The following is a 124,496-nucleotide window of genomic DNA, read 5'->3' on the forward strand; positions in this document are numbered from 1 at the left end:
TTAGTCTCAATCTATGTTTCCTCTTTTATTTCTGTTGTTATTACTAGAAATTGTATGGGCTTAATTACCGTCTTGTTGTCACTAACTTCCAAGTGATCAATCAAGATTGCATGGTACTGGGGCAGACGGATGGCTCAGTTGGTTAGAGCGCGAGCTCGGGCAACAGGGCTGCCGGTTCGATTCCCACATGGGCCAGCGAGCTGCGGCCTCCGCAACTAAGATTGAAAGGACAACAACTTGACTTGGATGGAGCTGATGAGTCCTGGGAAAAACACACTACCGTTGCCCAATAAAAAGTCCGGGAAATACATACTGTTCCCCAATAAAAGTCCTGTTCCCCTTCCCCAATTAAAAAAAAAAAAAGGCAAAAAAATAAAAGATAGCATGGTACTGTATCCAGAGACAAGGGTTTTCTGGTAAACAGGAATAGATAGAATAGGAATGCTATAAAAGAATTTTTTTTGTCTTGGGGATTAAAATTCCGGAATATCATGTGTGTTGTGTTGATCAAATGCAGGAGTTAAACATATAAAGAACTGCAGTCAACCTCATTTCCAGTATACTATTTTTGAATGTTTATAAAAGCTTTATTCACAATAGCCCCAAATTGGAAACAATCCAGATATACCCCAATGAGTGAACTGTCAAACAAACTGGTACTTCCATACCGTGGAATGTCACCCAGCAACAAAAAGGAATCAACTGTTGATTCATCTCACAATTGTAGTGGGCGGGTGCCTGTAAGGCACCATCACATGACTGAGAAGCATGAGATAGAGGAAGTTACTTGGGTCTTTAGGTAACACCCACATTCTGTAGGGTATGTCCAGATGGCTTAAGACCATCAGCCTGAGGCAACCCTGCTTATGTTAATGCCCCTCCACCCAGCACAAAAATGTATATAACCCATGATTGAGCTGCAATAAAGAGAGACTTGATCAGAACTCCTGTCTTGTCTCCGGTCTTTGTGTCTCCCATTTTCCTCCCTTCTAGGTACTTCGGGGTCCCTCGTGTAGTGTCCCGCGGGTCGGGACAACTGGCGCCCAACATGGGGCCTGAAGTCTCCTAGAAGACGAGACGCCTGAGTTCGTCCGGTCTAAGGAGCTGCAGCATATTTCTTCTTTGATCACCATAAGACTACCCAACTTGTGGGAGATCTGTACAGGTAAGCAGACGACTCCTTCAAAAAATGGGACATATATTTGTGTTCTAGACTTATGTATAGTCTACAGGCTTCCCCTCAGACACTTAGACTAGGGTTCCCCTAACCTGTTGTCCCAGTCTCCCTTTTTATCTGCTCTCAGCTCACTTTGGGTTTTAGTCGTTCACCAACGAGACAGTTTTCTAGGTGTTTGGGACCGTTTGAGCGAGATTTTGCCTGCTTACTTTGAGCTCCAATCGTCTACCCAGAGGATTTCCCGACCGGTTGAGTCCCGACTGGCTTTCGCCTGAGGGTCGTTACCAGCCGCGTCGCCTCTCGGGATCCGTGTTGGCGGATTATACCAACCGATTGCTCACGTAAGGGCTTTTTCTCCTCTCACCCCAACACCCCCGTCGCTCCAGCTGGGTGAGTCCCAAAAGACATTCGTCTGCGGGTCGTTACCATCCGTGCCGTCTCGTTTGGGTCCGTGTTGGCGGATTGTACCAACCGACTGCCTACGTGAGGAGAGTCTTTATTCCTTATCATAATGGGACAAGAGGTTAGTGTTCATGACAAGTTTATCTCAGGACTAAAAGAGTCCTTACAAATAAGGAGAGTTAAAGTCAAGAAAAAAGATTTAGTTATCTTTCTTAATTTCTTAAAAGATGTTTGCCCTTGGCTCCCTCAGGAAGGAACCATAGACCACAAAAGATAGAAAAGGGTTGGAGATGCCCTTAATGACTTTTATAAAACTTTTGGCCCTGAAAAAATCCCCATCACTGCTTTCACTTATTGGAATTGCATTAATGAGCTACTTATGGTAGATAGCTACACCCCTGACATCGACCGAGTGTTACAAGAAGGAAACACATTCTTACAAAACGCTTCCCACCCCTCCTCCTCCTTACAGGACCCCTCTTCTAAGTCCTCCCACGATTCAGATTCTATTTCTATTTCAATGCCTCCTGAAGATCCTGAGACCACCAAAAAAGATCCTAGTAAGCCCTTATATCCTCCCCTACCACCTAATTGTCCTGATCTTAATGTAAATTCTAGCCCACCTGAGAACGATCAGTTAAGCCCTGAGGACGAGGCTGATTTAGAGGAAGCTGCCGATAAATATCATAATCCTGTCTGGCAGTTTCTGGCCTCTAATCAATTGCCCCCTCCCTATAATCCCCAAATGCCTTTAGCTCCTATCCATGATCCTGATCAAACTCTCCTCTCCCACCAAGTCCAACAATTACAAAGAACTGTTCAACTCAAAAAACAACATCTAACTCTCCTTAAACAACTTCAACAGTTAGATTTACAACTCTCCTCTGCTGCTACTCAAAAAATTCCCCCTCTTTCCATAAATCCTACAAAAACATTTCCCATCTCAAATAAAAAACCCCCTCTTAATCTTTTCCCCGTTATTGAATTCCCCCCAATAAAAACTGAAGGAGGCAGTGCAGATAGTGATGAAGACCCCGACAGAGACAATAAAGAACCCACCAGACACTATAAACGCCTTGACTTAAAAACCACAAAAGAACTCAAAAAAGCGGTGGACGAATATGGCCCCATGGCCCCCTTTACACTCTCAATTTTACAATCCCTAGATGACCTCTGGTTAACCACCCATGATTGGCACTATTTGGCCCATGCCACCCTATCGGGGGGCGATTATGTTCTCTGGAAATCTGAGTTTTCTGAGGCCTGTAAAGAAACTGCACGCCGCAACGCAGAAGCGGGAGGCGAGTGCACTGATTGGACCTATGATAAGCTCAGGGGCTTTAAGCCCTACGATACAAATGAAGCTCAACTACAATATCCATCTGGCCTTTTTTCTCAAATTCACCTTGCCGCTACTAAGGCATGGAAAAAACTTCTCCCTAAGGGGCCGGCCACAACTCAACTCACTAGTATTAGACAGAGGCCAGATGAACCTTATGCTGACTTCATCAGTCGCCTAACCAACGCCACTGAAAGACTCCTTGGTAGCACAGAAACTGATAGTGATTTTTTCAAACAATTAGCTTTTGAAAATGCCAATTCTGCCTGTCAGGCAGCCATCCGCCCTAGAAAAAAGGATTCACTCTCTGATTACATTCGCCTATGCACTGATATTGGTCCTGGTCACCAAATGGGCCTTGCTATCGGGGCAGCTTTAAAAGATTCATTACTTAATCTGTCTAAAGGCAAAAACAATTGTTTTTCATGTGGCCAGCCCGGACATTTCGCCAAACAATGCCCAACCCCTCGCCAGACACCATTAGGCCATCCCACTCCCACACCCATATTGCCCCCGCGAGTATGTCCCAGATGCAAGAGAGGCAAACATTGGGCCAATCAATGTAGATCAAAAATAGATGCCCACGGCAATCCTCTCCTGCCCCAGCAGGGAAACTTCCTGAGGGGCCAGCCCCAGGCCCCTACAGAGAATCCAAACCTTGGGGCGACTCGGTTTGCTCATCCACAACAAAACTTTGTCCCGTCTCAAGTCTCCTCCGAGCAACCCCTGGCAGTGCAGGACTGGACCTCAGTCCCTCCTCCAAATCAATATTAACTCCTGACATGGGACCTCAGATACTACCTACGGGTGTCACCGGACCCCTACCACCAAATACTTTTGGTCTAATAATCGGAAGAGGTAGTTCGAGCCTACAAGGCCTATATATTTACCCTGGTGTTATAGATAATGATTTTACGGGAGAAATACAGATTGTAGCCTCCTCCACTTCCTCTCTCATTTCTATACAACCGGGACAGAGAATAGCTCAACTACTCCTTCTCCCACTCCAGACCACCCATAAATCTGCCAACAATGAGCCTAGAAACAACAAAAATTTTGGATCCTCAGATGCTTATTGGATTCAAAATCTCTCCCCCAATAAGCCCATGCTAGATTTAAAACTTGATGGAAAAACCTTTAAAGGCCTTATTGACACTGGTGCTGATGCAACCATTATTAGACAAGAAGACTGGCCGCTTTCTTGGCCCCTTTCTGACACACTTACTCACCTACAAGGCATAGGACAAACAACTAACCCCAAACAAAGTGCAAAGTTCCTAACATGGCTAGATAAAGAAAATAACTCTGGCACAGTACAACCTTACATTGTACCCAACCTCCCAGTAAATCTGTGGGGCCGTGACATATTATCCCAAATGGGAGTAATCATGTTCAGCCCCAATTCCAAGATAACCACCCAGATGTTAAAACAAGGGTTTCTCCCAGGTCAGGGATTAGGAAAACAAGGACAGGGAATTAAAAAAAAACCCTGTCTACTGCCCAGAGTCCGCCTCAATTAGGCTTAGGACATTTTCACTAGTGGCCTCTGACCAACCTGCACCCCATGCTGACCCTATATCCTGGAAAGACAACTCGCCCATATGGGTGGATCAGTGTCCACTAAGTTCAGAAAAACTAAATGCTGCCAATCAGTTAGTGCAGGAACAATTGGCGGCAGGGCATCTAGAGCCCAGTAACTCCCCCTGGAACACACCTATCTTTGTCATAAAAAAGAAATCTGGAAATTGGAGACTTCTCCAAGACCTTAGGGAAGTCAATAAAACAATGATAATTATGGGCGCCCTTCAACCAGGCCTACCTACCCCTGTACCTATTCCCTCGGGATCCTTAAAAGTCATTATTGATCTCAAAGACTGCTTCTTCACTATCCCTCTACACCCTCAAGATAGACAACGTTTTGCTTTCAGCATACCTATAACTAATTTCCAAGGGCCCATGCAGAGATTTCAGTGGAAGATCTTACCTCAGGGCATGGCCAACAGTCTGACACTCTGTCAAAAATTTGTTGCTCTGGCCATCGATCCCATTCGAACTCAGAGGCCCTCTCTTTATATTATTCATTATATGGATGATATCTTAATAGCTGGCAAGAATGGGTCTGACCTCCTTTTATGCTGTGATGCTCTTGTCAATAGCCTACAAAACAAAGGCTTACAAATAGCTCCCAATAAAATTCAGTTAAAAGATCCCTACACCTATCTTGGTTTTGGACTCCAGGGTAAATATATTAAAACTCAAAAAATTCAACTCAAAAACACCCATTTAAACTCTTTAAACGATTTCCAAATTTATTAGGTGATATAAATTGGATCCGTCCATACTTAAAACTTACTACAGGAGAACTAAAACCTCTCTTTGATATATTACAAGGAGACTCAAACCCAACCTCCCCACGCAAGCTAACTAAGAAAGGTCTGCTTGGGATAAAAAGAGTAGAAGAGGCCATCAGTCAACAATTTATCACCTTTATTGACTACACTCAGCCCCTTAGGTTTATCATCTGTGCCACGCCACACACACCCACCGGTGTCTTTTGGCAAACAGCACCTTTGATGTGGTCACATCTCCCTGCCTCTCCCGAAAAAACTATAATACCATATTATTTGTTAGTTGCAAAACTTATCACAATTGGCAGAGAAAACGGACGCCGATACTTCGGTAAGGAGCCCGACATAATCATTCAACCTTATACAAAAACAGAAATTAATTGGCTCTTACAAACAACAGACCAGTGGTTATTAGCCTGCGCCTCCTTCTTAGGGCACATTGACAACCATTATCCCTCTAATAAGCTCTTACATTTTCTTAGGCTTCATCCCTTTATATTTCCAAAAAATACTTCTCAAAAACCATTACCAAATGCTCTTACAGTTTTTACTGATGGATCTTCTACAGGCATAGCTGCCTTCACTGTTAACAATCAAACTCAGGCCATTCAAACCCCTTATAAATCAGCCCAGATTGTGGAGCTTTTCGCTGTCCTCTCAGTTATACAAAAATTCTCTAATGATCCAATTAATATTTACACAGACAGCGCTTACATTGCACAGTCACTTCCTTTACTAGAAACTACTGCATTCATTAAACCCACCTCCACCGCCATACACCTTTTCTTACGGGTTCAAAAGGCCATCCGTGCCCGATCTTATCCATTTTTTATAGGTCATCTTAGAGCCCACACCGGGCTTCCAGGCCCCCTTTCTACAGGAAATCTATTATCAGATATAGCCACCCACAAAACAACTGTTTCCTTTGTCTCCACTGTTGATCAGGCTCAACAAGCTCACTCTATACACCACCTCAACGCTCAGACATTATGATTAATGTTTAAGATCACACGTGAACAAGCCCGACAAATAGTAAAACAATGCCCTGCTTGTGTCACACATCTACCTACCCCTCACTTAGGAGTAAACCCTAGAGGCCTTGTTCCCAATGAAATCTGGCAAATGGACATTACCCATGTCCCTGAATTTGGCAAACTTAAATATCTTCATGTTACAGTTGATACCTTCAGCGGATTTATTTTTGCATCCACACAAACAGGTGAAGCCAGCAAACATGTTATTTCTCATGTCCTCACTTGCCTATCAGTAATGGGCAAGCCTAAGACTATCAAAACAGACAATGGTCCAGGCTACACAGGAAAAAATTTCCAGTCCTTTTGCTCCACTTTACAGATCCATCACATTACAGGCATCCCTTATAATCCTCAGGGCCAAGGCATTGTTGAACGCGCTCACCAAACACTCAAAATCACTATAAATAAGTTAAAAAGTGGAGAATTGTACACTATAAAAAATTCCCCAAAAAATGTTGTTGCTCATGCGCTTTTTATTCTAAACTTCCTGCAACTCGACCAAAACTCAAAAACTGCCGCTGACCGCCTCTGGCATCCAACCACAGCTGATAATTTCGCCTCCGTTTTGTGGCGAGACCCCATAACAAATCGATGGTCAGGCCCAGATCCCGTCCTCATTTGGGGACGAGGATCAGTCTGCATTTTCGATAATAAAACCCAAGCTGCCCGGTGGCTTCCCGAGAGACTTACAAAACAAATAGATGTTAACCCCCATTCCAGGGACAGCCCCGCTCCCTGAGAAGCCATCTTTCGCGACAGGCACAAAAATGACTGCTACACCCTGGCTCCTGCTACTGGTCTTGCCTCTCGTCCGTTCTGGTCTTGACCCTGGAAGAGTTGACGTCAACAAGCTCAGACAGCTAACGGGACAACGACCCCCATGTGACTGCGACAGAGGTAACCTTCGGGGGGCACCATCTACCTCGGTCCTCAAAACCGTAAGTTGTCAAGACAAAATAGCATACCTCATCACATCTGAGACTGTATCCACGACCAAATGGGTCTGTACTTCTTCTCCCCAATATCAACAAGAAAAACCTCAGCCTTGTCCCGCTGAATGCTCTACTATTTACCCTATTATTCATAGTTCTTGTTACAATACCTATAAAACATGTACAAAAGATAACTCCTCTTATTATACGGCTGTCATGACAAGCACTGCTCCCGCTGTCCCTCATTCTGACTGGTCTAACACCCCTGCTGCGGTTGGCATTGGCTCCTATAAACCCACACCCTGCGCGGCATCTAATATGTTAGGAAAAAATATTTGCTGGCAGATCGAATCCCCTATACCATATGTTTCTGACGGTGGGGGTCCAGCCGATCTCCAATCCAATGAAAAACACATTAAAAAATTTGCTGAAATACAAAAGACCCTTAACCCTAAACTTACCTATCACCCTTTGACCCACCCTAAAAAACCGGGTCACGTGGACATTGATCCTCAGACTTTTGACATTCTTAGTTCTACCCACAAGTTATTGCTTTCTGTTAATTCATCCTACACCACAGACTGCTGGCTGTGTTTACTACAAGGCACCCCTTTACCATTAGCTATACCCTACCCCTTTGTCACCTCTACTACCAATAATTCATGCAACATAGCTCTCCATTTTTTAGTCCAACCCCTTGGCTTTAACAATACCCCGTGCATCCTCTCTCCCATTCAAAATGATACTACAGAGGTTAATTTAGGAAGCCTCTCCTTTACAAATTGCTCCTCCTTCATTAATGTATCCTCTCCTATGTGTGCACCCAATGGATCGGTATATATTTGTGGAAGTAATTATGCCTACACCTATTTACCACAAAACTGGACAGGAGTTTGTACCGTAGGCTCCCTCCTCCCAGATGTATCCATCATTCCAGGAGATGAGCCAGTCCCTATCCCGACTTTCGAACATATTGCAGGACGCACTAAACATGCAGTCCATTTTATTCCCTTATTAGCGGGTCTAGGCATCACCACTGCACTTGCCACCGGGTCCGTGGGGATAGGACATTCCCTAGTACAATACCATAAATTATCTGGACAACTCATATCAGATGTCCAGGTACTCTCAGAAACTATCCAAGATCTTCAAGATCAGGTTGATTCCCTAGCAGAAGTTGTCCTCCAAAACAGGAGGGGATTAGATTTACTTACTGCAGAAAAAGGGGGCATCTGTCTGGCCCTCGGAGAAAAATGCTGTTTTTATGCTAACAAATCTGGAATTGTTCGTGACAGAGTCAAAAAATTACAAGAAGACCTTGAAAAAAGAAGAAGAGACCTCCTTTCCAACCCTCTCTGGACTGGATTCAATGGACTTTTACCCTACTTACTACCCCTGCTTGGCCCCATACTCGGGTGCTTTATCCTACTATCACTGGGACCCATCCTCCTCAATAAACTCATGCGCTTTCTCAGACAACAAATAGAGGCCTTGCAGGCCAAGCCCATACAGGTCCATTACACCCGACTGGAGATGCAAGAACGAGGAGATCCCTATCTCCAATAACAGGAGTCATAAAACAGGACTCCTCCCCTGTGAGATGAACTGGATAGCCAATGACGGGTAAGAGGACAGCTCTCTAAGTAACATAAAAAATCAAAAACCTGTCGCTGTACCAGGTTTCACAGAGATGGACTGTCCCAACCTAAGACAGGCACAGTTCCCTAGGGGCTCAGAGCTCTTTTTTATAAAACAGAAAAGGGGGACCTGTAGTGGGCGGGTGCCTGTAAGGCACCATCACATGACTGAGAAGCATGAGATAGAGGAAGTTACTTGGGTCTTTAGGTAACACCCACATTCTGTAGGGTATGTCCAGATGGCTTAAGACCATCAGCCTGAGGCAACCCTGCTTATGTTAATGCCCCTCCACCCAGCACAAAAATGTATATAACCCATGATTGAGCTGCAATAAAGAGAGACTTGATCAGAACTCCTGTCTTGTCTCCGGTCTTTGTGTCTCCCATTTTCCTCCCTTCTAGGTACTTCAGGGTCCCTCGTGTAGTGTCCCGCGGGTCGGGACACACAATCTGGATGAATCTCCAGAGGACCATACCAAGTGAGAAAAGGTAATCATATTATGCTATATACTGTGTAATTCATTTCTGTAACATTCTAGAAATGACAAAATTATAGACATGGAATAAAGATTAGTGGTTGCCAGGGGTTAAGGAAGGGGTGTGTGTAGGACAGAAATGGGTATGGCTTATCCAGTACACTTTAGATAATGTGTTGTGGATTACAATTTTAAAAACTCTTTTACTAAGGTATAACATCTATCTATATGATACATAGATGTACATATATATGTAAATGTACATATATTGTGTTAATCATAAATATGCAGTTCAATGAATTTTTGTTATGTATATACCCAGGTAACCTCCACCCAAATTAAGATGTAGAAAATTTTCAGCAACTTTATTTTATTTAAAAATAATACATTTAAATTGTAATTAGAACAAATGAAACATTTAAGTATTTGACATGTTAAAATACTTAAATAAAACGTGATCATAGAAAACTTGAAAAATTAAGAGAAGAAAATAATCATCCATTATTTTGCCACCTTAATAAAACTATTTTAATTTCCAGTAACTTCATTCAAGTCTTTTTTCATATATATATATATTTTTAAAAATTGTAAACAGTGTAAGATATATAAAATTTCAAATCCTGATTTTCTACCTAACATTATATCATAAGCATTTTCCATGCTGTTTCATGATTCCCTATATTTATAATTATTTGATCCTGCATAATATTGCATTGACAAACATACTATGATTTTCTTAACTATTCCCCACCTGTTAGAAATGAAGCTTGTTCCAGCATTTTGCTCTTTGCTGTGACGAATATTTTTGTGTATAGGGATTTTTCAGTTTGGTAAATGGGTTTTCAAATATTCATTTTACTAACAACAAAGAAAACTCACATCTTTCGGGGGAAGGAAAAATTTTTCTTCTACCCTCAAGGTTCTTTTGGCTGGTCTAATAATCAAATAGGCATGAGACAGGTTAGCAGGAGAAAATAATCAAATTTAATAACGCACATGTATGGGAACATCATATACATGAGAGAATCAGAGAGCCCACATGCAGGAGAGGTTTAGAAACAGAAAGGGAACATAGGCATATAATGAAACCGGAGGCCAAACGAGTCCAGGGCCCATGCTGCCTTCGCAGCTCAGCCAATAGACCGACACAGGAGTTGGGTCCTAGAATAAGCATTTATTATCAGAGCACCGGTGGTCCGAGAAGGCAGCGGGTTAACATCTCCAAAGACTGCCTTAACATTCTCAGTCCGGATTGGGATATTTAAAGGAAAATCTGGGCATTCCTCCAGAGGCTAGTTTTGGGGGTCTGCATGGAGCCTTCCCTCTGGCCATGTGATTCTCTGGTTGAATCAGAAACCCAGGAACAACAATGGGATTAGCCTGGTAGACCGTTGAGATTGTGATAAATAAGCCTAAGGATATTGATCGTAAGTTTCAGGGTAATTTTCTAAAACAGGGAACTGGATGGGACAGGGAACATTTGGAGCTTAAGCCACAGGGGGATGATCTATTCTTAAACTGTAGGTAGGTCAAGAAAAAGTGAGGCCAGGGACGTGGAGAGGCCTCTACAATGGGGGTGCCAACTGGGCTCTGTTTCAATAAGACATCCTGAACTAGGGATGAGGTAAAGTGCCTTGGGGCTTCAGTAGGTCACTGCAGGGAAAGCACATGTTCAGTAATTATTAACTTGCCCTGCTATGTAGATAGGTAAAAAGTCATTTCTGGAGATAATTGTTATCGTGGGCCAAACTTCTAATTTAAATTCTTCTAGATAGTTAAGGCGGGACGGGGGGGGGGGGGGGGGGGGGGGGGTTGGGCAGAAGTTTCTCTTGAGCCCGCAGGACTTCAGTTGCCTTTAGCTCAAAATAATCCACATACCACTGAGGCACACCTTGGGGTAGCTCGTTCCGAACCCCTGTAGTACCTTAGCCAATGATATAGTATCTGCCGGCAATTTCTGGGTGTGGGCCGGGATCATGTTCCGTGAAGCTGAACAATGGACACACGGACCAGGGAGAGGCAAGGAGTTGTCAAGGAAGATAGTTTATTAGAGGCAGGAGAAGAGGTTGCAGCTCTCGAGTGGGAGGGGATACCTGAAACTGGGAAGCCCAGTGACTGAGGCAAAAGTTCTTACTGTTGTTATACCTGCCCTTGCCTGCTTGGGGAAGGGGGCTGGAGCTTTCTAATAGAATTCATCTATCAGGTTTGTCCTGTTTGCCCGTGTTTGCCCATGCTCAAGGGATTAACGAAATAACGTATTCCTATCTACTAGATCTGCTCCTTTGTCCAGACAAAGGGGATTTGAGATAACTTATTAACCTCAAGGCATATTATCATGTCTGTCTGGAGTGAAGGAGACATTCCAGAACATGGAGTTTCAGGATATGGCTGCCTTTTGCTTATTCCACCAGGGACCTCCCTGTCTACCTAGCAACATACTAACTAACCTGTCTCACCAAGACATTAACTTTACTTTACTTTCTATTCAACAAGCATAGGATCACAGTACACAAGTCTGAAAGGGACCTTGGAAGTAACGGTTCTGCCTAATTTCTATAAAATTTCCAAGAGATAGTCATCCAACTTTAATATGATCACTCCACTGGTTTTAGAATTTCTTTTGCCATATTCATTATGGACACATGAAACTAATGTGTACATTTTTGATGCAGCCTCTCCGCTTCCTTAAATGAGACCATTGCCACCACCCCACCGACACTCCAGTAACTTCTATTCACTATTTTAGTTATTTATTTTCCATTCTTCCTCTTTGTGCTCCCTATATTCTGTTTCTCTATCCAGTTTCTCCCCACCCTTCTCCACCCTACTTTCTGACCTAGAAGGCTGGCCTGAATGAACTAAATCAGCTCTGGGCTGATGGGGACCCCAGCAAGGAGGGAGCATTAAGTGAGAGTATTTCACTCTCCTGGTTGCCTCTCTGCAGGGTCACTTAAAGCTGGCTGTGTCCCTTCATTAAAGATCATAGCTCCTCTCAAGATGACCTCCACAAAACTTTTTTTGAGTTCCTCTTTCTCACGGTCCCCTCAGTCATAAGGATAATAGCCCCAGGATACTGTGCTATCCTATTCCCTTCCACAACCTATTTGGACAATCCTAATTTGAGTAAGCCATCTGTTTCTTGTTTCCTGCTGGGATGTGTCTGACTTACTCTACATACTCACAAAAGTGGAGTTATAACTATTTGCCTTGTTGATGCTAATGGTTGAACAAACAGTCCAGAAACTACTGGTGTGGCTCATCCTGCTCTCCGCTAGTATTCACTACTGCATTGCTAAGTTACTTCATAAGTCACAATCAGAATGAGAAACTTCACTAATGAATTTAAATGATAAAGTTCATCCTAAAAGGCTCATGAACTAAAAGAGTTTGTTTTGCTTTCCTTTAAAGTTCAGATTTTTATCCCATGAAAATTTTCATATTAGATAAATATCTGTACTGGAGTTATTTTATTAACAGAATGAATAGATGGCATGTGAGATAGATATGTATTTTTCTTTGATAAATGTTAAATGCCTAGCCAGCAATGGATGAAATAATAACTGGTAATCACAAAAAAAACAAGAAAGAAAGCCAACGCCTCAGCATGCTCTAGTTATTCCATATTTGTAGATCAAGCTCCAGTAGAAGCTGAAATAATTCTTCTAAGCCTTTGGGAGCATTATTTGGCAAGTTACTTTCTGGATGTGCTCAATCTATCTAAGCTTTCATTCTATAGGGAAAATGTTTTTTGAATATTGACATTTTAAAGGGATTACTGCATAATAGAATTGCTAGGTTAATTATTTCCTTTGAGAAAGAGTGTTTCAAACTGGATAAAAAGAAACAACTGAAGGAATCCCAGATTTAGTTGCTGATGAACTCACTCACTCTGAGCTCCAGCACTGGGGCAGCAGCTTGAATAGCACCAGGGATATACGGGGAAGAACTGATTTGTCTGGCTTTGGTGTGAGGGATGGAGATGTAGCTGGCTCTGCCATTTTGTTCCTTTGTTGAGTCCTGCCCCCTCCCCCTCCCGCCCCACAGCCTGCAGACACAGGTGGGTTCCAAGTCTGTGTCTCCATCAACATGGTAAACACCATAGGCCTGGTGATTCCCTGAGACTCTGCACCCCCCAACTTGTTGGCCCACCCAAGCCACTTTCAATGGCTTTCCCATACAAACAGCCTATCTCAGCTTGTGTTGCAAACTTTACTAAAATCTCCCAAAGACTCAAAAACCCCAAATAAATAACGTCTAGCCTCAACATGCCCCATACCTCTTGCTAAGCAGGCCCAAACCCAGCACTGTAGCAACTAGCCTCAGTCCACATCTTAGCCTCTCCCAGTCACCTCCAGCTCAGAACAAGTGGCAACCATCTACAGATCACTTTGTAGCTTATACCGCCTAGCCCAGGACTGGGCACAGGTAGGGGCTGACCTTGGCCTGCATCAGAGCCACTCCCAAAAGGCCCCAGAACCAACATATCCAGTGGCCAGCATCAGACTACACCATAGCACCACACAACCACCTCCACAAATAACACACTTGAAGGGTAAACTGGCCAGGCACCAGAGCCCTATTGAAATGAATCCTGCTCCATGGGGTCAGCCCCTGCACAACAGCTCTTCCATTGTAGTCATGGCCATTCCTCTCAGCCAATCACCCTGAGGGTCAGTCCCTCCCATTGACGTGCCAACAGTAATCAAGGCTCAACTACAACAGAAGGGTACATACAACCCACACAAGTGACACACCTAGAGGACCTGGCTCAAGTGACCAGAGAGACTGTGCTACTGGGCTCCACAGGACACCTACTACATAAAGGCACTCTACCAAGACTGGGAGACATAGCAGATCTACTTAATACATAGAAACAGGGAGGCAGCAAAAATGAGGAGACAAAGAAACATGTGCCAAAGGAAAGAACAGAACAAAACTTCAGAAAAAGAACTAAACAAAATGGAGACAAACAACCTACCAAATGCAGAGATAAAAACACTGGTTATAAGTATGCTCAATGAACTTAGGGGAAGAGTAGTGAACTCAGTGAGAACTTTAATAGAGATAGGAAACATAAAAATGAAGATAGAAAACATAAAAATATCAGAAAAGAAGAATATAATAACTGAAATTTAAAAATACATCTACTCTACTGTTGATTAGATGAAACAGAGGATTGAATCAGTGATTTGGAAGACAAGATAGTGAAAAACACCCATCAGAACAGCAAAAGGAAAAAAAAAAAAAAGAAAGAACAGCAAAAGGAAAAAAGAATCCCCCAAAATGAGGACAGTTTCAGGGGCCTTTTGGAAAACATCAAACATACCAACATTTATATCATAGAAGGACCAGAAGAACAGAGAGAGCAAGGAATTGAAAACCTACTTAAGAAATAACCCTGGAAAACTTCCCTAACCTGGCAAAGGAAAAAGATATATAAAGCCCAGGAAGCACAGAGTCCCAATCAAGATAAACCCAAAGAGACACACACAAGACACATCATAATTAAAATGCCAAAGGTTAAAGACAAGGAGAGAATCTTAAAGGCAGTGAGAGAAAAGCAGTTAGTTACCCACAAGGGAGCTCCCATAATACTGTCACATTACTTTTCAACAGAAACTTTGCAGGTCAGAAGGGATTGGTATGAATATTCATACTCAAATTGATGAAAAGCAAGTACCTACAACCAAAATTACTCTACCCAGAAGTCTATCATTTAGAATCAAAGAACAGATAAAGAGCTCCCCAGATAAGACAACGCTAAAGGAGTTCATTGCCATCAAACCAGTATTACAAGCAATGTTAAAGGGACTTCTTTAGGAAGAAGAAGGAAAAAAAAAAGGATAAAAAATATGAATAATAAAATAGCAATAACTACATATCTATCAACAATTAGTTTCAATGTAAACGGAGTAAATGCTCCAATCAAAAGACATGGGGTGGCTGAATGGATAAGAAAACAAGACCCTTACATATGTTGCCTACAAAAGATTCACTTCGGATTGAAAGACACACACAGACTGAAACTAAAGAGATAAAAAAAAGATATGTCATACAAGTGGAAATGAAAAAAAAAAGCTGTGGTAGCCATGCTTATACCAGACAAAATAACTTTAAAACAAAGGTAATAACAAGAGACAAAGAAGGACCCAGCAGTTTCACTTCTGGGTGTTTATCCAAGGAGACTCAAAGCACTGGTTCAAGGAGATGTGTGCATTCGTGTGTTCACTGTAGCATTATTTACAATACTCAGGTAATGGAGGCCACCTGGGTGTCTATTGATAGACGAGGGATGGATGGGGAGAATGTGGTATGTGTATACAGTGGTATGTTACTCAGCCATAAGGAGGGGTGAGGCCGTGCTGTTTGCGATGGCATAAATGGACTTAGAGGGTATTGTGCTGGGTGAAGCGAGTCAAGTGAGAAGGGATGGATACTGTGTGATTTCAATTATATGTGGAATCTAAAAAACAAGATAAAGGAAAAAGCAGAGCAAAGACAGATTCGTGGATGCAGAGAAAATATTAATGGTTGCAAGATGGGGGAGAGGTTGTAGAGGTGGGTGAAAAGGGGAAGAGATTAAGATGTGCAAATTGCCAGTTATAAAAACAGTCATGGGAATGTAAAGTACAGCATTGGGAATATAGTCAATAGTATTGTAATAACTATGTTTCGTGTCAGGTGGATATTATACTTATCATGGTGATCACTTCATAAATTATATAAATATCTAATCACTATAATGTATACCTGAAACTATTGTAATATTGTATGTCAACTGTAATTGAAAAATAAAAAAAAATATTTTAAAAAAGGAAAGAAAAAATACATCATAAAAATTCCTCCAAGAATACTAGTATAGATCTACCTCACTCTTTTTTTTTTTAATTTTATTTTTTAAATTTATTGGGGTGACAATTGTTAGTAAAATTACATAGATTTCAGGTGTGCAATTCTGTATCACATCATCCATAAATCACACTGTGTGTTCACCACCCAGAGTCAGCTCCCCTTCCATCACCATACATTTGATCCCCCTCACCCTCATCCCCCACCCCCAAACCCCCTTACCCTCTGGTAACCACCAAATTACGTTCCCCAGATTAATTTTCAAACCCGTGGCCATCCTGTGGTCACCGACTGCCCTCCAAACCCCTCACCCTCCCCCTCACCCCCCACCCCTCCCGCCCATCTAGCAACCCTCAGTTTTTCCTCTTTGTCTCCAAAACTGTTTCTGATTCTACCTCACTCTTTTTAACGACTCCATAATACTCCATTGTATGACTATGCCACAATTATTTTACTGTGGCATGTGCAATCATTCCTCTATTAATGCAAATTTCATTTAGTTTTATTTTCTTCCCTGACAATCCAAAAAAGTTTTAATCAATATCCTTATAGAAATATCCTTACTTAAAAATATGCCTTTATTTCTATGGAACAGATTCCCTGCGGTTATCATTTTGTGTGACTTCGAAACCTAGGCCAGTGGTTTGCAAACTGTGTCCCATGTATCAAATCCAGCCAATCCTACTCTCCCCCTTTTTTTCTATGACCTGTGAACTACAAATGGATTTTATAATTTTTCATGGTTGAAAACAATTTTTTAAAAAGAGTATTTTGTGACATATGAAAATTGTATAAAATTCAAATTTCAGTGTACAAATATAGGAGAGAATCTCCTTTATTTACAACCATGCTCATTTATTTGTATACTGTCTGTGCTACTTTCATGCTACCAGGACAGAGTTGAATAATTGTAACAGAGCATATGTGGCCTGCAAAGCCCAAAATATTTGCTATCTGACTCTTCAGTATACAAAAATTTACTGACCCATGACCTAGGCAATGATATACTTCTCTTATTACTATTAAATGGAAAGGGTAACTGTTTAAAAATAAATATATTTTAGAATAGCTGAGGGAAAATTTAATAGCTAAGGAATCTGGAGAGTTATTTAAGGCCATATTGGAATAGTACATATATTAATTATTCCCTCTGTGTAAAAGTAACTTTGATATTCAGATTTTAATAACTATCAGCATAGAAATAATATGTGGGGTGATGGGAAGACATGTTCTTGAACATGCTGCAGTTAGGAAAAAAAGGTCTTTGTTTCTTTAATTGTAAGACTAAGGGCAGAAACTTTAGAGTCAAATTCAGCTCATTCCTTCCTTTTTCATATCTACTACCCATAGTGCCTTTAGCTGCCTAGGGATGGGCAGACATCCCACTACTACTTTGCACATCAGTCTAAAATAAGCAGGGACTTCCTGTGAGAAGCTGCTGTTCGAAAGTGTAATTGAGCAGGCTGACACGACTAACACTTGGCACAATCAGTAAGAGGATACTGGATTGCAGATGGATTTCCTCAGCCCTGAACACAAACGCCTGCATAATAGAGCCAAGGAAAATGCCAATGCAGGGGTGGGACATATTTTTTGTAGCTAAACACAGAGAAATAACTGATTTTCCTTTCCTGTAGAAGTGTCTCTAGAGTTGACTACTGTGATTGAAGTTGCCCTTGAAAAAGAAAGCAATTAGGATTTTACAGGAAGAATTTCAAGAGGCAGGAAAAATGACTGTACAGGAAGACCAGGCAACAGATCAGAAGGGGGCAGAGAATTTTCACATTTTAGACACTGTCATTGTTGTTTAAGTGAGAAGCTTATTTGTTCATTATTAGTAGAAATAATGCCCTAGACCTTAAAAGAGAACAATCTCTTCTTTTCCCTTTGGCACCACACGTTCTACTGGATCTGTTCAGTCTGTTGTCAAGCATTCGGGGTGCTGGTTCTTGTCTATCACTGGGCATTCCCAGTAGCAAAGCAACTGAAAACCCTGCCTTCAAGGAGCTTGCAACTGGGCAGAAGAAGAGAAACCATAAACACAGTAAATCGGTATAGTCTATAATATTTAGAGGCTGATAGATGCAATGGAAAAAATAAAGCAGGGAAGGGGTGGCAGCAAAGAAGCAGGTCTAATCTTAAGTAGTGTGGTCAGGACAGGCCTCTTGGAGAAGGTTACACCTGAGCTTCCTGCATGTCAGGGACAAGGACTATAGACAGAGGTATTTCTGGTGCAAAGTTTCCTACTGTGTATCCCCAAAAATAAGACCTAGCCAGACCATCAGCTCTTATGCGTCTTTTGGAGCAAAAATTAGTATAAGACCTGGTATTATATTATATTATGTTATGTTGTACTATATTATACCTGGTCTTATATATTAAAATAAGACCGGGTCTTATATTAATTTTTGCTCCAAAAGACGCATCAGAGCTGATGGTCCAGCTAGGTCTTATTTTGGGGAAAACAAGGTAGATGAAGTGTGCCTGGCATTATGAAGGGACTATGGAGTCCATGTGGTTACAGGGAAGCTAGCAAGGAGAAGACTTAGGATTGGGGTTGGAGAGTTGAGGGACTGGTGGCTGGTTGTAGAGCCTCTTAAGCGTTGGCTTTTACTTTGGGTGAAATGAGTGAAATTCTTCCCTTTAATGGAGATCTGAGATCTAAGATCTGAAATCCACTCCTAAATCTCCGTATCTTCTACCACGCTGTTTTGTCCCTAATCATTTCCACCCCCTCCCAAATATCACTGTAACATCAGAGTCCCAGGTTAGGAGGCAAAATGTAAGTGGGTGTGGTGCCAAAAATCTCAGCACTTACTGGTTTTCCTTTGCCTCAGTCTCTCACATGGCACAGTGCAGCACTGTTGCTGATCCTATCTTTATGTAAATTTTCATATTTTGTTCATCATGGATATTTGGCATTAATTTTTATTTTTAAAAATATGGTATTGGGCGGGCCCGGTGGCTCAGGCGGTTAGAGCTCCATGCTCCTAACTCTGAAGGCTGCCGATTCGATTCCCACATGGGCCAGTGGACTTTCAACCACAAGGTTGCCAGTTCAATTCCTCAAGTCCTGCAAGGGATGGTGGGCTGCGACCCCTGCAACTAGCAACTGCAACTGGACCTGGAGCTCAGCTGCGCCCTCCACAACTAAGACTGAAAGGACAACAACTTGAAGCTGAACGGCACCCTCCACAACTAAGATTGAAAGGACAACAACTTGACTTGGAAAAAAGTCCTGGAAATGCACACTGTTCCCCAATAAAATCCTGTTCCCCTTTCCCAATAAAATCTTTAAAAAAAATATGGTATTAAATATTACTTGATTGCTGAGGTCTTTTGGCACCCTTTCCCCTTAACTGTTGTGCCCAAGGCCTGTGCCTCACTCACCTCATCCTAGTCCCACTCTTATGCTGTCTCTTCTTCCTGTTTCCCTAGCATCAGTCTAAACCAAGAGTCTATAAACAGTTTCATTAAGTCCAGATAGTAAATATTTTAGACTTTTCAGCCGTCTGTCTCTGTTACACTCTGCCATTGGGAGCACAAAAGAAGCCATGGATTATCAGCAAACAAGTGAGAGTGGCTGTGTTCCAGTATGTTGGAGGAGGATGCTGAGAAGACATGATGGCCAGTTGCGCCTCAAGCTGGACCAGGGCTTCTCACCCTCTCCCTGTGCTTGGAATGTACCCTCTGCCCACCATTCCCACAATGGGAGTCATTTGCCAGGATGCAGCCCTGAGGGAGCAATGTGTTGTTGAGACCATCTGCACTCCTTTAAGGCTTCTATGTAAACTTTTGAAGGAGGTGGTAGAAGAGGGTAAAGGGGATCAAATATATGGTGATGGAAGGAGAACTGACTCTGGGTGGTGAACACACAATGTGATATATAGATGATGTATAACAGAATAGTACACCTGAAATCTATGTAACTTGACTAACAATTGTCACCCCAATAAACTTTAATTAAAACAAACAAACAAACAAAATACTTTTGAGATTCTCGCAGGTGGATACAGAGATCTATTCTCTTGTGTTCGCTCAAGACAAGCCTCATATGTAACCTCCCTTGCTTATTAAACCTGCCACCTACCAACCTGGAGTGGCTGTCTCTTTCTTCTGTCTCTCCTTGCCCTCTGTATAGGGACCAATTTCAGAGTTTACCTGGAGAACTCCAAAGGTTGCAAATCAACACAGCAAAACTTTATTAAGAATACGGAGATTTGAATTTCATGTAATTGTCATTCATCATGAAATATTATTCCTTAGATTTTTCCCCAATCATTTAAAAATGTAGAAGTCATTCTTAGCTCACAGGCCATACAACAACAGGTGGGCAGACCAGGTTGGGAAGCCTTGATCTAAACTGTTGATGCCCTGAGAAAACTCTTTCAAAAGTAGTATTTGCTCAATTCTTGTAGTTGCTCAACCACCTGCAGTTTACCATATCGAGAGCCAACTTTCAGGGCCTCTGTGTTTTGACCCACGCTTTCTACTGAAATTTGTTATCCTCTCCTCCCTTCCCCTAAATACATACTGCATGTGGAACCAGACCAGTCTCCTCACTCTCCTTTAAACAAACCAGGTTCGTTGTTTGCTACCCGCTTTTGACCTTGCTGTCTCTAGGCCCCTCCATTCTCTCTTCATCCCCGCAAGGTCATTCTCCTTTTCTGACTCCACCAACGACTAGAGGTCTCCTCTTTTTTCCTGAATTCCCACAGCAGTTGTCAATAATGCCCCATTTCGCTCTTAATTCTAGCATGTTGTCTGTTTTACATGTGTCTGTATTGTGTTCCAGATGAGATTCCTTGTCCTTGTAACTCCTTTAGAGTGCCTAGGCCAGAGCTGAGCATGAGGGAGAAGCTTGATACTCAGCAACTGGTTAAAACTATCTGGTATTATGTCTTCTCTTAAAATCGACCTTCAAATAGTCAAAGAGGACTAATGACATTCTTAGCACATGCCCTCTGGATTTTGAGGGTGATCATTTTGATTAGATGTACAGATTATCTACACTCTTTGCCTCCTTTAACCTGTGATTAGTGGCATTTTTGTTCCATGTCATTTCTAAGATTGTTATCGCCTTGCCTTGTGATGTCCACCCAGCCTACCCTCTACTTTTCCCCAGATTCACCAATTTACAAAAGGAAACCCTGAGGCTAAACATCGACCTGTTTGACTACTTTCAATTAATAGAAGAGGAAAAGGGAACAGTCATTTATTAAACACCCACTTAGATTGCAAGCAGTCTGCTAGGAATTTTACATAAGGTGGGAATGTTATTCCTGATTTTCAGATGAGGGCACTGAAGTTCAGAAAATTACAATACCTCATCTGAGCATAAGGGGTGGAAAGCTTAAATGGTGGAAAGGAAATGAAACACTCAGGAGAAAACTGTAAAGGAATTTGAAGAGGTTTAACCTCACTGATAGGACTGAGGAAGTCAGCTCTCTTCTTGACTTCCCTTATCTCTGTATCTTGCCTCATCTCTGTATCTTGCCCTCCCACCCTCACTCCTACCAAATATTCATGCTGCATTAAGGGATAATGTGTGAAGCTCAGAGCACGGAGTCTGACACATGATACTCCAAAAGTGTTATGTTTTCTTTCTTTCCCATTTCAATCCCCCAATCTCTCCATACCTCTTCAATATTAAACGGCTTTTTAAAATCCATATCTAAATTGCAATTCATATTATGATTTATAAAATTATATTTAGGGGGGTAGAAAGTCAAAAGGGCAAATATTTAAATGTACGAACTCCAAAGCATGTAACCCAGAACCTGGTATTTGCTCTGCAAGTTCTTGTTGAGCTAAATGGGCATTTGAGAAATTTTTCTAGATTTAAATATAAAATAATCAAGTCTCACATTTGACTGAATCATGGTGTGCCTGTGTTCTACTCTTTCAGTGATTCCTCATTGCTTAATAAAGTTCATTTTGAGGGCCTGGCATCCCAAACCTACCATGGCCTCTTACCTGTCCAGCTGGTCACCTGCACTTCTATATGTTTACATTCCAGAGCTCAGGCAAATTGGTCTAGTCAACCTTCTTGAACAGAAGGCTTTAAATATCTTCATGTTTTTCACTTCAAAGCTTATTATTTAGTAAAGCACTCTACATATCTCGTCTTATCTATGTTTCTTTGTTCATGTCATTTCTCCATTTTGAATTCCTTCGCATCCATTCTGTCAGTTGAAATCCTCCACATTCCTTAAGGTACTTTGCAGTGGTAACATCCTCCATGAAACTTACCCTGACCTCCTTGGCAAAGATATGATCCCTCCCATCCGATCTCTGAGTGCCCCGACACTTTGTTTGCTCTCTGGTCTTCATATACAGCCTTTACTATAGTTATTAGTGTACATATCACATCTGGTCTGTTAGATTTAATCATCGTGACACAGAAATTCCATGAACTTTCTCAAGTGGTGCCTTGTATAAGTGGGTTACTCAGTAAATAGGAATTAAGTTGCTGAATGGAACGTGAACATAAAATGATGTTGGTAGAACTCTCCTCTTTTTAGGGAAAAGTCTTTAAGGTACTCTATTAACCTCTTGTAGCCAATTCTTCTTTAACAAGAGAGTGGTTTTTCTGTTTTTCTTTTTCTTTTTATCAGCTAGGAAACAATTTTTGATGGAGTCTGAAATTTGGAGGGAAATAAGAAGTCTGACAATTAAGTTCACGAACTCATTCTAGAAAAAGCACTACATACCTCATTGTTGAATATCACTATGATCACCTTTGAAGTACTCCCCTATGCACTGACGCTAGCACCTAGTCCCCCCTTCAAAGCAATTTTGGAACTCTTTTTCTGGAATGGCTACCTGTTTACCTTATACTAGCTTTGAGTCTCATTGAACTCCCATATGTCATGGATCCAATGGAATTTTGTGCTCATCAGGCATCTTGAACACTATGTGCAAATAGGATGGCAAGAAACAGCAGACAAATTTCATGTATCTACCCTGTTCACACTCATGCTCCAGTGTTCCATCAAACTTCACTTATAAAAGACAAGTTCAAAGATAAAGTTGTTCCGAATTTCAACAGAGACAGCAGAGCATTAAACCTGCCGAGAGCAGAGCCCTGTGCAAAGGACTACACTGGTCACACACTCATGAAGCTGCCCTCCCTACTATGTGTGTTTGGACCAAACATCTCAAATCTCTTGCTGGTTGTGGAGAGACAGCTCATTGCCACCTAATAATTCTCTCCTTTCCTGGTAACAGAACTACAATTTTATTGGGGTTTGTAAGATGCTCAGCTAAAAACTACATTTTCCAGCATCTTCTGCAGTTACGGCAGTCATATGAACAAATTTTGTTTAAATAGATGTATGGGAAAGTGTTTAATGGGTTTTGGGGCTAGCAGCCTCATTCCTCCTTTCCAGCTGCTTGGAATAGAGTTGTGATAGCTAGAACTCCAAAAGTCATCTTGGAACAGGAGGTGACATTGAAAATGGAAGTTAAGTTCTCACATGAAGCAGATAAAAGGTGACTGAGTCCCTGAAAAACCATGGAGCTGCCCATGAGCCCCTGGCTGCTTACCTCAGGACATTTTACATGTGGGAGAAATAAACTTGTATCTTGTTAAATCATTATTATCTGGCAGTTTTATTTTATGCAGGTGAAAGTAATCCTAATTTACAGGAAATATTCCACTACTGTGTTTCACCGAAAATAAGACCTAACTGGAAAATAAGCCCTAGCACAATTTTTCAGGATGCTCGTAATATAAAATAAGCCCTAATGCATCTTTTGAGCAAAACTTAATATATTAAAATCCGGTCTTATTTTGGGGGAAATACAGTAGGGCTTATTTTATATTATGAGCATCCTGAAAAATCAATGTTAGGGCTTATTTTCCGGTTAGTTCTTATTTTTGTGAAACATGGTAGTTCACATAGATTAACAAATTAAGCTAACAATATTTTAAATACAAACCTTGGGTAGTCCTCAGTTTGTAGCTGAGTAACATGCTTAGAAGTTCCTGGCTTGAGTGGCAACCATTTCTAAGACTCAGACGCACATTTCCTCTTTCTTCCCAGTTCAGGGCTATGTTCTGGAGCTCTGAGATTGCTGGCAGACTCCAGATAAATGCAGTGTGTTATGACCCTGATATGGTAATAATATAATAGCGTGAGGATAGCATTTTGTATTTTTTAAGTGATTTAAATACCAATATTTTTCGATAAGCATGGGAAAGAAAATCATAAAAATCCTTGTGGATAATTACAAGACTACCTATAGAAAAGAGATGTCAACCATTAATTTGCCAACCACATCGTTAATAGGTTTGTTTCCGCAAGATTAGAGATCAGATTGACTAATACTGCCATCTAGAGTTAAATATCAAAACTACCATTTCTTATCTATATAAGGAGACTGAAGGGTCAGGGTATCCTAACTTTCTTGTCCGTTTGTGAAGAACTGCTGGATGACGTTTGCCAGGGAGCCACCTGGAGGTCATTGGGATGGCAGTTGGAGTGTCCTCATAAACTAAGCTAATACATGGAGTGTGTTCCACTTTCCATTTGTCTAGAATAAGGCCTGTCCTGGCTAGTAGCAGAGGATGGGCTGTGACCTCAGAAGTATGGGGGTTAAAGCAGAAGTGGATCCAGGAAGAAGTTGGCAGATGAAAGCAATGGAATTGCAATGCCTCTACTTCTCAAATGTCCTTCCAGCTGATCCTCAAGGATTGACCTCGGGCCAATTTTCACCCCTCCTAAATGATTTATTCTGTCTTTTCTCAACCCCACGCACTCCACAGTGACCCTTTGTAAGCATCTCCTCTCTCATCCCCTTCCCAACATCCTTCTCACCTTGCTTTGAGTCAGTGCTCTTTGATGGAAAGAAGGCAGAGAAGGCAAATGTGGTTTGAACCTGTGGTACCCCATTTATCTAATCTGGTTTTTTTTTCAGCAAGTCACTACAATTTTATGAAACTCACATTATTCATATCTGTATGGAGTACATAATATGGGCCTATGGGGTGATTACAAAGCTTAAATGGGGAAATGTATGGTGAGAAACTGGCATATGGTAGGTAGCTAGAAAATTTTATTTTCTTTCCCTTCTCTCATTCTTCTGTCCTCCTGTCGTGCGGGGTGACAGGTGGGGTCTCTGGTCCTGCTCCCCACATAAGAAAACAGGATATGGTGAGGCCAAAAAGGAACACCCACGGAGCCATAGGTAGGGGAGTCACACCACTATAGTCTCACTGGAGGCTGGATTCACACAACGTGCAACCTGCTGTCCGCTTTTCTGCCAACTGACCGACTCCCCTCGCTAGCTGCAATCCGCTGTGCTAACTGCAATCCGCGCTTGCTACCTGAGACCCCATCTTCTTGCTAGCCCCCATTTTTCTGCTAGTGTAGCCACAGCATTTATATTAGTGGCCAATGGCTCACTGGTTACAGCTGACGGCCAACAAGCCACAGCTGATGGCCATCCAATCACAGTTGATGGCCATTTACTACCTGGGCCAGCACCTTTCCACGTGAGGCCGAGAGCCTGGAAACTGCACTCCTGGCTCTGTCCCCACACCTCCATAAATCATTTAGGAAAAAGATTCGTAAAAAAGAAAAATAGGCTATTTGTATGACATAGTACATAATCTTCAATATTTGGCTATAAAGATATGATGACTGTGGGGACGGAATCCCAGAGAGCAGTTTCCAGGCTCTCAGCCTCATGTGGAAAGGTGCTGGCTCAGGTAGTAGATGGTCATTAGCTGTAATCAGATGGCCATCTGCTGTTACCGGTTAGCCATTAGCCACCAATATAACTGTGGTGGCTACGCTAGGGGGTTGTTTGGTTGCCAGAAAAATGGACCGCGGATTGCGCATTATGTGGCTCCTGCTTCCTGGGTCTCCAACCCAGACGCCAGCACGACTATAGTGGTAAGACTCCCCTATCTATGACTCCATTGGTTTTCCTTTTTGGCCTCACCATATCCTGCATTCTTGTGTGGGGAACAGGACTGTAGGGACAGAGCTCCAGAGAGCATTTTCCAGGCTCTCAACCTCACGTGGAAAGGTGCTGGCTCGGGTAGTAGATGGTCATCAGCTGTGACTAGTTGGCCATCGGCTGTTACCGGTTAGCCATTAGCCACTGATAGGACTGCCGTGGCTCAGCTAGCAAGCGCCAAGTCTGGCAGAGTGTGGATTGTGGATTCTGTGGCTCCTGCTCCCTGTGTCACCAACTGTCGTGCAGGGGATCCTGCCGACTATGCCATGTGTCGTGCGGGGTGTCAGGCGGGGTCTCTGGTCCCACTCCCCACATAAGAACGCAGGACATGGTGAGGCCAAAAAGGAACACCCACGGAGCCATAGGTAGGGGAGTCATACCACTGTACTCTCACTGGCGGCTGGGTTGGAGACACAGCAACACGATTCTCAACCCTCACTGTGCCGCTTGCAGACTCAGCCACCATCTTCTTGCTAGCTCCCCCTTTTCTGCTAGCCTAGCCACGGCAGTTATATTAGTGCCCAATGGCTCTCTGGTTACAGCTGACGGCCAACTAGCCACAGCTGATGGCTATTTGATCACAGTCGACGGCCATTTACTACCTGAGCCAGCACCTTTCTATGTGAGGCCGAGAGCCTGGAAACTGCTTTTTGGGGCTCTGTCCCCACACCAACCCAGATGCCAGCAAGAACATAGTGGGATGGCTCCCCTATCTATGGCTCCGTGGGTGTTCCTTTTTGGCCTCACCATGTCCTGAGTTCTTATGTGGGGAGCGGGACAAGAGACCCCGCATGACACCCTGCATGACAAGGACCTGACACCCTGCATGCCAATGACAGTCACTTTCTATTGCTTTTCTCTTTTTAACCTGGGTGTTCTCTGAGAAAGGGATGCTCACCAGACATGGTTGTATAGCGGAAAGAAAAACCATGGGTTATTGCACTTATTCATCTGTAACTTGAGGCCCATCACTTTCAACCTCTGAGCCTAAGTTCTTCATCTGTGAAACAGGGACAGTTTCCTCTCATGGCTACTTCCTCTGAGCTTACGAGGATACAGCAGGTAAAACAGCTGGAAGGATTTTGTAAAGTCTAAAGTAAATGCTATTATGAGTAATCATATTTTGTTTGCTTCATGTTATACCCATAGTGGAGCTTCGGTAAAGATTAAAAAATACATTAACTATGAATTTTACCTAATTAATTCACCTCATAGTCACTGCGTGCCCGTTAAGTATCTCCTAAGCATTCATCGCCCACTTCTTCCAGACAGGCATTCTACTTAGCAGATAGTGGTAAGAGATGCTTTGCTAGACTTTGGTGAGGCTGCAAAGATGATTAAGTTCCCTCACAGAGTTGGTTGGGCCAAGATAGAACAATATAGCGATACAGAGTGTGATTAGTATCATGTTGGGGAACGTGTGCTGACTAAGGACATTATTTATTGTGGAAGAGCAGAAAGGAGTAATTGATGTTGTGGAATCCAAGAAGCACTTCACAAAACTGTGGCGTTTGAGACATTTGTAAAAAGAAATGGGGAAAAGAAAATTCTGGGCAGAAGACACGGAATGAACAAAGGCATGGATTTGGAAAAAAGCAAGTAGGAAAAGGCAAATTGTTCATTGTGACAGAACTCTGTGTGTGTGTGTGTGTGTGTGTATGTGTGTGTGTGTGTGTGAGATATGCCTGTAATTGTTGGGGAAATGCAGCTGGAAAGATCAGTTACAGACAGATCATAGTGAGCCTTAAATTACACACAAAAGATATTGTATTTATTTTTTCTGTAGTAATAGGCCTACAACAATTAAAGATGGTATGTGATGTGATCAAAACTGTGTTTTCTACAGATAAGTCTTGGGAGAACATAAAAGACTGATTAGCGATGCCAGATATTAGAGATACAGACATGTGAGGTGTTACTGCAAAAGGCCTGCGGCAGAGAGATACAAAGTGAATAGAAAACGAGATGTTTCCGATATGAGCCTATATCCTCAGTAGCTAATTGGTTAGCGGAGGGTTTTGCAATGAGTCAGGAATATAAGATGAATTGGAATTTTCTAGATGGGATGGCTGTGAGGATGTGCCATTAATCAAAAGAGGCACTAGAGGGAGAGATCAAGGAATAAAGAATATGTTATAATGGAAATTAAATGGGCTTTCTAGTCAACTTGACTGTTGTTAAAATCCTGCCATTTACATACCATGTAACTTCAAGCAAGTTACCAAAACTCTCAGAGCCTTGATTCCTTACCCACAAAATGAGAACAAAAATAATACTTATTTAACATGATTGATGTAGAGGATGCTTGTTGCTTATCTCCTTGGCATCCATCCCCCACTTCTTCCAGCAACAGGCCCAGCTTTCATTTTAGAATCTGCCTACCCCTCACGTTCAGATCCTGCACTTGGATAAGTCCATCCCCACCTTGCAGAGAGCTCTGCCAGGTGAGTGACTCCTTCTCCGGGCCTTCACAGTGACTGGCTCAGAGGTAGACATGTGACCCAAATTGGGAGCATCATGGCTAAACTCCAGGACTTTGATTTGTGAGCAGTCTCCACAAAGTGTGAAACTGAGAACTGGATATGAAGTTGAGAGCTGCTACAACCCTCTGGCCACCTCAGAGGAGATTCTGGAACTGTGTAGTATACTGAGTGGAGCCTGAAGACGAAGCCTTCACAGCAAGAGGCAGAGTGAAGGGAGACAGAGAAATGGAGGCATTAGAACATTCAGTTCTTGTTGACAACAATCCATGAAATCATCCTTGCTGATGGACTTTCAGTTATGTGACTGTCAGAAGAGATAGTGCTATCTCTGCAGTAACAAATACTCCTCAAAAGTCAGGGCCTTATTACAAAGATTCATTTCTCACTTATGCTACATAGATTAGTTTCAACCGCTAAATTGCTGTTTTTAATCTGGGACTCAGGATGATGGAGCAATCTCTATCTGGAAAATCACCAGTTGTAATAGAGAGGAAAAGCAGACAGTAGGGAAAATAAGTACTGGCTTTTAAACCATCTGCCTGGAAGATACTTCCTGCTTGCATGTCATTGGCCAGAACAAATTCACATGCTCAAGCTTGATGCTATAGGATGGAGAGGGGCAGCAAATATTGTTGAATAATAATACAATCTGCCAGTAAATTTCCCTTTTGCTTAAGTGAGCTTAGGTCGTATTTTATGTCCCTTGCAACCAAAACAGTCTTAACTGAGAAAAGCAGAAAGAGTTAAATTAGATATTTTATATAAAATAGTTAATACATAATGAACATTCAGTTATTGGTACCTACTATTTCCAAGTGCATGAACACAGATGAATGGATAATCATATCTTTCTCAAGCAATAAAAGTACGGTCAATTTCTTTCCTTTACATTTTATTCATTTATCTCACTAACATTTATTGAATTATTTTAATGTGGCAGACACTAGGTGGTGAGGATATAAAATGAGTACAATACATTTACATTTTAGGTCCAGTAGTTTTTTTTCTGTTGTTTTTTTTTTTTTAAAGAAATAACTTAATATGAGGGCTCAGTGTCTGAGGCTGATAGTATCAAACTCTGACAGTTTGTGCCTGAGGAAAGGAATAAACATTTAGGAAATTACTATTCAGAAAAAGGTTCTCTATGGTACATAGTAAAATGGAACCCAGAGGTATGAATGCTATTCATACTCACCACTCATCAATCCATTTGTCCAATACATACTTATTAGCATCTACCGTGTGCCAGGCACCTGTAAGAGTGAAAAACAAATAACATTTATTCTCATCTTTAGAGAACATAAAAGACAGTAGTAAAGAGAGGTGAACTGAGAGTATATAAAAGGACACTATAAAAGTAAAAATAAAACAATAATGCTGATGATGGCTAACATTGTCAAAGTTACCGATGACCTCCTTTTTTGCCAAACCTAAAGTTCAACACTCAATCCTTATCTCGCTCGACAATTCACAGAGTTGACAGTTCCCCTCTTGTCTCATTCTTCACTTGTCTGTTGCATACCAACCCTCCTGGTTTTCCTCCTGGATCAGTCCTCTGTTATGTGCTAGCCACACTCACCCCCTGGTGATCTCAGTCAGCCATCTGGCTTTAAGTATTATCTCTATACTGACAACTGCTAACGGTATGACTCCACCGTGACTTCTCTCCACTTCTCTAAAATCGTTCATCTTATTGCCTCCTTGTGTGACAAGCATCCCTCATTTATTACCAGACTGGACTCCTGATCCAACAGCCCCAACGCGGTGCCTTCCTCAGCATCCCCGCTCCCAGTGAAGGATACCACCATTCACCCAGGTGCTCAGGCCCACCAGTAATCCTACTTCTTATCCTTCTTTCCTCCCACTTCCAATCCATCAGCAAATCTGTGGACTCCGACTTTCAAAACATCTGGAATGTGATCATTTCTTCTCTCCTCCTGTCTGGGATGTCACCTTAATCCCAGCACCATCCTTCTGCCCTGGACTCCCAACAGCAGCTGCCTCTCTCAACTAGCTTTTCTGCTTCCATTTTTGTCCTACGATTTTCTGCACTGCAGTGAGAATGAATCTTTTAACACTAAAGTGAGAACATGTCACTTTTCTGTTCAAAACTTTCCAATTGCTCCCCCGCAACCTCTGCCCTTAGGTATGAGTAGGACTCATTTCCTCATTTCCCATGTCCCCTCCAATCTCTGCTCAAAAGGCACTTCATGTCTTCCCTATCTTATAAAAAAAAAATACTAGTTCCTTCTGCCCTAGCTCCTCAATTTCTTTAGTGTTTTATTTTTCTTCATGTTGCCACTTGACTTTATACTAAGTATTTATTTATCTGTTTATAAAGAGGAGAGTACAAGCACCACGAGTGTTTTCCATTTCCAGTGCCAAAAACAGTCTAGAAGGGGGTTGGCAGATGCTTTTATTAAGCACTCTGGGCACTATTCTAACACATTATGAATTATCTGTTAAATTATCCTAACATGTTAGATTTCCTGTATTACTGTCCACACTTCATAAACGTGGTACTTGAGGCACAGAATTGTTAAGTAACTAGCCCAAAGTCACACAGCTCATAACTGGCTTTGCTAGGAGGTAAATCTAGGCACTCTTCCTCCGGAGACCCTCTCTGCTCCTCCGCACTTGGCGCTCACGTTTAAGCCCCGAATGCCATTCGCCGGGAGGCATCAAGATGACGTAAGGCACCAGGGCAGCGCTTCTCCGGGTGCGGTCAATCGCAAGGAGAGACCAGAGTGGAGTTGGGCCATCCAACCTCCGGGTTTCCAGGAAATGTGTCATTAGTCTTTGCGAGCAGGTTGAAGAGGAGCGGACAGACCCCGGCAGGTGGCAGGTTTCGGGAGCGGGATGTACTTCTGGGGCGCCGGCCCTGGGCGGCTGCGTCGGGAACGGACCAGAGCGAGCGGCGCCGAGCTTCAGCAAGCAGCCAGCGGGGAGCGCCACTCGCTGCTGCTGCTGAGCGATGGTACAGTCCACTCGTGTGGGGACAACAGCCGGGGCCAGCTGGGCCAGAGCGGCGTGACGCGCGTGGAGCGGCCAGGTGAGCACCAGGACACAGGTGAGGGGTGCGGGGCCAGGTAGGTGGGGGCGCGGGGAGCCTTGAGTCCGCTGGGGCCAAAGGAGATGAGAAGCGGTGCTCCGCGCTGTGTGCGCGCAGCTTCATCAGTTTCCTTTTCCGGACTCCCCTGGTTTGTTTCGGTTTCCAATTCCTCTTCAAAGTAAAACTGAAAGAGAAACTGTGAGTAGAGCCAAACTGGACCGCTCTCCTCTGAACAGAGGTGTGGTGCCTCCCGCTTGCCTTTCGAAACTGATCTTTGCCTGCGTGAATCTCTCTGGAACAGTGACCTTGTGGTTTGTGGATTGGACACCTGTAACTCCCTCAGAAATACCCTAGGGCGTCATTTTTCTTAAAATTAAAGAATATAATAGCATTTTTACCATTACTAATTCTTGTAGAAACAGGGAGAGAAATCAGCTATAATTCTAATACTCAAAGACAACTCCTGCTTTGATGCGTTTCCTTTTTGCCTTTTTTTCCCTATTATATATTTAATCTTTATAAAATCATGTCATTATACAGTTTTGTATACTCAGTATTTATACAACTTTGTAAACTGCATTTTCACCAAACATAATAATATATTGCTCTCTTGTTATGTATTTTTGAAAATACATTTTAAATTGTTGTGTAACATTCCAGCCTCTGAGAGTACAATTTAATTCTTCTCCTTTTGTGGAAATTAGGTTTTTTTCTCATTAGGGGCTTTTATAAATAATACTACAGTTGATATTATTGTAGGTAAATATTTGATGACATTTCTAATTACTTACTTAGAATAAATTACAAGAGTTGTGTCTGGGAGGAAAAAAAATTTCCTTTTTTCCTCCACCCTCTTAGTTCTTGTGAGGACCTGTGAAGTAATCTGACAAAGACAAAGACAGATTAACAAGAGAAAAATCAAAAAAATGTGTTAGTATTTTATATGCATAGGAGTCCACAGAAAACAAGTGAAACTCAAGAAGTGGTGAGACTCAGGGGCTTATATGCAATTTTAACAAAAATAGGGGCTTGCGCTTTGAGTGATGATCAATTGTGTGGAAGTGACTTGGAAACATACAATGGACAACAAGGGTTATTTTAGTAAGGGTTGTTTATGCAGACTCATCTCACTGTCAGTTCTAGTGATAAGTCTCTCTTCCCAGTATGGGAAAGCGGGGACACCTTCGCAAGGGAAATTTATGCCCTGCTTTTAGGTGGATAAGAGGAGGGCAGAGAACACTTCCTGCATCTGTTGATTCTCACTTGCCTCAAGCTCAAAATAATCTTTATATCAAAGTGGCATATTTTTTGGTGGCATAACCTAATCCCCTTCAGGTAGAAATGAGGCCAACACGATACTTAACGCCAAATTGTACTCTAGGAAGGTGGTACCAGTTTCTACTTCCATGAGTGTATGAATCTTTAGGAAATTTTTTATTGTTACATAGTTTTGAAGTAAATCATTGAAAAGGATAAGATCACAAAGATTTTTAGAAAAAAAAAAACACCTAAATGTTAAAAAAGCTTTACTGGTAATGATATATTTAAGTCCAAACCTTTAATAATTTGGAGACAAATACTTTAGGAAAACAGTGTAGATTTGCTTGTAAGGAAAGGAGAACAGGTTTTCATTTGCGGGCACATTTGTCCCATTTAGAGGCATAACTGCACTCTTCATTGTGAGAAGATATGGCATCTGCCTCTCACACTCATGAGACACACTCTCTGTTTGTTATCTCCTGAGTAAGCAAACAGGTGTTATTCCCTGTTCTCACTATTCAGGGCTGGGAAACCAGAAGAGTAGAGTGAGGCAATCCCACCATCCCTCTGGCTCCCTGTATTTTGCTGGGTTTTGCTACCACCATCATAGAGAAACATTACCTCAAATGCCATAGTCCCTATAGGTTCCTTTCCGCCACGATTCCCACTGTTGTAACTAGCAGTTGTGTTCCCACACAGACAGTACAACATACATTGAGCTATTTCCTTTACACCTTTAGCATGGACTTTAGGCCTCCATTTAAAAGCCCATCCGGGGCTGGCCCGGTGGCTCAGGCAGTTGGAGCTCCATGCTCCTAACTCCGAAGGCTGCCGGTTCGATTCCCACATGGGCCAATGGGCTCTCAACCACAAGGTTGTAGGTTCAATTCCTCGAGTCCCGCAAGGGATGGTGGGCTGTGCCCTCCGCAACTAAGAACGGCAACTAAGAAAGGCAACTAAGAACGGCAACTGGACCTGGAGCTGAGTTGCGCCTTCCACAACTAAGGCTGGCCTTCGGATTTGACTTAGACAAAATCCTGGAAGTATACACTGTTCCCCAATAAAGTCCTGTTCCCCTTCCCCAATAAAATCTTAAAAAAAAAAAAAAAGCCCATTGGAAGAGATGAGAAATCCCAGTGTCCCTTCTATTTGAAGGAAAGTACTGTCTTCAACTTGCTGTTAAATTAATAATCTGTGGGGTTCCTGTTTTGTTTTGTCTTTGTTCCCAAAGTACCAGTTAAGGCATTGGAAACTCTACACGTTGGTCTTGTGAGCTGTGGAAAGGAGCACTCCCTGGCTGTCTGTCACAGAGGCAGGGTCTTTGCGTGGGGAGCTGGTTCTGAAGGACAGCTGGGGATTGAAGAATTTAAGGAAATAGTTTTTACACCTAAGTAAGTATTTCAATTCATTCATTCATTCATTCGATATTTTTGAGTCCATGTGCCAGGCACCATGCAAGATGCCAGGGTACAAAGATGACTATGACACAGTCCCTAAGCTCAACCATTACAGTGTAGGGAGCGAAGGAGGCAGAAAAACAGTTATAACATCAATTATTATGTAGAGTCCTATGAAGGAGAAGGGTATAGAGAAATGAGAACATGTAACCCTTCGATCTTAATCTTATGTATTGGAAATAACTTTATATCACTTAGATCCCCAGAGTTGGTATAAATATTATTTTAAGTGAAAACATTTGAGCAACTGAAGATGCAGAAAGCAATCTTATCTGAATTTCCCTATCTGATTACAGCAGAACCTCTTAAAATTCAGCCGCCATTAACCATCTAGGGAGGGAGTTTCCTTTGATTTCCGCTGCTGTGAAGACAGACTGCCCAATAAGCATCAAAAAAACCCAATAGAACCTTCTATACTCTCCCATCGAAGCCCTAACCTCTCCTACCCTCCACTTTTGCTAAGTTGATATATATAAACCTTTACTCGGGTTATTCCACAAATTTTCTATTACTGGAACCTCACGTGTACATACAGAGAATGCCAAAACAATGTATACACATTTTAAGAAAGGAAAACTGTATTAAAATTGTAATACTCAATATACACCGATAACAAAAGATGAATACAAGTCACGTTTGACTTCTGCAATTACAAGAGGTGCTCAAAGTGGTTACCATCAGCATCCAAACACTTCTGATTACGGTGAACTACTGTTTGAGCAACATTGACCAAAGTGTCCATTTATGTACATATTTTTGGCATGCCTGGTATAAATAAACCTGTCTTTTCTCCTGTTAATCTGTTAATTGTCAATTAAGAGCAGGACCCCAATCACAGCACCCAAATTGTAAGGGAAAAGTTTTTTCTCGCAACATAACCTTTTGGCTTACTATAAGTCACTAGGTCCCAATATTTTCCTTAGTAAATGGAGGAAAAAAATAATATCCTCACAAACAGCTTTCGAGGACAAATGATACAACAAGCTGTCTGAATTTTATGTTCATGAATTACATGCTTTGGAAATGTCCAAAAACATGTCTTTTAATACTAGGAAGTTACTTCTTGTTATCTCGTGGGGTCATTAAATAGTGTGAGAAATTGCTGTGCTTTGAGGGAATGAGCATTGAAGTTGAAATGAAAAGATCATGATTTGAGTCTAGTTCCACAACTTGATGCCTGTTTGACCTCTTTGAATTCTACTAGGTTCCATCATATGAAATTGCTGATCGTTACGTTTGACACACAAAAATGGCAGTTCAACCCAATGGTTTCTTTATCTCACAGGGCCTAAATTAGGTAATGTAGGTGACAGTGTTCTATAAATTCTAAAGCCCTGTGCTCTATGTGTATGAATAAATTTATTTTTCTTTTCGACCAATGAGTATAGAATAAAAGTACATTAAATAATACATTAAAAGTCCAGTAAAAATCATTTTTGCATTATATACTGTTTTGGATTCTGCTCTGTACCTTTGTACATGTTGATGTCATGGTTTAAAACCGTTCAGAGCTTTGGAATAAAGGTACTACAGAAATATAAGAACATAAACAATTGTTTTCCTAGACCAAGTGTATCACTTTGGATAGTTAAAAATATCTGTAGTCCACATAGTGATCCACGCTAAAGAAGGATTAATAGATTTTGTTTTATTTTTATTATAGGAAGATAAAAACTCTGGCTGGTATAAAAATAATACAAGTTTCCTGTGGAAGCTACCATTCCCTGGCATTATCAGAAGGTAAAAAAGGCTTCTTGGATCTCCTAAGTGCCACTAGGAACTAATTTTTCAAATACAAATGATACCTATTGATTTTTAATGCATTGGGATTCATTTTAATGCATTTAGAAGTTTGTAATTTTCCAGATTTCATAAAATGTGTTGTTCTTCGTTTTTTTGTTTTGTTTTTAATTTTCTTTGTTTTTATTAAACTCTAAGTAGTGCCTAATTCAAAACTCACTGCCATAAAGAACCATCTCTCTTTACATGACTTGATTGCCCGACTGTCTCAGAACTCAGAAATGGTTTTATTTCTTGCATTTTGCCCTGTACGCCAAATTGCTTGTCTGCACTGGCAAACTCAGACAAAGGCCTATTTGTCTTTTTTACTCAGATCAAAGAAAGAAAAGTCAAGATGTCAAAATCATGACTGTATATTTTTAACACCAATATCCCCCAACCTTTATCCATCATCAGGCCAAATTTCTCTATGGCGAGTATCAGGGAGGATAAATTTTTCCTTTACCCTCTCAGGTTCAGTACCTCGGGGCCTGCAAATCTAACAAAAGACAGCTTACTGAGAGAAAACTCACACGATTATTGTTGACATTTTTGTGCATGGGAGGTCCCAGAAAAAAAGCGAAACTCAAGAAGTATTTAGACTCTAGGGCTTATATGCCATTTTAACAAAGGAAAGGAGGCTTGGGCCAGGAGAGATAAATTGTGGGGAAAAGACTTGGAAATATGTGGAGGAAACTAATAGAAAATAAGGGTTAGTTTAGTAAGGGTTGTTTGTGCTGACTCATGTCAGTGCTGACTCTCCATCTCTGGTGGTGAGTCCCTCTCCCATTCCTGACACAGGAGCGAAGGACACCTTCACAAGGGAAATTTATACCTTGCTCTTGGGTGGATAAAGGGAGGGCAGAGAACTCTCTACATCTGATGATTCTCATTTACCTTCAGTTCAAACTAATCCTTCTCTCAAAATGGCATATTCTGATCTCCTTCAAGAGCCATATAACACTTATGTGTCCCACAGGTGCTTTCTCATGCATAATTGCAACTGTGCCACAGGGTCCGTGGACAGCCACTATTTCTTGGTTGCACTCTATGTGCCAGCTACTCTGTTAAATGCTTTATATGTGTTGCCATGTAATTGCCTAAAACACAGAAACGAGGTATTATTTGTATCCTCATTTCAGAAATGAGGACATTTGGGTTTAGAGGCTTTCAATGGTTTGCCTAAGGTCACACACTAAGAAATAGAAGAGATGGGACTGGAACCTATACTTGTTTATAATCCCAACCCTAAGGGCTTAATCACTATATCCTGCAGGCGGTGCAACTGGGACAATCCCGTGGCTATAGTGTGATTCTTTCTACCTACCATTTCTAGCTGTTTGATATAAGGCGAGTTATTTAACTTTGTTGAGTCTCAATCTTCTCATCTGTAGGAATATTGATGCCTAACTTAAATGGTTGTTTAGAAGATTCAGTGAGAGAAGGTACACAATATATCCTGTATAGTCCATGGCAGATAGTAGAGGTATAATAAATATTCATTTCTTTTTCTTTCTTACTTTCCTTCTTCTTTTTTAAAATTACAAAATTTTTAATTTATATTTTATTGAGGTATAACTGACACATAACATTACATAGTGTCAGGTGTATAACATAATGATTCAATATTTGTATATACTGCGAAATGATTACCACAATAAATCTAGTTGACATTTGTCACCATACAGTTACAGAATATTTTTGTTTTGTAATGAAACTTTTAAGATTTACTCTCTTAGCAACTTTCAAATATGCAACACAGTATTATTAACTCTAGTCGCCATGCTGTACATTAAATCCTCATGACTTACTTATTTTATAACTGGAAGTTTGTACCCTTTGACTCGCTTCACTCTTTTTGCCTCCACCTTGCCCCCACCAGCAACTACCAATCTGTTCTTGGTATCTGTGAGCTTTTTTCTTTTAAAGATTCCAGATATAAGTGAGATTATACAGTATTTGTCTTTCTCTGACTTATTTTACTTAGCATGTTGCCCTCAAAATGCATCCATGTTGTCGCAAATGGTTCTTCCTCTTAATTATTGAAATGATTTGAATTATGTCCTTGGGATATTGACTTGTCTTTACATTGGTCTGGAATGTAAAGTCTGTGTAGAGTCCAGCACTCAATGCATTTGCTATGGTGAACTATGAGTACTCATAGACCTTCATGAGAGTTTGACATTGTGCAGTGTACTCGCAAAAATTCTTTCCAGTGGTAGAAACAACTTAAAAGAGTTCAAAATAAAAATCAGATATAATAACATAAAAATGTGAGATGTGTTGGCATTTCTCTGGATAAATAATTAAGCATTAGAAAAGCTTGATTTTTGACCTGATATTAATTATCCATCTCTGGTCAAATTAAAAATATTCAATGGGTTTTCTACCCATGGCGTCATTCCACAAGTATTTATCAAGTATCCACAATGTTTCCAGATAAGAGTATATAGCAGTGAACAAACCTAAAACCCTGCTTTCATGGAGCTTTTATCCTGTAGGCAAGTAGGGGAAGTGAACCTTAAACACACAAATATAGTCATGTAGTATAACAGATAGGAGAAAGAGGTGTGAAGAAAAGTGAGGCAGGATCAGCAGACAGAGAGCAAATACTTGGGTGGAGAAAAGGGGTCTTTCTATTTATGAAGGAGGTCAGGGAAGCTAGCTCTTATAAGGTGACATGTGAGCAGAGACCATAAGGGAGGGAGGAAGGGAAAAATGATTCTAAGGCCATGATCCAGAAGAATGATCCAGAAACAAAGACCATGAGGTAAGGAGCAACAGAAGGGTGTCTGGAGAGGCATGAGCAAGGGGGAGATGAGGTCTCAGAAGTGGTTGTGGGGAGTACTGGGGATATGGGGCTTATGAGCTGTGATAAGAATCAGCCTTTTATTGAGTGAGATAGCAAGCTCCTGAAGGGTTCGATCTGACTTATGTTTTTCAAAGATCACCCTGGCTGCTCTTTGGAGAACAGACTGTTGGTAGAATGTGGGAGCCCAGTAAGGTATGTGCTGATGTAATTTTCCAGGACACGAATGATGGTGACTTGGCTGTTAACATGGTAACAATGGGGAGGTGAGAAGTGGCTGGATTCTGGATAAACCGTGAAGGTAGAGGCTTTAGGATCTGCTGGGTTGAAGGGTGTAAAAGAAAGAGAAGAGTCAAAGATGACTCCAAGATTTTTGGCCTGAGCACCCGAAAGAACACAGTTACCATTTACTTGGAGGGAGAAGAGGAGAGGATATTGTTGGAAGGGACTTTTAAAGGTGATCTTGACCATTTCCCTTGCCTTTAGTCAAAATACTTTAAGCTCATTTATCCCCATTTCATTCTTTAAAGATTTTTAGGATTAGGGTGGTAATATCTACTTGAATTTGGCATTCCAATGTGTGTGAAATTCTGAACATCTCTTCTTTATTTTTGTAGATGCCCAAGTGTTTTCATGGGGAAAGAACAGCCATGGGCAGCTGGGCCTGGGGAAGGACTCCCCCTCCCAAGCCAGCCCACAGAGGGTGATGTCTCTGCAGGGGATCCCTCTGACTCAGGTGGCTGCAGGAGGGGCCCACAGCTTTGCCCTGTCTCTCTCTGGGGCTTCATTTGGCTGGGGAAGCAACAATGCAGGGCAGCTCGCCCTCAGTGGGAAGAATGCCCTAGGTAAGGAGATAGTCTTGTTCTTGCAGTAAATCATTATTTCTTTCTGGTTGGAAGATCAACTCTGCCAAGGGCAGTCTCAAAGCTTAGAACAGTGGTTCCCAAATTTTGTGACACAGTAGAATCACCTAGGGACTCTATTAATTTTTGATTGCTACAGTACCAAATTATCACAAACTTAATAGCTTAAAAGAATACAGATTTATTATCTTATTGTTCTAATAGTCTGAAGTCTGATGAGGGTCTCACTGGGCTAAAATCAAGGTGTCAGAAAGGCTATGTTCCTTTCTGAAGGCTCTAGGGCAGAAATCATTTTCTTCCCTTTTCCAGCTTCTAAAGGCCACCTGCATTCCTTTACTCATAGACCCCTTTCTTCTTTAGAGCCAGCAATGGCTGCTTAAGTCTTTTTCAAGTCACGTTACTCTGACATTGACTCTTCTGCTTCTTTTTCCTTCAGTGAGATGACCCTTGTGATCTCCCTATTTTAAGGTCAACTGATTAGCAACTTTAATTCCATCTGCTTCCTTCACTATCCTTTGATGTGTACCCTAACATATTCAAAGGGTCTGGGAAAAGGACATAGACAGCTTCAGGAGGTCATTATTCTGTCTACCATAAGAGCATTTTAAAATACCAATGCCTAAGTTGGACCCCATACCAATTAAATAAGAATGTCTGGGGATGGAAGCCACGCATCAGCCATTTTACTAAGGATCCCACAGGTGACTCTGATGTGCAGCAAAATTTGGGAACCACTGGATTGATTAGAAGCTTGCTAGAAGTAGGGGAAACCAGTTTATCTGGCAACCTTTAAACAATACTCACTGTGAAGTCTTCTCCATGGACCCCATCCTCTGTTTGATTCTTTACATTTGGCTAACATATTTAGCACCTGTTAAGAGCCAGTACCATGCTGAACCCTGACATCTCACTTCATTAACTCTGTCAACATGAAGTAGGTCCTTTTATTTTCTCACTTATGATTACATATTTGAAGAACACCTACTATGTGATAGAAATGAATACAATATGATGGTAATATTATGGGGATGAGGGTCTTAAAGCTTAGCTTTCTAGGTCACTAGACTCAGGCATGCTAGAAGATTAAATAGTTTCCAGAAAGAAATACTAAAAGACTGCTTTTGTTTTCCAAAGCAGGGCTTTCTTTCTGTTTTATAATACCTCTCATTATTTATTTACTTTTTTAAATTATGGTAATGAATTAGAAGATAATAAAAGTATTAAAAACTATTAAGAAAATGAAAACTCACGATATCTGAGTCTGCTTCTTATCCTCGAGGGTTTCTGCTTTCTTTCAGCAATGCAAAGCTACAAGCCTCGTTCAATTGGTGCACTGAAGAGTCTAGATGTGATTTATATCAGCTGTGGTTATGAACACACTGCAGTGCTTACCCAGGTAATCCAAATGTCTGACTATTTTTTTTAAACCCCCGAGAAATGTTACCATAAGGTACATTGTACTGATTATTGTTGAATCCACTCAGTGTACAAAACATTTAAGAGGAGAGGTTAACCCAATATAAACCATGAAATTTTCAAGATCTTGTAACATAAGCTAATTTTATCTTTGGGTTAATATAGGAGCTAATCCTTTCAGCATTCATAATGTGGTTCTGTTGATGAAAATGACTATAGAAGAAACAAAGTAATTTTTACAGTTTTCAATAACTCACATTAGAGACTAGAACACAGTTTTTTCCATTTCTTGCTTGGCGCAAATATGAGCTGGTTTCCTGAATGTTTCCTCCTCTTCTTGTACTGGCCATATACTATATTACAGTGTGATGGATTTTCTCCATTGCCATAAGAAATAGACTTAGAGAAACTGTGTGGTTGAAATGTTTATTTAAAAACTAAATATCTAAAATAACTTTCATTACTTGTTTTAAAAGCCTGTTAGGAGTATATTATTTGTAGCAAGGGAAAGTAGAGTTGTTTTCATCAAGAATCATCTTTTAAAGATACTTTGAGACAAATGAAAATACAGTGACTCAAAAATCTATGGGATACAGTCAAAGGAGTTCTAAGAGGGAAATTCCTAGCAATACGGGCCTACTTCAAGAAACAAGAAAAATCTCAAATAAACAATATAACCTTGTACCTAAAGGAACTAGAAAAAGAAGAACAAATGAAGCCCAAAGTGAGTAGAAAGAAGGAAATGATAAAGATAAGAGCAGATATAAATGAAATAGAGACTAAAAAAACAAAAGAACAATGAAGTCAAGAGCTGGTTCTTTGAAAAGATAAACAAAATTGATAAACCTTTAGCCAGACACTTCAAGAAAAAAAAAGAGAGGGACCACATAAACAAAATCAGAAATGAAAGAGAAGTGACAACTGACACCACAGAGATACAAACAATTATAAGAAAATACTATGAACAATTATATCCCAACAAATTGGGCAACCTAGAAGAAATGCATAAATTTCTACAAACATACAATCTTCCAAGACTGAATCAGGAAGAAACAGAAAATCTGAACAGACTGATTACTAACAAAATCAAATCAGTAATCAAAAAACTCCCAACAAACAAAAGTCCTGGACCAGATGGCTTCACAGGTGAATTTTACCAAACATTCAAAGAGAAATTAATACCTCTTCTAAGATTATACTTCTCAAACTATTCCAAAAATTTGAGGGAAGTCTCCCCAATTCATTTTATAAGGCCAGTATTACCTTGATACTGAAACTAGGCAAAGACACTACAAAAAAAGAAAATTATAGGCCAATATCCCTGATGAATATAGGTGCAAAAATCCTTAACAAATACTAGCAAACCAAATTTAGCAATATATTAAAAAGATTATACACCGTGATCAAGTGGGATTTGTTTATTCCTGGGCTGCAAAGTTGTTTCAATATTCAATATCACATAAACAAAATGAAGGATAAAAACCATATGATCCTATCAATAGATGCAGAAAAGGCATTGAAAAAATCCACCATCCATTTATGATTAAAAACAAAATCTCGGTAAAGTGGGGATAGAGGGAACATACTTCAATATAATAAAGACAATACCATGTTTCCTCGAAAATAGGACCTAGTTGGACCATCAGCTCTAATGTGTCTTTTGGAGCAAAAATTAATGTAAGACCCGGTATTATATTTTTATATTATATTATATTATATTATATTATATTATATTATATTATATTATATTACATTATATTATACCTGGTCTTTTATTATATTAAAATAAGACCGGGTCTGATATTAATTTTTGCTCCAAAAGATGCATTAGAGCTGATGGTCTGGCAAGATCTTATTTTCAGGGAAACACGGTATCTGACAATTACCTAACATCACACTCAATGGTGAAAAGCTGAAAACTTTTTCTTTAAGATCAGGAACAAGATGTCCACTTTCACCACTTTTATTCAACATAGTGTTGGAAGTCCTAGCCCATCAGTCAGACAAGAAAAATAAATAAAAGACATCCAAATTGGCAAAGATGTAAAACTGTCATTATTTGCAGATGATATAGTTTATATAGAGATAGTCCTAAAGATTCCACCAAAAACCTATTAGAATTGATAAATTGATTCAGTAAAGTAGAAGTCTACAAAATTAATATTCAGACATTGGTTGCATTTTTATACACCAATAACAAACTATCAGAAAGAGAAATTAAGAAAACTATCCCATTTACAATTGCACCAAAAAGAGTGAAATACCTAGGAATAAATTTAACCGAGGAGGTAAAAGCCTCATACTCTGAAAACCATATGACATTGAAGAAAGAAAATGAAGAAGATACAAATAAGTGGAAGCACATACCATGCTCATGGGTAGGAAGAATTAACATTATTAAAATGCCCATACCACCCAAAGCAATCTACAGATTCAGTGTAATCTCTATCAAAATACCAATGGCATTTTTCACAGAACTAGAAGAAATAATCCTAAAATTTATATGGAGCCACAAAAGACTCTGAATAGCCAAAACAATCTTGAGAAAGGAGAACAAAGTTGGAGGTATCATGCTACCTGATATCAAACTAGTACAAGGCTACAGTAATCAAAACAGCATGGTACTGGCATAAAAATAGACACATAGATCAATGGAACAGAATAGAGAGCCCAGAAATAAACTCACACCTGTATGGTCATTTTATCTATGGCAAAGGAAGCAAGAATATACAATGGGGAAAAGATAGTCTCTACAATAAATGGTGTTGGGAAAACTGGACAGATACATGCAAAAAAATGAACCAGACCATTTTCTTACACCATATAAAAAAGTAAACTCAAAATATATTAAAGACTTAAATGTAAAACCCAAAACCATAAAATTCCTAGGAGAAAACATAGGCATTCAACACTTTGACGTAGCTCTTAACGATATATATTTTTTGAATATGTCTTCTTGTGTAAGGGAAACAAGAGAAAAAATAAACAAAAGGGACTGCATCAAACTAAAAAGTTTTTGCACAGTGAAGAAAAATATCAACAAAATGAAAAGACAACCTAGAATAGGAGAAGATATTTGCCAAGGATACATTCAATAAGGGATTAATATGCAAAATATATCAAGAACTCATACAACTTAACACCAAAAAGAACAGACAATCCAATTTAAAAATGGGCAGAGGACCTGAATAGACATTTCTCCAAAGAGGACATACAGATGGCAGTAGACATATGAAAAAATGCTCAACATCACTAATCATCAGGGAAAAGCAAATTAAAACCAAAATGAGATGTCACCTCACAGCTCTCAGAATGGCTATCATCAATAAATAACAAACAACATGTTGTCAAGGACATGAAGAAAAGGCAACCCTAATGCACTGTTGGTGGGATTGTAAATTGGTGCAGCCACTATAGAAAACAGTATAGAGGTTCCTCAAAAAATTAAAAATAGAACTGCTATATGATCCGGCAATTCCACTCCTGGGTATTTATCTGAAGAAATCCAAAACACTAATTTGAAAAAAAAATATGCACCCCTATGTTCATTGCAGCATTATTTACAATAGCAAAGACATGGAAGCAACCTAAGTGTCCATTGGTAGAGGAATAGATAAAGAAGAGATGGTGCATATACAATGGAATATTATTCGGCCATAAGAAAAAGAATGAAATCTTACCATTTGTGACAATATGGATGGACCTAGAGGCTATTATGCTAAGTGAAATAAGTCAGACAGAGAAAGTCAAATACCATATGATTTCACTTATATATGGAATCTGAAAAACAAAATAGAAACAAACTAATAGATACAGAGGACAAACTGAGAATTGCCAAATGAGAGAAGAGTTGGGGGGCTGGGTGAAAAAGGTGAAGGGATGAAGAAGTACAAATAGACAATTATAAAAAAATAGTCATGGGGACACCAAGTACAGCATAAGGAATATAGTCAATAATAGTGTGATAATTATGTATGGTGTCAGATTGGTAGTAAACTTACTGGGGTGATCACTTTGGTAGGGGTATAAATTTCTCATCACTAGGTTGTACACCTGAATCTAATATAATATTGTATGTCTACTGTAATTGACAAGTAAATTTAAAAAAAGAATCATCTTCTAAAAAGAGATTATTTTCAGAGTAATGTGCAATAAAGCAACCCCTATACTTAAATGATAGTGTTATTTTTCAATCAGTTATTTTGTCCATCCATTTATTCTACAAACATATATGAAGTGCCTAGTTCTTAAGGGAATGCCAATGATATTTTATGTTTAATGTTGTAACTCCAAATTCACTATGAGAAATTGTAAGTATAGCACCCTTCCTCTTTATATAGAGCTTATGTTTCATATAATGCTCTCATATAACTCTGTTATATACTTAATCTATAACTTTTTGTTATTTATTTATTTATTTATTTATTTATTTTTACCTGAAATTAGTCTGATTTCTTCTTTTTAAAACAGGATGGGAAAGTGTTCACATTTGGAGATAATAGCTATGGACAGCTGGGACACAGCCCCACTTCTGAGAAGAGAGTTCCACAACATGTGGAAAGAATTGAAGGCCTAGTTTCGCAGATAGATTGTGGAAGGTAATAGGCATTTTTTTTTTTTTAGCATGAGTGGAAAAGTGTTATATTTTATTACTTAGAAATGACTCATGACAAAGACTACTACTATGTTAATAATATATTCAATTTGAAAAAAAAAAAAAATGACTCAAGTGGGATGTTATGAAATCTTAAAACCCTAAAATATGTGATATCCTTTTCATAGATCATCTTTCTTTCTGAAAATTTACTTATTTCAAATATAGTTTAATTTTACCATTTTTTTCTTCTTTACCCTTGGCATTTCATTTATTTCATAAGAATTTAGTGGGAGTTTACTGTGTTAGACCACCTAACTAGGTGCTGGAAGGTGTGGGACTGGGTTTGTAACAAAAATAGTGGTGCTTGTCCACTTGAGTTGATAAAACAAAATTAAAGTAATTTCATGCTCATGCATGTAGAAGATGATGTATATTTGCATATATATTCAGAGTTTTGCATAATCTAAATATGAGGACACTTTGAGTATTGTCTACTTAATTCATAAAAAAAAACACAAACCCAAACACTTGCATTTAAAACGCAAATGATAGAAACCATAGTAAGACCTAACAATAATATCGTATATTTACGGTTAGAAATAAGTTAATATTCACCTACCATTTATTTTAACCTCATCATTTGGTATCTTCTAACCCTGACATTGTAATAAGGGATCTGTGTACTTAGTATAAGATAAATCCGTTATTTTGTGTTAGGAGACATCATCTTTCTCAAAACCATGAGTATCTTGGTCTTCATTATATTCATTCTCTCTCCTGTAGTTTTCACACCCTTGCATATGTCTACACCACTGGTCAGGTGGTGTCTTTTGGTCGTGGACCAAGCTGCACAAGCACCCCAACTCATCCAGAAGCCCAGACAGAGAACTTTGACATTAGCTGCCTGATTTCTGCTAATGGTATGAGTGATCCACTAATTCATGATTTTTCTGTTAATTGATGTTACTGGAGGACAAATATTATTCATCTTCCTCTCAAAGAAGTGTGTGGTACTGTGGTTTGTCTACTATGATTTTTCATTTGTACAATATGCATTTTTTCTTATGCAATGATTCCTGGAGTATTTGGTAATCTTTTCTAAAGATTAAGATAATACAAAAGAAGTTGCCAAAGCATCAGAGCAATACACTTTTATATATTTAATCAAACCTTTTCTAAAGCACATCAGCCTGACAAAAGTACATGAAAAATTAAATTTTCGGCTAAGTGAATATATGACATGAAACCTGATCAGAATTAGTATTTTCTTCTGTGGTAGTCAAAATCCATTTAGAAGAATATAAATTTTCTATAAATAAGTAAATTTACCTTGGTAATACATCAGATTTTTTATGTCTTTTTAAAAGAAGAGTTTTAGGTTTATAACAAAAGATTTATTTTTTACTTATAAAAACAATAAACATGAATTTCTGACTTCTTTTAGACCTTGAGGGTGTTCAAGTCAAACACATTTTTGCTGGAATGTATGCCAACTTTGTGACAACTTATCAGGTATCTACTTATACTTTCTTTTTTTTCTAAAACTAATTTTTTTCCTCTAGATTTCAGAGCAGTATTTGAAATATTGTATCATTTGCATCTATTCAAATTCTTACTAAAATTATAAGATTCTCTCTTAGAATGCTCTTTAAAAAATATTATGTAATTCTCACTTCCTCATTTGGCTTCCTAACAGATGAGGACCCATATTCATTGGTTTTCCACTAACTTTTTTTTTTATTAAGAATACTAATGATGATAATAAAGCACTCATGACTAAAGTTAATTGTAGTCATCATGCATTAAGCCCTAAACCGAGCACTCTGAATGTGTCAACACGTTTAATCCTCATATTAATTCCAGTTGGTATTATGGTATTTCCCTCTCTTTTACATATGGAAAAACTGAGGCTCTGAGAGGTGGACTCACCCAAAGTTGCGATGCTTAGAAATGGCAGAACTGGGTTCAAATCCAGACAATCCAGCCTCAAAGCTTAACCAATTGCCCACCATGCTAATGCCTTCCCTATTGTTAACTGAGAGGATTTTATTATATGTCCCGGTGACTTCTGAAATGTTTGTGTGGAGACAAAAGCACACATATTTTCCTAGTTCATACTTTTTTCTATTATCAAGAATGTTTTAAATTTGACATCCATAGAGACTTTTACTATATCCCCTAGGACAGTAAATGGTCAGAGGCCAAGGTTTGTGCTGCTGGGATAGTCAGGAAATTGTACTTGGTTGCTCTGTCATAGCCATTCAATCAGCCAGTCCACAAACGCCTCCTGTCTCAGGCTTTGCTCTTAGTGCTTGGGATAAAAGTAAACAATAAAAGGATCCTATTGCTTGTATTCTATAAGGTTGCCTCCATTCATGGCATTTGGATTCTACTGGGAAGGATAGACAATAAACATATAAATGCAGAATAAGATTGTGTTAGAGAGTGACAAGTGCTCTGAAGAAAATAAAACAGGTCATTTGAGACTGATGAGGTAGGCTTCTTTAGAAATGTCAGTCAGGAAAAGCCTTGCAGAGGCTGTGACATTTGAGCAGAGATCTTTGCCATGCTTAGATCCAGAGAAAGAGCATTTCGGGTAGAGGCAATGACACGTAGAAAGCCCTGGTGCAAGAATATGTTTAGCCTGTGTGAGGGACAGAAAGAAAGCCAGCCAGTCAGACAGAGCTTGGTAGGAAAGAATGAAGAGTTCTATGAGATGGAGTCAGGTATGTAAGGTGGGCTAAGTTATGTGAGATGGAGTCAGTTTGAAATGGCCTTGAAGAGGAGATCCAGAGTCTTAGTTGGATGTCTGAATCAGGGAGGATGTCAGCACCAGAATATAAACATGGTAGTTATCAAACTCTAGATAGTATTTAAAGCCAGGGACCTGGATGAAGGTCACCTAGAGAGAAAGTAAAAATGAGAAAAAGAAAGGAGGCAAAATCCAGCCTTGAGGGACTTCTCCATTTAGAGGTCAGGCAGTGAGGAGGAGCCATAAGAGACTGAGAAAGACCAGTTTCTGAGGTAGGGGAAAACCAGGGGAGGGTGGCTCATCAAGCCAAGAAAAAAAAGTATTTCTATAAAGAGGAAGTGGCCAATCCTGTCACATCCTGCTGAGAGGTCAAATAAGATGAGCACAGAGTTTGTTTTTGTTTCGTTAAGATTGAGTCATCTCAGGGGAGAATGGATGAAACCTGACTGAGTGGGGCAGGCGCGTGGGGGTGGGGGGAAGGGGGGGGCAGGAAGACAGAGAATAGGAGGGGAACAAGTAGAAACAATGGCTGTGCCAACTCGGAGATGTTTTGTTGTGAAGGGGAGAACAGGGGGAGGGTTTTGTTATTGTTTAGAGAGGGGATATTAAGGTATGTTTCTGTGCCTGTGAGAATGAGGAAAGTGATGAATCATGAGAGTGAATAATTGTCATAACTGCAGAGGAACATTCGCGTTGTGGTGGCTGCTACTGCTGTCTAGTGGGTAGAGGCCAGGGATGCTGCTGAACATCCTACAATACACAAAGTGGCCCCTCACAACAAAGAATGATCTGACCCAAAACATCAATAGCGTCCGTTTAGAAACCCTGACCAGGGGCATGACTGGCTGAGGTGGAGCAGAGGAAAAGATTGGAGATGTGATCAAGAATTGAGAGATCAAGGTGGGAGCTAAATTGTGTTGATCAGTTCTGAATTTGCCAGGAATGGCAGGAAGAATGATGATGGGCATGTGATGCTGAGGAAGAGTATCGATGATTGAAGGGTAGCGACTAGGACATTGGGAGGTGATTGTAAAAGAAGGGGAGGCAGATGATACAGTCTAACGTCATGCCCTTCAGAGGAAGTGGAATTATGAAGAAGCAGAAGAAATGGTATGTAGGGAGCATCTTCTTGGCCTGATGTTCCTGAGACGTGGGAGGAAAAAAAAAAGCTTCTTCATGATTGAACTACAGGGGACACCCAGGACTCAGATCAAGAAGCTGGAGGGAACTTTAGGAGTCATGGTTACACATCTTTATCAAGAGGTCTTTATTTAAGCATTAAACAAAAAATAATGCACAATTTCCTGACCCATTACAAGTTCAGTGGAGGCAGAGGTATAATATGGAGCAGAGCACTAATGTTTTTGGAAGACTCTGTTAAAGACAGATTTTTTTTCCCAGTGATTTCTGACACCTCTGGCTGAGCCATTTAGTTTCAAGTATTGTACAGAACCATGGTTCTCAAAGTGTGGTCCCCAAACCAGCAGCATCAGCGTCACCTGGGAATTTGCTAGATGCAAATTCTTGAGATACACCCCTGACCTATTGAATCAGAAACTGTGGGGATCGGCTGAGCAATCTATGCTTTAACGAGATCACCAGGTGATTCTGTTGCACAATGAAGTTTGAAATCCACTTACATAAATGTAAAAATCTGTGGCTGCTTAAAGAGGAGAAAGAAACTAGTATTTATTAAGCACCTACTATAATCTAAAGGCTTTGCATACATAATATCACTTAATCTTAACAAGATCCCAGGGAGGTAGGTATTGGGTATTGTTATCTCATTTATTTTTTATTGTGGTAAAATATATATTATATATATATATATATTATATATATTTATATATATAAACAAAATTTGCCACTTTAACCAATTTTAAGTGAACAATTCAGTGGCACTAAATGCATTCACAATGTTGTTGAATGCAACCATCACCACTATTCATCTCCAAAACCTTCTCATCACCCCAAACAGAAACTGTGGAAACATTAAATAATGGGCTCTCCCCTTATCCCCATCCCCAGGTAACCTCTAATCTACTTTCTGTCTATAAATTTTCCTACTTCATATAAATGGAATCATACAGTATTTGTCCTTTTGTGTCTGGCATTTATTTCACTTAGCATAATGTTTTCAAAGTTCGTCCATGTTGTAGCATGTGCCAGAATTTCCTTCCTTTTCATGACCGAATAATACTCCATTGTATGTATACACCACATTCATCTGTTGATGCTGTGGATGGACATGGGTTGTTTCCATCTTTTGGCTACTGTGAATAATGCTGCAGTAAATATTGGCCTACATGTATCTGTTTGAGTTCCTGTTTTTAGTACTTTTGTGTTATCCCATTTTTTTAAATGATGAAACTAAGGCTCAGACCAAGTGGCCAATGCTAGAATTGGAACAACCAGGCCATTTTGATGCCATAGCTCCTCACACCAAATCCCACGGTCTGAGAGGACTGGTCCTACCTACCACCTGTACCACAAACTTGACTGAGTTATCTGTTACTCAGCGTCTCTGTGTGTGTGTTACTGATCGTTCTTTTTTCTTCTTCTTCTTGAAAGCATACTAGTTCCACAGATGTTTCCAAGAAAACTTTGCCAGAAATAAGACGAATTAACCAGTCCCTGACAGAAAAATGGATGACAGTGGCAAGTGGAAGAACCAAACGTGAAGAGGCTGAGAGGTGGCTCTGTCTGCTAATCATAAAGCACTCTTACTTGATTCTGAAGCCATGGTCGTTTTATCCCAGACATAAGAAAAGAGGGTTTGGCTTTGTTGTGAAGGCATTTGTGTTTTACCCATGATTCTCTTCTGCCACCCCTAATTTGAAGGAGCCATTGACTTATTCATTCATTCATCATTGATTTAACAAGAGTTATATTGAGGATGTACAACATCCCAGGCACCTTGATAGGTGAGGGAGATGTAGGAGTGAATCAGAAACACATTCTGACTCACAAAGCCTTCACTCAGGTGGACTGTTTTTATATCTTCATAGTTTATTTTCTGGAGCTCCATAAGTTTCTGTTTTCAGAAGTATGGATTTTATTTAAATCTAAATGACTTGATCAAATCAACTGTGAAAGGTGTTGGTAAGATTTAGCAATGACATGCACAAAGTATAACGAGCATTTAGAGGACTCTTAGAAGAGTGTTTTCATTAATAATGATTCCACATCATCACTTAGATATTCAGACATGAGATAAAAGGAGGCATGCTTTACAGTATGTTATAACTTAACCCTTATTACTTTTGCAGGGAAATTGAAGTGATATTTTCATCTCCTGCTTGTCTGACTGCAAGTTTTTTAAAGAAAAGGTAATATTGACTTTCACTTAAAACTGGGGAATTTTTAAAATGAAATCTTTCGAGTCGGTCATTTTAATTTGTGAATTTTGTTATCTACGAACCAAAAGTTCAACATAGAAAACTTCATGGGTTGTTATAGAATCCTTCTATTTTGTAAAGTAATTTTCTGTTAGACTACTATTAAGCTGTAATTCCTAATTCACATTGTTTAGTTCCTCTGCCCTGCCCTCCTCTGTTATGTGATTGAAGAAGTGGTGTTTTTTCAGGATCTTTGTATAGGAGTGATTAGTTCATTCTAATGTCACTTTAGTACTTAGAGGACAAGGCTTTACTTTGCAGTTCTTACTATGGTGGGATCAATAAGGAAAATTGATCTATTTATTTTATCTTTAACTACTCTCACTATTACAGAAGAAAATCTAACTTCTTTCTGATTTGTTTTGACACTTGATCTGATCCAGAAGTTTAAACAATTCCTTTGCGAAATGCTCGACATTTGGTCTTCTATTTCTCCCTCTTCTTCCCCATGCTAGCCAATACTGTGCCTAAGAATTGTTAAAAGGTAAACTGAGGCATATTAAAAATTTTAAGAGTTTATTTTAATAGCAAATATCAATTGGAATGGGACAGTGCCAAACCGGAAGTGGTAAGGAACATTCTGCCGACAGGAGCCAGGGGAAAGACTTGAGTAGAAAAAGTGCAGAAACAAAGAAAGAAAATTATTTGATTGGTTATATAAAGCCTAGTTAGCTGTTTGTGACTGGCTGTCCTTAGGTTTTTATTTCATAACTTTGAGGCATTTACAAGTTTAGATTTTTGGTTTGATTACGTAGGCTGCCACGGCGTAAGAGCCACCACAATCTAGTGGCCTCATTTTTTTTTTTATTAGTGTCAGGTGCCCAAGACAAAGTAATACTTAGACGTTTATCATTTATATCCCTCACACTGTGTGAACCCCCCTCCCCCCATCCACCATCACCCTGACATCGCACAGAGCCATTACATTTCCATAATGGCCTCATTTTTTAATTTAACAGTATACAAAGGCGGAGAAGGGGGGATAGCAGCATGAAAGGGCCATTAGGCTGCCCTCTGCCTTGTCTGGAAGCCGGTGCCCTGCTGGTCTATGGGCAGCTAATGTAACTGATTCCAGTCCTTCCCTGGGTCAGGTCCGGTTCTGTCTCCTTGAGTTGGCCTCAAGCTGGCTCACTGGTTCAGTAGATAGTTATACACATATTGGACTCCCTCCTGGCCACTAGGTGGTGCTCGCTTAACCCCTGTTGCCGCTATTCCTTAACGCCTGCCCAACCCACAGTTTTTCGCGTTGGTTCTTAACCCAGTTGCATTCTCAGCCACTCCAACAATTTCACCTAGGAATCAGAGAAGCCCAGGGAAGTTAACTGTCATGGCTCCCCACGGGCAACTCATGAGGCAGTATCCTTCTGGAGGCCACAAAAGCATCCCTGTTTATCTCTACATATCCTGGGCAAAGGTGGGAGAAGAGAAATGGGGACACTGCTTCCTTCTGCTTTCTCTCCCATTTGCTTTCTTTCTTCATGCCTTCCTTCCAGGCTGGAAGTGAGGGACTCTATTGTACAATGTATCCGCTTTCTTCCCTACTCTAGCCTCTTTCTACACTAAGAATATTATCTTTTAAAGTGGAACAGTATGCAGGAGTGATGAACCTCAAGATTTGGTCTTAAGATGCCAAAGGCTGCAAAGGAGAATATATTTTAAGGGGAAATTTACAATATTTTGATTTGGTACTTGTATGATACTTTAGCCCTGGTGTTACTATTGATCAGTGAATCCAGTGAGCATAAAATACTTATTGATAAAACATTATAAAGACAATTTGTTTAGCAGAATGTAGGCTCCTCAAATATCACCAATACAATCCAGGGAGGTGCGACATCTAGGTTTGATGTGTTTCCAAGGGGAAGGCTGGGCTGGAATTTATTAAGAATTGGCAGTTTCATTTAAGGCAGGTTTTTCAACATGGGAGGGGGAGGCTGGGGGCTTAATTAGGATTGGGAAAAGATACGAGGATCCTGGATGGATGGAAACACAGTGAGGCAAGGATTTTGAGGTCAGAGATTCAATGAATTTTAGGGCATAAATTATCTGTGATGCTTTGCATTGAAGAGTTAATGGGTCTTTTCAAGAAGTTCCTGTAATGAACAATCAAGCCCTGTGCCTGGGCAAGTGTCTCTGGGAAAAGCAAAGACATGTTAATACACCAGTGGAATCCCAAAGTAATGTAAATGTAGATTGTACGGAATGTGGGGTGGGGTAAGTAGTTTCAGTTCTCAGTGAGCAGGCTGAGTGTGGGAGTAAATGGTTTCTGTGCTCAGACTTAGCATATAAAACTTTGCCATAACTGCAGCCCAACCTTGTAGCTACTCTAGAGACAGTCAATTGTGACCTCTTTTAGTAGAACATAAATTTTATAAGTGTTTTCTGTACCAAGTAAATTGATTATTTTGAAAGGAGGCAAGCTTTAAGAAAAAAGTTTATATCTGATATGTAATAAAATAAAGCTGCATAATGATACGAAGTTTAGAAATATTCCTTTCCATCTGTTTCTGTGTGTTTTTTTTTTGTGTGTGTGTGTGTGGTTTTTTTTGTTGTTGTTTGTTTGTTTGCATTTCTTGTATCCAAAGAGAGCATGGAGAAACTAATTCCATTGATGTGGACTTACAAATGGCAAGAGATACCTTCGAGAAGTTAACAAAAAAGGAATGGATTTCTTACACGGTAATAGTCAATATTTTCTTGAGAAGTAGACAGTAGAATTTCCTTACAGGAACCAATATGGTTGCACTTTAATTTTGTTGGGAGCTGAGTGAGGGGTCACTGTGAGAAAGAAGGAGGCTAGTAGTGCTCAATGTGAGGTTGCTATTAGGTTGGTGCAAAAATAATTGTGGTGTAAAAAGTTAAATTTAATTGCAAAAACCACAATTACTTTTGTACCAATCTAATATATTCCAGACACAGTATTAGGTGTTGGCTTTTCTTTTTGAATGCTTAAATGTACAGTAGATGACAATGTTTTAATTTTCAATATGAGAAAACCAGTGCTTGAGAGGTGAGTAATCTCTAGCCTGAATATGAAAAGACCATTAATTTGGGAAGCAGAATAACCTTATCCTGGACTAGGAGACCAAAAAAACCAGTCTATTTTGAAATGAATCTCAAATCTAGTTGAGCTGACTCTGCTACTGATTCATCCTTATTCTCTTTGGGATACATTTTCTTTACCTATAAGTTGAGTTCATCTTTAAGATCTATTCCAATTTCATATTTTGTGATTCTTGGTTGGGTTGGAAGGAAAACTTTTCCTCTACCAACTTAGGTTCACGTATTTGGGGGCCTGCAAATTGACAATAGACAGATTAACAGGAGCACAGAAAACAAGTTTTATTTCCATACATGCGAGAACATTCTGATAAAAAGGCTCCCCAGACAGCTAGGGATGAGGGTTTATAGACCAACTTGTGACAGCTTGTGATAGTGTTTGTTTACGTACTTTCTCATCCAAGTACAAGTGGTGCTTGCCTACCCTCTCAAGAAGGGATTTATGGCTGCTTCGCTATTGAAAGCCTTTAGTCAGATAAGGGAAGCTCTGAAGGCTTTTCTCTGCATTAGCTGTAGCTGATGTCTTCAGTTGAAAGTCATCTTTATACTATTTAGGGTCCCTACATTTGGACGGGAAAGGGGGAGAGTGTTCCTTAATATGCAGTAGATACTATATTTTTATTTCCAAGATGAAGAAGAATACTAGATGTTATCCAGTATATTTTAAAAAGAAGTTATTTAGGTGATATGGAAGATAACTTGGGGTGCTATTCCTAGTGTGAGTACCAAGGAACATTAGTTTCACAGAATGCTGCGTAAAGAAGGGTTCTTAGTGAAACAACCTGGGAAAAACTGCATACAGGTATGGAGTCATGCATGTTAGTAAATCAAAGAGTCTTTGATGTCATACACCCAAAAAAATCTAGCTTTTTTTGACTCTATTTTTCTCAAAGTTACTTGATTTTCTGATACTATTTTCCCATATACACTTAACCAGCATTCCACAGAAATCAAGTTCTGGACTTCTAAGAAAACAAATTGTAAGAACATTAATGTAATAATAATTAATAATAATAATAATATATAGTAATTGACAGTTTGTTGTTGCATATATCATCTTACTTAACCCTTATGTAGAGGGTTAAGTATAGTGACATGCATAGTTAAGAGTATCTAAGATCTATTATAGTTAAGAGTATCTAAGATCTATTACATAGAATAAACAATGCTACCTGTTGTAACAACTTCTAAATCTCAGTGGCTTAACACAATGAAGATTTCTTTCCCACATCATAGTCCAGTAAAGGTTGGAGATAGGAGGCCCCTGCAGGGAAGGAAAAAAATTATTTTTCCTCTACCCATCTTAGTTTCATTGGCTGCATCCCTGCAAATTAGACTAAGAAAAAGACAGGTTAACACGAGAAAAACAAACAAGTTTATTCACTTGGCATCCTTCATATACACTCAGTGATGAGTAATTTAAAGGGGTGGTTAGAACTTGGGCTTATATAGCATCTTAGTAAAGTACAATACTAAGTACTTTGTACTTTGTACAAAGTAAAGGACTTTGAGCTTCTAGGAGTACCAAATTGTGGGAAGACAAATATATGGGGGAAATTAGTGGTAGATAAGGGCTAGTTAGTAAGGTTTGTTTGTGTAGACTCTTTCTCAGTGCCAGCTCATCTCTGCTGATAAGACTTATCCCCTTCCTGGTACAGGAAGTTGGGGGCAGGAAGACACCTTCACAAAAGGAATTTATATTCTATGTTCAGGTAGATAGAGGGAAGCCAGAGAGCTTATTCTGTTCTGTGTCTGGTTTTTCTTACTTGCCTTTAGCTCGCAATGGCATAGTCTACCATTCCCACTTTTGCACAGGTTCATTCAGGAGTGACTCAGGCTCCATGTTTCTAGCGTTCTAGGCTCTGGGGCCATTAAATCCTCTAGTAGATCTTTTGTGTGTGGTTGGCAGATTAGGAAAGAGAATATGTGTAAGGTCACATGTAAGGTTTTAGGGAGGCCATGCCTGGAACTGCCATATGTCACTTTCACTCATACTTGTTAGCTAGAACTCAAGTCACATGGCCCTCCCTAACTGCAGGGGAGACTGGGAAATACCATCTTTCTCTGAACCCACGACGAAGCTGAAACAGGATTGGGAAGGTGACCATATGGCATTTTCTCTGCCATGGTAGATTTTAAGTCAGATGGATGTGGGTATGGATCCCTGATCTGTGGCTTTCTAACTAAGCAGCCTCCATAATTCACTCAGTACATATATGCACATGTGATTCACTTTTATGTCCTCATGCACCCTAATGTAAAACAGGCGGGTAACTCTCACATACCACTTCAGGGGTATTTGGGATGCAAGGAGTGGTGGAGTTTGAACAGTAGGTTTCAGGAAAACTAAGTGATTATTCCAACTGGAAAGTGGTGGAATGAAACCTCTGGCACCACACCTTATCCAGGGCCTTTCTCTGATCCTGTTTCAATTGCAGATAACTGAATATCTCAGGAATAAGCTGCTCAAAGCTCTTCCATGTTGTTCTCCACACCAAGAAGCATTATCCGTTTTCCTTCTGCTCCCACAATGTCCTGTAATGCATGTTCCTAAGAACTGGAGGGATCTGGTGATTCCATTTGCAGAGGCTGTTTATAAAATGAGTGACCGATCTTTAGGACTACTGAGTAAGTTCGAATATTTTTATCTGTCACTTTATCTGTACTGTCAATAGAGAGTCACTGCCTGAAGGAGAATTGTAGCAAATTTTGTATAGAAGATTTCAAAAGACACAAATGTTTGAGTACATGATATGTGAATTATTGAAAAGATTAACGTAAAGCTATTATAATCGCTACTGTTAGCATACAAAGCATGTATAATTCTTAAACTTAGACATGGCTTTGACATCTGAGTGTAATAACAATAGAGGATCCAGTCAAGATAAATCCACACTTTAAAACTTTTTGTTTATGTTGTTTTAAAACTTGAGACATTTTAACCAGAGGTGATGAAAATTAAGCTATGTGTTCTTGTTGTTTATTTTATTCACTACTCTAGGGTGTCCTTTTACAATTTTAATCTAATGGTTAAGCTCCAAAGCTTAAAAGACACAAAGGATATATACAGTGAAATATAAGCCACCCAGTTCTCCCCTCCCAGAAAGCAGTTACAGAATGTAATTTCTTGTGTAACCTTTGAAAGATATTACACACACACACACACACACACACACACACACACACAGAGAAATGTATTTTTTTCATTCACATTCTTTGGCAACTTGCTTTTTCCCGCTTAACAGTATATCACGGAGATCGTTCTGTTGATAGACTTATAGAGCTGCCTTATTCTATTTAATGGATGAATAGTATTCTTTTGAAAGGATAATACTGTGAATACTTGTTTCTAAAGTTTTGCTATTACAGCAGTGCTAACATGCATTTCTTTGTACATATTACAGAAAACAAAATCATTGGGTCCAATTGTGTATGCATTTTAAATTTTGAGAGATTTTTGCCAAGTGACCCTCAATGGAAGTTTGGGCCACCATGGTCCCCAACTGTAAGTGGCCACCATTCAAATTGTAGTCTAAATTGCACCCTTGGAGTTGGACAACACGGCAGCCCTCACAGAAGATGTAGCTCTCAGTTTACACGTCATCAACAAATATGAGAGCATCAGCCCATGCACTTTTCTACAGTGTTGTCAAACTTTGGTCTTTCCCATTCTGCAAAAAAGATTCTCTTAATTTTAATTTTTCTCATTCTGAAAGAGATTGCTGGTTGTCCTATATCACAGTTGCATTTGTGTATCATATTCTGGGAATTATCCGTTCTTCCCTTTTTCCGACTTGTTGTTAGTATTTTTCTTTTTTATTCAGGAGGTTTTAAACTATGTAGGCAGCTAATCCTTTATCAATAATATGAGTTCCAAATTTTTTCCTTAGGTTATTAAAATTTTCTTTTGCTTTGTGGTATTTTTGCCACAATTATTTTGCATAATTATTTTTAAACATTTTTATAAAGCCAAGTAAATTAACATTTTCCTTTACGGTTTCTGAGTTTGGGTCATACTTCAAAGCGATCACATCACTTTGAAACTAAAACAAAAAAATGTTCCCCCTGCTCCTATAAGAATTTTCATTGTTTCATTTTTATGTTTAAATCTTTGATCCATATGGAGTTTATCTCTACTAAATTTTTCTTCTGGATCAGTTTTCACTTGTCCCCAGATATTTAGTGAATGATCTGTTTCATTCCCACTAATATGCAATGCCACCTTTATCATATACTAAAGTCTCACATGTAATTAGATTTGTTTAGGGAATTTCTGCTATATTGATCTGCTTTTCAGGCATTTGGGTCATACTATTTTAATTACATTAGCATGATAATATATTTTAACATTTGATAGGTTTGTTTTCTGAGAATTGTCCTTTAAAGGTATAATAATCCAGGTTAACTGTTACCTCAGTAATATTAAAATATTGTCATTGAGGTAATTTAAAAAAAAATCCATATATACCAGATATTCATAAACTAGGAAGACATAGATAATATTATTTTTTACAGATTGAAAATGTCCTTGATGACATTATATGTGTATATGTGTATGTGTTTTCACCTATGTATGTTTTCAGACTTTATAAACACCCTATAGAACTTTTAGTTTAAAAATCATGAAATCAAGCAATCAAGCATAACTATGAACTATCAACACATTTCTTCAGAATCCTGAATTTGAGCTTTTAATTCCAATGATACTTAATCAAATAAAAAAAATTTTTTTTCTGTGGGTAATAAATGTTGCCCAGGATATGCTTAGAAAAGGTATTTTATGGGTTATGCCATCAGAAATGGAAAATATTATCTATTTCTCATACGGTGTTTTCCCGAAAATAAGACCTAACCAGAAAATAAGCCCTAGCATGATTTTTTAAATAAGACATCCCCTGAAAATAAGCCCTACCATGTTTCCCTGAAAATAAGACCAGGTCTGATATTAAGTTTTGCTCCAAAAGACGCATTAGGGCTTATTTTCAGGGGATGTGTTATTAAAAATCATGCTCGGGCTTATGTTCTGGTTAGGTCTTATTTTGGGGGAAACATGTTATTAAAGAACGCAGTAGAAATTGAGGGAGTTTTTTTGAGGGGAGTGGGTATATATTTATCATGGCGGGTTTTACACTACTCAGAGCAGTGCTGGGCATCTTTGCAAGAATCTTCTCTCAACACACTGGTCCAGATGCTTAAAATTGCCATCGTTGGTCAAGTGTCTTTTTGGACTGAAACTGAGCAGAGTATCTACAATGTTAAAGCTCTTCTAAGAATGATGAAAGAAGTGCACAAGGTAAGGGTTCATGTAAAGAAATGTATATACCATTTTACTAAATCAAGATCCCTTAGGTCTCAGCCAACTGGAGTCTTGTTTTGTTATGTTTTTCACAACAGAAAGAATATTTTATTCAGCTCTTACTAACTCAAACTTTTGCTTGTTTTGATAACTGGATAGACTCTAGAAGAATATATTACATATTATATGTAATGTATTGAATGGAAAATACTCAAAGATGAGCATGATTCAACATTTTCATTAGAGTACACAGCGTGATCTAGAAGTAACCTACGGTTAGGCTACTAATAAACTTGAATATTGGGGGATAGGGAGGAGCCAGAGCATTTTAAATAAAAGAACAGAATTGAGTTGGTATTGTTCAATTTAAAATTTAGCTAAAATAAGATGCTTTTACAAAGATAAATTGCTAAATGGCAATCAAAGCAAATTTCACCACAAAATATTCATCTCCATAGGAGAAACTATTACATACAAAAGTTAGTGCTTTTCAGAAGTACTAATATAGTAGTGATATTTCTAAAGTAGTATATTTCTTTTTTCTCCAACTTTATTGAGACATAATTGACATAAAACACTGTATAAGTTTAAGATGTGTAGTGTGTTGATTTGATATACATATATCACAAAATGATTACCACCATAGCTTAGCTAACCACTCCATCTCACATAGCTACCATTTCTTTATTGTGTTGATAACACTTAAGGTGTATCTACATGCTCAGCAACTTTCAAGTAGGTAGTACAGTATTGTCAATTGTAATTACTATGCTGCACATTAAATCCCCAGAATTTATGCATTTTATAACTGAAACTTTATACCCTTTGACCAACATCTCCTCATTTTCTTCACCCCGAAGCACCTGACAACCATCATTCTACTTTGTTTCTATGAGTTCAGATTTTTTAGATTCCACATATGTATAAGTGAATTCATACAGTATTTGTTTTTCTGTCTGCCTTATCTCACTAGCATGATGTCCTCAAGCTTTGTCCATGTTGTCGCAAATGTAAAGATTTCCTTCTTTCTCATGGCTGAATAAATATTCTGGTGTTTATATATAGTATACCACATCTCCACATCTTTATCCATTCATCCATCCATGGAAGCTTAGGTTGTTTCCCTGTCTTGGCTATTGTAAATAATGATACAATGAACATGGGGATGCATATATCTCTTTGAGATGGTGATTTCATTTCCTTTGGATATATTCCCAGGAGTGGGGTTGCTGCTTCATATGGTTAGTTCCTTTTTAAATTTTTTGAGGAAACTCCATGCTGTTTCCTTAGTGGCTGCACCATTTACATTCCCACTAATAGTGTACAAGGGATCCCTTTTCTCTACCTCCTTACCAACATTTGTTATCTCTTGTCATTTTGATGATAGCCATTCTAACAGATATGACATAGTATCTCCTTGTGCTTTTGGTTTGCATTTCCCTGATGATTAGTGATGTTGAACATCTTTTCATGTACGTGTTGCCCATCTATATGTCTTCTTTGGAAAAATATCTATTTAGTTATTCTGCCCATTTTATAATCAGGTTGTTTTTTTGCTCAGTTGTATAAAGTCTGTGTGTATTTTGGATAGTAATCCCTTAGCTACATGATTTGCAGATATTTTTTTCCATTCCATAGGTTGCCTCTTCATTTTCTTGTCTGTTTCTTTTTCTGTACAGAAGCTTTTTAGTTCGATGTAGTCCATTTATTTAGTTTTGCTTCTGTTGCTTGTGCTTTTGGTGTCATATCCAAAAAAAAAATCATTGCCAAGACCAATGTCAAGGAGCTTTTCCCTATGTTTTCTTCTAGAAGTTTTATAGTTTTAGGTCTTACAGTTAGGTCTTTAATCCATTTTGAGTTAATTTTTCTGAGTGGTGTAAGATAGGGATTCAATTTCATTCTTCTGCGTGTGGTTATCCAGTTGTCCCAGGTACATTTATTGAAGAGACTATCCTCTCTCCATTGAGTAGTCTTGGCTCCCTTATCAAATATGCAAAGGCTTATTTCTGGGCTTTTGGTTCTGTTGCATTTGTCTATGTGTCTATTTTTGTACCAGTACCATGCTGTTTTGATTACTATTGCTTTGTAGTATAGTTGTAAATCACGAAGCATGATACCTCTAGCATTGTTCTTCTTTCTCAGGACTAATTTGACTATTCAGGGTCTTTTGTGGTTTCATACAAATTTTAGGATTGATTTTTTATATTTATGTGAAAAATGCCATTGGAATTTTTAGAGGGATTGCATTGAATCTATAGATGGCTTTAGGTAGAATGGACAGCTTTAACAATATTAATTCTCCTAATCCATGAACACAGGATAGCTTTCCATTTATTTGTATGTCCTTCAATTTCTTTCATCAGAATCTTACAGTTTTCAGTATACAGATCTTTCATGTCCTTTGTTAAATTTATTCCTAAGTATATCATTGTTTTTGATTCTATTGTGATGGAGTCTTAAAAAGACAAATGTGAATCATATGGAATCAAATATTTTTTAAAATAATGTATAAAAGGGAAATGTTTGGCACAAAATAATTGGAGATGTAAAAAATGAGAAACTTTATGAGGACTTAAGATGTTTTGTAATGGAGTTCTCTCATTAAGATAAAGTACTCATCACAATCTGTAGTGTTATCCCATTTTCATTCCTGATATTGGGTATTTGCCTTTTTTTTTTTTCTGGTTCGGTCTTACCAGGAAGCTGTTTATTATTTATTCATTAAAAAAATTATTTTAAGAACCAACCTTTTTATTTGTTGATCATGTCTCCTGTGTATCTGGTTTTCATCTCCTGAATTTATGTTCTTAGATTCTGCATTCTGCCTTCTGGATTAATTTGATTTGTTGGAGGCTTATTTAGATTTTCTAGCATGTGTCCTCTAAAAAGCCTTCTTGAATTCCTTAAGACCTTCTTCATTCAGAAACTATATCCTAGATGCCTGATTACTTGTTTTTACCTACTAGACTATGGGTCATGGGTTGGCAATTTATATCCATGGACAGCCTCCTGTTTTCATAAAGTTTTTTTAGAATACATCCATACTCATTTTCATATTGAGTATGATCATTTTGTGCTATAAAATGGCAGGGTTGAATAGTTGCTCCGGAGACTGTATGGTCCCAATTTCAAAATATTTACTATCTGGATTTAAGGAAGAGTTTGCTGACTACTATACTAGACAGTAACTTATGTTCAAGCCAGGACAATTTTTAGCTTATGTTTTGTCCCATGCCTGACAAATAGTGTATGCTAAATTAGTACTCGTTAATTAATGGAGAAAGGTCTGAATCTGTCAAAAATACCATGGATTTTTAGGGTGCTTTTATTCTCAAGATTTAGAAACTGTTTCCAGTAAACCTGTGCCCTAAGAATAGGTTTATCAATCTCCACTACCAACATCTTATATCTTATACAATATTTATGAAAATTGGAGAGATTATAAGTAAAAAAATGAAAGTTTTATAGAACTCTCCTTCATTATTGACTAATGAATTGGGTTTTTAGAGTTCTATCCTGATTTTCTATATAATAGCCACGTATATATAATAGATTAAATCATTTATTGATAGAAAATGATATTCACAGATGATATTCCCTTTAAGGTAAACAAAGCTAACTGTCAACTACCAGAAAATGCCTTCAACATAAATGAACTTCCTGATTTGTTGCACATCTGTGTGGAAAGGATAAGAATGATCAATAGGGACAATAACCTGGTAAGAGTGACATTTTTACTTCTGAAAATTTTCATACTTTAAAGGGGACCACATAGAGTAGCTATACAGGTGTCTCTTTGATAAATCAATATTTGAAAACTTCTTTATTGCAATACTGAATTTGCTAAATTAGATGATCATTGAAAACTTAAACAGCTTTCACAAAACAATGCATTTTCTTAGAAATTTGTTTCTAAGTAATTTGGATTCATACAGAGGGACATAATTTCAGGTGATGAGGTAAAGGAATGAAGTTTTTCTTTTAATTATCAAATCTGTTATCTCTCTTTCTTTTTTTAGGTACTCACGGAAAAGAGAGTCTGGGAGTTTCTTGTTATTTTCAGGGATTTTCCATTTGTCTTTAATTTGCTACACAAAATTAAATTATGGAAATATTTCCATATGAAAATGTTGGTATGTATGCCTTACTTTTAAAAAATTATGTAAAATTTCAGACATATACAAAGTAGAAATAGTGGTGTAATGAACCCCATCACAAAGTTTCAGCAGTCATCAACATTCTGCCACACTTTCATCTAACACTTTTGTTGTTTTTGTAGTTGTTAAACTATTTTTGCTGAAGTATTTTGAAGCAAATCCCAGGCTCACTTTCTTTTCACCTCTCCATACTTCAGTGCTTTATTTCTGGTTGTCTCGCTTTTATTTATGCTGGGATTCATCATTGGGCTCAAATGGTAACCACACCATTCTTCCATTGTAATGTTTCCCAGCAACCTTTTATTTAATAATTCCATCCATTGTTTTGAAGTTTGCAAAAGACGATATTTTTAATCATTCCTTCCAAAGTTATGAACTGAATCCTGTAAAGAATTTTTCCTCATCAATCAGGGCCATTTGGTTACCCTGGAAAATCATTCAGATAGCATGGTAGAATGATGCTTAATTCTTTTTCTTTAATTATTAAATATTCTGTACATAGAGGTTGGACCAATTTATATTACTATCAAAAATGTATGATATGCCTCTTTTATACACTCTCACCAATGTAGTGTTACCAAGCTTTGTGATCCTTTCCAATTCAATGGTTTAACCATGATATTTCAGTTTAATTTTAATTTACATTTTTCATTATTATATTAGGTTGGTGCAAAAGTAATTGTAGTTTTTGCGATTATTTTTAATCTTTTAAACTGCAGTTACTTTTGCACCAACCTAATATGATGCCTGAGTCCTCACTTTCTTTAGATAATATCCATTATTTTCCTACTATGAGCAATACTGAAATGATTAAGTAACTGCTCTTTCTCTATCCAGTTTTAGTTACTACACTATGTTCTTAGTTGTTAGTCTTTGGGTTTTTATATCTGCTTCAGAGTCTTGGAGTTTGATTGGTAAGCCCCAGCTGATATTCTTTTATTCCCAGATAATGCCTATGAGTCAATCAGTGAATTTATTCTGTTTTCTATTTACTCTCTCCCTTCTGTTCTTTTTCTGGTAGTTGTATTAGTCCCACGTAACACTTACATGCTATTTTGTCTCTCTTACCATCATCAGCCTTAGTTCTCAGTTATGCTCATCCTGCCCCCAGACATTATGTTAAAGATTTTCCAAACTTTTTTGATTGCTGAGGCTTGTTTTCTAGGCCATTCCTCAGGAAAGGTGTGTTATCTATTTATCTATGATATTCATACTTTAAAGACTCAGGGGAATCAGAAACATACCCCTTGCTTTTACTAATAATTCAAAGAATAGGCCATCTAGGTGAAACATGGAGAAGTCTGGGACGTCACATGAACAAAAGGAATCATTTCAGTTATAAAACATTTCCTTTTTATACTCTATTAATTATATAGTTTACATGACATTTTCCAATGAACCATGCCTGATAAATCCGTAAATTCTGTGTTTATTTATAACAAACAATCTAGATGGACAAGGTACATCCTGCTAAAAACATCCCATTCAGGACTCTCCCTCTAGTTTTTGTTATTAGTGTCTGTCATCAGATTTGACTTGGTAATCTCTTTTGTTTCCCAGCCACCTCTTTTTTTTTTTTTTTTTTTTTAATTTTCCTAACATCCCTCGTAATGGGAGAAAATAGATTAAGTCTTTCCTTCCCAAACCTAATTTCCCCTTAGGTTTCCTTTAAGCAAGTCCTTTTCTCTATGGTATTTTCTTCTATAGCAATGTTCTGTCTAACCTGTCTCTTCTGTTAGTGAGGGTGGAGGGGATAGTGACCCCAGGCACGTTGTATATCATGAAGGATTGGGAAATGTTGGACGACTAGAAACCTCTTAGTTGTAGTTGTCATGGATGAAGTTAGAAAACAGACTCCAGAATCCTGTTCTCCAAAGGAATGATAATGGACATAGTCAAAATTGTAAGCTCTTGGGGCTGGCCCAGTGGCTCAGGTGGTTAGAGCGCCGTGCTCCTAAGGCTGAGGTCGCTGTTCGATTCCCACATGGGCCAGTGAGCTGCGCCCTCTACAGCTAAGACTGTGAACAACAGCTCTTCCTGGACCTGGGCTGCCGTGAGTGGCCGGCGGCCAGCGAGAGCTGCCGTGAGCTGCTGACCTACCAACCGACTGCCTCAGCCAGGGGTAGCGCAAGCCTTGTGATACCAGCATGGGCCAGGGAGCTGTGTCCTATACAACTAGACTGAGAAACAACGGATTGAACTGGAGTGTGGGGGGGAGGTGGAAAAAGGAGGAAAAAAAATTGTAAGCTCCAAACAGGATTACCACTTCAAATATGTAAATGTATAAATGGGAAACAATACATGGAGAATGGGAGTAGAGAAACTGGAAAATAAGATATGATGCAGGTTTCTAGTCCAGTTCTTGGTTAGGTGAGAGAAGGGTAGGCTTACAGCAGGCCACATACACCTCGCCCTGCACACCTCGCCCTGCTGTAGTCAGTGGAGGATATTGCTGGCCACTCCCTGGTCACTCCCTGTCACTCAGAGCCATGGGACATGTTTCTTAGCAGTCATTATTGCTGACGTGTCCCAGAGCTGCAGACACCTGGGCCCCAGGAAGAGATGATCCACCAGCAAGAAGGATAAGAAATGGTGCTTGTTCCATCTCCCTACAAATGTGACGCTTCTTTACAACAAATATCTGAAGGAAAGCCAGAAGAATCTAATGGAATCCCATATCATTTCCCAGTACATAGTGGTGGCAGAGATCTGGGACACGGCTTTCCCAAGTCCAGAACCACATGCTCACTTCTCTGAGATGCTTGTAGAGTGCGAATGTGGACAACCACACCCAGCCTGGAAACCTGGAATAGGATAGGTATTGTCCACCTGTCTTTATTGTGAGACAGGCCCCAAGAGGGCTGTATTGGTTTATTAGTTCTAAATACTAATTTATTGTCCTTGAAATACAGCAGAAACCCTAGAGGAGTGTCAAAGGTCAAAGCAATACTAGATTTCTAATCCACGGGAGTTCAGCAGAAACAAGACTAGGGGACTCATGTGGTGAGGAGATTTTGAGAATTCAGAAAAGCTTAACGGAAGTACGATGTGGGGTGACAGAACAATGGTAGGTACAAAATGAGGCCACCAGTGGCTTCTTTTTAGGGAGCTCCCATGCACATTCAGTGGATAGATCATAGTTATTTGAAAGAGAAGAAGGGGTCTTCTCTGAGCAAGTCTTTCCTCTAGTCTTTTTCCTACATCTAATATTATTCCTGAGCTCCTAAATTGTTCCTATATTCTTGGGGATTATGGTGCTAACACTCTGTTTCTTAAGACTGGTGGATGAGTGTCTTAGCATGTTGAATACCACTATTGCCTTTAAAGATCATGTTTACTATAATGAGTGATCTGACATAGCTTTTAATAACTTAGCTGTACATCCATGATGATTAATCCCCTGTACACAATTCCTAGGCACCATAGTTTCACAGATCCTATGATCTGTTTATCTTCCATAGTGTAGATACGATGCCCTTCTCCTTAAATAATTACAATAAATGAGTATATATAGCAATGGTAGGCATAATTGTATGCTATACAAAATAGGTTTGTTTGAAATATTAAACACTTCCTAGTATTCCTATGAGGATTCCTAAAATATTTCTTTTTCTAGCAGACAAATAGGTTTCCACCAGGAGAGAATGAAGTCCCCCAATTACTCCCATTTGTACTTAGAGTGAGACGAAGTCACCTAACTGAAGATGCTCTGCGACAGTTGAGTCAAGCTGAAGTCACTGACCTCTGGAAAACATTAGAGGTACAGTAAAAAATCTCGTTGGACATTTTTACTAATGTGGGAGGAGAACATTTATATAGTACAGCAAAGGAAGAGACTGCATATGGAACTATAGTTATCAGCCTTATGATTTCCAGAATTCCTGCTTACCCTTCTGAGAAAAGCTATGGGATGTTTAATTGAATATTGGGATTATACGTTAACTCGTTGTTACCTGTGGCTATAAAAATGCAACCTAATGAATCATCCCAAAGCTTAATGACTTAAAATAACAATAATTTATTTTACAGGTCTGCAGTTCAGTTGAGTTCTGCTGGTCTAGGTTGAACTCATCTGGGTGGCTTTGTAGATTTTGTATGCATGTGTTTACATGTTTGGGAGTTGACTAGGGGTTGACTGATCTAGGCGAGGCCTGGCTTGGGAAGTTTGACTCTGCTTTCTATGCTTTTTGTCTTCTTCCTGAGACTGGCAAGCATTGCCAGAGGTACAATATAGCAAGCCCAGTCACACAACAAATATTGTTTTAGTCAAAGCAACTCACATGGCTGAACCTACATCAAAGACTGGCAAAATATGCTCAGCCTCTTTAATGGGGGGAACTGCAAAGTCACATGCAAAAGACACAGATCGAGGAGAGGTGAAGAATTGGGGCTGTTAATGCACTCAACAAGTAGGGGGTGGAACAGATACTTTTCCTACATTCTGGCTCTAGTTTTAGTCATAGACCTTCCACTACTATATTGACTATATTGGTTCCAAATAGCCATCCTTCACTTCATCCTTTGTGGGCACCTGTAGGAATTTTATTGTGTGGTACCTCAGATTATTTGCCCGATTGAGGCCATAAAATAATGATTCACTATGTAGGTTAGAGCTGGAGTCTGTCCAGAAGGGAGTGGATTTTCCTGATATCAGCCATGAGGGAAGAGTTAGGTTCTCAGAGAATAAACCAGAACCTGGAGGTTGAGACTCAAAATAGAGAGATATTTATCAGCATGGGACGCCAATGGGAAACAAAGAAACTATTTTATAAGCCAGACTTTCTAGTTGTATCTAGTAGTCTCCTTCTGTACTTACTTTCCTTTAAATCTTGATTATGAGGGAATGAATAGAAAATGATGCGCATACAGGAGATGACAAAGAGCTAAGAAGGTAAACTTCAAGACAGATCTGATCAAAATACAGACTCTAAACAAGGCAAGATTGTCAAGGCCTGTTAAGAGTGGGTCCTGACCATGGCGAAGGCAGGCTTGCTAGTGTAAATGAGCAGAAATAAGAAAATCAGAAGTAAGCCTAATTTGTTATTGGAATATATCCACAACTGGAATTTGAGGCAGGCCCTTGGAGGTTATGGTCTGTGGCCAAGGAATCAGTTGATCAAAGTTGCAGTAAGATCTTCCAAGCAAAGAGAGGAGAAAGAGAACTCTTAGTCAAGCTTAGTGATGCTTAGATTAAAAAGTTAAAAAGAAATTAACCAGGGAAAGAAGTAGAGAAGGAATAGTTAGAGAGGAAAACCAGGAGTGTAGTCAGTCACAAAGTCCAAAGGTGGGCTTTAGGAAAGAGGGACTAGTTCATACTGATTTCCCGCATGAGGGCTAAGGGCAGTCAGGTCTGATAGTTCCTGCAAAGGTGCTGTGCCCAGGCAGAATGGGAGAGCTGTTTATCAGAAGTCCTAATGAAGGGAGAGGAAGGAGAAACCAAACAGTTGTTGACTGGAGCCAAAGTTGTAAAGTCTGAATGGTGAGACGAAGACAGACAACTAGATAGAAGAATCAGGCAATTTAGTGGCCCAGGGGTTTGAAGCACATCAAAATTTGGTTCAAGATGCTGGTCACCATAATTGGAGAATACTAAGTCTTGCTAGAATCCCCTTCACTTGGTTCATGGTGCAGTGTAATGGACCCATGCACTCACAATAATCTGACGATAAATAGGTTCATGGCATCCACTGCTCAGTAGCAAATTGAGGGAGAACAGATAGCAGTGAGGTAAGAGGTGTGGGATTCTGGGAATTCTGGTGACTGCAGGAGATTTGAAACTTTTCCACAAAGGTCAAGGCATTTTATTTTAATCCTTGGAGTGTGTTCTCTTTCCTCAGATTGAATTTTCTAAAGAAATTTATTCCATGGGTAGAGGAGTAAAGTCCGAGTTCTTCTACTGTATATTTGAAGAGATGACCAAGACTGAATATGGAATGTTCATATATCCTGAAGGGGGTTCCTCCATGTGGTTTCCTGTCAGCGTAAGTCTTTTACTTATTTTCTTACAGTTTTTCAGAACAGAAAAAGTATACCATATACATGAAAACCATACATAATAATGTAAACTCAGGTCATATACAGCTTTGCTACTCAAAATATAGTCCATAGAGCATCAGCTTCAGCATCACCTTGGAGCTATGAGAAAAGCAGAATCTCAGGCCCTACCCTATATCAGAATATATATTTTATAAGATTTCCAAGTGATTCATATGCATATTAAATTTTTAAACAGCTTTAATGAAGTATACTTGAGATACAATAAACTGCACTTAAATTGTCCAATTTGATAGGGTTTGATATATATATGTATATATACCCATGAAACTATCACCACTATGACAGTGGTGATAAGATAATGAACATATACATAATCCCCTAAAGTTTCCTCATATCCCTTTCTAATCCTACTCCTCCCCTGCTCCTGCTCCTTCCCTGCTCCCCACCCCATGCCCAAGCAACCACTGTCACTATAGAGCAGTTCGAATTTCCAAAACTTTTACATAAATGGAATCATAGCCTTTGTGTCTGTCCTCTTTCATTCAGCATAATTATGTTGAGACTCACGCATGTTGTTGCATGTATCCATGGTTCATTCCCTTTTATTGCTGAGTAGTATTCCATTGTATGGATGTATTATACTTTGTTTATCTAGTCACCTTTTAATGGATGTTTGGGTGGTTTCCTAAATTTTGAGGGGCAGTAATCTAGATGTTTCAAATTAGGAGAGAAATTGTTAATAGAATCCTAGAGATAATTGCTAATTCTAATAAGGTGATTCATTTCTGCAATGGTTTTATTTTTACAAACATTCTCAAAATGTAAACATTTTCTTAAAGTAACACAAACTTGTCTTCATTTCTCTATTAGTAACACAGACCAAATAATCTGAAAAGAATCACATGTTGAACTTCAATTTATTGATCCCCTTTCCAATAAACTTTCAAATGTTCTTCTCAATGACCCAGTAGAAGTTTAGAACCCAGAAGACAGGGAAGAGGAGAAGATGAATGGGTGTTAAAAAGTACTGAAAAGTGTTGTGTAGCTTTCTGAGAAAGAATGAACCTCTAAAAGATAGGAATCGCCAAGATGTACAAGTGGTAGAATTTTTATCAGTCAACAAGCATTTATTGTCTGTTTCTTGAGGTTCCACATTGTATTAAATATTGTGGGAGATTCAAATTAGTATACGACACTTTCTTCTTGAAACATTTTGTATATGTAGATGGAGCAATAAGACTAAAATACCAGGAACTTTAGCAATTGTTTCCTGTAAAAATGGGGCTCGTTTTTAAAATTCAAAGGCATTTTTAATATTTATCCTCACAATTACTCTAAGAAGAAAGTAGGGCAAGTAGACTGAGGCACAGGCTGTTGTGTGAGGGGTCCAGAATCATGCACCCGCTAACAGCAAGGCTGACAATGTGCAGGCTAGTGTTCTTTCAGCTGGGTGGTAGTGATGGCCTGGCCAGATGTGGCCAGTGTTTTCCCTCATCTGGAACTACAAAGCGCAGAGAGGAGAGTGAAGCCAATTTCATCAGGACTCTTTCCTTCTTTCTTCCACCCACCTTTGCAGTCAACAGCATCAGTCATATTCCCTGACCCGTATGCTTGTCCCCACAAGCACACTGAGGTTGAGGACTATATTGCTGAAGGGGACACCACTCATCTGACACACATCTGACATGCCTGATGCCTACTGAAAGTGTAGATAAAGTGCACCCGTCTCCCACCGTGTCATTTTTCTACATGAATCTGAAGGCAAAGACTGTAATATTAAATACTGAAAACTTTAGTTTATAAGGCTATCTGAGTATGTTTTTTTTTTTTTAATATTCCAGGTCTACTGTTAGTAACAAAAAAGTAAATTCATTTATTTTCCATTCTGAACTCTTAATTTGTATTTTAATTTATGGAACAATCTTTAATTGTATTGTGGTATGTGTAAGGACCTCGAATTTTTATTTTAAGGAAGCCCAGTTTGTTTCTAATTTGTGACTTTTAGAAATGGGAACCCAAAACAATTTTTACTAATCTAATTATCCCTTTGGATTACTGATTATTTGTAATACATTAGGGATTTCTTTTCTTTTTCTCTTTTTCCAGCCTAAATTGGAAAAGAAGAGGTATTTTCTCTTTGGGATGTTGTGTGGACTCTCCTTTTACAATTTAAATGTTGCCAATCTTCCTTTCCCACTGGCTCTGTTTAAGAAATTGCTGGGCCAAAAGCCATCACTGGAAGATTTAAAAGAACTCAGTCCTCTCTTGGGGAAGTAAGTAAATGGTTTTCCAGGACTTTACCTCGTCACTCTCAGTTGTCTAGGCATAAATGATATTCACACAAACACGGTCTTCAATTTCAATAAATGTAGTTTCTTTAGATGAATTTGAATTTTTAGCATGACTTATAATCAAGTAAACCTTTAAAAAGGGAAAAAAGCCAAATATTCTTCTAATTATCAACCAGTAAAATAAACAGTGCCTAGTCTCTTAAATTTATCCAGATGGAAACAGTTGCCTGGGACAGTACATGATATTCTTAGTGAGAATCATGCATGCTGTATTTATTTTATATAAATTATATTTCATCATATTTAATTTAAATAAATCAGCATGTCATCAACTTTATTAAGGATTGAAAAATGCATGTTCTAAGTTACAAGGCAAACTATAACTTATGAGGAAAATATTGGCAACATATATGATAGACACAGGATTATCTCTGATGTAGAAATATACTATATATATATATATATATATATATATATGTGCGTCATCACACATATGTATACATATGGCTAATCAAAACATGAAAATATGCTCAACCTTACTAGTAATTGAGGAAATACAAATGAAAATAAGATGTCATTTTTCTGTTTACAGATTAACAACTTTTAAAAAATTTTCATAAAATATAGTTGACAACAGATTGGGGAAAATGATTCTCCTCTCATGAATTGTTAATGGAAGAATAAACTGGCTAGATTTCCACTGTATGCCCTAACAGTCTTGAGCAGAGGTTGAGAAACCCCCTGGCAATATAGACAGTTTGGGCTGGAGAATCCTTTGTTGTAGAAGGGCTGTCCTGGGCATTGTAGGGATGGTGAGCTGCATACTGGGTTGCTACACACTCCTCTAATCATGACAACCAAAGATGTCTCCGGATTGTCCCGAATGTCCCCTGAGGGGCAAAATCACCCCTGGTTGAGAATCACTGGTTTAGAGGAAGGGGCTCCTTTTTGTAATTTCCACCGTGACATAGCAGTGTCTATGTGTTAGTGGTCTAACCAATCAAAACTGTGAATAGAGGTTATCTCTAGGAAGAGGGCGTGGGAAGGGGAAGGAGAGGAAATTTACATGGCATGTTACACATTTCTAGTGTCCAAAATTTTTCCATTGAATATTTATTACTTTTTAAATTGTATACGATCAATAAATATAATTTTTTAAACCAAAATTTTCACTAGGAATTTGCAAGAAGTTCTAAATTATGAAGCTGATGACATTGGAGAATGTTTTGACTTGTATTTTTCTGTGAGTACTAATGAACGTCATATTATAGTTTAGCTTTAATCTCTTTTAAAAATAATTTTTATTATAGTATCTTAAATATGGGATTCCTTTTTTGAAGGGTATTTTACTTCTTTACTGTTAGACTTTCTCCCCACATGCTTCGCCTTTGTCACCTTATGTCTGTATACTCTCAAATAAGGTGAAAATACAAGCAATTGATGTAAACAACTAAATGGATCACTGTGTGCTTAAAAGCAATGCACAACATATACTAGGGTAGGTTTTAAATTTTTATATGTATTTAAACAGCTGAACTACACAAATAATTGTTTAGCTCCCAGTTATTTAAAATTTATAGGGAAGAATATACTGGCAATAATAGTATTAAGGTTGATTATTCAGACTTTTCTTTCTTGTTTGTTACCTGAATATATTTTGATTATAGCAACACTGGGACGAAAGTGATGTTGATTTAATTCCAAATGGGAGCTCTATACTTGTGGACCAAACCAACAAGTAAGTTCTGAGATCTAGAATATCTGCTTTGAATACACATAAAATGCTTTTATCATTATGCTTTATATATGTATTTTAGCTTCTCAGATGACCATTTTAGCAGCTCATCTTTTAGAAAGATAAAAAGATTGTGGGGTAAAAGAAGGGGTGAAGTAAGTCAGAATTAAATATGTCCTCTGCAGTACTTTTCACTAGTTATTCATTTAACAGTTATTTTTGAGCCCCTATGCTATACCAGACACTGCTGGTATTCTAGGTGCCAGAGATACAGCAGTGAAAAGGGTAGGTAAAATCTGGAGCTTAAATTCCAATAGGACAGAAAGACAATACACAAATAAATTACGGTATTTTGCCATGTATAATGCACACCACATTTTTTTGCCCAAACTTTCAGGGGGAAAAAAATCTTTCGTTTCAATTTTTTAATTCAAATGTTTATTTGTTTACATTTAGGTACTTGTTTTTTGTATTATAAAGGAATTTTAGCATTTATTTTTTAACATATTATGGTGTAAGAAATTTTGTATGTAACAAATATTTACAAAACACAAGAACAGATACAAGGTACAAAAAATTTTATGTACTGGTAACAAATTTAGGATATTTACGCATCATAGATGGCCAAGAACTCTTCATAGTTGCAAGTTCATCATAAGTTCAACAAAACTGATTATCGTGTTCGAGGGTATTATTTTGCATATGGATAGCATTATTGATTTCTAGAGTTACACTTTTAACTCATAAGCATAAATAAAAGAATTAAAAACATTTATATAGATACAGAATTAATACTACCCATGTATACTGCACATCCTTATTTTTCCCTCACAAAGTTGGGGGAAAAAGTGCACATTATACACGGCAAAATACAGTATTATGTAATAAAATGTCCAATAAGGATGAGAGCTCTGAAGAAAATTAAATACAATTAAGAGACAACAGAGTTATAGGTGGAGGTATGCTGGAGTTAGCTTGTACCAGCTTGTGAGAGCTAATAGTTAAATTTTCAAAAATGTTGAGTTTATTATTAAAATGTTAGTAGATTGAAATCAGCCATGGTGGGCATATTTACACCACAGAAATTGGCAGATGCTGCAAATGAGGGTTCCCTTTTTCTTGCTCGTTTTGGGAGAACTGTTAAACATTTACCAGTGCATCACTGGTTATAGGAGAGGGCAGAGAGGGGTTGATTTAGACAGGATAGTCCAGGAAGGATGCGCAAAGGGTGGGAGACTATCGTGTTTCTGGTGGATATCTGGTGAAAATACTTCTAGCAGCCCTGCCATCAGGAAATTCATTGTGTAGTACAGATTTTGTGTAAATAATTTCCACATAGTGACATGGGTCGTAAGCAGGGGAAGGAAAGAGGAACACGGGACCAAACTTGGGAAAATCACACTGATGAATGATAGAAGTTGCCAGGTAAAGAGGAAGAAGCACCAAATGCTGTGGCCTAACTACAAGAAAGACAGTGAGGCCAGAGATTCAAAAGGAAGTGGGAAGAGGCTGCAGAGTAGGGCAAGGGTCAGATCATGGAGGGCTTTTTGATCCTTCTAAGGTGGTTTGGAATTCACCCTAAGGGTAATTGAAGCCTTTGAAAGATTTTAAGCAGAAGAATGACATATTCAGATTAGTGTTTTAAAAATACCCTGACTGCAGCTAGCAAAATGGAAGCAAAACAAAGTCTTAATCCTTCTGCTATATTCTCCAGGTTTCCTTCTGCTAGCTGAATAGACGTTTTTATATCCTGGGGTAGAACTTGGGTTGTGTGCTATGCAGAAGTAATTCACTTTTCTTTCTCAATAGAAATGGTAAAAAGAGCAAAGTAGAAAATGTTTTTAGTCACTGGTAAAGTATGTTATTAGCCTTTTTTTGTTGTTTCCTCAAGGAAAGACTTTGTTTCTAAGTATGTTGATTACATTTTCAACACTTCCGTAAAGGCAGTTTATGAGGAATTTCAGAGAGGATTTTATAAAGTTTGTGACATGGAACTCCTTAGACTTTTCCAGCCTGAAGAACTAATGGCAGCAATGGTTGGAAATACTGATTATGACTGGAAACAATTTGAAAAGGTAGGTGATAACTAAAGTGCCCCCAATTCTTTTGAACAACTTCGATATATTCCCCCTAAAAGCCATTTTTTCTCTCTCTTTTTTTCAAGAATTCAAAATATGGTCCAGGATACCATAATCAAGGAGAGTCACATCCTACTATACTGATGTTTTGGGAAGCTTTCCACAAATTAACTTTGGATGAAAAGAAAAAATTCCTCTGTAAGTATTACAGTAATAGATGGATCTATAAATATATAACTTTTAAAAAGATAAACATCTTATTTGTGATGAAATCATTATTAATGGTGGATCACACATATTAATGGCAGAGCAAGGCTTAGAACAAGGTAGGTTCCCTACCTTCTACACCAATGTTCTTTCTCTTAATAAGCCTGTTCCCCATTAAAAACAAATGATAATAAAGATATTACTATTTTACTACATTCCCTACACTAACTCTAATCACACCTCTAACTTTAATTTACATTCTTTCCTCACTCTAATTGATTCCTTATCAAACCATTTTTATCTTACATTATTATCTTCATTTAATTATCTAAGTCCTATGGAATTAGGACAATGTAAACTGTCTCTAATACTATTTTAGAAATAATAATAATAGCAATGACCACGGATGATAATAACAACAGCATTTATTGTGTGCTTATTCTATGCCAGGCATTGTACTGATCACTTTGCATCTATTACCTTTCTTTATCCTAATAGCAGCCAGATGAGGTAGGTACTTAATTTTCTCCATTTCAGATCTGAGGAAAAAGAGCATTTAGTAGCTTGGAACATTTAGTAGCTTATCTATGTTCAGATAGCTAGTGAGTGTCAGAATCAGAATTTGAACCCAACAGGCTGATCCAAAGCCCAGGATCTTGACCACTCAGCTCTGTGGCCTTGGGGTATAAGGACTTCTCTTGGTGGGAACCCTGTTTTCCCTAGGGCACACAATGACTTATTCTCTCACCTCCTCACCCCATTTTTCAGCTCCTCCTGTGATCACATTTTCCCCCTTGCTATTTTTGTTGCTACTGAAGATGTTGGAGGAAAATTCCAACTTCTCTGCAAACCCAACCTGCTTCTTCACAAAACCTAACTACCTTTCCAATCTTCTCTCTTCATAGGTAATGTCTGCTTCAGCCCAATGGTTCCATTGTCTGTACAGTTAGTGAGTTCATTTGCACCTTCCTACCTCATGCTTTTCCTTAGGATATCGGCACCCCCCCATCCCGAAAGTTCACTCAGTTCCTCTCCTTGAGAATTAACTACCAGATGTGACCTCAGTGAAGTCTCCCTAGCCACCCCAACCCGGCGCCTCTCTCCCTGCCCTGAGTCTTAGGGCCTTCATTAGACTTCACCTCAAATTTCTTGGTTGAGCTAAAATAAACTTCCTTGTATCTTGCTATTTTCTTTTCATGCACTGTTGACCCTTGAACAATGCAGGGGTTAGGGGAGCTGACCCCCCTCCCCACCTGCCGCACAGTGTAAAATCTGTGTATAACTTTTGACTCCCCCAAAACTTAACTACTAATAGCCTACTGTTGACTGGAAGCCTTAACATTAACAGTCAATCAACACATATTTTGTATGTATTGTATACTGTATTATTACAATAAAGTAAGCTAGAGAAAAGAAAATGTTCCTAAGAAAATCATAAGGAAAATACATTTACAGTATTTATTGAAAGATATCTCTGTATTAGTGGACCTGTACAGTTCAAACCCGAGTTGTATGTAACTAGACCATGAACTCACTGAGGACAAAGACCAAATGTCATTTTTCTATGCTCCACATGGTCCTGTGTAGTTTTCTCTACACAAGGATACTCAATAAATATTTATTGAATGAAGTGATTAATTTCTTCATTTTCATTTTAAGTTTTGCTCTTTCTAGGAAATAACCAAAGGTTATTCCTTTCTAGTTTTTCTTACAGGAACTGATAGACAGCCTGTAAGAGGATTACAAGAAATGGGAATCATATTTCGCTGTCCTGAAACTTTCAGTGAAACAGATTGCCCAAGATCACTCGTATGTCATAATATTCTGGACCTTCCTAAATATTCTACAATGGAAAGAGTGGAAGAAGCACTTCAAGTAGCCATCAACAGTAACAGAGGATTTGTCACAACCAAGGTCACACAGTAATAGTGACCTCTGAGAGTCTCAGTGAGACCTCAGATTCTCAGGTCCTCTCTCACCTGTGATTGTGATGTTCTTCTTCAGGTCTACATAGTACAAAGGGTTGATGGATTTTAATTAGAATTAGTTGATAAATGTTGAGATAAACAATAAAGTGATGAATCAAGATAATATTTTTAATGAATCATATTTCCTGATACCTAAACTTGCTATTAGAATGTTTATTGAATTACTTCCTGAATAATAATTATCATTTAAAAATAGGCTGAATATTAAAAACTAACATATTTTTTAAAATATTATTCATCTAATAAACACTGCCTGCAAATATGAAAGTCTGAAAAAATAAACAAAAATGTAAACTAATTCAACATGATTTTGAGGCATATAGATGTATATTTTATACTGTGGAATATTGCCAGAGTTTTAATTTTAACCAAATGATGAATAATTTTTTTGAAAAATCTGAAAATCTAATTGTTAAGGGATTCATTAATTCATTGAATAATTACTTATGCTCAATCATTCTAAATGCAGACATCATTATTTTGGTTAAAAATACTGAGTCCAACCAGGAACTCTTGTTTAATTATAACTGGGGAAATGTGAAGAACCTGAAATATGTCTCAGCATCATGGCTATAGAGTAAATTAAAGAAGAGATGTAAGTATGGTTGGAAATGACCAATGAATTTTGTGATGAGTTCTATCTAATGTTAAATTTTAAACTAAGCTGTTCTATAAATGCCTATTATTTCAAGCCATACACAGAGCCTTGTGTTGGTGGTACTTTGGGAAAGGGAAGCCTATGGGGTAAAGTCCACGTTGGGGTGCTAATGTGGAAAGAGAGCAGGATCACCTGAAGATAGAACAGAGATAGAGATTTCACCAAGGACAATAGAATATGAGGTGGTCAGTAGAAACATAAGCCCCCCCAGCGAATCCTCAGTTATTTTGGACATGTTCGGTTTCTGCAACAAATGGAATGAAGACCCAGATATATTCTTTTTGAATTTTAAGGGAAAAGGTATTATCTAAACCTTAAGGATCCTCAGGCCCCTGACTTTCGGGTTGTGTTCGTCAGGCCTTTAACATCCAACATTACTTTTCCTAATGCCAATGGGTGAACTGTACTAAACATCTTTGCACTCTTTCAGAAAACAGAGAATAAGGGAACACTTAACAATTGATTCTATGAGGCCAGCATTATCCTAATACCAAAACCAGACAAAGACATTACAGGAAAAGGAAACTACAAATCTCCCTCATGAACATAGACACAAAAATATGTTAAAAAATTTTTGGCTAATACCTTGTGACTAAGTGGGGTTTAGTCCAGAAATGCATTTGAAAATCCATTATATTTCACCATAATAGACAGAAAAAAATCATATAATTACAACAGAGGCAGAAAAAAACCTCACAAAATTAATAGCTATTGATGGATGATAAATACTCCTAGCAAACTAAGACCAGAAGAGCACTTACTCAACCTGTTGGAGCCTACACACAGCTAACTTCATACTTTCTGGTGAAAGACAATGCTCTCCTACTAAAATTGGGAACAAGGAGAGGATGTCTCATAGTTTGTATTCAACATTGTACTAGATGTACTAGTCCATACAATAGGCCAGAGAGAATAAAAGGCATGTTGACTGGAAAATAAGGAGTACAACTATCTTATTTATAGACTGCATGGTCATCTATGTGTAAGATTCTAAGGGATTTACAAAACTACTAGAATTATTAAAAATAGAAAGGTTTCAGGATTCAGGGAAGTATATAAAAATTAATTGTATTTCTGTATATACTCACAACACTCATAAATTGAAATTTTAAGAAGTATCATTTGCAATATCAACAAAAAAAATACCTGAGGATGCATTTTTTTCAGGATAAATTTAAAATATGTTTGACTATACACTGAAAACTAGAAAATATAGCTGGAAGAGATTAAAGAAGCTTTAAATTAATGGAGAAAGATATGCTTGTGGACAGAAGAATCAATATTATTAGCATGTTAATTCTTTCCAAATTGATCTAATTTGGTATAATCTCAAAAATCCCTGCTGTTTTGTAGAAATTGATAAACTAATCATAAAATATATATGAAAATGCAGAGGACCTAGAATAGCCAAAACCACAATGGAGAAGTACAACAATGGAACACTTGAATTATTTTAAGACTTGGAATCCACAGTAATTCCAGGCAGTGTAATATGGGAGTAAAAATAGACATATAGATCAATAGAACACAACAAGTTCAGAAATAAATGCAATCATATATGGATCAACAGTTTTGACAAAGATGCCAAGGCAATTCAATGGGGAAAGGCAATCTCGAACAATTGGAAATCCATAAGAAAAAAAATAAACATCTCCCCTTACCTCACACAATAAACAAGAATTCATTTGAAATGTGACAAAGACCTGAAACTATAAAACTTCTAGAATATTTAAGAAAATCTTTGTAATCTCGGGTTAAGCAAAGATTTCTTAAGTAGGACAAAAAAGGCATGAATTAGGTAAAAGAAAAAAAATATTGCATCAAAATTAAAACGCTAGCTCTTTAAAAGACACGTTTAATAAAATTAAAAGACAAGCCACAGATTGGTACAAATCATCTGAAAACAAATATCTAATAAAAGACTTGATATATAACAAAGAACTCTGATGTATATGGAGCTTTTAGATGATAAGCAATTGAATAAATGGGCAAAAGATATGAATAGACACTTCACCAAAGAGAGATTAGCACTAAGAAGCACATAAAAAAAAACTCAACACCATTAAACATAGGGAAAGGGATATTAAAACTACAATAAGATACCACTATAGACTATTATTAAAAAAGACTGATAATACGAAATATTGGCAAAGACTGATAATACGAAATATTGGCAAAGATAGAGAACAATTGGAACGCCCATAAATTTCTGGAGGGAATGCAAATTGCTGGAGGTACAGCACTTTGGAATTCCAAAGTTTGGTAGTTTCTTACAATAACATTCACGTACTTACCATCTGACAGAGCAGTTTCATTTTTTAGGTATTTATTCCTCCCCCCAAATTAAAACATTGATCCACTAAAAGACCTGTTCACGAATATTCATAGCACCTTCATTCATTGTAGTCAAAAACTGTAAAGGACTGAAATGCCCTTCAATTGAACAGATCAACAAATTGTGGTATATACATATAATGGAATACCACTCAACAATAATGAAGAGGGAACTTCTGACGGAAAACAACAGGATGAATCTCAAAAGCATTATGATAATGAAAAACGGCAGACACAAAAGCCTGCATAAGTTTTATTCCATTTGTGAGAAATTCTAGAAAAGGCAAGAACTATATTGGCAGAAAGCCGATCCCTGGTTGCCAGGCAACGCGGTGTGAGCGGAGGGACTGGGTACATATTTTCACTTTCATCACTTTCATCACAAACTTGAGCTTTCCTTACTGCCTTAGTTTTTGGAAATTCTGCAAGTCCGACTGTGTTAGGGCTCCTCCTAGTGGAACTGCATTGTTTCTTCGAAGGCCATTTGGTCCAGTAGTTCAGATGGCCACTGCCCGCCCAGGGACGCGTTCTCAGCCCCGCCAGTCATCTCATCACCTGCCACCGACCTGGGCTCCTCGGCCGTCTCGCAAACCTTTCAGGAAAGGTTCAAGTTTCCCTTCCAGTTTCCGTTTCGGTACCGCCCCCTTGAAAAAAATTCTGTTTCGTTTCCCACTAGACCTGCCGGCTCCGCCCCCAGCCCGCAGCACGTTGGGAGGCTGGCGTCTGAGCAGGGGCGGAGTAGGGGCGGAGTAGGGGTGCGGGCGGTCCCTCGACGCCACTGAGCAGTTCGCTCGCCGGCTCCGCACCGCGCCGTCTGAGGGCAGTGGAATCTTTTAGGCCTTGGCCCTTTCTCTCCTTCCTCTTGCCTCCCGGCTGGCTGAAGCCCCGTCTCCGAAGAGCGGAGGTGCGGCTATGGAGCCTAGGAAAGCGGCGATGGAGCGGAGGCCACCGAGGAGGTCGCGGGGCGGCGCGCGCTCGACGTTCCGGCCGGCCGCCAAGTCCCCGCCACCACCCACCTCCCGGCCCGCCGCGACCCGGCCCCCCGCAGAGCCTCGGGGCCCGCAGCTCTGGCTCTTCCCCACGGCCCCGGGCCTCCGCAACGCGCTGCTCCGGAAAACTGAGGTGATGCGCCAGATGTGCTGCACGCGCGGGCGCCTGGTGGTGCTGGAGCGCGGCGGGGCTGGCGTCGAGGTGCACCAGCTGCCGGCGGCGAGCGACGGCGGCAGGAAGCCAAGTGAGTGGGCCCGGGCAACGCCAGCTCGGGGCGCGCGCGGGCACTGACACTGCTCTCCAGGGTGGCGGGAGTTGTGGGTACGCGGTCCCTCTGTACATGGGAAGGGAAACTCCGAAGGGAACCCGGCGCCGTAGCGGTCCGCGGTGCCTCAGAAAGGCGCCGGGCCTGGGTGGTTTTTCGCGTTCGCGCGTGCGGCACCCTTGAGGTCTCCATCCTGCTCCTAGAAAGCGCGGAGTTTGCGGGGTAGTAGCGAGAAGTAGTAGATCGTGCTCTCCTCAAGTTACCCGCGCGGAGGGAGTGTATTGCCAGCAACTTCATTTTAGCCAGTCGGCCGTTATCAGGGGTTTCTGTTCAAAGTTTGTTTTTGACTTGCTCCCTGTAAGAACATAGCGTATCCGATTTTGTGTCTTTGGAGAACACAATTATCTTGTTTTCGATGGCAATATGTTACATTTGCAAGCAGTTGAAGGAGCGCTTTCACTTGCACTGCTCCGAGGGAGTAATCTCCGTGGAGATTAGATCACGTACTGTGACTCCGATTTTACAAGTGGGGGAAAGCAAATGGCCACATTCTTACTGTTAAAAACTTTGGCCCTTTGATAAGTGAAGAAAATGGTGTTCTGTTCGTTTTGCTCTTAACTTGAGCGAAGTCGAGCTTCTTTTCTTTTGCTACTGGTCGTCGCATTCCTTTTTGATGAACTGCCTGTTCGTATATTCGCCTGGCTTTTAAAAAAAATTGAGTTGTTAATCTCTTTCTTAACTACTTTGAAAGAGTTATTTGAATTTTGAGTAAGAGGAGCCCTTTGTCAGTCATGTACGTTGTAGTATTTTACCCAACTTGCCTTTAGTTGATGTTATTTTATACTCTACTTCATTAATCTTTTCTTTTGAGGAGGCTTACGGATTTTGTGTTATGTTAGAAAGCTACCCACACAAGTGTTTTTCTTTTTTGCACTCATCTTTATAGAAATTTTAAGCATTTGTTTTTAAAGTTAAAGTTTTTGATACGCTTGGATATTATTTTGATTTAAGGAGTGAGGTAGGGGAATCTGGATTGGTTTGTTTTCACCAAATGGCCACCCAGGTATCCCAATACCTTTTTTGAATAACCCTTCTTTTTTAAACTGATTCGAAATGCCGAGACTCAAAATTGTTGATCTGTTGGGCCATTTCGTCTTTATTACCAAACCGTTTTGGTTCTCCTAGCATTTGTATAGTATGAAGCGGTTTGTGCTTTGAGATTTTACGTGAATCAATTCTATTTCGTTAGAACTAAAAAGTAAAACAAGATCCCAAATCTCCTGTATCCTACATTAATTTTTGTGATAGAATTAAATGAGGTAAGAGTAAATGGTAACTAGTGGACAATTTCAAATCTTAAAAATTCTTCTAACATCATCCCCGTCCCTCAAACACAGTTTAAGAATATAAGCCTTGGGTTTTATATGAAGCAGTCCATGAGGGGTTTATTATTATTTGTTTTGTTTTTGGAAAGAGTACAGCTCAGAATACACATTATATTTGCTCCTACGGTGAGTTATGTTGTCCAAAAATTGTTGTATTTTCTTTCTTCTGACTTTTTCATTTCTGTCTCTTTAAATTTAGTTTCTTTCTCAACTTGTTAAATAGGAATCTAATATCTAATTTTAATTGTTTTAAAAAACAGTATAAATCAGTGCTTTCCCAAATTAAAAGAAAAAATCAGTTGTCAAGACAGTAGTCATTACTAATTTGTCTGCTTTCTGTACTTGATTTTTCTTTAAAGAGAAGTTCTTATTAAGTCAAAGTTGAAGTTTTCCCCCCACGTGTTTTAAGTGTATTGTAATGAAATCATTAATAACAGTGGGTAATAATCAGAGTGATGATAGTTTCTGGTTGGATTTGCTCTGCAGAGTGCATTAAGTTAGGAAAAAAAATGAAGATACATTCCGTGGACCAAGGAGCAGATCACATGCTGATTCTATCCTCAGATGGCAAACCATTTGAGTACAACTATAGCATAGAACATGCAAGGTAGGGAACTTTTTTCTTTCGTTAAAAAATTTTAAAGTTTTACTCAAAAGTCAATCATAGTTTTTGTAGAAAAATGTTACTTTATATAATCTTTGTCCCTCCTTCACATCTTGGCATTTACAGTAAACTGGTCATGGCATTTAAAGTAAACAATGAATTTTGAACTGACTAGTTAATTCCTTGAGTAAACTACAAATCAATTTTTGTCTCCTAGAACACTTACCAAGTATTGCTTTGACATTTAAAGGAAATGATTGGTTAGTCTGCGTAGACCCAAATTGGACTTTCATATTCATTAACTCACTTAACCTCATAATAATCTTATAAATTAGATTTCCAGAAATAAAAGTTTTCAACCTAGGAAAAAAAATGCATTTTCATGGCATGGTCTGTGAGACTTTCTCCTGGTAGATCATGTGAATTAGAGCTTATTTTCATCTTTTATTATTCTTGCATCATAAAATTATTGTTTGCAAAAGAGTCTGAGAATCATCTTATTACAGTTACATAATGCACATTATTTTCCTTTTAAACAATAATTAAAATATATTGTATTTTTTATAATTTAGATGTACTGAATATGAGGCAATAAATTGAAATAATTTTTTTCTTGAGCTTCAATCCTAATTACAGTTAATAATTCTAACGTTGATGTTGTGACTTTCATTATGGTAATTGACATAAAATGTATTTTCTTTCATCAGGTTTCAGTGCATTTTACAAGAAAAAACTATAATTCAGATCGCATGTGGAGATTATCATTCCCTTGCACTCTCAAAAGGTACTTTTCTGGAATATTAATTGTTTTTTGGAGGGAGTAAATGTGTGTATATGTAGAACTACCATGTTTCCCAAAAAATAAAACCTAGCCAGACAATTAGCTCTAATGCATCTTTTGGAGCAAATATTATAAGACCCGGTCTTATTTTACTATAAGACGAGGTATAATATAATATAATATAATATAATATAATATAATACTGGGTCTTATATTAATTTTTACTTCAAAGACGCATTAGAGCTGATTGTCCAGCTAGGTCTTATTTTCGGGGAAACACGGCAGTAGAATGTGTATGCTTTGCTTTTAACAGGACAGAAATATGGTTTTGAATTTGATATGGTTCAGAGCATTATTGTTAAAGGAGCTACAAAATGAGAGAAAATTCTTGGACCTATAAAATCTTCGGGTTTTCGTAATTATTATTCCAGCATTTCGTTCTGTCAAATGTCATACCTAAAACAATTTAGTAATGAGTTTGATGTCCTTTATTCAAGGGAAAGTGACCCATGAATTGGGGAGTGCAGTGTCTCTCTCATAAGTAGTGGAGCGAGCACTTTTCCTGAAGAATTTTGGGCAAGAGTGAGTTTTAGAGTGTTGAAAGAAATAGTATGATTGGCTGGGATTGCTTTTCTGATCTTATTTAGAAAGATCAAGGAACAAGGAAATAAGTATAGAGCCCAGAGTTGATTTGGAGTTCGGGAATTGGCTGAATTGATATACTGCATTTCTGGTCAAGTGAAGCATTTACCAGAATGCGAAAATCCGGTTGACATGGCACCCCAGGCAGAAGCGGCTCCATTTGGGGCCTGGAGATTTATGTCAACGGGTCTATGTTTTTATTTTTCAAGTATGAAACAGTGAAAATATTCTGAAAAATGAAAAGCATTCTGTTTAGAATCAGGACCAGGCATGGTTTTCCAGAACCGTCTTCTCTTTTCCTAGTGCTTTTCCAACTCTTGTGGCTCAGAATTCCTTGGCTCTCCTTCTGTGGCTAGTTTGCAGGCCCCTGATGTGTTTGAACATTACTTTTGAATTCAGGGGTTTTCCCTAGCACTTTATTTAATTTCCTGTTTCTTATCAGATGCCATAATTTCCTGAAGAAATGACAGCAGGGGAATAATTAAAAGAGGGTGATAGAGAGGAATTCAGGATTGAGGAAATTTATTTTTAATGTATAGGATAGACACGAACATAAATTGAATGGAAGCTGGAATTTAAGGGAAGAAAATAACCAAGTATTCGACCTATACTGAAGGCCCTGTGGATGTTTGAGAGTGTGAACTTACATTAGAAAACATTAGTCTGATTGTTTGACTTTTTCCATTCACGAACAAATATTTCATTTTGAGTATGTACCATTTTCAGGTTATGAAGATGAAGCAGACACGTGCCTTCAAGAACCCTAGGGTCTAGTGATATGGGTGGAAGGGGAGGTTCAGGGTTTATCATTGGTAAATCACAGTCTAGGAAAAATGAAAGTTGGGGAAGCAAGAAAGGAAATTGCATGTCATTATATATTCCTGGTGGCTGAAAGGCACAGGACAATTATGTTTGAAGGAAACGCCCTGCCTCCCACCAGATCCTGCACAGTATTGTGCAGAGAGGTAGCCTTAATTCTCTGATATATTTTTCCCCATTCCATTAGATATTGTCAACTCCATTAGATAACGTCTAAGAGTTTTTCTTGAAAAATATGCTGTATATATTCAGTTAATGGAAAGAGATGCTGGCCCTTTCAAGATATCGTGCTGCAATTTCAAATGTATTTTTAAGTTGTTTATTTGGGATCTTTAGGGTACATTAAGGAAGGGGGTAGGGAGCAGAGAGAAAACAGTAGTTTAAGGTTTTGTTTTTCAGATGTACAATGTTTCTGTTTTTCACGGGCCCATCCTATGGGTTTTTCAAAATAAGTATTTCTTGAATTTGATTATAATATGTTCAGATAGCTTTATTCTACTTGTCTTTGTCTGTTCTGGCTTCTGTAATAAAAATAACCATAAATTGGTTATTCTGCTGGCTTGAACAGCAGAAGCATTTTAGAGTTCTGGAGGCTAGAAGTTCAATTCAAGGTGCCAAAAGATTTGCTATCTGGTGAGCAGCCTGTCTTATTACATGGTAGAGACGGCAAGAGAACTCTTTGGGGTCTCTTTTATAAGTGCATTAAGCCCATTTATGAGGGCTCCACCCTCATGATCTCATGTAATCTTATTACTCCCCACCCAAAGGCTCCACGTCCTAATATCGTATTGAGAGTTAGGATTTCAACATGTGAGTTGGGGGGGAACACAAACATTCAGTCCATAACACTACTGTTTGTGGTAGGAAGTAAGAAAGTATGACTGTTAATTGCTAAAGAGATTTTTCTAGTTTTTCTGACTCAGGCATCTGAGATCTGAGAAGTCCTGTCAGTTTGAACGTAAGAGATTGTGATGGTATAATATGAATTGCATATGTAATCCCCTAGAGTAATGTCTGCTGCATTTTAAACTTAGTAAGACAGCATTTTCTTTGTTTACATCAAGGTGGTGAGCTTTTTGCATGGGGACAGAACTTACACGGCCAGCTTGGAATTGGAATAATATGTGCCTCAATCCAGACACCACAGATTGTGGAGCATCTCTCAGGAGTCCCCTTGGCTCAGATTTCTGCAGGAAAAGCCCACAGCATGGCTTTATCCATATCCGGAAACATTTACTCATGGGGAAGAAACGATTTTGGACAACTAGGCCTGGGCCATACCGACAGTATGGAAACATATTTTTAAATTTATATTATTAACAGATATTTGTTAGATAAGGGATGAATTTAACACAGACCTCCGTTTCAAAAATGGTTCAAGTCCTCACTCTTATTTTTACTGTTCTTCCTGGTTATCTCTGTCTTCAGGACAGCGTTGGTCTAAAAGACATGCGTAGTGTGAAAGTCATTGCTATAATTGAGACATGTCTGGGCTTTGTGGAAAAAGGGGAAAGAGTATCAGACTGGGGATCAGAACACCTGGGTTGTGATTCTCGCTTCACAGTTAACTAACTGCAGGGCCTTACCCAGTCACATAGCTTTTCTCTAGGCATTGTTTTCATTTTCTATAAAGTGACGAGTTTGGATGAAATAACCTTTAAGGTACATCAAGGTGCACTTACGGTGCACTTCAAGGTGCAATTTAAATATCTATTAATATATTATGACAAAAGGATACTAAATTCTATCTTAGAAACTCATGTATCCTAGTCATATTCTATAAACTATTTACATCTATGCACACATGTACATCCATGCAAAAAAACCATGTATAGTTATACCCATTACTGAATTGTAATACCTCCACAAAGTAGATGGCAAAATTTCTTATGATCCCAAACACCTTTTTAGTTTTCAGGCGTAGCAGACTCCATTGATTATTCAACTCTGGTAATGTACACGTTATCCCGAGGTGCTGGTCAGACACTACATTTCTCCCTGATGTGGTCCCATGCTAATTACTCAGGAGAACCTTGAGTCAATGTTAGAAAAATATTCAAAGGAGGGAAAGGAATAAAGGACAGGTAAACTATTTTTGCTGAATCTCCAAGTGTTTTGACAAAATAATTGTGAAAGAAAGAAGAGGTAGAGTGAGGCAAGTACACCATAGTAGAGAATTTAAAAGAAAAAAAGAATATGTTCATTAAAAAGGGTAATTTAGATGAGAATTGGAAATATCAGATATCTTGCAATTAAAGTTAATCATGTCAGGTTAAAAAGAGAAAAATGAGCTCTGGCAAGTTGCTTAATACTTTCACAGGTGAGCACCCCCAAATGTACTTCTTTTAATCACAGCCCCAGCACCCCACCTTTAGGCCTAAATGCACCAACATAGAACCTTCCTTGTCAGAATGTGTTGGGAACTATTGCTAGGCTGAGAGGAAGTGGTCCATGTATTTTACCGGTAGCACAGGACTCTAGTGTGAAATTCAGCATTTCCTTTTGGTCACTTTAGCTATTCTTTCCCTTGTATAGATAAAGATTTTCCTTTCCTTGTTGAAGCACTGGACAATCAGAAAGTTGAATTTCTTACTTGTGGTGGCTCTCACGCTGCCCTGCTCACAAAGGTACGTGTCCCCTTGTCTCCTTAACTGAAATTCTGGAAGAACATTTTGTAATGGGGAAAGCACTAGAACATCTAGGTGTGGGCAGTGTAACTCAGGGAAGAAAGGTCATCACTTCCTACAAACAGGACTGTCTTCCTGATAATTGGGGGTTTTGCTTTGACAGTGCTTTTATTAATTATTCACCGATGCCTTTGCATCAGTGAATATGACTTCTGGGTTACATTTCTCTAGAATCTGATATGATGTTCCCTTTCCAGGATGGGCTGTTGTTTACTTTTGGTGCTGGAAAATATGGGCAACTTGGTCACAATTCAACACAGAATGAGTTAAGACCCCGTTTGGTGACTGAGCTTGTTGGGAATAGAGTCACCCAGATAGCATGTGGAAGGTAAGTTGTAAAGTGTCAATGAAAAAAATCAGTACAATAAGTTTAGATAGGTATTTTTATAAAATTTCCATCAGTTTCACTGATTGAGATAAAAGTATTAAATATTTTGAAATGAGTGAAGATGTTTAATTTACATTATTAGATAATCATAATAATCTTTATTTTAGTGTACATATTTGTTTTCATTGATTTTTTTTTTGATGATCAGATATATTCACTTTCTGATGCCCCTTCAGTGAAATACCTTTGTCACTGTCCAAATGCACTTTTGTCTTTAAGAAAAATGTCATTTATTTGAAAAGCAAACAAACATGAATAACAAAGGCTTATTCATTGATATAATCACCATTCCTCACAACCCTGCAGGGCCCATCATACTTAGTTACCTTAATTCTTTCAGAGTGATCACAGTAAAGTGTAAGACAATCACTGGTGGTTTGAGTAGAATATTCTTGAAAAGTTTGAATTTCACAGCTTTTTCATTTTTTCTGTTTGTTTTAAACCAAAGTAGAAAAACAGACTCCTTGTTTACTTAATTATTTTGTTCCTAGAACATCAATCAATCTACTTCTCACCAGTGGGACGTTGGGTCTTGGTGGTGTTAAGAAGTATTTTACCCAGATATACTTATTCTTTTTGGGGGCAGTTTTTTCCTCACTAAAGCCAAGCAGATTCAAGACTCTATCTGAAGATTGGGTTCATGTGTTTGTTTACTGACCCTTTACTGGAAAAAATGATGTATGTACTTTTAGTCTATAGACATAGTCTCTTATGATCTTGGAGTAAAATTACATAAATGGATATTATTAAGGTAAACTACATAGATTATTGGAATGGTATAGTTCTCTACATTTGAGAATCTCTGCATGTCACAGAAACATTATCACCACCTTGAATTTTTCATAACACACATTCCTCTTAGTAGTATGTATTATAAGAGGAGTTGTCATGTTAGAGGTATCTTAATGCAAACCAGGGCAGTAGCCCTACTAACACAGAATTCATTGGAAAGACTCATAACTCACTGAAAGCTATTACACTTATGACCACCTCTATTACAAGAAGAGGATACAAATTGGAACCAATCAAAGGACGAGATACATAGGACAGAGTCTAGTAGGGATCCAAATGAGGAGTTTCAGGCATCCTCTCCCCTTGGAGCTATGGACGGTGTTACCTCCTCCCAGTCTGATACGTAGCAATGTGTAGAGTATAGCCAGTCATAGAAGCTCACCCAAGTTATTGGAGTTTCATTGCTTAGTTGTGATTGATTGAATCATTGCCTAGGTAGAATTCAACCTCCAGCCTCTCTGTCCCTGTACGTTGGGCTTGCATTGCAGCCAGAGGGGCTCATGAGCCAGCTGGGTAAACTGTTAGGTGTGGTCTCGGGCCAGCCATCAATAATGAAGACACATCTATCACTTGGGAAGTTATAAAGGTTTACCTCTCAGGCACTGAGGACAGAGGCCAGACCTTTATTTGAGCAAGACCAAATTCTGTATCATGGGAGAGACCATTGAACAAAGCTGTAAGAAAAGCAGTGTGATTAAAGTCTTTGGGAAATAGAGTGGGAGCTCAGAGAGTATCACCTAATTCTGTCTTCTAGGAAGGGGAGGGAAGGGACTCAGAGATGGCTTCCAAGAGGTTTTTTTCAAGCCACGCCTTGAAAAAGGGGTACAAGGCAAGAGGAGATGCTTGTTGCTGATGCCAGAACACCGTTTGCCGGGATGCAGCATCATGGCCTTGAGCAGACTTAGAGGTTCCAAAATCATCTCAACCACACAGTAATGATTTCTTAGTTTCCACGTGGCTAATTGCATGAGTTGGGAGTTGGTTAACTAGTTTTACTCACTGGGTAACCTAATTTCAGCCTTTTACCATATTGCTGCGTTTTCTCATCATTGTGGATAACTGAGAACTGACGGTATGTGCTTTTATTTAATAGGCGGCACACACTTGCCTATATTGCTGATTTGGGGAAGGTCTTTTCTTTTGGCTCTGGAAAAGAAGGACAACTGGGAAATGGTGGAACACATAATCAGCTGATACCACTTCCCATGAAGTCGCTGTCAAATGAAGAACTCAAACTTGGTAAATTCTGTAGGAGCACAGGATATGGCATAATACCTTTGTGGAGAAACTGATTTTTCTAAGTGTATAATGTGGCAAGAAAAAAAATCTATGACTGAAGAGTTTCCCTAAACATCGTTTTCATTTTTGATTTGTAAACAATTTAAAATATCCTGTCTAATTTATTAAGTCAGAATAACCATTAGTTTTCTCTTACCCATTCAGATTAATGTGGATTTAAAATGATACAACATAAAATAGTCTATGGATTCAGAGCATATGTAGTCTCTGATTCCAGTTTGCAAGGGGCCTATTAATTTTATGGTGATTGATTTTCTTACCTTGTTAAATTGACTCATAGTCCTGTAAAACCCTCAGAATGAGAACAGCGTACACATGCCAGGTAACTGTGCTGAACACTTAACATGTGTTATTTCACCTGTCCTTGAATAGTTCAGGGAGATGTGTACTCTGTCCCATTTTACTGGAGGGTACAGACACATGAAAAGTGAAGGCTTAGGTTAGCCAGGTCTTACGGCCGTTAAGTGGTTTGGCTGGATTTGAACTGTGCCCTGTGTAACCTCAGAGCACTTCGGTTACTTGTTTTCTGAAAGTTTAGTGATGACCCACAGTACCAAAATTCTCTCAGTTCTTCTGGGAAAGTGAACAGGGTTATTTCCTTAAGTAGCTCATATATTTGATTTGTTATAACCACTTAGGTAGAGTTTTGAAGTACTTATTTACATTCCTCACAGCCAGTAGTCATTGGTCAAATCTTGAGTTGTAGAATATAGTTTTTATTAATAGAGCCAAATTAAACCAGGGAACAGTTAACTAATCAAATATTTGATGATATTTTATAAGCATTTATATTAATTATGTATATTAAACTGATGCTACTTGTTAACCTTGAAAATCACCTGTTTGCCAACTAGACTTTACCCTGAATTATATGTATATTTCTGCTTTATGGGTGGGAAATAACTGAGTCTTTGCCTGTCAAAAAGATAAAAGGACTAAGTTTAAGAATCTGCAATTATTTGAGTATGATTGCGTGTTTGTGCCAAATGACTTTCTAAACTCTTACTTTCTGTATATCCCTTTTAGAAAGCCATACCTCAGAAAAGAAGTTAATAATGATTGCTGGAGGGAATCAAAGCATTTTGCTCTGGATGAAAAAAGAGGTGAAAATAGATCTCTAGATGTTCTATGATTTGGTATTTTAAGCAAAACAAAGGGTTCCAGAATTTAAGTTTGGTGAATTCCAAAATAATCATGTTTCTGGGCTGACTTTTGGAGATGAAAAAGTAGACATCATTGATCCTTTATTGTCTAAACTACATAAATATTTACCCACGGAAATCTTGGGTGTGTGTGTCTGTGTATCTAGTGAATGTCGAATCAGTGATTTCCTTAGATTCTTCTTACCTTTTGGGAGGCTCCCTGCCAGTGTCATTTGGTCAGTATCCTAGGGAGCCAACATTCCCAAGGACATTCTGATTTGACTTTGCCAGCCAGTGTACTAAAAAAGACCTGAGGTTCATAGGCTTATGAATAACTTTCTTATTCATACTTAGCCGTACTTCACTAAGGTACATTGAGTTCCTTCCACTTTTACTTACAGCTCTTTCAGGATGTTTCCTTGTCTTCAAAGTTGTGTGATGTTCATTTTAATCCAATCATACCTGTATAAAGTGCTGAGTGTTAGGGCACTCAGTGAAGTTTACTTTGGATCTAAATTTGGATCCAAATTGACAATCAGGCAAATTACTTCTTGGTAGAATCTCACTTTATGATTTTCTAGAGCTCTATTATCCTTATTTAAAAGTCAATATTACCCTATATCCTTACAATGTGCCTAAAAATTGGATACCTGTTTTTGTTGTGTCTAAATTATTGTATTTTACTTTTTATTTGTTTACAGAATCCCTATGTTAATCTGAGGAGGAAAATTCCTACAATGAAGGAAGGGACTGGAAAGAGGTGGATTGCTGATGTGGGCACTAAGCAGTGGCAGAATACAAAAAGGTACACTCCATGTGTCTGTAGCTCTCTAAAGCGGTGTTCCCCCCAACTAGTTCTGCACAATGCAGAGTGGTCCACTAGCCAGAGCTCTCCAGAGAAGCAGAACCAATGAGGGGTGTGTGTATGGAGAGAGAGAGAGAGAGAGAGAGAGAGAGAGATTTATTTTTAAGGAATTAACTCGTGTTTATGAGGGCTGGTAAATATAAAATCTGTAAGGCAGGCCAGGGAAGAGTTGATATTGCAACTTGAGTCCCATATGACAGTCTGGAGGCAAAATTCCTTCTTCTCAGGAGAGCTTAACCTTTTTCTCTTAAGGCCTTCAACTGATTGGATGAGGCCCACCACATTATGGAGAATAATCTGCTTTACTCACAGTCTATTGATTTTAAATGTAATCTAACTGAATTCCTTTACAGCAACACCTGGATTGGTGTTTGACCAAATATTTGGGCACTGTAGTCTAGCCAAGTTGACACATAAAATTAACCATCACAGCTAGCATGTAAGCTCTACAAGGGCAGCTTTCTCTACTGCAGGGCTTTTCTGGGCCTTTGATATGTTTACATATATTCTGACTCTGAGCAAAATATACAGTCTACAGTTTCCCAACCCTATTTGACCCTAGAATCACTTGTTTGTGGACCTCCTATTTACAGCTGAACAGCTTAGGCAATCTTGCTCTAAACGGCAGAACTCCTACCATTTGTTAAAGATTATACTCATTTTGACAAACATCTTCTTTTAGAGGTATTTTTAGGTATGGCTTTCTAATTCTGGAAAGTAGTTGTACAAAAAGTTATGTCATAATTTGCAGAGCATAAATGATCAAGAACTATTTGTGCAATTGCTTCTAAGACAACTGAGCATAATCCCCTTCCCCCATTTGATTTCTGGTAATTTTTTGGTTTCTACTTTAATGGAACAAATACATAGGGCTTGGAAAGCTGGTTGGGATGAGAGTGTTTTATTTGTCCAATAAAATACTGACTTTAGGTCAAGCCTTTTCCTCTTTGTGGTTTATCTGAGTGCATATCTTTTTAGTTGTCATGTTCACCACTGAAATTTTGAGAGTTAGTAAGTGGAATTAACTTCTAGATACTCAAGGGAATATATAAACAAATCAGAGATGGAGGAGTTTGAAGGACAATTATACGATGTTTTATCATGTCTCAGGCCATGAGGAAGCATTTTCATGATTTGTTTTAATCACCATCTTATTCCTAATGTAGGGAAATCAGAGAGATATTTTCATCTCCTGCATGTCTGACTGGAAGTTTTGTAAGGGAAAGGTAATATATATATAATCAATATTATTATAAATTTTGAATTGTTAAAATACTGTGGTGACTGTAGTTAATACTGTATTATATGTTTGAAAGTTGCTAAGAGAATAGGTCTTAAAGGTTCTCATCACAAGAAAAAAAATTGTGACTGTGTGGTGATGGTTGTTAACTAGACTTATTGTGATGATTATTTTGTAATATATATGTATATGGAATCATGTCATACACCTGAAACTGGTATGTTATATGTCAATTATATCTTAAAATACAGTGTGAAAGATTGTAAAGAAATGATTTGATGGTAAAATAATTACCTATATATTTATCTCTTTTTGAAAATTACTTTTTTTAACAAAAATATGTGACTACTATAGAAAATGTCAAAAATAGACACACAACAAAAAGAAAATGAAAAATCTATAATCCACCACCTAAGAGTAACAGCTAGTAGTATTTGTGTATATATTTTTCCTATGTAAATGTATTCTTTTACAAAAAATAGGATTATGTATTGCTTTATATACCGCTTTACACTTAATATATTTGTCCATTTTCATTTTATTCAGTTTCCATATCCCATATTTTTTATATTTTAATAGCTGCATGACATCCCATGGGAAGGACGTACTTTAATTTATTTAAACATTTCTTTGTTGCAAGATACTGAGATTTCTTTGAATTTTTAAATAATATGAAGGAAGAACTTTGTACTTCTTTTCCTAAATATTTGTATATTTTTTATTTAAAAGAATATTTTCTGTTTTCAGACACTTAAGTATGTATTGTTTTACAAAGAATGTGTCTACTTTTAGACAATGACTATATTCTAGTCAGTATAAACGTCATTAATTCATGGGTTAAGATACACATTTGATTAGTAATTTTTTTTTGGAAAACTAACAACTTACTGTTCTGATCCATCCTTTTTTTTTGGTCCCTACTTTACTTCATGTAACTGGGAGAAATGGCCATTTTTTTTAGAAACATAAAAAGCCATTTCCTTTTTTCTGTGGCTATTTTTTTTTTCTGGAAAATTTATTTATTTATTTATTGATTGATTGATTGATTGCCCATTTAAGATTAGATAATATCTGAGTTAAGGTTGGGTAGCACATACTATTAATGCAGCCTTTGTATTTTTGGCATTTTAGAAATTATTTGTCAACTATAATACATTTTCAATTGTATTTATATTTGGCCAAATTATAGTTATTTTAAAGTTGAGAAGGAGTGTAATTTTAATCTAATAAAATATTTAATTTTGAAGTGTCCCCTTTTCTTTTACTTATTCACCTGTGTTTTTTTTTGTTTATCTTCCTTCCACAGAATAACTGCAGAAATGATGTCTATTCATTTGGACTTAAATAAAGCAAGAAACACCTTTAAGGAGTTAACCCAAAAGGACTGGATTACTAACGCGGTGGTATTCTTCAAATTGTTTGGAAAAAGAAAATACATGAAAACATTTTTTATTAGAACTCAAAATTTCAGAAGAAATACTTTGTTTTGAGAGATTCTTTGAGACCCTGTAGTATATCCAGATTAAGTTAAACTCAGCATATTTGCCCACTCAGGGTGAAACAGTTGTTATAGTAGTCATAATAGGTTAAAACTTGTCGAAATATTAGTTCATCTATACACACACACACACACACCTCTGCATGCACTCTTCTAGAGGGAATTTTTTCAACTTGGAGCTTCAACAAAAGGATTTGTTGAGATTGGCAAAGTAGAATAAGAACATTTTATTTGCAATTATTGTAAACATTAGTGTAGAAATGAGCACATTTTTTCTGATATGAACATCCCCTTCACCAAGGATTCTTCCTCTCTGTTTTGTTCCATTACACTTCCTTTTCTGTAGGTTCTAGAATGTTCTTGTTCTTTTGAGATTGTTGCTTCTTTGTTTCAGCACTGTTACTACTATCTTTAGGTGTCCCACTTGCAGATATTCCAGACATGCTTAGCCTTTCTTGATTTCAGCCTTTATTAATTTATCCGCCTGTTCTTTTGTACTGGTTGATCTAGGGGTAGTACTTGTTATGTCTCTCAGTCTATTTCTTTCTGGATCTTACTTTGGTTCCTTTTCCTCTCTCCTTCACTTCTTTCCTCTTTGCCTGCTCCTTCCTTCCCCTCCCCTTCCCTCTTTCTTTTCTCTCCTCCCTGTCCCCCTCATTTGGTCTTTCCCTCTGTTTCTATAATCTGGCTCTCATCTCTGTCCCTCCCTCTCAGCTCCGTCACCTGTTCTGTTGTTCTGTCTGCAATAATGCATTCTGGATCTTAGCTGCAAGTTCTCTTTTACATACCTTTATCTCAAGAGAAGATGGGAAGTTTAATTCTGTTAACTTTGGCAAAACTATGGCCCCATTGGGGTCTAAGGTAAAATGGATCCCTAACCATGAACCTTTGTCAGGATTCTGCAGCACTTAATGGAAAGATTACCAAAAATAGAAAGCCATTTCTGCATCTGTGAAGGGAAGAGATTGGATCAGCTTATCACTAAGGCTAATATACCTTGGTTGTGCCAGAACAATATCATATAATGTGCAAGTGACATAATCATAGAGCAGTCTTCCATTATTTCAAGTGGGATAGTTAGATCAGAGGACCTGTGTTATGTTGCTGTTTTGAGATTACCGTGATATGGATTCACAGACAGTTGGCATTCGTTCATTTATTTAGCAAACATTTAAATACTTGCTATGTATAGGGCACTGTAATGAGGACTCCTGATGAAAAATGAAAGAGAGACGTTCCCTGTTCGTAGAAGGTCATGGTTTAGTTAGGGGAATAGACATACGTACTTGTCACAATACTTGTAGGTATTTGGGGGGCTAGGTGAGATGGGATGTAAACATGGTTTTTAGACTAAATGATCATTCCAATTTCATGGTGCTGTGAAACTACAGGTTCCACATTTTATTTTATTTACAGTAAGTTGCACCCAGTTCCTGCTGTGTTTTGACTGTCTTTTTTCCCTGATCCTTTTTGACCACAGATAACCACATGTCTCAGGGATAATCTGTTCAAAAATCTTCCATTTCATTCTCCGCACCAAGAAGCTTTAGAAGTTTTCTTCCTTCTCCCAGAATGTCCCATGATGCATGATTTTAACAATTGGAAGAGCCTGGTGGTTCCATTTGCAGAGGCTGTTTGTAAAATGAGTGATAAATCTTCAGGAGTTATGGGTAAGATTTATGATTTACATTTGAAAATACTTTACCATCCTCTCAATGGAAAGACATGCCTAGTAAAATTACAGTAAAACATAGGTAGATAATTGTAAACACATCATGATTTTTAGCTCATGTTAGTGTATTCTAAAGATGCTATAATAATTAACTCTGGTGATCCAAAATAGATTGTTCTAGTACCTTTTTTAGTTCTTGTAATGATCTATGTATGTCTTGGTCATGACTTTTTATTATGAAAAATATCATATACAGAAGTCGAAGGCATAGGACAGTGAATAACCGTATTTCCTGTACCTGAGAGTCAGCAATTGTTAGCGTTACCATATGTACTTCCTCTCTCTCTATGTACAGATTACATTTTATTTTTGCTGAACTATTTGAAAGTAAGTTGGAGATACCATGACATTTCAACCATAATATTTCAGCATGCATCTCTTAGTATGGAATTCTACATTACCATGACATTACCAAACCTAATAAAGTTATCCATAATTCTATAATATTATCTAATACCTAGGCCACATTCAAATTTCTGCAGTTTTCCCAAAAAGTATTTTATAGCCTTTTTTTTTTTTTTTTTTAAATCTAGGTCAGTTGTCTTGTAGAATGTTCCACCTCTAAATTTGACTGTTTTTTTTTCTGTTTCCAAGACACTGGAAGTTAGGTCTAGGGGCTTGATTAGATTTTAGTTTTCTTTTTTAAAAACAATAAAGAGCATATTCAGCCCAAGTAAGTCCCTTTTTTCTTAGGTTTTATTAAATCGAGATAACATAAGTGATGAAAAGCTAGTTGAAAATATTTTTTGTTTTTTTACCACGCTGAAATGTGTTTTTTAAGAGTTAAAATCTCATGCTGGGAGCACAAAAAGAGTTGTGCAATCACAAATAGTTCTTAATCTAGTTTTTAATACAGTATGCTATTTTATCTGGATAAAAATGTGATTAATTTTGTCTGTTTTTTCACTAGTTTATCAAGTGTGTTGTTGTGTTACTGTCAGGGAATTTTTTTCTAGGGCATTAAATTCTAAACTTTAATTACAATTGTATTTGCTGAAAAATTTATTACAAACGTGTTTTTGTAACTATGATGTATATGAAAATATTCTATCAGTTTTGGAAAATATGAACCACTTTTTACCTTTAAGAATGTCTGAGAAATTACATGCTAACGTTTATTTACCTTATATCCCTTAGAGGAATATTGGGCATCTCTGCAAGAATCCGCTTTCACCAAACTGGTCCAGATGTTTAAAAGAGCCATCATTGCTCAACTGCAATGTTGGGCTGAAAGTGCTGAGAATAACTGTCACATTAAAGCTCTCCTAGAAATACTGAAAAGGCTTCACAGGGTAAGGGTTCTTTTAGAAACTCATATATCCTTATTTTGCAATAAAAATTCCCTTGGTTTCAACTGGCCTGAATCTTAAGCAGACTCTTGATTGAAACATGAAGTTTATATTGCTAGTTTTAAAATTGTTTTTTTGTGAATTAAGTCAGTGTATATATATAATCTATGAACAGTTTGCAGAAAAGTAGTGAAGCAGACGTCAGTGTAAGTACCACCCATGTTGAAAAAGAAAGAATTTTCAGTACTTTAGAAATGCCTGCGTATTTTTCACAGATTTTACCCCCTCACCTCCTTCAGGTAGCCATGATCCTGGATTTTGGGTTAATTGTTGTTCCCTTACTCTTTTTATTGTTTAATGACTATATTTCTCTAGATACTATGTTGTTTAATTTTGGTGTTTTCAAAATTTAAATGAATGGAATACATGCTTCTTACACAAGATTTGTCTTACAGGTTCATCCAGATTGATACTTTTGGCTGTAATTCATTTTCACATCTACATCACAGTCCACGTTTTGACTCTCTCGTAGTTATCTATTCCAATATTGATGGATATGTGTACTTTTTGCAATTCTTATTTTTTGCGGGTGTTCTTTAGGAGATAACATGCTGCTATAAACTTTTTTGTACATATCTTTTGGTGTTCATGTATCAAGAATTGGTTTTTAGTTTCCATTCCTAATCCTGGAATTGATAGATTATAGGATATGAATGTGTTCTTTATTATTGGTAGTTACAAACTGTTTTCCAAAGTCCTTGGACTAATTTAAACCCTGTTCAGGAGATAATGAGAATTCCTGTTCCATGTCTGACTTTAAAACTGGGAAAATATTTTCAGTGTGAAATGATACCAAATTACGATTTTAATTGTATTTCCCTGGTTGTAATACATTAGAGTATATTTTCGTGTTTATAATTGCAATATTTGTTACCTCTTCTATAAAGTATCCTTGACTTTTTTGCTCAATCTAAATGATTCATTTGCTTTTTCTTACTGATTATAGGAGTTTTCTGTATTTTGGAAACCAGTCCTTTGTCAATAATATGTATCGCAAATATATCCTAGTTCGTAGCTTGTGTTTTTTGTGGGGTTTTTTGATGAATTCACATTCTTAATTTTTAATATAGATGAATTTGTTGATCCATTTCTTTATAAGTTTTACTCCTTGTGTCTTGTGTTAAGCTTTCCTCTTCCAAGGTTTTAAATTTTTACCTGCATCTGGGATCAGCAGGGTTTCTTTTTGGACAGGACTGGATAGTAAATATTTTATGCTTTGTGAGACATATGGTTTCTGTGGCAACTGCAACTATTTTACTCTGCAGTAGTAGCATGAAAGCAGTGCTTGGCAATATGAAAATGAATGGGCGTGGCTGTGTTCCAACAAGACTTTGGGTAAATAAGCAGAGGGCCTGATTTGGCCTTGAAAGCTGCTCTAGATAGTTTTCTAATAGAGGCAATAGCTGGACCAAAGGAAGGGTACAAACAAAGGCCCATATACCAAATGTCTAACTTAATTTAAAAGGTTGGAAATCTAGCTAACAAACTGCTTAATAAATAAAGTATACTCTGTCTTTCCACCTTGACGGGTGGGAGGCCAGGCTTGAATTTAGAAATCTCAGGCTCCTTACAGAGTTCTGCACTAAAAGGTGGAGACCCAGACATAGGCCTCCCTAAGTCCTCTGCCTTCTTTTCCAACTTTGGTTTTGTCCACACCGGGGTGTCATGCCCACAGGTGGACACCTTAGCTCATAAGTCTATGTTTCATCCCCACCTTTCACAGCAGCTGCTCCTTAGCCAGTCCTGGAGTCTAGGGGTGTGTCTACCTATGACACAGCCCACTCTCCAGAAACCAAACAAGGGAAGAGACCTGTGCAGGTCCTGGTAGCTGGCTTGGAGGCATTTGAGCAGGGACCTCAGGTTCTGGGTATCTGGAGCAGTCTAGAAAGGGAGGTGTGGGCTGCACCTAGACAGGTCCCCTTGGCCCTGCAGATACCTTACTTCCCCTATCGGAAGTTGATTGGCTGGAGGAAGGGTAGAGCCAGGACCTTTAAATCATGGGCCCAGAGCTGAGACAGCTCTTGCCCATGTCTAAAGAGTGTATTGATTTTAGCTTTACCTTTCACAATTTGGTGTTTTGATAATCCAACTGGAAATTTATTTTAAATTTATTTTTATTATTTTCCATATGAAAACAATTACCGAGCACCACTTATTGAAATGCTGTCCTTTCCCTACTGATAGGCAATGCAGACTTTGTCATAAAACAATTTTCTATGTGTGACATTCATTTCCAGGCTCTCTTCTGAACTTGTTGGTCATTTTATGTTGCTCTATATCTGTTAAGGGAAGTTACTCCTACCTTGTTCTTGAAGTTTATCTTGGCTATTTGGCACTTGGCTCTTCCATACAAATTTTAGAATTGGCTTCTCAGGTGAGAGAGAGAGAGAGAGAGAGAGAGAGAGAGAGAGCGAGAGAGACACACACACACACACACACACACACACACACACACACACCCCGCCCCTCCCCCCCCCACTGGGAATTTGATTGGAGTTGCATTGAATCTGTATTTCACTTTGGGGAGAATTCGCATCTTTGCTACTGTGAATCTTTGTGGTGCCTGTTTCTTCTGCTTACTAGATTGTCTTTAAAGTCTTTCAATAAAGTTTTGTTATTTTACTGTGAAAGTCTTGGATATAGTTTAGTCAGATCTATTTCAAGATATTTGATATATTTAGGTTTCTGTAAATATCTTACAAATTATCTGTTGGTTTGTAGGAATGCATTGTTTTTTTGTTTTGTTTTTTAAGATTTTATTGGGGAGGGGGAAACAGGACTTTTTATTGGGGAACAGTGTGTACTTCCGGGACTTTTCCAAGTCAAGTTGTTGTCCTTTCAATCTTAGTTGTAGAGGGCACGGCTCAGCTCCAGGTCCAGTTGCTGTTGTTAGTTGCAGGGGGCGCAGCCCACCATCCCTTGTGGGAGTCGAGGAGTCGAACGGCAATCCTGTGGTTGAGAGCCTGCGCTCCAACCAACGGAGCCATCTGGCCACATGGGAGCTGAGCAGTAGCTCATCAACTTCATTCTAGTTGTGGAGGGCGCAGCTCGCTGGCCCATGTGGGAATTGAAGTGACAGCCCCATTGCCCAGAGCTTGCGCTCTAACCAACTGAGCCACCTCTCTGCCCCGAATGCATTGATTTTTGAATATTGATTTTATAGCCAGTGAATTTGCTAAATTCTCACATTATATCTATTAATTAACTATAGATTCCTTTGCATTTTCTGTGCAATCATGAGGCTTTTGACAGTGCAAGATGGTGATCAGCAGGGTCCAGAGGACCAGTCACAGGAATGAACTATGGGTGGTGGTACTGGGAAGCCTGGATCATTTGGGGTGTGGGCCAGAGTCAGTAAGAATATTCCAGATGAATGGTCTTAGTTTGCACAGCCAATATAGGGTCTTTTAGAAGACCTCTTGAGAATTGGTCATTGAGGCCAGGACTATGCCCATTCACGTCAAATAAATAAATAATGATGGTTGCGCGCATTGTTATCAGTGTCTTCACTGGTTGATGGTGAGCTGTGCCAGGGTGTTCATGTGTATGTCGTAATAACCATGGTGACCTCAGGGGATGGACAGCTGGAAAATTCCCCCACTGTTTAGGAGGGAATGTTCTGTATATGCCTTGCCAGTGGGAACATGTATAAATGGTACATAGTTAAGCTCTGAAGAACATGACATGAAGTATTGGGCCCCAGAATACTTTGAATTTATATTACAATGTATTTTTCTTTTCTACCCCCCCTTCTTCTGCCTCCCCGTCCCCATTCCGGTTCAAGCTGTTGTTTCTCAGTCTAGTTGTGTAGGACACAGCTTCCTGGCCCATGCTGGTACTATGAGCCTTGTGATCCCTCCGGCTGAAGCCAGTCATTGGTCGGCCCCTCACAGCTCACGGCAGCTCTCGCCGGCTGCCAGCCGCTCATGCTAGCTGCCGGCCACTCACGCTGGCCACCAGCCGCTCCTGGGAGCACATGGTAGCCCGCGGCAGCTCATGCCAACCTCCGGCTGCTCATGGCAGCCCAGCTCCAGGGAGAGCCATTGTTCATAATCTCAGCTGTAAAGGGTGCAGCTCACTGGCCCTTGTGGGAATCCAGCTGGCGACCTCAGCATCAGGAGCACGGCGCCCCACCCACCTGAGCCACCGGGCCAGCCGACACTATTTTTCTTTGGACTTAAAGTTCTTTAAAACTTTTCTATGAAGTAAAAGTAACTAGAAGTTTATTTTCATAATTATCAATTTCTACTATTCAAACTTAAGTATTTATGTTCCTGAAAAATTTGGGCCTTGGCGGTAGAGGAATTGGGTAGAACTTTATTCTGGTCATTAAAAGAATATTTAATTTGCTATTTATTCTGATAATCTAGTAGCCATTAAGCAAAATTGTCTTTATATATAAAAGTTTCTCATAGGTTATATTTTATTTAAGGTAAGCCAGACTAAATGTCAACTGCCTGAAAACATTTTCAAAATAAATGAACTCACACACTGGCTTGATTTTTATGGAGACGCATATAGAAGATCCTCTTGGAAAAGGAACTCAGTAAGTATGGCATGTTTGAAAGGGGAATTTGATCATCAGTGAGTTAATATAGGCATTTGTGCTATAACTTTCGACATAGAAATAGCAGGGCGTATGGGAAAAGCAAGACAGACCCCTTCAAAACCTGTGTAGGCAGAGCACTAACAGAAAAGTGGTTGCTACCTGGGCAGATAGCCTAGCTCTACCAGACAAGCAGCTTGTGGAGGAGAATGCTATGCGAATATGAAAAGTGCACAAAAACAAAAGGGTAGAAATCTATCCACGTTCTAATTAGAGGACTGGTGGTATTGAGATAACAGATGGAAGTGGAGCTCTGCCTAGGGTGGGCATAGAAGGCAGGGTGACTTACCAGGAGCCAGCAGTATAGGGCTGCAACTTTGAGGAGGGTACCCTGTGTAAGTTCTCCTATTTTATTTTCTTAAAATATAGCCAAAGGGCTCTTGCTGCCAGGTCAGCAGCTGACCTGGGGTGTTTTTCCTTTTCTCTGAAGGCTTATAACTCTCCTAATGCATCCACCCTTGCCTGGCAAAAATCATGTCTGAGTTAACCATCTATCCAGGTTATTTCATTCCCATTTACCAGATGCATCTGAACTAATTTACATTTCAGAAGTATAGGTTGCAGCAGAACAGACTCTTTGGGAAAGTGTCCAGGGTTTATAATTGCTAAATTAAATGAGCACTGAAAATACTAAGTTTCTATACCTTTCACTGGTACAGTAAAACATGTTCTCAAAATTTTATTATGTATGTAAGTAGTACAGACCAGCACTTAGAATTGGTTTGGCCATAAGTACTGAGACCTGAAACCATCAGGGATTTAAGGCTATGAAGTAAGGCATCAGATATCTCCTGTCCTTTCATTTATCAGAATTGTTCTCATTTCCATTTTTAGGACACTTCCGTAGACATCCAGTATCCTGTCATATTTAGTCATTTTCCATTTACCTTTAATATTCAGTCAAAAATTAAACTACTATATGCAGACTCGCATTTAAAAATACAGGTATGTATGCTTATTTCTTTGTCTTCATTAACAAATAAAATGATAAATGCCTTCTTAAGCAGACAGTATTTTTGGGGTGATAAGGGAGGCCCCCACTGGTGAAACCCATGGTCGTGGCATTCAAGAAGCTTATACTCTAATGAAGAGGGACACTCTAATCTAGAGGGACAGTCAGAATTTGGATTGGCTTGGCCTTGTGGCATATCAAGGCCTGATGAGCGTGGACAGCTGGACTACGTGTAGGGCTTTACTTTGAGGTTGGTGCCTATAGTCTTCTGAATGGCGCTCTAAGAGGCATAGCCGACTTGAGCTTGATTGGAATTGCACCAGTATTTAAGGAGGTCACATCTAGTGAGAAAAACATAGCAGTGGGAATAAAGGGGACAGAGGATTCTTGAAATCTGGACCCAAATAAATGGCTGGTACTCTGTGATGGTGCTATACTTAAGGTTTGTAAAAAGTATCCCCTTTTTGCTGAACCATGATCAGTTGAGTGGGTTTTGTTCGTCAGCATATCCAGCAGAGTGCTTCTGAACTTAAAATTGGACAATTGAAATGGCTTGGGAAATGGACCTCATTGCCTTTTTATAAGGATTAAATTTGTTAATATAGATACAGCATTTAGAATAGTGTCTTGCACAAAGTGAGTGCCCCAAAGTATTAGCTCTTACTGTGTCACTTTGACTTTTGTATATGCATCCGTGTATACATATGTATGAATAATACTCAAATATGTCATAAAAATACATACTTTCACATTATGCAGTTAGCACAATAAAACAAAATAGGAATTTGATTTATGAGTTCTAAGAATGACCATTAATGAAATATTTAACAAAGGAAAATGAAAGGAAGAAATGATACCAGAATTTTATTTTGCTTCATCTCTAACTATTCTCTCCTGAGTTTAAACAAGGTGCCAGCAGTAATTTTATAGAACTGGTATTTGATTGCTCTTTGTTTTGCTAAGAGCCATTGACTTTAATGATCCCACATTGCCATTTGGTTTCAGATGGAGAGTGTGTGTGTGTGTGTGTGTGTGTGTGTGTGTGTGTGTGTGTCACTCTCAATTAACTTCTTAGATTATCTGTTACCTAAAAAATCTCGTCAGGGTTTTCCTTCTAGAATAGGCTATCTTTAGAGAGATCTCTCATGCCCGAACTTGTCCTGCAGCATGCTTCCTTTCTAAACTTCTGAACTTCTCTTCTGAATGAGAATATTATGTTTCAGTGCACTGCTTCAGTGTTTACTAATAAGTCTCTTAGCCTATTGATAATTACCTTTGGTAACTAAAGTATTAATGATTTGTGATATAATGATTTCACAGGATAAAGTGGTCCAGTGGAGCCTTCCCTTGGTCACTTTCCTGCTCACTCTGATGGACTTCAAAGCTTTTCATTCCTTGGGTTCTATGTTTCTTCTGCTCACTGAGGGTGAATACTGAATATATAGCTTATCTCCAGTGGTGTGTGTGTGTGTATAATACATACATACAAACGTATATATATATATATATATATATATATGTATGTGTATATATATATATACACACACACACATATATATGTAAATGTTTGTGACATGCACTTACAATAAACTGAACCAGTTTATTCCATATTATAAATTTCTGCAAAGAGCAAATGGTGAAATGAATTGAAACATTTCTGTTTTCCTAGGAGAAAAGATTTAGAGCTTGTATATTGGCCGGAATTGTGGAACATGGAGGGTTGAACTTGTTTACCTTTAATCTTACGGTCAGAAGGAGTCACTTGATTGAGGATGTTTTGCATCAGCTAAATCAATTTGAGAATGAAGATCTGAGGAAGGAGTTAATGGTAAAGTATAATTCTCAATATTTTGCTGCTGAGATAAGGAAAACATAAAAGAATATGACAACGGGTCTTACGGAGGGCAAATTATCTCCCTTTGCCGCTGAGGTGGTCTGCTTTCCAGTTCCCCTAATTACCCAGTTATCTGTGAATTTCAGGTGATAGCTTTCAGGCACTTTGTCAGTACACTCAGGCTAAGGAGCAGCAGATAAAGTGGTTGTCTTCCCCCAACCTGATCAAGTAGAAAGTCCAGCACCAACTCTAAGAGGTCCAGTCCCTCCTGAGGCCTGACCTAGCCTGGCTGGTCAACACGTTTTGAGGGTTTCAGTGAGATGAGGTTGACACCGTGGAAAATGGAGGTTTGTTTCTGCTCTCATGCAGGAACCCACATTGCTCTGTGGAAGACAGAGCATCCTCCTATTGACGACATGTTTTTTTGAGAGTATAATTGTAGATATCTGAACATTCATAAATGATCTTTGGTTTAGTAACTATATAACTTGTCTTACTAAGTATACATTAGACACAGAATAATAATAATGACTGGTAGATCTAGTGAATGTTTTCGTTGTGCCAGGAACTGTTCTAAATGCTTTACACTTGCTTGTGTAACCCTTTCAACAAGTGTGTGGAAGGTTCTGTTATTCTCTCATTTTACATGTGGGAAAACAGATACAGAATTATTAGGTAACTAACTTATCCAAGGGTAACACGACTGATAAGTATCAGAGCCAGGATATGGGCCCAACCATCAGGTCCTAGACTTTTTAAATAAAGATTTGCCTGATAATTTTTATTAGAATGTTTTTGATGGGAGACCCTAGTTTATCACTTATCCTACTCAGATTAAAGAAAGATGGACTTGACTAAAGCTCAAAATACTATTTTAAAAGTATGTTGCGATGGGCTTTGCAGTTAGAATTGGCATCTCCATATATTTTTGCACACGAGTAATTTAAAAAATCTGACACTCATGTGATTCTAAGCTGTGTCAGCTAGCCAGTCTACTCAGCTATTTTAGTTCCACTTTTTATATTTCATTTCACCTACTTTTTAAAATTTAGATAACATTCTTCCAAACTGTGAGGCATTTTAATATGTTATCCCATTTAATCTTTCTGATAATCCTGTGAGAAACCTAAGACTTTGTGAGATTAAGGAACTTGCCCACAGGAACGGGCTGATTTATCATCTGGTCTTATTATAAAGAATTTTAAATAATTCAGTGAGGTTTGAAACTTGCATCTCTTTAAAGTGGAAGAGACATTCACCCAAATAAACCGGTAAAAGGAGCTTTACAGGAGTGCTAGTGGAACATCCAGATGGAAATGTTAAGCAGGCCTTGTGGAAATGAGTGTGTGTTAATCAGAAGAGAAGATGGATGGATATAAAGGTTAAAGAGAAAAATGAGCATCCAGGGAAAGAGCAGAGAGAAAGGAATTTCTTTTATTAAAGCAGCAGGAAATAGAAGAAAAAAAGAAAAACCTAAATAGTGCTTCATAAGAGAAAGCAAGGGAGAAAAAGAGTGAAGAAAGAGGAGGTGGTCAGAAGTGCAAAAGGAGTTAGCAAGATCAAGGAGACGAGATGAGAAAAAGTCCGTGGAATTGGGGGTTCCGGGTTCTTTGTCCTCTTGGAGAGAAGCATTTAAGTAGAAAAATGTGTTTGCAAGTTGGTGATAGCATTCTCTGACATTTGGTAACCTAGAGTAAGAGGAGCCAGTATTGTCTGATTTGGAGACAATGGTGTTTGTTTCTAGGGATAAGGGAGACCTGAACACATTTGTAAACTGAAGTGAAGGAGTCCAAGAAGGAAAGGCAGGAATGGAGCGAGTAATTAAAGGAGCAAAGATGGGTTATGATAGAATCATCTTGGGGAGGAATTGGTGCCACCTCCTCAAGGAGTAAACAGCCAAGCGAGTGAATACTGTATGCATGTTCTGGCTTTTTGGTTTTTTGAAAATCCTAATATTTCTGATTTCTTTATGTTTATTTTCATTATACTTAATGTATCTTACGACAATGATGCCAATTGAGGTAAATTTAGTGGTAAAAACTTCAGGCTTTGAGGTTTCACAGACATAGGATTAAATCTAGTCTGCACCATTTTAGCAGTTGTATACCCTTGGGAAACTTATTTAAATTTTTGAAGCCTTCTCACCCTTATAGGATTAATGGGAGATTAAATACACAATACAAGTAAGATGCTACACAATGCCTACCAAATACTTCGGCCCACAGTAATGTTAGCTGTTATTATTATATTAAATGAGACGCAATACATAGTCCTGGAAATGATGCATTATTTGCTCTGTTTCTTCAGGTTTCATTTAGTGGAGAAATTGGACATGACTTTGGAGGAGTCAGAGCAGAGTTTTTCCATTGTCTGTTTGAAGAGATGACCCAGCCAGAATATGGGATGTTCATATATCCTGAAGAGGCTTCCTATATGTGGTTTCCTGTCAGGGTAAGTCTTTTTTTCTTTGTTGATGGTATTTCCTGACAGAAGAGGTATGTCAGCACCATAGGAAATTAGGTTGTCTGGACTGTTTTATGTTAGGAGAAGAATTGACATAATTGTGGAGATAAATTCTAATTCTGATAAGGTGATTATTTTCTCTAAAATGGGATCCACTTTCCCTGGGCTGTCATGTCCACACTGGAGAACTTACACAATATATGTTTTTGACCAATTGTGGAATATATAGATAAAAATGAACCCCTTATTTCTCAGGCACTCATTCTTTGTTCTATTTTTCCTGATGAACTTGAAAACAAAGGCTATGAAAGGAAATTGTGAAAACTTTATAAGGATTACTGAGCCTGATGTGTTTCTATTCCTGTTAATACCTTCATTTATTTGTTTTATTGAAATAAATGGCATAACATTGTATAAATTGAAGGTGTACAATATGTTGATTTGATGCATTTATTATTATGATTGCCATTGTAGCAATAATTAGCACCTCCAACATGTCACATAATTATTTCTTTTTAGTGGTTGGAATAATTAAGATCTAGTCTCTTAGTACATTTGGTGATTATAATCCAATATCGTTGTCTGTATTTACTACTGTGCATTAGATCGCTAGGACTTATTTACCACTCGGTCCAGTATTTTCCCCCTAAATACCTCTCCTATCCTATCAGCCCCTATTCTGTTAATGCTTTTATGTGTCAGGGAATGTGTCAGGGATTTACAGTGACTTGATTGAATATAAACACTAAATATTATTTTTCTATCTTTCTTAAAAATAATTTTTATTTTTCATACAATATTTTCATACAATATTTTAAAGTAGATATACAATATTTTATCAGTTTCAGGTGTAAAACACAGTGATTAGACATTTATAAAACTTACAGAGTGAGCACCCTGATAAATCCAGTACTCATCTGACACCATACATAGTTACTACAATATTATTGACTATATTCCCTATGCTGTATTTTACATCCCCATGACTATTTTGTTATTACCAATTTGTACTGTTTAATCCCTCCCCCTTTTTCATAAACATTTTTAATTTTTACCTCAAGCTCTTTGGTTTTAATTTATGATTTGATTTTGTGAAAGGGGAAAAAAAAAGTTTTACATGATATAAACATGTCATTGTATTGGTAAAAAATCATAATAAGATTTTCTTGCTCTTTTCAGCCTAAATTTGAGAAGAAGAGATATTTCTTCTTTGGGATTCTATGTGGACTTTGCCTGTTCAACTGCAATGTTGCCAACATCCCTTTCCCACTGGCTTTGTTTAAGAAACTTTTGGATCAAGCACCATCATTAGAAGACTTGAAAGAACTCAGTCCTGTTTGGGGAAAGTCAGTAAACCTAGTTCCTTTTTCAGAATTCTACCTAGCATATATTTAGATAAATATTTAAACACATTCCCCCAGTAATATTTTCATGTTCAACAGTAGCATTCTGGGTACTTGAAACCAATTTTAACTTTGTCAAGAATTTTTGGATTAATAATTAACTTTCTGAAAGTTATTATTTTTCCTATAATTAGTCCTCAGGACTTACATTAATCTTTGAACTTTGTATAGAAACAGTCATGGACAGAGCACAGGTTACACCTTGGTGTGAAATCTACAAGTGACATTTATTTTTTTAATAATATTTTTTTGTAGATTTTTTTAATTTTTATTTATTTTCATTAAATTTATTGGGGTGACATCGGTTAGTAAAATTATATAAGTTTTGTACAATTCTGTAATACATCATCTATGTATTGCATTGTATGCTCACCACCCAAAGTCAGTTCTCCTTTCACCGTATGTTTGACCCACTTTACCCTCCTCTACCACTCCCTTCCCCATTACCCTCTGGTAACCACTAAACTGTTGTCTGTGTCTGTGAGTTTTTGTTTGTCTTGTTCATTGGTTGCTTTCAGTTTTATATTCCACAGATGAGGGAAGTCATAGTTCTTGATTTTTTTCTGTCTGATTTATTTCGTTTACCATGATAATCTCATGATCCAACCATTATGTCACAAATAGCAGTATTTCATCTTATGGATGAGTAATATTCCATTGTGCATATGTACCACATCTTCTTTATCCAGTCATCTATCGAGGGACACTTTGGTTGTTTCCATGTCTTAGACACTGTGAATAATGCTGCAATGAACATAAGGGTACATATATCTTTATGGATAAATGTTTCCAGATTGTTTTGGGTAGATACCCAAAAGAGGGATTGCTGGGTCGTGTGTTAATTCTATTCTTAATTTTTTGAGGAACCTTCATATTGTTTTCCCTGGTGGCTGTACAAATTTATTCTCACAGCAGCGTACGAGGGCTTTTTCTCCCAAACCTCTCCAGCACTTGTTATTATTTGTTTTGTTGATAATAGCCATTCTAACAGGAGTGAGGTAGTATTTCATTATGGTTTTGATTTGCATTTCCCTAACAGCTAGTGAAGTTGAGCATTTTTTCATATGTGTTGGTCATTTGTATGTCTTCTTGGGAGAAGTGTCAGATCCTCTGCCCATTTTATTAATTGGATTGTTTGGGGTTTTTTTTTTTGTTGAGTTCTTTATATATTTTGATATAATATTATATGTTTTGATATAATATTTTACATATTATATGAGTTCTTTATATATTTTGGATACTAGCCCATTATTGGAGGTGTTGTTTACAAATATCTTCTCCCTTTGTTTGGTTGCCTCTTTGTTTTGTTGATGGTTTCTTTTCATGTGCAGAAGCTTTTCAGTTTGATATAGTCCCATTCATTTATTTTTGCTTTTACTTCCCTAACCTTTGGGGTCAAATTCATAAAATCCTTTCTGAACCCAAGGTCCATAAATTTAGTATCTATGCTTTCTTCTATGCAATTTATTCTTTCAGGTCTTATGCTTAGGTCTTTGATCCATTTTGAGTTAATTTTGGTATATGGTGACAGATAGCAAGCTAGTTTCATTCTTTTACACATGGCTTTCCAGTTTTCTCATCACCATTTGTTGAAGAGACATATTTTTCTTTATTGTTTGTTTTTGGCTCCTTTTTCGAAAATTGTTTTTGGCTTCTTTATTATTTTTGTTGCAATCGCAAAAGGAATTGTTTTTTCCGTTTCTTTTTCTGAAATTTCATTGTTAGAGTATAGGAAAGCAATGGATTTTTGTACATTGATTTTTGTATCCTACAACTCTACTGTATTTGTTTATCGTGTCTAATCGTTTTTTGGTGGAGTCTTTGGGGTTTCTATATAAAGATTCATGTCATCTTCAAAAAGTGATATATGTGGGTTTATTTCTGGGTTCTCATTCTATTCTATTGTTTGTTTTTGGCTCCTTTTTCTATTCTATTGGTCTGTGTGTATGTTTTTCTGCCAGTACCATACTGTTTTGATTATTATCGCTTTATAGTATAAATTGAAGTCAGGGAGTGTGATAACTCCAGGCTTAGTCATTTTTCTCAGAATTTCTTTGGCTGTTCAGGGTCTTTTCTGATTCCATGCAAATCTGATGATTTTTTTTGTTCTTTTTCTTTAAAAAATGCCATTGGGATTTTGATGGGGATTGTGTTAAATCTATATATTACTTAGGGTAAAATATTGCCATTTTAAAATTATGTTGCTTCTTCCAATCCATGAATGTGGAATATCTTTCCATTTCTTTGTGTCTTCTTCAATTTCTTTGAATAACGTCTTACAGTTTTCAGTGTATAGATCCTTTACCTTCTTTGTTTATTCCTAGATATTTTATTATTTTTGTTGAAATCACAAAAGGAGTTGGTTTTTCCGTTTCTTTTTCTGAAATTTCATTGTTAGTGTATAGGAAAGCAATGGATTTTTGTACATTGATTTTTGTATCCTACAACTCTACTGTATTTGTTTATCGTGTCTAATCGTTTTTTGGTGGAGTCTTTGGGGTTTCTATATAAAGAATCATGTCATCTGCAAAAAGTGATAATATAACTTCTTTATTCCCAGTTTGGATGCCTTTTATTTCTTTCTCTTGGCTGATTGCTCTGGCGAGGACTTCCAATACTATTTTGAATAACAGTTGTGAGAGGGGGCATCCCTGTCTTGTTCCTGATCTTAGAGGAAAATAATATTTCAGTTTTTCACCATTAAGCATATTAGCAGAGGGTTTGTTATATATGGCCTTTATTATGTTGAGGTACTTTCCTTCTATACTCATTTTATTGTTTTAATGATAAATGGATGTTGTATCTTGTCAGATGCTTTTTCTGCATCTATTGATATGATCATATGATTTTTATCCTCTATTTTGTTTATGTGGTTATCACATTAATCGATTCGTGTATGTTGAACCATCCTTGTGCCCCTGGAATGAACCCAACTTGATCATTATATGTAATCTTTCTAATGTATTGTTGTATTTGCTTTGCTAGTATTTTGTTTAGGATTTTTGTCTCTGTATTCATCAGAAATGTTGGTCTGTAGTTTCCGTGTGTGTGGGGGTCGGGGGGCGGTGTTATCCTTACCAGGTTTTTGGTATTAAGGTAATGTTGGCCTCAAAATGAGTTAGGAAGTACTGCCTCTTCCTCAATTTTTTGGAAGAGTTTGAGGAGTATAGTTATTAAATCATCTTTGTTTGGTACAATTTACTAGTGAAGCCATCTGGTTGTGGACTTTTGCTTTTGGGGAATCCTTGGATAATTGTTCAGTTTCCTTACTGTTGATTTGGTCTATTTAGATTTTCCAGTTCTTTCATCGTGATTCAGTCTAGAAAGGTTATATATTTTAAAGAACTTGTTCATTTCTTCTAGGTTATTGAATTTGGTGGCATATATGTTCCTTCATAGTATTATCATAGGATCCTTTGTATTTCTGTGGTAGCCGTTGTAACTTCTCCTTTTACTTCTGATTTTGTTTGTCTTTTCTCTGTTTTCCTTAGTGAGTCTAGCCAACGGTTTGTCAATTTTATTAATCTTTTCAAAAGACCAGTTCTTTGTTGCATTAATTTTTTTCTATTGTCTTTTTGTTCTCTATTTCATTTAATTCTCCTCTGATTTTTATTATTTCCTTCCTTCTGATGACTTTGGGTTTCATTTGTTTTTTCTCTAGTTCTCTAACATGTAATGTTGGGTTGTTTAGGATTTTTCTTGTTTCTTGAGATAGGCCTTTAATGATATAGTATATGGATTACCTAAATGTTCTTCAAGAAGAAAATTATATATTTTTGGTATATTTATACAGTGGAATACTATGGAGATTTTTTAAAGAATGAGAATAATCCTATTATTATCCCCATTTTACAGATGAGGAAACTAAAACACAGACAGGTTAGGTAACTTGGCCCAGGCCCCATAGAATAGAACCATGATTTGAACAGTCTTGCTTTAGAGTCCAACTAGTAATCATTATGCTAATAATACTAATAAGATAAGGGGAAAAATATCAAAAACACAAGATTTAGAAAGGAGAGATAAATTTGTTTTTTTTACTGAAAACATTGTAAGTCACCTAAATAATGCTTAGGCATACGAAGACTTAATAAGCTTAATAACTCAATACACATAAACTTAATAAATATAAAAGTCATTAAATCTGTATCAGCATTTCTCAAACTTTTTAGGTCTTAAGACTCTTAAAAATTAGTGAGGACCCCAAAGAGTTGTACATTTGTTTTAAATACAGGAATATACAAACGTTCTATTAACTATTATAGAGCCTCTGGAAAACACTGTTCTGTACTCATGACAGAATGTGAAAGAGGCAAGTAACATCTTAGTATTATTATGAACATAGTTTTGACCTATGGGTCCCTGTAATGTCCTCAGTGATTCCCAGAAGTTGCTGGTCTGGGTCACACTTTGAGAAGTGCTGATCTCTATATTCAATAAAACTCCAATTTTAATTCCAGCAGGCTTTTTATAAAACTCGACAAGCTGATTCTAAAATTTATATGGATGAACAAAGGTCCAAGAAGAGCCAGAAATATTTCGTAAGATGAATAAGAATGAGGAACTTGTCCTACCAGATACCAAGAATTATTAGAAAGCTGTATTAATTAGGACAGTATGGTATTGGTGCAGGTTTTGCCATGGAACAGAAGAGAAAGCTCAGAAACTGACCCATGCGCATGTGGAACTTGGTTTGAGGTAGTATATTAGATCAAGGGGAATAGGAGTACTGTTCAATTAATACATCTGGGGAACAATGAGAACAGATACCTTATGCCATACAGAAAAATCAACTCCAGGTGGCTGAAGGACTTAAATATTAACTGCAAAAATGATGGAATTATGGACAAATACCTTTCTCACCTTTGTTTTAAGTAAGACATAAAAAATACCAACATTAAAGGAAAGATTGGTAAATTTAACTGCAATAAGATTAAAGAAGTTCTCTGTCCACCAAGAGATACCTTAATGAAAGAGAAAAGACACTCTTCATTTTGGGGGTGGTAGAAAAATGGGATGGGGTGTATCCTCTATGGGTAGGTATAAGATATTAGCAACGTTTTAGTTCTTGTTTTGGGAGGCAGGTTCACAGGTATGCTTCGTAAACATAAATAAATAAGTAAATAAGCCATACATGGACATATAATGAGAGCATCATGAACCAAATAAGATGAATCCAGTTTTGTCAGCTGAATTCGCTTACTCTCCTCCCCACCCCAAAACCCACGATGAATAAAATGTGGTGTGTTTTATCACATTTTGGTAATAAAAAAATCCAGTAGGGAAAGGAGTCAACTTGGTTTCCACTTTCTCCCAGAGGGAGGCTTTGCCCAATGATACGTATCCCTTTGGAAAGAGTTAACCAAGCCCGTCTAAGTTATACCTGTGCCATTTACATAGTTTCCAGCTGCACAAATCTCACAGTACTATAGGTGAGACTTGCATATCTTAACCTACAAGTCTCTGAGTTCACTGACAGGAAAGGAATGTCTTAGTCTCGACTTTATATGCCTTATACCTGCCGTATTAGGTAATTAATGTTTGTTGAATTAATAAATAAGTGAAGGAGTAAATAATATAATATGATACATATTACTTTAAATGTATTTATAAATACCATAAGACAACAGAATGGAAATATAAAAAGAATGGCTGTTATCCATTTTGATACAACCTCTGTTCTCACAGATGCCTTGAAACAATTAAGGTAGTCAAATTTCAGGCCTGTCTTAAGCTTGATGATACTGGGATAGTAGATACAGAGAAGGTCCTTTGACCCACCCACTCCTTAGATTTCCTAAGTGACAGCTGGTATTTAAAAGGAGGTCTGTTATTTGTTCTGTAAGTAAAGTTCCAAAGCTTAAATAAAGGTAACACCATTTCAGTTTCAGTGTCAGTAAATATGTTATCAATCCTTTTCTAAATAGAAACCAGCAATCACTGGGTAAAGGAAGTTAGGGTGCTAGGAAGAGAGCTGGATTCAGGTGGGGAGCTTGCAAAAATTGCAAATAAACTTACAAACCTCACACTTATAGTTGAAGTCTGGCCCTACTTAGACTATCAACACACACAGAAACGGGTGCTGTGAACTGTACCTGACTTCCCCCCTTCAGAACAGTCAAGCACTTGACACTTATTTTAGATGATGTATCTAGTGATCATGATTATTGACATTTAAATAACAAATTATTTGTTCTTTAGGAGTTTGCAGACACTTTTGGATGATGAAAGTGATGACTTCGGAGAAGTATTTAATGTCCGTTTTAATGTGAGTAACAATAAAAACCAGATTACAGATCAGCTTTAAACTGACTAACTCTTTACATACTTCCGTAAGCATGTCACCCTTTAATTAAAAAAACCAAACTTCTGAATCAAGCTAAAGGGTTTTTCCCTCATTTTTCACGGGCTGGGTGTATCAGCTAGATTTTACTATGTAACAGACAATACCTGAACTTAGTGGCTTAAACAGCAAACACAATTTTGTGGGCCTCTGGGCCAACTTGATCTACAGTGGCCTTGCCTACCTTCCTGGTCGTTGGCAAGTTGGTTGGTTTACGGGGTGTCAGCTAGAACAGCTTGTCTCTGTTCTATTTCTTATCCTCCAGTCGGCTAGCTGAGGCTTCTTCACAGGATGGTCTCAGATTACCACGAGATGGCAAGCCTCAACATACAAGCTTCTTTTCATTCTTTTGCTTATGTCAGAGTCCATTGGCCAAAGTGCTGTCACAAGGTCATATCCAGATTCAAGGGCTAAAGTAACAGACTCCCCCTCTTGATGGGAGGTATTGCAGAGTCACATTGCAAAGGGACATGAATACCAGGATGGGAGGAATTTATGGCTAATTTTGCAAGTCTACCACACTAGGTCTTTATAAAGTGAATACTGAGATAATGGCAATTTACCATTTTTTTCAGTATGATCAGTTAAAACAGATAATTCAAGTTTTTTAAAATTTCATTTTTCATTCTGCATGATAATGTAATTTTGTACATTTTTGTCATAAAAATGAAAAAGTTTTTATAACAAAAATGTATATTTCCACATATTCTTGAAGAAAAGACATGTGCTTCAAAGTGTTTTTGTTGATGATAGACTGTTCAGGATTATTTTGGAGATATTATATGTGTTCATTTGTGGTTACAGGTGCATTGGGACAAAAATGATGTCGACTTAATTCCTAACGGAAGTTGCATTATTGTTGACCAGACTAACAAGTAGGTACACAAAAAAATGAAATATTTGTTTATATACTGTCTCACTGGACTCTACAGTTTCTTGTGGTTATTATAATTTTCCATTCAAAATCAGTCATTTTTAACAAAGTAGAGAGTTGGTGTGTGTTGTGTGCATGCGTATGTCTTCTAGAGTTTATATTCTAGTAGGGAAAGAAAACAGAGAGAGGCTCCTGTTTTGAATTATACCACCAGCCTCTCTATCCCCTTACCCTGCTTTATTTGTTTTCATATCACACATTACCTGCCTTTAGGATTTATTTGCTTAATTACTTATCAGTGTTTCCCCCCGTAGGATGACCTGCATGACTTGGTCTGTCTTGCTCACCATTGTATATCCAGTACCTTGAGTGGTCTATGCTGGTGCCTGGTCAATAGCACACACTTAGTATTTGTTAATGTTATGAGATATTGCTGTGGTATCTTGACTTCTCAACACCTCATGGGATACCATTTAAAGGCATAGAGTTTGGGATTATAGGACATTCCCTTGTTAGTTGGTCAGAGTGGCAAAGAGATACCTAGTGAGCATTCTGGCCTAAGCCAAATATTTTTCTTTATTTTTTTTAATCTTTATTTTAAAAAAACTTGTGTTGAAGTGTAACATACAGAAAAAGTGCACAAATAAGACTACAGGTCAAGAAATAGAACATTTCTGGCTCTATAGTATATTTTATGAATATACCCCAGTTTATACGTAGTATTATTGATGGATATAAGGTTCTATGCCTCTTAACTCCTTTTTGCCCAGCCCCTTTCTCTGAAAGAATCAATAAATGCATCCAAAGGGAAAAACTGCAAGCAGAATGCTGGGCTCACATCAGTGAGCTTCCCTTCTCCCTTAGTCCGGAGACCTGGAGTCTTGTCTCAGATTTGAAAGCCTGGAGCTAGAAGTGTTTTTGTATATTATCTGCCTTTTTTTGGTTCTTACTGGGAGCGGGAGCATTTGCTACAGGCTACTTCATCATAGTTAGAAGTATAAATCTTCTCTATTTGTGTTAACCACAAATAATATTAGTATGACAAATTCAGACAATACAGAAAAGTATAAAGTAAAATATGAACTTTCTACCATCTTTCAAGCCTATTTCCCAAACATGACTATTAGCAGGTCAGGTTTTATTCTTCCAAACGTTTTCTATTCTAATCTGTTAGTACTCTTAACTGTGTGACCAGGAGCAATCACGTAGCTTCATTGTGTCTCAGTTTCCTTTTTACTGAAATGTCATAAGAATCTGCCTCAGAGAGTTTTAAGAAGATTAAATAATACATGACAAATGGTAAGCACTTGATTGTTGGATGTTCTAGCTCTTTCTTTTAGCTTCCTCCTTCTCGCCCCTCCCCATTCTGTTCAGGTTATTGCAGTAAGCTAAAATAATTTTTTGTTTCATTATAGGACAGACTATGTTTCTAAGTGTGTCAGTTACATCTTCGACATCTCTGTAAAGGCAGTTTATGGAGAATTTCAAAGAGGATTTTATAAAGTGTGTGACAAGGAGATTATTGACATTTTCCATCCTGAAGAATTAAAGGATGTGATTATTGGAAATACAGATTATGACTGGGAAACACTTGAGAAGGTTTGAAAACATCATAAAGGCCAAGTAGTTAGAATTTAAATTTTTCTATTTCGTGAATACGTTTTTCTTTTGCATTTTTCTTTAGAATGCTCATTACGAACAAGGATATGACAATTCACATCCCACCATAGTGATGTTTTGGAAGGCTTTACACAAGTTGACTTTGGAGGAAAAGAAGAAGTTCCTTGGTACGTATTACATCAGCTTTTGTCCTTTATGGGATAAGAAAATCTTCTTTGTCATAAGCAGCATTTGCAACAGCTCATACTTAGTGTAAGAGCCACCCCTAGCCCACTTGAATGTCCTCTGTGCCATGTTGTCCCAATATCAAAAAAATAAATGTTACTATAGGTCTTTTTCCCCGTGATTTCAACTCTGCCTGTCAATTTAACATTTTTCTTCTTTTCTTCCTCCAAGCTAACTATTGAGCCTTTCTGTAGTTGTATCATCATTTAGTTATCCAGGCCTCGTGGTTCCTTGCACACTCCCACCTTCAGGTTTTCTCTGAAGCTCCTTGCTCTGCCTTGAACCTTCACCCACTTCCTTGTTGCCTCTCTAAACTTTTCCCTCCTTAAAGATCCAGCTTAATTCTTGGACGTCTCCCCGGTCATCCCAGCCTGATTCTCTCTCCCTGCTCTGAACCACAGCATTTACACTCAGGAGGCACTGAATTCCGTATTTTATTTGGCTGTCTTACACCCTTTTATTTTTCTCGTTTATCTTTTTCTGCATAAGAATCTAATATTCCCAACCAGACTGTAAGCTGCTCAAGGGTAGTGACTGTGTCAGATTTAGTCCCAGTGTGATCCCCAATGCAGTCTAATGTAGAACTCTGCACATGAACGCTCAAAAAATGTTTTTGAATAAAAATATTTTCTTTCTAAATTTTGGTGATATGTGAAGCAGATCACTCAATTTTATTCTTTTTAGTGTTTCTTACAGGAACTGACAGAATTCAAGTAAAAGGTATAAAGAACATAAAAATAACATTTTGCTGTCCTGAAAATTTGAATGAAAAAGATCCCATAAAAGCACAGACATGTTTTAGTGTCCTCTACCTCCCTAAATATTCTACAATGGAAAGAGTGGAAGAAGCGCTTCAAGTAGCCATCAACAACAACAGAGGATTTGGCTGACCCTACCTCACACTCTTTACCCCTTTTTGGAAATGTTTTCAAAAATAAAATTAACTCATAAATTGATTAACATTAGTATTGGAGATTCAATATGTTTATCTGCTATTTTAGAATCACTGTGTTTTTGCATGTAAGATCTATTAGTTATAGATTAGGCTATTAAAACAAGGCAACTCCAAAACATAGTACATTAAACAAGTTAGAAGTTTTTCTCTCATAAACATCTGGATAGTTTCTCCAGGGCTGAAGTGGTGCTTCTTCCACTCAGACTGCTCTAATAAAAGTCATAGATGACTTCCCTGTTGCATATTTCAATGGAAACTTGTCCATTTCTGTCATAATGTTATCTATTGCATTTGAAACCATTGAGTATTTTCTCAAAACTCATGAACTGTTAAGACTGGCTTTCTTTTTTTGGCTTCTTTCCCATCTCCTTTGTGTGTTTCTTTTAAATTCCCGACCTAAAATGCTAGTGCAGTCCTTTTCTCACTCTCTACATACTTTTTATCAACTCCATGGCTTCAGTTATTCCATGCTGATGATACTCAAATATTTCTCTGACCTACAGGAACTGGTATCTTCCAAAACCACAGCCATTTTTCTATGTAATCTGTGTCTTTACCTGCATGCCTGTTGGCTCCTTAGTCTTAACATATTCAAGAAGAAAATGATTTTTCCTGTGTTCCACATTTTGGGGTACACCAATATCTCCAGGCAGAAGCCTACAGTCATCTTCCCTTCCACCCTCTTCACCCCCCACATTCAATAATCAGTCATGTCCCAACAATTTTAGTCCTAAATATCTCCAACCCCACTTTAGTGCTGTTAGGCTATCATCATCTCCTGTCCCATCATAATTGCCTCTCGACTGGTCTTGTATGTAGACTAACACTGTCCAATACACATCTGTGAGGCTGGAAATCTCCCATATGTGCACTGCAATAAGGTAAGATTTGTTGGTATGGTTTGTTGGTAGTAGTGGGGAAAACAAAGTCTAAGCTGTGCGGTTCAATATGTGGCTAGTTAAATTTAAAATTCTATTCCTCAATCACAGTAACCACATTTCAAGTGTTCAATAAATACATGTGACTGGTGGCTACTGTACTGGACAGCAAATAAGAGTACTTGCCACCATAGCAGTCTATAACATACAAACCCACTGTAATTTGAACGTGTTATTTTTTGTCTGGGAAGAAGAGCCATAGTATTTAACAGCTGCACAAATCAAAACAATTTGAAAAGTCAGGCAATAAAGCCGTTTTGTTAACATTGTTTATTGCAGCTCCTATATCCTTCCTGAGGTGCCTCCTGTAAACTCCAGCCCCATCTCCCACCATTGCTCTGCATTCATAGCATAGTTCATCCTAGTCGTTAGCTGTTTCCTGAATGAGCCGAGCCAGTCTCCTGTTTCCTCACATGCTTTTTCTTCTGCCTGAATCATCTCACCCTCCGCATATTGCTCCTTCTTCACCTCCTCTCAATTTCACCTCCCCGAGTTACACACTTGTTTCTTGGGATTCCCGTCAGCTATCACGGCTATCTAGAAGTCACGATTGTGGAATATTACCATCTAGCTCCGCATTTTGCTAGTCCCTCTGCTTAATTGCCGGTAGTCCCAGGAGTTAGTGAAAAGTGCCACCTAGTGGCATATGCGGGAGATAGCAATCACTTCCAAATGGAGCATTTCACTGAGGTAGAAAACTTGGAAAGGGGGACAGGCCTTTCTCCCCGTAAATACTCATAGTAGTGATAATCTACTATGGTTCTTGGCTATGCTGAGTCATTTCGTATTTTCTACCTCACTTAAAACTCCTGTTTGATCTGGAAATAGGTGTCATCCTTTCCATCTTATAGATGCAGCCTGAAGTTCAGAGAGGCTTCCTTAGAAGCCCACTCTGCAGGATTGGAAGAAAGTGAAGAGGGAGAGGAGGTCAAGTCCTTTTTTTGCTCCCTCGAGTGGTTATTTCTCATTTAACTGGTAGGAAGGATCTTATTCATGAGGTGATTGAAGATCCCTGTCAGTGATACCAGATAAGGACACTAACAAAGATAATCTTACTAAGAGGCCCTTTAGTAGGAGTCAAGAGGTCCCGTCATTGTGAAGTCAGCTAATCATTGGGGAGGAAGAGTGGAGTTAGAGTCCCAATAGTGAAAGAGTAAGACAGTATTTCTCATGGTGAGTTTATAGTGCAACAAACAGGTGAAGGTCAATGTGTGTGTGGCACGAGCTATGTAAAGGGAAGCTAGTGAGGAGAGTCCCCATTAATGGTTGGAAGGCAGGATGCCTTGGTAGTGAGGAACTTGGGAGAGGATCACCAGACAACTTGGAGAATTTTCAAGAAAGGCTGTTGTAGCTGAGGGTCCCAAGAAGTGGCCCGGATGGTTAACATGATTTCACAGGAACAAATGAAGAGAACCAGAAAAGGTATTTAAGGTTAATACAACTATGCTACCTAAACTTGTTCTCCTCCTCTCAGTTTGCAACATTAAATTGTAGAAACAAAGTGTTGTCAGGTTTGTAATATGTAGATGAAATATGCATGACAATAGCCACCAGTAAAGGAAATGTAAATGCACACTTTTTAACTGATTTGCAGAACAATTATAAAACAGTATGTATACAATTGTATTTGGGGTCTGTATCATATTGCCATTAACAGTACTCAGTGGATGAGAACAAAGCTGTATTGCATTTTACGGCATGGTTTCACGTTCTTTTGATGGATAAGAATCACTGTCTAAAGCTTCTGTTAAACTACTTTAAGATTCTAGTAAGAATCAATTAAGTTTAGTATATTCAATTCTTAGTTTCTTTAGGGTAACTACTGAAACATTTGTTATACCTCTAAAATAGTTATTGTACTATTCTCTATCAGTCTTGTTGAAAGTTCTGGAAAATCAGGAACTATTAATGTCTCTGATACTCATGCCCTTAGTAGTGCTAAACAGGTCTCCTAAGGCAGGAAAATAAACTAAAA

The 124,496-nt window shown here is 38.2% G+C and overlaps 2 protein-coding genes across 3 annotated transcripts; both read left to right on the forward strand.

The window, feature by feature from the left end:
* The first annotated feature begins 31,354 nt into the window (after positions 1-31,354).
* HERC6 (HECT and RLD domain containing E3 ubiquitin protein ligase family member 6) lies at positions 31,355-79,505 on the forward strand. The gene is made up of 23 exons (XM_033106604.1): positions 31,355-31,698; positions 34,190-34,349; positions 36,079-36,155; positions 39,621-39,848; positions 41,165-41,262; positions 45,753-45,880; positions 46,663-46,799; positions 47,324-47,391; positions 51,203-51,324; positions 51,901-51,960; positions 54,615-54,708; positions 57,528-57,717; positions 60,228-60,382; positions 63,991-64,104; positions 64,405-64,518; positions 68,159-68,302; positions 70,380-70,523; positions 72,646-72,812; positions 74,007-74,073; positions 74,498-74,568; positions 76,457-76,640; positions 76,730-76,841; positions 78,553-79,505. The coding sequence occupies exons 1-23, from the start codon at positions 31,506-31,508 to the stop codon at positions 78,774-78,776; spliced, it is 3,051 nt and encodes a 1,016-aa protein (XP_032962495.1). The 5' UTR covers positions 31,355-31,505; the 3' UTR covers positions 78,777-79,505.
* A 3,099-nt stretch (positions 79,506-82,604) lies between these two features.
* HERC5 (HECT and RLD domain containing E3 ubiquitin protein ligase 5) lies at positions 82,605-121,585 on the forward strand. 2 transcript variants are annotated; one of them, XM_033106602.1, is made up of 23 exons: positions 82,605-83,064; positions 84,957-85,077; positions 85,782-85,858; positions 88,381-88,602; positions 89,852-89,943; positions 90,201-90,331; positions 92,277-92,422; positions 93,509-93,585; positions 94,326-94,429; positions 95,656-95,715; positions 97,036-97,129; positions 98,708-98,897; positions 100,097-100,251; positions 104,741-104,854; positions 105,749-105,859; positions 107,536-107,694; positions 110,008-110,151; positions 111,343-111,509; positions 117,768-117,834; positions 118,714-118,784; positions 120,199-120,382; positions 120,468-120,570; positions 121,313-121,585. In XM_033106602.1, the coding sequence occupies exons 1-23, from the start codon at positions 82,743-82,745 to the stop codon at positions 121,516-121,518; spliced, it is 3,117 nt and encodes a 1,038-aa protein (XP_032962493.1). In that variant the 5' UTR covers positions 82,605-82,742; the 3' UTR covers positions 121,519-121,585. The 2 variants fall into 2 exon arrangements, with proteins under 2 accessions (XP_032962493.1, XP_032962494.1); XM_033106603.1 differs by lacking the exon at positions 84,957-85,077 and having other exon boundaries at positions 82,989-83,064.
* The last annotated feature ends 2,911 nt before the right edge of the window (positions 121,586-124,496 follow it).

Source organism: Rhinolophus ferrumequinum, chromosome 5 (genome assembly GCF_004115265.2).
Source record: "Rhinolophus ferrumequinum isolate MPI-CBG mRhiFer1 chromosome 5, mRhiFer1_v1.p, whole genome shotgun sequence".
NCBI classification, from domain to species: domain Eukaryota; kingdom Metazoa; phylum Chordata; class Mammalia; order Chiroptera; family Rhinolophidae; genus Rhinolophus; species Rhinolophus ferrumequinum.

Bases quoted from the DNA above. Each gene is read 5' to 3' on its own strand.
- HERC6 (XM_033106604.1), top strand. From the start codon at position 31,506: ATGTACTTCTGGGGCGCCGGCCCTGGGCGGCTGCGTCGGGAACGGACC. The intron at 39,849-41,164 runs GTAAGGAGATAG...GCTTTCTTTCAG, and splicing joins CAGTGGGAAGAATGCCCTAG to CAATGCAAAGCTACAAGCCT. The intron at 74,074-74,497 runs GTGAGTACTAAT...TTTTGATTATAG, and splicing joins GTTTTGACTTGTATTTTTCT to CAACACTGGGACGAAAGTGA.
- HERC5 (XM_033106602.1), top strand. From the start codon at position 82,743: ATGGAGCCTAGGAAAGCGGCGATGGAGCGGAGGCCACCGAGGAGGTCG. The intron at 105,860-107,535 runs GTATGTATGCTT...CTGTTTTCCTAG, and splicing joins ACTCGCATTTAAAAATACAG to GAGAAAAGATTTAGAGCTTG. The intron at 117,835-118,713 runs GTGAGTAACAAT...TTGTGGTTACAG, and splicing joins TATTTAATGTCCGTTTTAAT to GTGCATTGGGACAAAAATGA.